Raw genomic sequence first — 144,179 nt, 5'->3', positions numbered from 1 at the left:
CAAATTCTTCTGGAGAGGACAATTTTATAGCGAGAATGATGATTTCAAACTTTTTTCATTTTGATGCGATGTTTGATGCAAAGTTCACTAAACTTTGATGCAATGTTTAAACTTCAAAGTTTGAAGTAAATCATGTTTAAATATGAGTAAATCATATTTTTTGTTCAAGTTCAAAGTTCAAAGTAAATATTATATATATATATATATATATTTACTTCTACATTCATATCAAAGTTATTCTGGTCTATATGATTTATTTATATTTCTCTAAAGTAAAAAATATGATTTACTTCTTCAAAGTAAACTTTTTTCATTTTTTTACTTCAAAGTAAACATTGCAAGTTCAAACTTCAAAGTAAACATTACCCATCTTATTAACATTAGGTTGGGGTTTAGGTTAAAGCTATTCATATTTGATATGAATGTAGTTGCTTCCATAACATTGTCAAAGTACAAGACTTATATCTCCAAAATCAGTAAGTGTCGGTGAAATATGAAGGATGAAGTAAAGCTACAAGTCACACTGATGAGCATTGAAGTAAAATGCAGTCGCTTTGTAGATTAGCAGATAGTTTCTTAATACATGTACAAAGTCATTAGGATTACAATTTCTAGGTTAATATTTGTTGTTTAGGTAATTGGTTTAGGTTTGTCTATTTTTTTTTTTTGCTATAACTGAATTTGTCAACTATATAGCCATGGATTAGTCTTTTGAGAGTAGCCACATCTTTCTCTTATATTTCTTTGTTGTGTGATCAAATATTTTTGCAATGCTTTAATAATATTAGCTTTGAATCTTATACATGATAAATTATACATTTATGCAAAGTTTTCTGTGCATTGCACGAGTTAGCAACTAGTTATTACTATTTACAATTCAAATCATTAAGAATGTAGTATAAACTGGAATGGGACTTACATACATACACGAAAGAAGAATAATTAGATGCTTGAAGAGCTTTGAACACCTACCAAATATATATATATATATATATATATCATTAAAATCCCTTAAACTAAGCTTGCCAGTCCCCTACTTTTAATTTGACTTCTTTGCTTTAACCTACAGAATGGAGGGGCTACCCTTGGGCATAGAGGAAGATGGACTTTTTCTATTTGAGCCTAGCGAAGGAGGAGCACGGTGCCATTTTTGGAGGAGTCCAGGTGGGCGCATTTGGTGCAGATGGAGGGACTAACCGTTGAGCAGCAATCAGCGTGTTAAAGGAGAGACATCAATATTGTGATCAGTGACAAATAAGGCCTTTGGTTGATCATTGAAGAAGAGATATCCCCGGTTGTTGCCGGATTCAGCACATTTAGAGAGGCTTCGCCTTGGTGTACTGCGCAAAACAACTTGTCCTCGTAATTTTTCGTCACATTTTTTGTTGTCTGAATAGAGAATTCTCCTATAGCTCCATGTGCTGGCATGCACATAAGAAAAAGCACCTGCAATGCTATGACTATGAAAAGCATATTTATAAGACCCATCTTTTTCTCTGAGTAGAGATGAATATTCGGACGAGGAATTAATGCCTTGGGGCTAAAATAAGCAGGCAGTCCGTGCAAGTGGGGTTGGAAATTGATTTGAAACAACGCTAAAATACAAATATATTTTTAATTTGTAATTATTTGTGGCTAAAGTTACCAAAAATTTGGCTTCTTAACAAATTTATCAATTCAATGGTTATAAATGAAGAAATTGTCTAGAGTCTAGACTCCTAAATTCAGGTTATTATTCATTTAAGCATGTTCATTTATATTGAGTTCATCCATTGCACACTCTTGGTGTGATGGTTACTCTCCAAGTATGGTTGTGGGGGGCAAGAACCGGAGTCTAAGTCTCAGGAGATAACTTTATACACATGTAATTGTTCTAACTCTTTACTTGATAAGGATTTATTGATCATTACTTAATGACGTCAATCAAGAAGCTCCTATTTGGCACAAAAATAAAATTAAAATAAGATATATTAAAAGAATAAAGTAAAAGATGTACTTAAATAAATATAAACTCTTATTTCAATGAAATTTCCACTAAAGCTGCGTTTGGCAACATGTAAAATATTTTCCGACTATAAAATATTTTTAGGTGAAAATATTTTTGGGAAAGAAAAATATTTTCAAGTGTTTGGCTACATTCTAAAAATTTTTTGGAAAATATTTTCAGGTGTTTGATTGCATTCTAAAAATGCTATTTTTTTTACTAGTTTCTCACATTTTTTCAGCTTCCAAACAAATTTTACAATAGAAAATTTCAATATATATATATATATATACTTAAAGAAAAAAAAATTAAAACAAAACCATTCATTAAACTAAAAAATTTGGTCAAATTGAAAGAGGGAGGAAGAGAGAGTGATCGAAAACTGAGGGAAAGAGGGAGGTAGGTCGAGAAAGAGAGAGACCGATCATGGGTGACCAGATCAAGACAACAAGATCGGTCATGGGTGATGAGATGGAGACGATGAGATCGGTCAAGCAGCGGTAGGCTTCAAGCAGTGACAAGATCGAGATGATGAGAGTTCGATCTAGAGGGCAGTGGTACAGGCTTCAGGTGGCGGCAGGCTTTAGGCAGTGGCGACGAGGTTCAGGTCTTACGTTCAAGCTCTCTCTCTCTCTCTCTCTCTCTCTCTCTCTCTCTCTCTCTCTCTCTCTCTCTCTCTCTCGGTTCAGGTAGGCTGAAAATGGGTGTAATTGGTTTGAAGGTAAAATAGAAGTGTAAACTATTTTACACTTTAGGGGTTTACATTTTACAATCAATAGAAATCATTTTCCCTTTGACTGAATTTTCCGACCAATCCAAACACGTCCCATGGTGTAAAAGATTTTTCGTATTCCTTTTACAGCTGAAACAAACACAGCTTAATATACCTACTCAGCAGCTTCTCTCAATCCTTGCAAGTTCATGTTATTTCTAGTGTACCACTCATAAATCAATTTGTGCCACATGTATAACCTTGGAACGATAGTATAACTACTTTCATAATTTTTTGTAGACAACAAGGTATACCTCTCTCTCTCTCTCTCTCTCTCTTTCTCTCTCTTTGTGTGTTTATATATATATATAGGTATAACAAAAAATTTTCAATGACTATTTATAATAATGTGTCAATCAATTTATTTTTCCTTTTTTATGAATAAAACGGTGTCATTATATCAACTATATATTACCATGAAAGGTCCATTTTCATTATAAAATATCAATTAACCTTTTCAAAAACAAAACCTACTAATATTGTCTATTTTACGCTAGTCTAGTCAACCCTTTTTTTTTATATATATATTTTTTAAGCTGGTGTGGCCAGATCAAAAGCTAATATATTTCAACCAAATGATAGGACTAAGTTGTGTAATATTTAAATATGTTTTGAAGGAAAAAAAGACATATACTTATCTTTGTATCTTGTATCAAAAGGTCCAAAAATAAAATGCAAAAGAAAGATGCTTAGATGCAGTACAGTCCAAAAATATCATTATGTAAACTTCCTAATGCAAGTTCAATATTATTTTTCAAACAAGTCATTGAAACCCTATATTTTCCATATTGGGTTTGAAGATTCAAATTCCTAAAATGGATTTCTAAGGAAAGAAACATGCTTTGTCAACTACATTCACGGAGGAAAGAAAACATAATGAATTATAGCTACAAAAAAAATTAAAAAGAAAAAAGAAAAAGGAAGAGACTCGACCCCGAACTGAATGTCCAAGTTTTGGGAGAGAGTTATTTCAGGTCAATTTTTTGGGTTGGATTTTGGGTTGGGTCTTAACCCGACCCGAACCGGATAATGCTTCTCCCTAATGCCAAGGGTGCACGATGGTATGAGTCATGTTATTAAAATACATGTATTTCTCTCTTCTTTTAGAAACAAAATAATGAAATATACATGAACGCTAAAGATTTGGATAACCTCTGTGTTATTTAAGGGAAATTTTATCTTTATCATTTGCATTTATATTGTATGTAAATAACCTCTTATATATTTTTAGAATCTACAGACTATATAAATACAAATGATGAGGATAATTTTTCCCCCAAGTTATACAAGGTTATCCAAATCTTTACCGTTCATGTATATTTCATTATTTTGTTTCTAATAAAAGGAATTCATGCATTTTAATAACATGACTCATTAAATTATCAAAGCAATTCACATGATGATTAAATAGGTAATATATAAGGTTGTAAATAAACCAAGTTGTTTGTGAACAACTTGAGCTCAACTTGAAAAAAATATTGTTTAAATTTTATGTTTAGGCTCGATTATTAAATGAGCCAAGCTCAAACATCATAATGTGTTCGTGAACAAGCTAACATAAGGGCTCGATTTAATTATATATATATATATATATAATATTTTATATGTATACTGTCTAAAAATATATTAATATAGACTTTGTGGGGCCAGAGAATTTATGACCCCGGCCCACTTTACATTAGGGCCCAAAGCTCGAGCCGAGGAGAGGCATTGTCGAGGACACACATTGAAGGTCCAAATAGCCTAGGGATATAGCCGAGGACGATTTTGTCCTCGACATCCCAGAGCGCTCCTAAAAGAAAGAGCGAGCACAGTTTAAGAGCGGCCCAAGTAAAAAGGCTGCCAATACTGCAACTAAATACTCTACGCCTGACAGGTCCATACTCTTCACCATACTCTTCAACTTTTACAGCTACCCCCAACCACTTTGGGTATGGGCTGAAAAGACAAGTACCATCCCTAAAAAGCGAAACCTACACGTGGACACATAAGAGAGGGGAAAAGCCAATATAAAAAGAGGAAGAAGCAACCAAAGAAGTGGGGGGACAAAACGTCTCCCGGATCATGGAGCCCTAAAAAAGGAGGATAATAAGAGCATGAAGCTCCATGAAGCCCCACGGACGAGGTTTAAGGACTGGATCCACTCAGGCCACGTTGAGAAAAAGTCTTATCAGATACACTATGTTTAACTCCGCGCGTCCACCATGAAAACCATGACCAACCACCGTTCGGTGACCAAGGCCTAGCCTTTCAGCCCACTCTCTACAAATTTTATTGTTTGGGCCTTTAACGTACGAACCCAACACACCAACTTGGAGTTGTTACAAATTGAGTCCTTACAGACTTAAAATTAGATTGTATAAATTTGTTAATAGGTTCATATGATATTAAATTATTATTTCTACCTTATTAATGGCATAAACAAGCTATACGCAGTAAAAATTCATAAAGTGTGAGGAGATAAAACATTTTAGTCATGATTTCATAATATATAGAGAAATAATAAGTCAATCAAGTAGCTCATAAACAAGCTTGAGCTTACTTGACAAGAAAATTAGTCAAGCTTGTACATAAAATCTTGTTTAGTGATGAGCTCGAGCTCAACTCGTGTCCGAAAACAAAAATGAGCAAGCTTGAACTTTTAATACTCGACTCATTTGCGACTATATATATATATATATATATATATTAACAAGTTTACATTAAAAAAGAAAACTCAAGTACTAAGGTCCAAGGATCCATGGCTTTCAAAGCGTTTGTTATTTTATATGTCTTGTCATATTTTGGTTCATTCCATAATAGAGCCATGATAAAGGGTAATAATCTCAACGATTTGATTTCAAAAATACAACTTGATCAACCCATCAAAAGTATTTTGGTATTATCTATTATATATTTATTAATAGTTTTACTTGTGCAAGTAATTTTTATTATTCATATCAATTTTTTATTTCTTCTAAATATTCCATGTCAAATTAGTGCAAAACCAATTGCGATTTTCATTCTAACAAAGTATTTTCATTTCCTTATAGCTTGAGATTTAGTCTAACAATAATAAGTGTAAGGTTGAATTTAATCAACCATTTTATTGGCTTTATTCCGTGCCAAATTTGCTTGTATTTCAGCATTTAGTAACCCTGTATTTAGGTGGGTTTGTTGTAAGGGTAGTGAGTGAGATAGAGTGTTGATTGCTTAAGAGTGTGCAAGAAAACAGAGACTCACGGCTTGTTCTCGCGGGTGGCTCGCAGCTTCAAGCCGCCAGACGCAGCACACATGCCAAGCGTGCCAGAAGGTGAACAGTCATGCTAGCTGGAGCACTACAGGACAACTAGCCATACGGTTATCTCGCGACTGGATCTTGCAACTTAGTCAAGTCGCGAGGTCAAGCCGCAAGCCACCCCTGTTTTGTGAATCCTGACGTTTCACATTCTCCTCTCACTCCAGTATAAATACCCCTTATACCCACAAATGAAAGAGAGCTTCTAGAGAGAATTTTGAGAGAGAAACCCTAAAGAAAAACAAGATTGATTCACCTACAATCTATACATTAGAGTCTCTTCAAATTCCTCAACTCTCTTTCTCTCCATTGTCAAATCCTTGAGAGGCATTTTACCAAAACCTTGTTTTCACCATATTCATCACTATGAGAGGGCTGTTTGGTTTTCTGGGAAGCAGTTAGGAAGGAACCAATTTACATTGGTTGATGCTACGGTTTAGTAGTGGAATCCGGAAAGCTAGAAAAGAAAAAGGTTCGGCGCAACCTCGTTGGAGCAAGAAGCTTGGAGGGCTTAGGTGCATTGGGTAGATTAGGCTTGGAGGGTCTATTGCTGTCCATGTATCCCAACTACATTTTCTAGTGGATTGTTTACCACTTGGAGGGCGGCAGAGAGGTTTTACGCCGAGGGCTTCAGTTTCCTCTTCGATAACACATCGCGTGTTATGTTCATTTTCCGCACACTAGTTGTTTGACATAAAGCTTGAATTGGTTAATTTGTAAATTGGGGGTCTAAACGTTCAAGGGTGTTTATACATATATTTGAACTTTCAATAGGTATCAGAGCAGGTATACTTGTTGTGGTTTTATTACCATTGTGTGATCCCTGACTCCCTATTGAGATAGATCGGTCTCAATCCCTAAATGCACCTCCATATTTTGATGGTAGTAACTATGCTTTTTGGAAGGTTCGCATGAGAGCTTTTCTGTGTTCTATTGATGAATCTGTTTGGGATGCTGTTGAGATAGGTTGGACCAGGCCTAAGGAAGCCAAATCCACATGGGATAAGGCAGTACTTGCTACATCTAATGCTAACAGTAAAGCACTCAATGCTATTTTCTGTGGTGTGTCTTCAGATGAATTTCACAGGATCTCTCACATTACCTTTGCTAAAGAAGCATGGGATATATTGGAGACCATTTATGAAGGCACGAAGAAGGTAAAAGACACCAAGCTGCAGATGCTAACCACTCGGTTTGAGGAATTAAAAATGAGTGAGGAAGATCCTTCGATCATTGCCGAAAAGTTTTCGTGCTAAAGTGACAGCGATTGAAGAGAACAAGGACCTTGATGACATCAAAGTCCAGTAGCTAGTTGGTTCTCTTCAGACCTATCAGATGTCGTTGCCTAATCAACGGAAGAGTAAATCTCTTACTCTTAAGACCATTAATGAGAAGGTGGAAGATCATGACTCATCGGGAGAAGATGTGGTTGACAAAGATGTTGCTTACCTTGTAAAAAATTTCAGAAAATTCTTAAAATTAAAAAATAATGGCAAATTTGGTGATAAAGGAAAATTCCAAAGTTCAGGAAGGGAGAAAAGGGAATTCAAAAAGAAAGATGGAAAAGAATCCCAACCTACACAAAGTGTCACTTGTTTCGAATGTAACGGGCATGGACACTTTAAGAAAGAATGTCCGAATTATTTGAAATCGAAAGGCAAAGTATATGCCACGACATTGAGTGACTCGGATTCATCTGACTTAGAATCTGAAGAAAGCTGTGATGGAGAGGGGAACTACTCAGCTTTTATGACTATTGCTCATGTTGAGTCTTTAGACGAGTTGAATCTGCTTGTACGAGACCTTGGAGAACATAGTGATGAAGAATCACTGGGAATTGTTGAAGAATCAGATGCTGAGGAAGATGAAAGCATAGCCAATCTTCAAGAGAATTATAACTCACTCCTAGAGAAGTCGGGTGAGTACACAAGGGTGGCCAAGGCAGCTGTGAGAAAAATGAAGAAGGCAGAGGAGGATTATAAAAGTCTCCTAATCCGATATAGGGAGGCCAAATGTGAGATAGAAATACTGAATGGTGAGCTGTCAAAAGCTTACACAAAATTGAGATTTCTTGAGCAAGAGGTTGTGCAAGCAAATGCTAAAATTGAGAGGGTCACCACCAAGAAGCTAGATGATGTTATTTCATCGCAAAAGTGCTTTTTAGACAAATCCGGGTTGGGATATACCAGAGGAAGTAGCTCATCTGGAAATGTTACTAAAGAAGTGAAGTTTATAAAGGCCAAAGAATCAGCTGATGTTGGTCCTATTGCTGAGAAGCCCAAGATAGAGGAGAAGAGAAATGTGGGGAGCGAACGGCTGTTGAATTCGCGTAATCAATTTGTGGGCAGGTTTGAATCTCGAGCCAAGTCTCGTCCACGACCACAAAGAGGTCTTAGATCAACTTATGCGTGTCATCATTGCGGACTTCAAGGGCATACTCGACCAAATTGTCAAAAGCTGAGAGCAAAGAATAGTGCAACTCCTCAAAGGTCATGAGGACCCAGAATTGATAGAAGAAATTGGGCAGGAGAACCATCGAGAGATCAAAATGGTGATCCCGGAATGATGAACATGATGAAGATGATTGGTGCATTCACCAACTGCTTGGAAAGCTTCTCACAAAGGTTTGAAAGCCCTAACTCCCGTACCTAATCCTATAAGGAAATCACCCCAAACGCAAGTGACGTATGGGTGAAAAAGGGTACTCATGCATAAGCATTACAACATGTCCTTGCATTAATACTTCCTATGCTTTGTGATAATGTTTGAGTGTCTGCTTGTTGTTTATGTGATGGTTGTTTGTTTGTCTATTTGTACATACTTTTGCTTTTCTTTTTGATTTTGATCAATCTTTTTCTTCTTGTGTCAAAAATCCAAAAATCACATAAAAAATTAGAAAATCAAAAAGTTTGATTGATATTGTTGAGCTTTTGTCTCAAAACTTGTTTTGCCTTGTACCTTTGTGCTAATGGCTTTGTGCATTTTCGAGCATTGCTTGTTTCTTTGCACTCATATCACTGTGGGAGAAATCTTGACATCTATGTGATTGTTGTAAATAGATCTTCAAACTTGTCATGAATGATTAGTGAATGGTTATGATGGTCTTGAGACATGCATAGACTTGTGTCTATATATCTTCCCACTCTTTATTTTTGTTTTTGCTAAAAAGAGCTCACCAAATGTAAATCTCCAAATGAAAAGAGATATTGAGCTGCAAAAGCCTGTCGCACATTCTAGTATTCAACTAGGAAAAAGGGTAAGCGACCTAAAATTAAAGTGAATGTTTATTCAAAAAGCCAAAGGCTAGTTCATTAAAGTGAAATATCAAATATCATTTTCACAATGAGAGGTGATTGTCTCAAAAAGGATCTGTAAGGTTGAATTTATTCAACCATCTAATTGGCTTTATTCCGTGCCAAATTTGCTTGTAATTCAGCATTTAGTAACCCTGTATCTAGGTGGGTTTGTTGTAAGGGTAGTGAGTGAGATAGAGTGAAGATTGCTCAAGAGTGTGCAAGAAAACAGAGTGTCGCGGCTGGGACTCGCGGGTGGACTCGCGGCTACAAGCCGCCAGAAGCTGCACACGTGCCAAGCATGCTGGAAGATGAACAGTCATGCTAGCTGGAGCACTACAGGACAAAACAGGACAACTGGCCATACGGTTAACTCGCGACTGGATCTCGCGACTTGGTCAAGCCGCGAGCCACCCCTGTTTTGTAAAACCTGACGTTTCACATTCCTCTCCCACTCCAGTATAAATACCCCTTTAACCCACGATTGAAAGAGAGCTTCCAGAGAGAATTTTGAGAGAAAAACCCTAAAGAAAAACCAGATTGCTTCACCCACAATCTCTACCTTAGAGTCTCTTCAAATTCCTCAACTCTCTTCCTCTCCATTGTCAAATCCTTGAGAGGCATTATACCAAACCTGGTTCTCACCATTATCATCTCTGTGAGACAGTTGTTTGGATTTCTGGGAAGCAGTTAGGAAGGAACCAATCTTCATTGGTTGATGCTATGGTATAGTAGCGGAATCCGGGAAGCTAGAAAAGAAAAAGGTTCGGCGCAACCTCGTTGGAGCAAGAAGCTTGGAGGGCTTAGGTGCATTGGGTAGATTAGGCTTGGAGGGTCTATTGCTGTCCTTGTATCCCAACTGTATTTTCTAGTGGATTGATTACCGCTTGGAGGGCGGCGGAGAGGTTTTTCGCCAAGGTCTTCGGTTTCCTCTTCGATAACACATCGCGTGGTTTCTTTGTGTTTGCATCTTCCTTCCTCTCTATCTTTGCCTTTACATTATCTGCTGTGGTTTTATTTTGTTATGACTTAGATAGTTTATAACCAATTTCATATTATAGCATGTGTTAAGTTTCCGCACACTAGTTGTTTGACATATTGCTTGAGTTGGTTAAGTTGTATTTTGGGGGTCTAAAAGTTCAAAGGTGTTTTGTACACGTTTTTGAACTTTCAATTGGTATCAGAGCGGGTACACTTGTTGTGGTTTAAATACCTAAGTGTGATCCTTGACCCCTTGTGTTTATTTGCCATGGATTGTGCTTTGTATGACTCTTTGCATGATTTGGTTGGTGATGAATGTAACATGCCACGTGTTTGTGAAAATGCCTCTATGAGTGTTAATCCTCATAAGTGTGATGACATGTTATTTGAATCCATGGGTGTTGTTGACAAACTCTTGAAGAAAAATGCTAAGAAGTTTCAAAAGAATTTGAGCAAGTTATTTTGTGAAAAGGATGATTTGATTGCTAAGCTCAATGAATCCAACAAATTGGTTGAGAAATATAAAAAACTTGCTGAAATTTCTCTTGAAAAGCTGAAAGAGTTTGAATGTTTGAATATGGACTTGGATGCTAAACTTGTTTTGTCTAACAAACTTATTGATGATCTTAAATGTGAAAATGAATCTCTTAAGATGCATGCCAAGTGTTTGATTGCTGAACCCATTGATAAAATGGATGATAATATGTGTTGCAATCATGTTGTGGTACCCGATCTTGTGCCTAATGTGTATTCTACCTCTAAGGACAAATCGGTGTACGTTCCTCCACACAAAAGAAATCAAAATGTGGAGAGAAAGACTGTTAAGTCAAAGCCTCTGTTTAGGTCTCAACCTAAGGCTTTGGATGGATCTAAGTTTGTTCCAACTTGCCACCATTGTGGTGTGATTGGTCATATAAGACCTCAATGTCATAAGTTGAAGATGGAACAAAATCATATTGCTAGATCCCTTCCCAAAAGGCCTAGTGGACCTAAACACATTGTGTGTCACCATTGTGGTGCCTTTGGTCATCTAAGACCTCAATGCTCTAAGTTTCATGCTTTTAAAAGAATCAAAAGAAAAGAAAAACTTGAGCTTCTTGGAAGTTGTGCTAAAAAGGATAAACCGGATGTTAGTGATAATAGCATGTTGTTAAAGAAAGTGTTTAATGCTCTTATCTCCTTGTCTATGTGCATCTCCGGTTCTCATTCTTCCAACCCTCGTCTCACTTCTCATGAGACACTCATTCCAAACAATTGTTCTGTTTGGATGAGGAAGGGTTCCTATGGTTGAGCTTTTGTTCCTTTGGTCCTTGATCTAATTCTTTCGATCTTTGTAGGACCCTTCATGTATTAGATGCTTCATTGTCATGCATTTGTGCATCATGCATATCTTTATATGCATTGTTTTGTTTTTGTTTTGATCTTACTTTTATGTCTTTGGTTTGTGTGTGTAAAAATCCAAAACCACATAAAAAGTAGAAAATCAAAAGGTTTGATCGACGTTGTTGAGTTTTGTCTCAAGACTTGTTTTGCCTTGTACCTTTGTGCTAATGGCTTTGTGCATTTTCGAGCATTGCTTGTTTCTTTGCACTCATATCACTGTGGGAGAAATCTTGAAATCTATGTGATTGTTGTAAATAGATCTTCAAACTTGTCATGAATGATTAGTGAATGGTTATGTTGATCTTGAAACTTGCATAGACTTGTGTCTATATATCTTCCCACTCTTTATTTTTGTTTTTGCTAAGAAGAGCTCACCAAATGTAAATCTCCAAATGAAAAGAGATATTGAGCTGCAAAAGCCTGTCGCACATTCTAGTATTCGACTAGGAAAAAGGGTAAGCGACCTTATATTAAAGAGAATGTTTATTCAAAAAGCCAAAGGCTTGTTCATTAAAGTGAAATATCAAATATCACTCTTACAATGAGAGGTGATTGTCTCAAGAGATCAAAATGATCAAATGTTATGGAGTCAAATGTAAAGCTCCAAAATATGTTATCAAGTTTTGTGGGAGGTCATATATACATATTTCTATAATTGAGATGGATCACTTGATCTAGTGCTAATTGTGTATGCCTTGGTTGAATTGATCATTGAAGCTTCACATTAGACTAAGGACTATCTCATTGTTGATATCCACACACAACACATAAGTTTATGTTCAATAAATGCCATATTCATTTGTGTGATTGTACTTGATGAAATGTGTTTTCACATGCTCAATCTTTGTTAATTCAAGCGCAAAAAGATTTTTGAGTGTTTTAGGTGTTTTTGGAAAGTTTTTTGTTAAAAAATCTGAAATTTTTTAAGAATCCCAATTTTGCCCTGTTTTGGCAACTCAGTCGCGGGTAAGTCAAGTCGCGAGACTCAGTCGCGTCTTCGCGGGTCATTTTTGGCAACTTGTTCGCGAGTGGAAGGTCCAGTCGCGAGGGTTACTCAGAGATTTTGGCGGCTCAGCTCGCGACTCTCTCGCGGGTAGACCCTCCAGTCGCGAAAAACACTTAGAAAATTTTTCAAAATTTTGTTTTTGAGTGTTTTGGCGGCTTGCCCTGGCGACTTAACTCAATCGCGAAAATCGCGTGTTTTGCATATTGAGAGTTATTTTCAAAGTTGTTTTCCAAAATTTTTTCATTTTCCCTCCTGCATCATTCTCTTTGTTCTTACCTTCATCTCTTACCCTCGTTTCTCCTTGACTCTTTGTCTATTCCTGACAAAAAGGGGGAGAGTATACTCTAAAGAGTATGTCGGAGTGTTTTGTCATTTCTATATGACTCTTGTGCACATCCTTAGGGGGAGAAATTCTATTTCTCATGCACATTTGTAGGGAGAGAGATATTCCATAGGGGAGATGCATATACCAAGGGGGAGAAGACATTGTGTTAACTAGAAAACCTTGTTCTGTTTGTTTTCTTGTTGGCTTTATGGTGCTTTGTGTTATGCTTTGGTGTTCTCATTGCATCATGTTTGTGCTTTGGACAAGCATATATCCCTATGTTATTATGCTTCATTGAATGCATGTTCAGATGATCATTTGCTACTTGTTATACTTGTCATTTATTACTTGCTTTACCTTGAGGGTCTAATGTGTTTTGTGCAAGTGTTTCAGGGTACAAGTATATATATGTTCCAAGTGCATCACAGCTTCTCATCACTTTGAAGGGGAGAAATTTTAAACACTTTTAGTTTATATTGTTTAAGTTTTTATTCAATATAATGTGTTTGTACCCATGTGCTTTTGTAAGCTTTTAGGGTTAATGTTTTATGCATAGTTTGTAGGCTTTATGGTATGTACCTTGCTTAGTGCAGCCTTTATGTTATGTTGAAATCAGTACTTTAATCTAAATGTTCTGCATTTTGGTTTATGTACTGTCACTCTTGTGCCCTTGTAGGATTGTTCCTAGATGCATATGCCTTGTGTGCTATGCATTGGTTGAGTGTTGAGCATACAAGTGTCTTGCCTTGTGCTTGTTAACTTGTATGTTCTTGTGTTCATTCCAAGTGAGAATGAGCACTGTGATCACTACCTTGTGGTGTTCACTTGGTTGATCAAGTCATGGTTTGTTTATTAACTCCATCTTTGCTTGATCTCATATTGCCTGTTTCATATGCATTTATAATTTTCTGCTTACAATGATCATGGTGTATTGTTGTGTTTCAGGAGTTTATGTTCATATGATTCAAGTGCTTCACAGCTTCTAGAGTTAGGTGTGAGTGAGTTTTGTTCAACTGTTCCCAACTCACATGTTAAGTCTAGAGTCTGTTTTAGGGTTTTGTCACGGAATAGCCAAAGGGGGAGATTGTAAGGTTGAATTTATTCAACCATCTAATTGGCTTTATTCCGTGCCAAATTTGCTTGTAATTCAGCATTTAGTAACCCTGTATCTAGGTGGGTTTGTTGTAAGGGTAGTGAGTGAGATAGAGTGAAGATTGCTCAAGAGTGTGCAAGAAAACAGAGTGTCGCGGCTGGGACTCGCGGGTGGACTCGCGGCTGCAAGCCGCCAGAAGCTGCACACGTGCCAAGCATGCTGGAAGATGAACAGTCATGCTAGCTGGAGCACTACAGGACAAAACAGGACAACTGGCCATACGGTTAACTCGCGACTGGATCTCGCGACTTGGTCAAGCCGCGAGCCACCCCTGTTTTGTAAAACCTGACGTTTCACATTCCTCTCCCACTCCAGTATAAATACCCCTTTAACCCACGATTGAAAGAGAGCTTCCAGGGAGAATTTTGAGAGAAAAACCCTAAAGAAAAACCAGATTGCTTCACCCACAATCTCTACCTTAGAGTCTCTTCAAATTCCTCAACTCTCTTCCTCTCCATTGTCAAATCCTTGAGAGGCATTATACCAAACCTGGTTCTCACCATTATCATCTCTGTGAGACAGTTGTTTGGATTTCTGGGAAGCAGTTAGGAAGGAACCAATCTTCATTGGTTGATGCTATGGTATAGTAGCGGAATCCGGGAAGCTAGAAAAGAAAAAGGTTCGACGCAACCTCGTTGGAGCAAGAAGCTTGGAGGGCTTAGGTGCATTGGGTAGATTAGGCTTGGAGGGTCTATTGCTGTCCTTGTATCCCAACTGTATTTTCTAGTGGATTGATTACCGCTTGGAGGGCGGCGGAGAGGTTTTTCGCCGAGGTCTTCGGTTTCCTCTTCGATAACACATCGCGTGTTGTCTTTGTGTTTGCATCTTCCTTCCTCTCTATCTTTGCCTTTACATTATCTGCTGTGGTTTTATTTTGTTATGGCTTAGATAGTTTATAACCAATTTCATATTATAGCATGTGTTAAGTTTCCGCACACTAGTTGTTTGACATATTGCTTGAGTTGGTTAAGTTGTATTTTGGGGGTCTAAACGTTCAAAGGTGTTTTGTACACGTTTTTGAACTTTCAGGATCAAAAAGATCAAATGTTATGATTGAAAGTGGAGTAAAATGTAAAGCTCTAAGATATGTTATCAAGTTTTGTGGGAGGTTATATATACATATTTCTATAATTGAGATTGATCACATGATCTAGTGCTAATTGTGTATGCCTTGGTTGAATTGATCATTGAAGCTTCACTTCAACTTGGTGGCGACTCACTTCAGTCGCGAAAAACGCGTGTTTGGCAAAAATAGGGGCAGTTTTTAAATCCTTTTCAGTTTTCCCTCGAACTTTTGTGACTATTCATCTTCTCTCTCAACTGTCTCCTTCCCAAACACTCTGTGCTCCCATTTCCAAACTCCATTGTTGCTTAATTTCTGCTCAAAATCTTCAAGTAACAGGTATGAGTTTTCATTCTTGAACTCCTTTCTACTTGATTTTGTGTTTTTCCCTCTTGATTATTCGCATTTATTTATGTTTTTGAGATGGGTTTTTGTTTCGACTGTTGCTCTATGTTCATGCTTAGCTTGTGGATGTTGTTGCTTGAGTTTGAAATTAATTAAGTTGTTGATTTTGTTCTTCATCATGTGCTTAGCTAGGGTGTATTTTTTATTGGTTACTCATTTTATCTGATCTTGTACTGATGAGTTGATTCAAAATGTTACTATTGTGGATGTGAGGTTTACTGTGCTGAATGTGCATGTTCTATTGTGTGCATCTATTGGAAGCATCTGTGACTTTTACTATGCTGATTATGAGTCATGTCATTCTCATCACATTGTATGTCTCATTGACATATATCTGTCTTTAGGATGTTTTCTATCTCTGCTGCTTTAATACTCCCCTGCATTCTCCCTGTTGTTCTTGTGTTTCCTCTTTTAGGATTGTTCATCCATGTGGCTGATTTAAGTAGCACAAGGTTTAAGTGTTTGAGTTCATCTGTGTGGTTGCATTTTTTTTGTTCATTACATAGTACTGATTAGTTCTGCACATGTGTTGCTCTATGAAAGTTCAAATATGTGTATAAAACACCCTTGAACGTTTAGACCCCCAAATACAAAATAACCAATTCAAGCTTTATGTCAAACAACTAGTGTGCGGAAAATGAACATAAGCTATAAACAGAATTGGAAATCAATCTAAGCCAATTATAAATCACATCCATAGCAGAAAATAAAAGGCAAAGATAAAGGGAAGAGAGATGCAAACATAAGAACAACACACGATGTGTTATCGAAGAGGAAACCGAAGCCCTTGGCGTAAAACCTCTTCGCCGCCCTCCAAGCGGTCAATAATCCACTAGAAAATGTAGTTGGGATACAAGGACAGCAATAGACCCTCCAAGCCTAATCTACCCAGTGCACCTAAGCCCTCCAAGCTTCTTGCTCCAACGAGGTTGCGCCGAACCTTTTTCTTTTCTAGCTTCCCGGATTCCGCTACTAGATCGTAGCATCAACCAATGAAGATTGGTTCCTTCCTAACTGCTTCCCAGAAATCCAAACAACTGTCTCACAGTGATGATGATGGTGAGAACCAGGTTTGGTATAATGCCTCTCAAGGATTTGACAATGGAGAGGAAGAGAGTTGAGGAATTTGAAGAGACTCTAAGGTAGAGATTGTGGGTGAAACAATCTGGTTTTTCTTTAGGGTTTCTCTCTCAAAATTCTCTCTGGAAGCTCTCTTTCAATCGTGGGTAAAAGGGGTATTTATACTGGAGTGGGAGAGGAATGTGAAACGTCAGGTTTTACAAAACAGGGGTGGCTCGCGGTTTGACCTCGCGGCTTGACTAAGTCGCGAGATCCAGTCGCGAGTTAACCGTATGGCCAGTTGTCCTTGAAAGTTCAAAAACGTGTACAAAACACTTTTGAACGTTTAGACCCCCAAAAATTAACTTAACCAACACAAGCAATATGTTAAACAACAAGTGTGCGGAAACTTAACATATGCTATAATGTGAAATAGGTTAAATACTATCTAAGCCATAACAAAATAAAATCACAGCAGATAATATAAAGGCAAAGATAGAGAGGAAGGAAGATGGAAACACAAAGACAACACGCGATGTGTTATCGAAGAGGAAACCGAAGACCTCGGCGAAAAACCTCTCCGCCGCCCTCTAAGCGGTCAATAATTCACTAGAAAATGTAGTTGGGATACAAGGACAGCAATAGACCCTCCAAGCCTAATCTACCCAGTGTACCTAAGCCCTCCAAGCTTCTTGCTCCAACGAGGTTGCGCTGAACCTTTTTCTTTTCTAGCTTACCGGATTCCGCTACTAGACCGTAGCATCCGCCATCCTTGGCATCCTCCAATGCTTCCCAAAGCTCCAAAAACACTCAACACTCTAAATTGGTGTGGGTAGTGTTTGGATAGAAATCTCCTCTCAATAGGTATGACAATGAGAGAGGGAATGAGAAGAGACTACAAAGGTTTCTCTCTAAGAATGAGTAGCTCTCTCTAATTGGGTGGGTGTTTTGAAGAAACCTCTCTTAGGGTTTTTCTTTCTGAATAGCCACACATATCTTGTGGGAATGAGGGGTATTTATACTGGTGTGAGAGTGGAATACGAAGAGTCAGTTTTTCCAAAAATAGGGTTGGCTGGCGACTTGACCTCGCGACTTGACTGAGTCGCGAGTTTAAGTTGCGAGCTAACTTAATGGCCAGTCTGGATTTTTGTCGTGTAGTGCTCCAGGTGGCGTGACTGTTCAGCTCCCCTGCATACTCTGCACGTGAGCAACTTTTGGCAGCTTGCAAGCCGCGAGCCACCCGCGAGTCCTAGCCGCGAGTCTCTGCTTCACTGCACTGTCTTGAGCATTTCTTCACACTCTCTCACACACTACCCTTACATGATTCCCACCTAAATACAAGGTTTCTAAGTGCTATATTACAAGCAAATTTGTCATGGAATAAAGCCAACACATGGTTGATTAAATTCAACCTTACAGTCCTGTTTTGTCCTGTAGTGCTCCAGCTAGCATGACTGTTCATCTTTCAGCATGCTTGGCACGTGTGCTGCTTCTGGCGGCTTGCAGCCGCGAGTCACCCGCGAGTCCCAGCCACGAGTCTCTGTTTTCTTGCACACTCTTGAGCAATCTTCACTCTATCTCACTCACTACCCTTACAACAAACCCACCTAAATACAGGGTTACTAAATGCTGAATTACAAGCAAATTTGGCACGGAATAAAGCCAATTAGATGGTTGAATAAATTCAACCTTACAATCTCCCCCTTTGGCTATTCCGTGACAAAACCCTAAAACAGACTCTAGACTTAACATGTGAGGTGGGAACAGTTGAACAAAACTCACTCACACCTAACTCTAGAAGCTGTGAAGTACTTGAATCATATGAACATAATACTCCTGAAACACAACAATACACCATGATCATTGTAAGCAGAAAATTATAAATGCATATGAAACAGGCAATATGTGATCAAGCAAAGATGGAGTTAAGAAACAAACCATGGCTTGATCAACCAAGTGAACACCACAAGGTAGTGATCACAATGCTCATTCACACTTGGAATGAACACAAGGACATACAAGTTAACAAGCACAAGGCAAGATCCTTGTATGCTCAACACTCAACCAATGCATAACACACAAGACATATGCATCTAGGAACAATCTTACAAGGGCACAAGAGTGACAGTACATAAATCAAAATGCAAGACATTTAGATTAAAGTACTGATTTCAACGTAGCATAAAGGCTGCATTAAGCAAGGTACATACCATAAAGCCTACAAACTATGCATAAAACATTAACCCTAAAAGCTTACAAAAGCACATGGGTACAAACACATTATATTGAATAAAAACTTAAACAATATAAACTAAAAGTGCATAAAGTTTCTCCCCTTCAAAGTGATGAGAAGCTGTGATGCACTTGGAACATATATACTTGGAACATATATACTTGTAACCTGAAACACTTGCACAAAACACATTAGACCCTCAAGGTAAAGCAAGTAATAAAAGGACAAGTATAATGTAATAAGTAAATTACGATCAAGTAAACATGATGTAAAACATATGAGCAACTTGATCAAACACCAAAACAGTCATATAGAAATGACTACAATGAACACATAGCAAAGCAATTGATCATCCGAACATGCATTCAATGAAGCACAATAGCATAAGGAAGTATGCATGTCCAAAGCACAAACATGATGCAATGAGAACAACAAAGCATAACTCAAAGCACCATAAAGCCAACAAGAAAACAAACATAACAAAGTTTTCTAGTTAACACAATGTCTTCTCCCCCTTGGTATATGCATCTCCACTATGGAAAATCTCTCCCCCTACAAATGTGCACGAGAAATAGAATTTCTCCCCCTAAGGATGTGCACAAGAGTCATAACAAGAGTCATATAGAAATGACAAAACACTCCGGAATACTCTCTAGAGTATACTCTCCCCCTTTTTGTCAAGAATAGACAAAGGGTCAAGGAGAAAAGAGGGCAAGAGATGAATGAACGAACAATAATAATGATGCATGAGGGGTGCAAGATGAATGAGAAAATGAAGCTCAAATCTAAGACAAAGTAACATGCTACAAAGCATAAGGTAAACATGACATGCTAAGATGAAGAAATAAGGTAAAGACCAATGCATGACAAGGGTAGCAAAGGTGTGTGCAAGAGGTGGCTAAGTGCATGCATGACCAATGCATGAAAAATGCACATGTGGGGCAAAGTGTGTTAAAATACACAACCAATGAACTAAACATGTTCCTAATGAGGAAACATGAGAAACCCCAAAATTTGGTACTCATCGGAGTCCAAACAAGCGAGAAAATGTCTAAGAGGCATTTTATCAAACACCTAGCATGCACACTATGAACAAAAATGTGATACAATGCATGAACATCATGAAATCCACCCTTAATACATGTTCTTTCTGCTACAAGGGGCCAACATCCAATGCATATCAACAAAAGAAACCAATCCCATGAAGAAAATTGACAAAAAAATAAGTTTTCTCAACCCCTATGATGAAAATCCCAACCAAGAGTACAAAACTCTCCAAAACATAATCTAAGGATCAAAATCAATGAAAAGAGTTTATAATTACCTTAGAGATGTTAATGGATTGAAAAACCATTCAAATTGGTTGGGTTTTGATGTAAAAATATTGAAAGAGGGGTTTTAGAGAGGATGGGAGAGGTTTAAAACAAGTTTCCCACGAAAAAGCTTGTTTCACGCAAGTAGCCAAAATGAGTGGCCAAAAATTCTGACACTTGTTTTTCAAACCAGAACATGTTTAAACATTGAAAAACAAAGTAAGCACTAAATATAAACACAAAAAGTGATAAAAATCACTTCCAAAAACATATAAAATGATCAAAAATATTTTTGGATTAATCCATATAAGATTGAGCACACACACATCACATTTAGACAAGTACAATCTAACAAATGAATAAGACATTCATTGAACATAAGGTAAGTGTGTTATGTGTGTGTATCAAATGTGGAATAGTCCTTAGTCTAGAGTGAAGTTTGAATGATCAATTCCATCAAGTCATACACAACTAGTACTAAGTCAAGTGGTCTATCTCAATTATAGAAGTGAACATATATGACCTCCCATAAGAAAATGATTACATAAGATTGAAGCTTTTCATTTGGCTTCTTACAATTCATATCATTTGATCATTTTGAATCAATACAACTCATTTTGAGTAATACATCTCATTTTTAGTAATACATCTCATTTTTGAATTGATGCCTGAAATTTTTGATATTTCAATTTGATGAACAAGCCTTTGGCTTTTTGGGCATCATACATTTTCATATAAGTCGCTTTCCCTTTTTCCTAGTCGAATACTAGTATGTGCGACGGTTTTTGCAGCTCATTATCTCTTTTCATTTTGAGATTTACATTTACTGAGCTCTTTAAGCAATAAAAATAAAAGAGTGGGAAGAGATATAAGCACAAGTCTATGCATGTATCAAAACCAACATGACTATTGACAAATCATTCATGACAAGCTTGAAGATCGATTTACAACAGTCACACAAAGATGTCAAGATTTTTCCCACAAAGATATAAGTGCAAAAATAACAAGCTAAGCTCGTAAATGCACAAAGCCATTTGTACAAAGGTACAAGGCCAAACTCACATGTGATATGTGCTCAAACAAATATAATCAAACTTTTTGAATTTTTCACTTTTTATGTGGTTTTGGATTTTTACTCATACAAAACAGAAACATAAAAGTAAGATAAAAAATGAAACAATGCATACAAATAAATGCAAGATGCACAAAATGCATGAAGATATGACATTTAATGCATGAAGGGTCCTACAAAGATCGAAAGAATTAGATCAAGGACCAAAAGAGCAAAAGCTCAACCATAGGAACCCTTCCTCATCCAAACAGAATGATTGTTTGGAATGAATGTCTCATTGGAAGTGAGACGAGGGTTGGAAGAATGAGAACCGGAGATGCACATAGACAAGGAGGTAAGAGCATTAACCACTTTCTTCAACAACTTACCATTTTCCATCCAATTCGGTTTAGCTTTCAAAGCACAACTTCCAAAAAGCTCAAGTTTCTCTTTTCTTTTAATTCTTTTAAGAGCTTGAAACTTAGAGCAATGGGGTCTTAGATGACCAAAGGCACCACAATGGTGACAAACAATGTATTTAGGTCCATTAGGCTTTTTAGGAAGGGATCTAACAACAAAGGTTTGTTCTCTTTTTAACTTGGGGCATTGGGGTCTTATGTGACCGATCACACCGCAATGGTGGCAAGTAGGAACAAACTTAGATCCACTCAATTCCCTAGATTGGGACCTAAACAGAGGCTTAGGCTTAAGAGCCTTTCTCTCTACTTTTTTATTTCTTTTTTGTGGAGGAATGTACACCGATTTGTCCTTTGAGGTGGAACACACAATAGGCACAAAATCGGGTACCACAACATGATTGCAACATATATTTTCTTCCATTTTAGCAACAGGTTCAGCAATCAAACACTTGGCATGCATCTTAAGAGATTCATTTTCAGATTTAAGATCATCAACAAGTTTGTTAGACAAAACAAGTTTAGCATCCAAGTCCTTATTTAAACATTCAAACTCTTTCAGCTTTTCAAGAGAAATTTCAGCAAGATTCTTATATTTCTCAACCAATTTGTTGGATTCATTGAGTTTAGCAATCAAATCATCCTTTTCACAAACTAACTTGCTCAAATTCTTTTGAAACTTCTTAGTTCCTTTCTTCAAGAGTTTGTCAACAACACCCATAGATTCAAGTAACATGTCATCACAATTATGAGGATTAACACTCATAGAGGCATTTTCACAAACACATGGCATGTTACAATCAACAATATCCATAGAAGCATACAAAGCATTATCCATGGCAAAACACACAAGGGGTCAAGGATCACACTTAGGTAATAAAACCAAAACAAGTGTACCCGCTCTGATACCAATTGAAAGTTCAAATATGTGTATAAAACACCCTTGAACGTTTAGACCCCCAAATACAAAATAACCAATTCAAGCTTTATGTCAAACAACTAGTGTGCAGAAAATGAACATAAGCTATAAACAGAATTGGAAATCAATCTAAGCCAATTATAAATCACATCCATAGCAGAAAATAAAAGGCAAAGATAAAGGGAAGAGAGATGCAAACACAAGAACAACACACGATGTGTTATCGAAGAGGAAACCGAAGCCCTCGGCATAAAACCTCTCCGCCGCCCTCCAAGCGGTCAATAATCCACTAGAAAATGTAGTTGGGATACAAGGACAGCAATAGACCCTCCAAGCCTAATCTACCCAGTGCACCTAAGCCCTCCAAGCTTCTTGCTCCAACGAGGTTGCGCCGAACCTTTTTCTTTTCTAGCTTCCCGGATTCCGCTACTAGACCGTAGCATCAACCAATGAAGATTGGTTCCTTCCTAACTACTTCCCAGAAATCCAAACAACTGTCTCACAGTGATGATGATGGTGAGAACCAGGTTTGGTATAATGCCTCTCAAGGATTTGACAATGGAGAGGAAGAGAGTTAAGGAATTTGAAGAGACTCTAAGGTAGAGATTGTGGGTGAAACAATCTGGTTTTTCTTTAGGGTTTCTCTCTCAAAATTCTCTTTGGAAGCTCTCTTTCAATCGTGGGTAAAAGGGGTATTTATACTGGAGTGGGAGAGGAATGTGAAACGTCAGGTTTTACAATACAGGGGTGGCTCGCGGCTTGACCTCGCGGCTTGACTAAGTCGCGAGATCCAGTCGCGAGTTAACCGTACGGCCAGTTGTCCTGTTTTGTCCTGTAGTGCTCCAGCTAGCATGACTGTTCATCTTCCAGCATGCTTGGCACGTGTGCTGCTTCTGGCGGCTTGCAGCCGCGAGTCACCCGCGAGTCACCCGCGAGTCCCAGCCACGAGTCTTTGTTTTCTTGCACACTCTTGAGCAATCTTCACTCTATCTCACTCACTACCCTTACAACAAACCCACCTAAATACAGGGTTACTAAATGCTGAATTACAAGCAAATTTGGCACGGAATAAAGCCAATTAGATGGTTGAATAAATTCAACCTTACATTCTATATTGTTGAGGCCTCTTCTGATTGTTCACAGATGGCACCTTCATCCCCAAAGAAGAAAACCCCTGTAAAGAAGGCAGATAAGAGAATGAAAATGGATCCTAACTTGTTCAGGTCTGTTTCTCACTTTGAGAGATACAAGGACTTCTTCTTAAAAGCAGGAATTATTCAAGAAAAGTTTGTGGATTTGGAGGATTTAAGGAACACTTTTATCCCCAGCTGTTTTGAAGGGAGAGGATGGGAAAAGCTTTTGAGTGATCTCCCTGTTGTGTGTGAACCCCTGATTAGGGAGTTTTATTCCAATGCTGTGATAAGGAAGGATGATCTAAGCTGCTGGGTTAGAGGTAAAGAGTTCACTTTGGATGCACATGACATTGATGATGTGCTAGGTCTTGAAGGATTAGAAGATCAGGATTTTGTCAATTACAAAGATAGGATTGTGTCTATTGAAACTGTTCAACAGAGGATAGGTGAACAGAGAGAAGGGAAATTTCTGAATACCATAGCTTTTCCAGTGGACATGAGGTGTCTAACTATAATAATGATGTTTAACCTATATCCCATAAGGAAGTTGACTACAATCAACTGTGCAAGGGCAATTTTTCTGATGGATCTCAAAGAAAAGACATTCATTGACATCAGTTCCCACATATATGACACTATTGTGGATGAGACTAGAACCACTTCTAGGCCAAAACTGATCTTCCCTAGTTTGCTGATGAGGATCTTTAGAAAGAAGGATGTTCCAATCCCTCGAGACATTAGTCCCATGTCCACACCCTCTGCAATTAACAAGCTAACCTTCAAAAGGATAAGTGTTCGGCTTCCAGGTGAAGAAGATAAAGGTGATGAAGGAGAGGGTATCCCAATAGAGACTGAGGCAAAGGCAGCAGGGCATGCATCAACCTCAACACCAAGAGGAGTGGCAAAAGGAATAGAGCATCAACTTCTTCAGATACACCTCCAGATGCTTTTCAAGTCATTCTGGAACAACTTGATGGAATCAGAGGGATCCAGACCGAGCACTCTGAGAGGATGAGAGCCATGTAGTAGGACCAGATTGATATTTTGTCTGCCAAACTTGACAGCTTCACCACCCAGCATGGACAGTGACTCTTTGGCCATTCTGGTAAAAAAGGGGGAGATATTATTTTTGTTGATGAGAAGCAGAAAAGCAACTCTTAAGGGGGAGTAATATGTTGAGGGGGAGATGCTAAAATGCTACATTGTTTATATGTGTTTATGTTATGTTTTGGGTATTTAGTGTTTTTATGAGCTTGATACACTGTGGTTTTTGGTGTATTCTTGTTTCTAACTCATAACTTATAATCTTGGTTTAATCTTTTATATACATTGTTGATGTTATTCAGGATATTTTGTGTTTTGTACCCATGTTGCTTATGTAAGCTTTTAGGGTTATGTTTTTATGCATATTACGTAGGCTTTATGGTTTGTACCTTGCTTAATGCAGCCTTTTATGCTTTGTTTAAATTAGTACTTTTATCTAAAATGTCTTGCATTTTGTTTTATGTACTGTCACTCTTGTGCCCTTGTAGGATTGTTCCTAGATGCATATACTTAGTGTATTATGCATTGGTTGAGTGTTGGACATACAAGTATCTTGCTTTGTTCTTGTTAACTTGTATGTTCAAGTGTTCATTCCAAGTGTGAATGAACACTGTGATCACTATCTTGTGGTGATTACTTGGTTGATCAAGCCATGATTTGAATCTTCACTTCATCTTTGCTTGATCACCTTAAGCTTGTTTCATATGCATTTCATGCTTTTCTGCATACAATGATTATGGTATATTGTTGTGTTTTAGGAGTTTCATGTTCTTATGATTCAAGTGCTTCATAGCTTCTAGAGTTAGGTGTGAGTGAGTTTTGTTCAACTGTTCCTAACTCACATGTTAAGTCTAGAGACTGTTTTAGGGTTTTGTCACGGAATAGCCAAAGGGGGAGATTGTAAGGTTGAATTTAATCAACCATTTTATTGGCTTTATTTAATGCCAAATTTGCTTGTATTTCAGCATTTAATAACCCTGTATTTAGGTGGGTTTGTTGTAAAGGTAGTGAGTGAGATAGAGTGTTGATTGCTCAAGAGTGTGCAAGAAAACAGAGACTCGCGGCTTGTTCTCGTGGGTGGCTCGCAGCTTCAAGCTGCCTGACACAGTACACGTGCCAAGCGTGCCAGAAGGTGAACAGTCATGCTATTCACACTAAGCATTCACACTAAGACATTGACCGGTTATTATGCATTCACACTAAGCCACAATTGTTGACTGGTTATTTTGCTTTCACACTAGTTCAACCGTGTAATAGATTTTGGGTCTTTGGAGTGATGATTATAATATTATAATAAGAATTGTTTATATAGCCGTATGGTCCAGGCTTTGAAATTTGATTATGTATGAATAGTATGTATAGTCATACCTCTATTGGCTCTGAGATTGATTGAAGTTTCATGAATATTCTAATTAGGCAACAATATTTATAAGTCCAAAAATCTAATCAAAGTTGAAAGTAAATTGGATAGTTAGGTGAATAAATAGAGGATTTTGGATAAATCAATGTTGTCTAGGATAAAACCATTTTAAGTGTGAAAATAGATTTTTAAGTGGGAATTTGTGTATTGATGAACCTATTTTTGGTATTGCTAGGTTCTAATTCTACTGAATTGTTGTAATTCAAGGGAGGTTGATTTCCTTTATTTTTGCAACTAAGAGGTAAGTGGTGTTTACTAATTTTGGGGGTTTTCCCAAAACAGTGTTAATTATTAAACTATTTTATATGAAAGAATATGTTGATATTCTATATATAAATGAATATTTTACAAATGTTTGATGTGCACATTGGCTATTCGTTTTATGAAAAACTTGTGGGACAACCTAATTTTATTTAAACTTGTATGTGTGAATATGTATTTTGTGAGCATATTGAATATGTTTTGAAAACCTATGGCAAGTCGTGATTAGAAGCTCAGTATGATATTTAGTCCTTAGCAAGGGACAATCATGCTGCAGCTAGTCCTTAGCAAGGGACGGTCCCAAAAGGGGACAGTGCACATTTGATAGCTCCTTAGCAAGGGAGCATACTATTGAGGATCCAAAAGGAAGCTCCTTAGCAAGGGAGTGTACCTTTAGGTTCCAAAGGAGCCATCCTTGAGAAATGGGATGAAAGGAGGTTCCAGTCCCAAAAAGTGGACAGCACAACCCTGTCAACGTGGCGTAAACGTTGACCACGAGAAAAGCCTAGGAAATTGTTTATGTGATGGTATCAATATATATATATTATGATGGCTCACAATATAAAGATATTATTTTCTTTTACATGAAATAGTTGATGACAAAATATTGGTGAATTATAAGTTGTGAATCTGTTGAAAGAATTATTTATTTGAAAGGTTTGTTCCCACACCCCAATGTTAGTGAATTCCACTTGTTGAGTTATCTCACCCCCCTTTATTTCCCATTACAGATACATTAGGTGGATTACTGGAGTAGAGATTCTTGGGAGACAGAAGTTACAAACTGTTTTTGTGGAACTGAGGATTTTATTATTATTTTATGGCATTAAACTTTGTATTGGAGAATTATTTTGTGGATGTTTTGTATTTGGTGAATTAGAGCTCTGACTTTTGTAATCAGATTCAAGGTTGCTAATTCCTTTTATTTAATATTTTTTATGGATTATTCAGATTAAATAGACTTTTATTGCCTATGAATTTTGGGGCATTACAGCTAGATTACATTATGTTTGCAAATCCGACTATAGACTTAGCTAAGGCTTTGGAGGATAATTGTAATGGTGTCTTTTTTAATAGACTTTGTACTAATTTGGATGTAGATTTTAACAAAAGTGAGTTTGATATAAAACTCAATATCCTCAAAATCAAGTTATATGTAAATTTTTAATTGAAACTTGACTTTAGCGAAGTCGAGGTTCCCTTAATTTATTTATTTTTTTAAATTAAGTGGAAAAATATGCATAGAACTCAACATTGCTAATGTTGAGTTCCACTTGTAACTCGATTATTTAAAATCGAAAATTGAGTACTAAAACAAAGACACAAACCTAAATAGTTTCAAAACAGGGACATTATGCTAGATTTTTTACAAAATAAGGGCAAAAGCCCAATATCCCCTATATATATATTGCACATCAAGATTTGCTTTTCATGCTCTACATTATCCCCTAGTCTCTCCTATCAATTACCTCACTGTTTAAGTCTAAATGTCTTTTCTAATGGCTCCAAGCCACATAAGAAATTATACCTTTTGGAGAAGTATTTATGAAACTCTTAATAAAGTACATAGAATGTAACAAAGAGACATGATGTTATGATGTTTCCCGTGGCTTGCCCAATGAAGTCATCAGCAGAGAATGTGTCCTTATCCATGATGTTTAGAATAAGTTTGTATTGGTCTCCTTGTTTGGATACTCTACCCTGAATGTATTTTTCTCATTCCACATTGGATATCCACCCTGACCTACACCAATAATGGTATATCTCATTATTTCTAAAGAAGAGGCTGTGACTATAAGCAGCATACCCTATACATATTTGGTTTGGTGCAGTCTTCAAACAATTTAAAATTTGAACTTTAGAGGCAAAATCTTAAGGAACAAATGCAAGACTTTGATTTAAAAGCAATCCTCTCCCTTACTCTCTCTCAATCAAATTATATGTTTTGGAACCCTAGTGCACGAATCCTAAGTTGGACCAAGTTATCATAGGTTGAAACAAAAATTGCTGTTAAGTTTTCTCGTAACTCTATAGTTCGAGAGGTGTCAAGCTAAGTATCGAGATTCATTTATTCTCGATAGATCAACAGGTAGAGAGAGGTATCAAAGTCTTGTTTTCTTGAATAGTTTTTTGTATAGTCTTGTGTCTTCAAATAATACCAATTGGACAATCCTTGAACACACTTAAACTAAGATTCAACTACATATAAAGTGTATTTCATCATGTGTTTGCCAATATGCAAAAATATGACCTGAACAATCTCCCCATTTAATAATTTGTTGACAAAACAACAAGAGTAAATTGAATGTCCTAAAATATATTCTACTCAAATTACATGAAAAATAACCTAATCTAAACATTTAGTCTCTTGAAGAAATTTGCAAAAAGAGAGCTCTAGTATTGATCTAGTTTAAAAACCTATCTTTCAATGCGTTGAGTTCAAGTACACTTAGTATAACTCTAAGTAATATTACATCGAATAACTTGATATAAAATACATGTTTTAAAAATCTCACCCTTAAATTACACGCTTTATATGTTCTTTATATTTATACCAATTTTCATGTTAATTGGATATTATTTATCATTCAATCCATAAACTCATCTTTTATGTATTATTTTAAACTACAAAAACTTGAATTTAAACAATTTATTGTTGACATGATCATTAAAGAATTAGTTATGCAGGTCTCTTCCTATTTATTTTATTGAACCTTATCATCCTAACAAATTCTTCTGGAGGGGGCAATTTTATGGTGAGAATGATGATTTAAAACTTTTTTCATTTTTTAGCTGTGCGGCACTTGAGTTACTTCTTCAAAGTAAAAAAATACGATGTTAAAGTTATAAGTAAATCATAATTTTTTAAAAGTAAATCAAAGTTATACCGGTCTATATGATTTACTTCTTCAAAGTAAACTCTTAAAAAAGTAAACTTGATGCAATGTTTGAAAGTAAAAAAATATGAGTAAATCATATGTCGATGCAAAGTTTACAAAACTCTGATGCAATGTTTAAAAGTAAACATTTCATATCAAAGTTATTGCGGTCTATATGATTTACTTATATTTCTTCAAAGTAAAAAATATAATTTACTTCTTCAAAGTAAACTTTTTTTCATTTTTTTACTTCAAAGTAAACATTGCAAGTTCAAACTTCAAAGTATACATTGCCCATCATATTAAAGTTATGTTGGGGTTTAGGTTAAAGCTATTCATATTTTTCTAAGCGCATCAAACTTCTTTTATATGGACCGGTATAACTTTGATATGAATGTAGTTGCTTCCATAACATTGTCAAAATAAAGACATATATCTCCAAAATCAATCAGAGTCGGTGAAATACCTCCCATTAATAATAGTGCAATATAAGGAACAATTAAATTTGAGTTTATTTATATGTTATGAAGCACTAAGGTACAAGAGAATAGATAGCATGTTCTCTCAGTATTTGCAAGTATACATAGATTTCTTCGTAAAAAGTATATTTTCTTTAGCAATCAACTATTGGAAGTTTTCCCTTTGAAAATCCTTCCAAGTCCATAAAATGTTAATGGTCCCCTGTAAATAAAGGTTGCCACCATACCCAGTCCTTCCTTTTCCGCATTGCATGAAATATGAATTAAGAAATATGGAAGTCAATGCCTTTTGTTATAAGAAATAGCCTTTCTTGCCATTGCGTTAATGAATTTCTACATCGTAGACAATCTTTATAAATGGATTGGGCACTCCTTTTTTTTTTTTTTTTTTTTGAAAAAATATGCTCATTTACCCATCCATTGGATCTCTCATCAATCAATTCATTGACAATTTCCATAGCTTTCGAGATTGCCAGTTGCCAACTAGTAGTGATGTTTGAAAACATTGTCAAAATGTCTACCACTAATCTTGAACTGGGAATACGAAGTTGAAATATAATTAGTTTCAGTTTTACTCCTCCTTAGGCAGGTTTGATGAAGAACTGATTGATTTACAAAAGGGGCCAGTGATATTTGATATCATCCACATTTTGCTTGCTTTCTTAAATCTTATAATTAGGGGAATGATTATTTGATTATTGCATGCAAAGTTGCATATCTTTGATTAACTTTTTCCAATGAGTCCATCTTGATACAATTGTCGCCATATTCCTGCCCCATAAGTATTTGGTGTACATAAGTTGAAACAGTCCATCATCGATATAACGAGAGTACTCTCATTGTAGCCTTTTACTGACAATATGTAAATAACTAAAAAATTTATCCCAAGTCTTAAATTAACAAATGCATGTCATTTTCATAAAGACAAATGCAAATATTTTACTTTTTTCACGTTCCCATGTCCCTTCCGTCTGGCGAGATGGGGGCGACAAAAAGGGATAAAAGCCATGAATTAGTTCAATACCTAGGAAGCAACAATCTTTCAATTGAGTTCAATAATAACAAATCTAATTTACTTCATACGTTTTAGCAGTAGCATTCTAGCAAACAGAGACAAAGTAAACATTGTGTTTTTTTTTTTTTTTAATCCAATTGTTATAACAAGTGAAGTAGAGAGGGGTTGGAACCTTGATTCTCCTCATAAAGGAGAAAAGGTAATGTCAATCACTAAGTTACAAGGCTGGTAGCTAGACATAGTAAACAAGGTAGAAAATCCAAACGCAAAGAGCTGATAATTCCCCCCTCTGAACTTGTAAGTTGTAAGCCATTATGAACTTTAGAGATGGTAAGAATATTACACCTGCAATTGAAAAGGTTCTCAAAGGATATAGTCAGTGTATTAAGTTTTAATCAATTATGACTGCAATCAATTAAACCTTATTCCAAACAAGTAAAAATATTGTTAAGAAAACCAACTTCAAAAACCTCCTGGACTTCAAGATCACAATGTACCTATAATCGTTAATTGTACATCACTCTCTCTTTCTCTCTCTCTCTCTCTCTGTGTGTTAAAGTTTTCCTTGACTTGAAATTTTGACACAAACTAAGCCATAAATAAACTACTTCTCACCATTTCTAGATAGACCTCCCCAAAACCTTTTTTTTTCCAATCACTTTTCGGTTTCCATCCACACATCTTTGCAGTAGCAACCAAAAAGAGCCCCACCCAATAAAAATAAAATAAATCACAAGGTTGCAATTCATAGGATTAATTGGAATGAAACAAGAAAAAAACAGAAAACAGCAAATGAATCATTAGGTAATGTAGACAATATATTGCAAAATTAAGGTTTGAACCAAATATTTAAGCCTGAAAGATATTGAATATCATAGGACCAAAAAAAGAAAAGAAAAAAAGCTCTATAACACAGAAAGACAGTTGATTGAACTGTAGAAGTGCTTACTTTTTTAGTCTTAGCTAATTAGGACATAAGTCCAGGAAAAGACACCAAAGGTAACTTGTTATTAGTATTGTAAAGCTAAGTAGCATCCACCACAAAGCCTGATCAAGATAAGAGCAACAATTTAGAGTGAGAAACCACATAAGGCTCTTCTTTGAATATACATAGCTTCACATAATTCATGTAATTAATAAGGTAACATAATTAAGATATACTAATCTCCTTTCATTCTCTCATACACTTCACTCTACTCAACCATGAATGTATTAAAACCCAAACCGACACAATGTGCTATTCACAAAAAGAAAATTTGGCCACTTTGTGAAATGAGTTAATGATTATATGGCAAAGGCCATTAGAATTAGGATATGTAGTAATTAAGTGCCTTTCTTTTTATAAGTAACTAGTTGCAGACCCGCGCGTTGCGCGTGATTATTTTTTATGGTGATCTCATTATTATTATTATTATTTTGTAATTTGAACTAATTTAACGAAAAGTAATGCATTTTATAATCATATTTATCACAAAATAATTTTTTATTATTGTAGAATTATTTTATTTAAAATTTGAAACCTTAATTCTATCATAGTTGGTTGACTAATTTTTACATCTCTAAGTCAATTAAACACGTTTTGCATGCTACATGTAAACCTTCTTTTCCATAAGGGTTGAAATAATGTGTGCAATATTTTTTTTCTATGGAAGTTAAAAAGAATAAAATTCACCTTGTCTTGATGTTCTCTAAAAATTAAATTTGGAGATTCTCTTTCAATAATTGTGAAAATTCCAAGCAATAATTCAGAAGGTATTACATGTTACATGTTCATGCTTTGATTGTGCAATTGTATGATTGATTTGGGTTGTTATTTATAAGTTGAATATGGTGGTGTATATCCAAAAGGGCCTAACTATATTGTTTAGAATATTGAATATAGTGTTGTGTGTGATATATAGAGTAGTGACGGTTGTAGTAATTAAAAATTGGTTTTTCATTGTCTTTTAAGTTAATAAAAACCTTACATCTACTTTTTTTTTTCAAAAGACCTTTACCTATTTTTTTAATGTGAATCTTTACATATACCTTAATAAGTAAACCCTATACATTTCATTTTCTTAGATGCATAAAAAAAAAAGACATTTATTCCATAATATTAATGGCTAATTAGTTTTTTCATGTTCTCATTTATAACGTTTTTTACTATTATCATATTTTACTGGCTGTTGATTTTCATAGTAGAGGCATTAAATGAGAGTTAAATTCTTCGAACCTTTCATTAAATTTTAAAAGTCATGGTGTGTGAAGAATATAAGCATTTAAGGACTTTATATATATATATATATATTTTATTATTTATAAATAATGTTAAATGAAATGTCAAAAAAAAAATATTTTGAAAATTTTCATCTTTATTTCTTATATATTTCTATTATTACTGAAGAATGTTTTCCTTTTAGTTTTGATAATAAATATGATTTTCTAGGTTAGTGTTTGATTAGTTTCAAGTTTAAATTTTGTATGATTTAATTTAATTGTTGATTATATGATTTAATTAAGTGAATTTAACGATTTATTTATTTGCATTGTAAAGTTTATAATAACATTCGTAGGGTCATCTTTAATTAATTTTTTACTCCTTTAGCCGTCGGTCTCTTTGTTTTCCAATTAACGGTTACTAATTAATTTATTTAATTGACGTTTGATTTCTTTTACTAATCTCTTTCTCTCCCTCTTTGTTAACATCCTATTGTTTTCCCAAATTTGATGATAATTCTAATGTACTAAATATGCATATTGTAACGTTTATTTTTATTTTTATTTTACTCCATTTTGCTGCCATGAAGTTAGTACATCCATAACTATTAGTTTATCATTTTATGATATGTTTGGTTTGATATTATTATAATTATTATAAATTTAGTGTTTCTAAAATAGCATGTGTTTTGTATTCTCTTTTTCTATTAATGCATTGTAACGTTTTATGGGAATACTTTATAAGAAAATTGTTTATTCTTTTTTTTTTTTTTTTTAAATTGAGTGTTTCTAAATTGATATTTGTTTTGTATTTCATTTTTCCATTGATGCATTGTAACATTTAGTGGGAAGACTTTATAAGAACAATTTTTATTTATTGAATAAAATATTATACGTTTAATTTTTTTTGAAAATGAGACAAAATATAAATAATTATGATATGGAGGATGTTTCTAAATTTAAATGTTGAATAAAATAATAAAAATGAAATGTATAGCAATAAACACCATATTATTTTAGTTATGCTATGTAATAAAATAATATTATATTTTTATATACTATCTTTAAAATGCAATAATATAACATTTAACAACCAATGAGAATAAAAAAGATAACAACATAAAATATAAAACTAAATCGTATCAAGCTGGATTACCTGTCAATTCCAATTTTAGCAAACTAACTGGCTTCTAGTAGTCTAAAACTGATTTCTGCGATGCATTTGGTGGAGCTTTCAATACTGCACAGTATGTTTTGATGGTCAACTTGTTACAATAAAATTAAAAAATATATATATATATATATACCAAAAATTGAAGGAATATATATATATATATATAGAGAGAGAGAGAGAGAGAGAGAGAGAGGGGGGGGGGCTTTTGTGTGTGGAAAAATAGAAATTATGCATGGAATAAGAGGGAGAATGACAATTTTATAGCATGAGGATAAGAATAAGAAGAGTCAAAAATAAAGGAAGATAAAAAGATAGAATAATATTAATATTGAGAGTAGTGGGGATATGAAAAGTTGAAATGGAATGAGAAAGGTTGAAGAAAGTTAAGGTAGAGAGTAGTGGGGATATGAAAAGTTAAAATGGAATTGAAAATTTAATAATAAATAAGAATAATTAAAAATAAGATAAATTAAATATGATATTTTGATTGTAATATAATAGAGTTTTTAATTCACTTTAAATGTTAAAAAAATTTATAAAAAAATTGATAATGACATGGCTGCTGACGTGGCTCAATGGGAGCATAGCAACATTATATGTTACGCTTCAGCTTTTAGTAATATATTGATAATATTCCATTATATTAGTGGAGAAACATTATGCACGAGTGTGCACACAAAGTTCCCCTAGAGAATTACATGATCCTTACGTATGAAGAGAGAGAAAATCAATAAATCTACAACAGAATTTATATCACTTGTGCCAAGGGCGAAAGACCACTCAAACACTTATACAAGGAGGGAATAAGTGTACTATGACAAAGCACATAAAATGGTTTTGCCCCTTTTCTTTACAAAGAGCTCTCATAAATTAGCACATGAGCAATGATAAATCAAGTTTAGGGAAATGTACACCCAAATGGAACATTAAGAGCATGAATTCTCAAGAAAAGTACCTTATAAATCTGGATCCTTCATTCTGCTCTTCATCAGTGATCCAAATTCTTTAGGAGGCCATATCTACATACAAATGAACACATATCTACAACTTTGCAATGATAAAATTTAACAGATTGACAGTGATATTTTCAGGATGATAATTATGAAGGGTTGAATATCAAACACCAACCAGTGACATTAAAGTCCTACAGGTCATGACATGAACGTGAACTTGATACATCTTGATAACAGTTTCAGTCACCCACTCAAATGTTGGGGATAATAAGAATAATAATAACAAATATTTCATTAGCTGTCCATACTTTCAGGACTTCAATTAAAGGCTATAACCAATGGCTTCTGCAACTGGCTGTCAACTTTATGCAATTATCCCCCTAGGCTTAGGACTCAAGAAACCAAGACTCTGACAATTTCACTGATTTTCATTAAGGTGAACCAGCCAATCAGAACATTAGCATTATAACTGTTAAAGCATTAGTATAAAGTGAGGTATATGATCTTATCAGGTTATTCACACATAGATCACATCAAATTCTCGTCCCAAATGCAATGATTTACCATGCACTTCATATGGATGCTGCGTAGAGTGTGGACAAGTGCATTTTATGTGGAATCTGAACTATGTTGAATTGACCACATAAATCCTTCTTTCACTTGATGCTTCGTCATCCTATAAGTCTTTTGTTCATCTTGTCTTGAATTGGTGAACTTCTAAAGCTATGTAGAATTCATTACAAGACTGCATGTATGTTTTTCTTACATATGTCTTGCATTGCCTCTCAAGTCTGATCCATCTTAGTCTTTATCCAGCTACTCTGAACTTTACTTGATAGCTTAGCATTCCATATATAACAACTGAAGTTGTACAAGGATTGCTATTGGTGAAATTGATAAAATGAATATCAAGAACAAAGAACCATAAAACAATCTTTTTACAAATTTTACCCATTCAGAACATCATATATACCCTTTCTTTTATTTAAAAAAAAAAAAAAAATCCTATTCAGAAATAAATTTTACAAGAGAATGATTTCCAGACAAAAAGCTTCAGATCCATCCAAACCATTCTGATCCAAAATATCCATCCAAAACATAAAATACATGTAGAAATTTAAGCAATCATCCTCCTAGGCTTAGGACTTCAGAAACCAAGACTTTGCAAATTCACTGATTTTCATTAAGGTGAACCAGAACTTAAGAAGCACAGATGCGTTTCGAGACTTGGGTGCAGGTGCGGGACTCCGCAATTTTTGAAAAAGTAGGGTGCTGGTGTGGCGGGACTCGGTGATTAAAAAATTATTAAAAATATTTTTATTTATATTTTCTATATATTTTTACTATTAAAATATTCTTAAAAAACACATTACTATGCCTTCATTCACAAAACAAAGAAAGAAGAAGGCAAGAAACACATTACTATGCCTTTCAGGTGAGAATTTCGGCTTTTTCGGCTAGATTCAAGGCCTATTTTGGCTTGTTTTGGCCGTTTTGGTCGCCGGTCGATACGGCCCGATTCTGGTTGAATCAGTCCAGTTCGCGTGAATCAAAGCCGATTTGGCGCGAATCAAGCCGCGTCGACATGAATTCTAGGAAAAAAAAAAAAAAAAAAACTCAGACACGGCACTGACACGCGGGCAACCGCATCAGACGCCGCTTCCCATGTTGGGCCTCGTCAGACTCAGGTGCGTCACCCTCCTAGCCGCGTCTGTGCTTTCTAGACCAGAACCAGCCAACTAGAACATTAGCATTATAATTGTTACACCATGAGTATAAAGTGAGCTAAAGAGGTTATTGGTGTTATTCGCACATATATCATATCAAATTCTCTTGTCCCGAATGCAATGATTTACCATGCACTTCATATTGATAGTATGTAGAGTGTGGACAAGTGCATTTTATGTGTAATCTCAACTATGTTGAATCAACTACATAAATCCTTCTGTTAGTTGATGCTTCCTCATCCTAGAAGTTTTTTCTCCATCTTTTCTTGAGTTGGTGAACTTCCAAAGCTACATAGAATTCATGACAAGACGCATGTATGTTTTTCTTACATACGTCTTGCATTGCCTCTCATCCTCTCAATCTTTATCCAGCTACTCTGAGCTTTTCTTGATTGCTCAGCAATCCATATATAACAATTGAAATTTTACAAGGATTGCTATTGATTGAAATTGATAAAATGAATATCAAGAACAAAGAATCATACAACAATCTTTTTACAAATTTTACCCATTCAGAACATATATACCCGTTTAAAAAAAAAAAAAAAAAACACCTATTCAAAAATAAATTTTACAAGAGAATGATTTCCAGAAAAAAAGCTTCAGATCCATCCAAACCATTCTGATCCAAAATATACATTCAAAACATAAAATCGAGGTAGTACTTTTTTTTTTTTTTTTTTTTTTACCGCCTTTGAAAATACCTATTCAGAACAAATATTGCATGTGCTAGAAATCTACACTATATCATCTTTTGAGGTTTCATTAATAAAGAATCCACACCACAATAGAGAAAAAAAAAATACAATGATCCATATAATCAAACAACATAACAAGACCTGAGACTTACCCCAAGTAACTATGAGGACGAAATTTGTATAATTGAGGCTTACGATGAATCTTTAGTGAAGAGCAAGGGATAAATAGAGATAAGGTGGTTAGGATCACCACAGATAAGATGGATGCGTTGATCATGCTTGAAGGCAATCTAGATTTGGTGCGCTCAGAAGAAAATCCCACGTTCAGTGAATCTATCAAATTACGCTTATTTTGATTGGATTTAAACCCAGAATTTGTCACCCCCGCAAACCCCATTTTTATTTCCCCCATTAATTTGCACCTTATTGTTTTATCAAGCGAAACAAAGGAATTATAAAATTCCATTCCTCAAATTCTGGCTCTCCCTCAAATTCCCTTTCCAAATCCTCTAACCAAACACACAATAAAGGTATTAATTGGTTACTAATTTTAAGTAGTTCTTCACTTCTACTTTTGACTTCTGTTTTCTGTCTTTAAGCCCACCTATCCAAACATTCTTCAATGCTAAGTTATATCTTCATAGTTTTCATTAAATTTAACGTATATGCTAGTTCTATCAACTAGAATTTCAGAATGACATATTCTAGGTTTCTCATCTTGCTAATAAATCTTCCCTATTATTGATCCCTAAAAAAATTGTCAATTAGAAATGTACCATCCATGATTTAGGCCTAGTAAATTCATCAAAAACCAATGCAGAAAAAATGTACACTTAATCACACTATCTTTGACTACAAAACCATATGCACTGACAGGAACTTAATTGAGCATCACTTTCAATTTGCCCCCAAATGTAAATTGAAAGAAAATCGTAGGCAATTACCATACGTTCCATTGCCAAAAGAACAGAATTTCTTAACAGAAAAATAACTTAAATTATACCCTCCTTTTGTTTTCTTGCTGGGACAAAGACAAAGTACAATTAACAGCATCAAAATTCAACATTAAATGGGCTAAAGAAAGAAATGTAGTCACCTTATAGAATACTTTGCCTTCAAGGAGGCCATAAGGAACAGGACCAAATTGTCTTCAATCTCTGGAATTATAAATGTTGTCTCCCTCTACCTAAACATGTCCCTTTGGAACCTATGACAACACTAACACTAGCAATAACAAAGCATAATCTATAACTAAAAGCTTTAGCAACAAAATCCAAATTCCAAAAGAACAAAGTTAAAGTGATGAATGATAATAGATACCACATTAGTGTCACATCTATCACTTTTCATGGGGTCAACAACATAGGTGACAGAATGAGACTCTAATCCCAACATGCGCTTCACCATGACTTTTCTAGGAGATTCAGGAAAGCGTAAGAGGACAATATCTCTGGGGCCCACTTTGCCAAATTTGATGGAGAGCCGCTCCGCCAGGAACATATCGTCGGTTAGATTGAAGGTCAGGACCATGCTGGGACCATAGGCCTGCAACCACTCAATTATTATCATTTCTTTCTAAAACATGTTTAGTAAAGTTTAAGGAAAAACGTTTTACGAGGGCAAAGGTGTAGAGGTAGGTGTTGGTGACGTGGAGTACACAGAAGAACTTTGCCACTGCAAGGATTTTTCCCGATGCTTCTTTCACTATGTTCTTATATTGTAAGTTCCACAGTCTCCCAACAAGCCCCACCATGTCTGATATCTCTCTGTGTCTCAAGCTAAGCTCTTTTCTACTTCAAAGTCTTAAGTTTTCAAAATACGATTAAGCCAACAGCTATGGATGAGTCTACTCACTCCAGTTTCCAGCAACGAACACTGCCTCTCAGCCTCTACTCCTAGGGGTCTCTCTCTTCTCAGAATACCTGTATTACGGACAAAGAACTTTGTGCTCACATACCCAAGTCCAACCCAATTTTAATCTGAAAATCAAACCCACTTTCTTATTATGGGTCCATTAGATTTTATGAGACCAAAAACCAAAAAAACAACATCACACATAGGAATACACTAGTGATAAACCTCAGGACTATATATATATATATATATACACACTTGTTGCTAACGCATGTGATGCACAGGATAGTTAAATAAATATTAAAACTATTTAGTTTACTTGAAGGTACTATGACTTGAAAATGATAACTAAACTTAGGCTACATGAATGCAATACATATATATTTAAATCCATTGCTATAAAAGTTCTCTTATTATTTTCTCTGATAAGTACTAATAATTTTAGAAGACAAAAGAATTACTACATAGTATAAACATATAACTACCCTTAATGAATTGACTTCTGATAATTAAGCCTGACATCTACCTAAGCAATTGTGACTCCAAAAGTTCTTACATGTAGGCACTTTGAACAATCCTTTTTATATGAGATTATTGAAAAAGGTTCAAATCCATTATGTGCAAGGATACAGTGGTAATGATACGGAATATGGATGAAAAACTTCTTCAAGTTAGTTAATGAATATAAGCCCAGCATAGTAAATCTAGAAGACATTATATCCTCATATTGCAATAAGCAAACTAAGATTATGATAATTGGTGAATGGCAAATGAATGTGGTGGCACTCGGGAAACTAATTATCTTCAAATAAGAGGCCATATTTAATTTGAAAATTGCAAAAGAAAGTTTAGTGCGAACCTTATTTTAGGTTCTTGCATCTGTTGGACCTGATTCTCAAAACTTTCATTTCCTACCCAACCCTGCAAGTCTGATTCTAGAGAAGAAAACCTGTACCCCATTTAAGACGAAAAATTGTAAGTTTAAGAAAAGGTAGAGGGAAAAACAAAGCGAACATGAGATAAATGGAAGAGGAATATGCTACCATGTCTGCACTATCATATAAAATACCAACCCAAGTTGAAGCTTAATCCTATTTATGGGGAAGATGATAAAATAACCACTACTTGCTGGGGCTAAAAATAAAAATAAAATGAAATAAATAAAACCCATTGCTTAGAGCTTTTTAAGTTCCAAAAGTGGTGTTTCCCCAATAGCCCAACACTATCATGACATCCCACAACTTGTTAATCATCTACTGTTACAAGTGAAGAAGCATCATTGAACTTGTGATTGATCAAGAAATTAGCAAGTGAAGAAGCAGGAGTATGCTAGAGACTGTCACACTGCAACAAGTACAAGCCATCAACTACCTTACCCACCCAATCGTTTTCCAAGATAAAAGGTCTTGGATAAAACAGTAAGTGGAAACCTAAAGGAAACTAATAGATAGGGTTGAGAATGTGTAAGGGTACTAACAGATAACAAATTAAAACTAAAGGAAGGAACACAAAAAACATTAGTGAGAGTGAGGGAAGAAGAAAGAATAACAGTGCCAATGTGAGTGACTTGTGCTGATTCCCCATTAGGCAATTAAACCAAGGATTGCATTGTAGCAATAATTGAAGTTAACAAATCAACTGAACAGACAAAATGGTCAGCATCTCCAGTATCAAATACCCAAGTACACCTATCATAAGCCCTTCTATTGATCACTTGTGTAGAAAAAACACTATGTGAGAGATCAATACCTGTCATTGGCACACTTGCAAAATTGGAAGATGCCACATTAGCCACTGAGGTTTCTTTGGGCTGAGATGGTATTGCAAGAAATGAGTTTGAAGCACCAAACAAAGCAAGAAGTTGTTGGCATTGTTCAGGTGTGAAGGTAGAATTCTGGTGATGCGTTGGAGAAGTAAAAGGCAAGAATTCTGAAGAGACTTGATGTGCCATGGAGGGTTTGTTCTTGAACTTAAACCCTGGTGGAAAACCATGAAATTTATAGCATTTATCCACTGTGTGATCAGTCTTGCCACAGTGAGTGCAAACTGGTTTGTCCTTTCCTTTGCCACCAGAACTAGTACTTGCAAGATTTGTACCATGATTATCATTTGACATTTTGATAGCTAAAACAGTGGAATCAACCTTAGCAATAGAAGCATTAGGAACTGATCTTTGTGTGTCCTCTTGAATTAACAAAGAGTAAACCTTACTAAGAGATGGAATTGAATCCATAAGCTAGTGTTGAGTCCTAACTTGGGAGGAAGAATCATTGAATCTCATGAAAAACTTCATCACAGACTCTCTAACTTGTAAATCAGTGAGCCACTTGTTAATATTGCAAACATATTTTCCACAAGTGCATGAAGGAAATGGACTAAGGTTTTGCAATTGATCCCAAAACACCTTCAACTGAGCAAAGAAATCAGTGACAGACATCTCACCTTGATGAAGTTCTAAAATTTCCTTTTGAAGATTGAAAACCCTTGGTCCATTAGTTTGAGCAAAACGATTCTTCAAATCATTCCAGATCTCTAAGGCAGTGTCTTCATAAATGATACTTTCTTGAAGCTTTGGTGAGACTGAGTTGGTTAAACATGTGCCCACCATATTGTCACACCTAATCCATGCTTGTACAGTTGAGAGAGTAGATACCAATGGTGATGAGAGAGTCAAAGTCCCATCGATGAACCCTAACTTGTTCTTAGTGAGCAAAAATTTCCTTACAGCTCGAGCATAGGCTGAGTAATTTTCTCCACCTGTCAAAGGCTGTGTAACAAGAATAAAAATTTTCTCAAGAATAAAAAATAGACTGACTTTCTTGAGAAAAATTGAGAAAGAAAATTGAACTAAAAGAAATGCAAAACCCTAGAAAGATTTGGCTGTTACCATATCACGAAATGAAGGAGAGAAAAATTGTATTTTCATTAATTAGAAAGACTGAGTACAAATTTGTATATATATACAAGCAATGAACCAAGTAACTACCTAACTACAGAAATAGAAGTAACTAACTTGAAACCAATCTTCACACGTCCACTAACAAACTCTCTCACATGTCATCACTTAAGTAAAACAATACATCTACTAAAGTACATATTATATATACAATAAAACTAATACAACTAAGCTGTCGTTTTACTACTCTATTTTGACTTGATCAACCTTTTTCCTTCCTACTCTTGCTCCCTGATCTTGTTGGTCTCATCTTTAGTTTGATACACTCCGAAAATACAAGTATAAAGGATTTTCTTACACAACCATGAGTATTGAATACCTGTAATTATTATTAACTTAATACCATCTTGAGGCAAATGAGACAGGTAGGAGAGACCCACATAATACATGAAGCTTAATTTAGAAACAGAGTTCAGTCCCTTACCATGGCAGTCTTAAGACAAATTCTTTAGATCCCCAACTTCGAGCTTCTATAATTCAACCTTGAGAGACTTGAGGTACCTAACAGCTTCATCTAGTATAGCTACAGTATTCATTTGATCGCCACCAGGTAGTATTTAGTGCCCTCACCATCTTCTTCAATTTCTTTTGTTTCCTTTCACTACTGCAGCTATCACCGCTGCTTGAGGATATCTGATTAAACAAAGACAATCTATTCTTCTTTGGTTTTGAACCATAGTTCAAGAAAGAATTAGGAGACGCAGTTTGATAATTTTCATCAATCCGTGCTATGCTAACTACTTCGTCATCATATTCTTCTTGCTTATCCTCTTCCAAACTCAACAACGCATCAATATCATCTGAATCTTCTTTTAGTGGAAAGAATATTTCTCTTTCTATATGATCAGCTTCTTTTACCTTAAAATTGTCTTCAACGTACATAGCAACGATGATTACACTAAAAGCACTAAATTTGTGGGCTATTGCAGGGTGGAACATAGCTTGGCTTCGTTGATTAGTTAGATCAAAGATGATAAAATTCTTTGGACAGACCTCAGAAGGTTGAATTCAACACCATCAAAGGGTGTCAAGTGCTTAGCAGTTGGAGTTAGAACTGCACCAAAGGCAGATGCAATTGGATTATGCATGTAACCATTCCCCACTATTTTTTTTTTTTTTTTGAGAAGTGAATACTTGTTGTATTAACAATCAAGAATGGGGAAAATCATCTAAAACAAAAGACTTAATATCCATTGGAACACACTCCAACCAAATTTGAGAATGTTAGGTTCTAAGAAATTAGGAACTAATGTATTAGAACTTCATTTTGTAATGTTGGCAAACCATGATCAAAACGTTTTAGTCTTGTTTAGACTTGCTACGAGTATGTTTTTATATAAAGTTGGAATTGAGTGTTCTACAAGATTTATTGTGTAAATCTGCCTGGCTCGATCAATCGATAATTAGACTCGAATGATCAAATCTTGTGCATATCGTTTTTCTGCAGAATTTTCCAACTTAGCCCAAGCCCGTTTGACGTGTAGGGTTTTATGTTTTGCCTTAAGTATAAAACGGAAAACCCTAGCCACGTTTTAGGGTTGCTAGGGTTATCAAGGATCAAGATTATGTCAAGAGCTTGATGATCGTTTCATTTGCTATTTTAAGAGCTTAAGGATATACAAGTGTGAGTGCTTGTGCTTACTGTAAATCCAAGAAAGAGGTAGTCTGTGGACTCAGAGCTGTCACGTGGTCATGGTAGTAAGTTTCCTACTTGAGGTAGCAATAGGATGTTAGTTGTTTAAGTCGTTATTTTGTAAACTTCAATTCTTTCATAGTGGATCTATTTTACCTTGAGGATAGCTAGGTTAAATCCTCCCTGGGTTTTTTACCGGTTTAGTTTTCCTAGGTTATCATATCATTGTATTATTTATTTTCCACACTTTACAATGATATGATATAATTGTGTTAACGTAGATTTGATAATTTGAATAAGTAATCACTTGGCTAATTCACTAGGTTAATCTGATTGTGTTTTAAGGGGTCTAAAAACATACAAAGAAGAAAGAGATAGTCTCGCTCGCTAGGCTAAAGCATGCGCAACTACATTGCCTTGCCGACCTATGTGAGGGAAAGAAATACTCTAAAAAGAGTTTGAGTGAGATATGATATCCTTGATGAGATGCCCTCCCCGAGAATTTTCCATGCTTGATCCCTTTACGGAGTTGGCAACAGATTCAGAATCGCCTCTGCAAACACATTGAGCATGGCTCGACTCTGCAGTAAAAGTGATAGCTCACCAGGCAAAACGAAGCTCTAAGATTTCCACTATTGGAGGTTTCATAATCTTCTCAGATAGGGCAGCCAACACCTGACCCTTACAATTCCGAATTACCACACCTATTCCCAGCTCGTCTGACTCTCTGTACATTGCTCCACCATAATTTATCTTTACCAAGCCTGCTGCAGGAGGTATCCACCTAAGAGGAACAACCAGTCTTCTGTGGGTAGAGGGACTGTCTAGGCCCTTGAATTCACTGAGGTAGTTCTTAGCAAAACCAACGATATTGAGAAGGGGCAGGGGATTTTCTTGGAGGCAAGATTTGTTTCTTTGATACCAAATTGACCAAGTCGTTGTTGCAAATAAAGATAATAAGGCAGGTTTGGCTCGGATTTTTTGAAATACATCCGAGAAAGAATTGAAAGCCGCTGACCTCCTATCCACCCAGCTGAAATCCATTTCCCAAACCACTTTGATGCAGGCACAACTCCATAAAGCATGCACGACAGTCTCCGAATCTCTAGAGTAGCGAGGACAATCTGATTCATGAAGAATCTTTTGCTTTAATAGGTTTTCTTTTGTGGGCAGCGAATTAGAGCAAGCGTTCTAGAGAAAATGCTTTATCTTGCCTGGAACCTTCAATTTCGGGATGCTTTTCCAAAAACCCTTATGAGAATCCGAGGCTTGTGGGCGGTTCATGTCAAGAATATGAAGCTCGCAAAGAAGTTTATACCCTAACTTCACAGAGTAGCTACTTGATTTTTTTGAACTCCAAACCAAGGTGTCGGTTTGTGGGATAGAACACAAAGTCAGAGACTTAATAAGTTTTGCTTCAGGTGGATAAAAGCACAAATCAATGAGATTGATGTTCCACCAACCCGTTGCAGAATTTATCAAAGAATCCATAGTGGACTCCGGTGCTAGGTGCAAAACCGAGGAGCTGATTCTGCCTTCAAGACTTGGTAACCAAGCATCTTTGTATATCCGGACTGATTCACCACTACCAATTCTCCAAATGGATCCTTTTTCAATTAAATCCCTGGACCACAGTATACTCTTCCAAGCGAAAGAGGGAGCACTGCCTTTTTGCGGAAAAAATGTTGGTCACTCTGCATCTGGAGTCCTATTTTCTATTTAATTAAAAAGTCCACGAAACAATGGAGTTCACACTTTTGCACTGACAATTATTTTATTATCATTTGGACAAAGGTTCCTAAGGTGATGATTAAATTAAGGTATCGACATTCTGGTACAAGAAATCTATTTTTCCAAATAAATACTTACGGAGCTGCCACCATTAAATGCTCATCTCTATCATTGCCTTCTTATGTATGAATGCAACCAAAGGCAGTCAGTCCCAAATCCAAATGTCCCAAAACTCGGAAATAGTAGACTATGTAACAGGTTTAAGCAACTGACGGAAAGTCGGAAATAGTCAGCCTGTAACAGATAATAAAAAGTCATTAAAGTAATGACCCATTAAACATACAATCAGACAAAGGAAACACAGTGTTTGGAAGGTGTTCTCATAAAGTCCATGAATGGAGAAGTGTAAAAGATACTTACTAAAAAGAAATAATAAAAAAACCCTTTATAAGTTAAAGATGAACTTTCTAATAATTAAATGAAACAAATAAATGGACAAATCCCAAGTGCAAATTTCTTCTAGACTGCTCAAACTCTTCCATGGAGTTAAATGGACAATCTAATTTTATTTGAATTTTGAAAGTAAATAAAGTTTTAAAACGTTTACAGGATTTAAATCTTCCACCTTTGGTTTCAAATAGAGAGGCCCCAAACCATTCCCAGCAAGAATCACAGGTTAATTTATCACAGTAAGTTTGTAGCATTAGGTAAAAGAGGGAGGCGTGATGTCATTCTTTTACAATCAGGTCTCTTAATTTCCCCCATTCTTATCTAAATGCAATTGAAGTTTGCTTCACTTAAACTTTCAATATATATATATATATAGAGAGAGAGAGAGAGAGAGAGAGAGAGAGAATTGAAGAACTAGTGCACATGCATTCTGGAATATTCATTCATAATCCCTTAATAATACATCTACTGGATAGCTGAAATAATTATATCAATAAACTCCAATCTATAATCGCCACAACAACATATATAAACTTTAATGAAAGTATTTAACATATTATCATGATAGGACACTAGCAATTCGCATGTAACTAGTTCTTTAATGAATTTCATTTATTATCCCACGCATAGACCAGAACATGGTTCCGATGGAGGTTAGAAATGAAATATTACATGGAAACTAAACAAAGCTTGGAAATACTTTTCCATAGAACACAACCATAACCATATTAAGATACACCAATCCCATATCACAAGCACCCCAGAAGCTTCATATAAGGATTAGAACGAGACAAGGCAGAGTAAATCACTAAAAGCTATATAGATTTATGCTTTAATCAACTTCACAACAAGAAAATAGGAAACCACTTTCACCTGGCAAACTTGTATCAGTTGATAGTATGTGATGATCCCAACACTCATTTTAATCTTCCCAACTTCTTTCACTGCTTGATATCTTTTTATAGTTACTCCAATGTACATTCTCAGATCAAATAATAGAATGATTTTTCAATGCATACATAGGATAGGTATTAACCCATTCTACACTGGCAAAGGCTCTATCTAGTCTTTCCATTACAAAGTCATCATCCTCTCTATTATTCATTCATGTAAATTTTGACCTGTGACAGCTAAGTCACACAGTTGCAACTCAGCTATCACTTGCTAGAACATATCAGCTCCCACAATTGAGTGCTGATTAAAGGAGAATTCCTCTTCCCTTGTGAGAACTTGGTTGAAGTCCCCAATACATAGCCAATTAGGGTGAGCTATTTGTTTTAGGTTTCTTAGTTGCTGCCAAACTTCCATCCTATTGGAATGCTAAGGGTGGCCGTAAATAAGGGTAATAGATAAAGAATTACCTCTGTTGTCAACTAAATCAGTGTGAAAAAGGTGTTTTGATTCATGTAGCATCCTAAGACTTTGTTTAGGCATCCAAGCTAATAGCAAGCCTCCATTTAACCCCTCCCTAGGAACTTCCCAACCCTCAAAAAAGCCACATTTAATCCATACATCCTTTCCTTTATCTCTCACTAATTGAGTCTCCATGAGAAACATTATGTCAGGTTTAGACTCAAGGGCCTTTTCTGGCATTGCAGAATTGCAGAGGGTTAGCCCAAACCTCTACAGTTCCAACTCAAGATCCTCATGATTGTTGGGGAAGCTTATTAGTGCCAGCTTCCCATCGCGCATGTGAGTGGACAATAAATTCATCAACATTGGACTCTTTATATAGCAAAGGAATATAATCAGTTTCATCTTCAGGGGGATCAGCATTACCTTCCTTTGAAAAATATCCACTGAGTACTCTTTTTGTGGTGTTCCTTCCCAGCTTCCTAAAATCCACTCTGAATCGTTTCCTTGAAGTTCCACTTGTTTCACCACTGCCTTCAAACCATTCATTGTAGTGTGTACAAGATATGGGACACAGATCTGATTGGGTTAATACAAGAGATGATGGACCTGGGCCGAGAGCATATAGTTTAGAAATGTAAATTTCACCTCAATCTAGTGTCCAGACTACCCGCTTGGTGATGACCCACTTCTTGGGTTGTGGTTGGTACAAAGTGTGTTGCATTGTGGGTTTGGTCTGTTTCCAAAGTATTATGAAGTCCACTTACATAATCAGTCTTATGGGCTGAGGCCTGGGTTCTCCTTATACTAGGCCCATTACTTGGGCCCCCAACTTCAAAATTTGATAATCTTCGTAATGGCATTGGTTTCAACCCATTCTAACAGCCGGATCAAAATTAAGGTTTTTGGGACCTGTCGGGAGTTGACTCTGGGTCGACTCGGTTAAACTTAGTCAAAATTTCCAAAAATCTCTGAGAAGCTCGGGTTTGATGTAAAACTATGAAAAGTGTTGTTTTGCGAGGATTTTGACCTCGTTTGACCTTCGGTCAAACCTAGGTTGACTAGGAGCATTTTGGCCCTTTTAGTTGAAAAAGGCACTTTGGGTGCTCCGATGTCCGAATGGGTTACGCTACATCATTCTGGATGTCCTCGTGGCCCCATGGAGAGAAGATAATATTTTTGGATTTTTCGGGGTCTAGCATGCAAATCGAAGATGAACAAAATACGATATCAACACTACATACTCATAAAGATGTATCTATACTTAATCCTGTAGTGTAAGAAAAAATGGTGAGTAATTTCTATGAGATTTGTATCTATGAGAACCTAAATAGATGATTGGTATGTATGTATTTTATTTTTATGATTGCTCCTTTTCTGTCTTTGTATAAGTGGGACTCTGGCTCCATAAATTATCACACCCTTAGAACCAGTGAAAGGACCACTCACTCACATGGTTGATACTTTTAAAAAAGATAAAAAGCACCAAAAACAATAGAAGAAAGAAAGAAAGAGAACAAAATATTGTCATGTACTTTGCCACATTATAAAACGAAAAAGATGATCAAATTAAATATAAGAGTGGGAATTGAGAATTGTACCTTTGTAATTAGTAAAAAGATGATCAAAATATTGTAATGTGCTTTGCTACTTCCTCACTACAATATGTACCTTTGTAGCTGATTCCTTTAAACAAGTTAGTTAACTTAACACAAAAAAATTAGTGTATGCCTAACCAAAAACAAGAAGAGTAATAGGTGTATGTGTGAACTTACAGGTCACCATATGAGAATTTGTTTGTTTTGTTAATGTAAGAGTGGCATTGGGTGTATAAAGGTTTTGAGATTGTGAGTCTTGTTTATGATGTAATGGGATTTGGGAGAGTTTTTGTTTCTGACATTTGTGTCGATGCTTGTGATAGTGTGCTAATTTGATTGAGGTTTTGTTGAATGTGGTTGTAATCCATATTATTGATAGTGGATTTCAATTGGTGTTGTTGCTAGTGGACTACATGGAGTTGACTGAACCATGCTCAATATTGTTATCTAGTAATGATTTTTTTTAATATACAAGATATAAATTATGGTATACAGGAAAAGGTAAAAGTAGAAATAAAGTTAGTTCATCGGTAGCCGAAATGGGAAACTTGTCATTGGTTGTAATTCGGTTGAGGGACTTGTAACTAAGCACACGGGCCAAGACGTATCTTGTTTTTAACAAAATTATTGAAATAAATTTAAGTCAAACTTAGATGGTGCAATTTACATTTTAGCCTTGATATGACGTATAAGGATACCACTTAAAACCAAAAACTTAGACTTATAAGTTTGGAGTCAACTATATTATATTAGCCTAATATTTTATTGATTTCACCCTTTATATAAAGGCTCTATCGCATTATAAAAAGGTCCAAAATTGTAGAGTGAAGATGGAGATATTACATTCATTGCTACATCAATTTATGTGCTTTATGTGGTAAAATTTATAATACCTTTAGCATTTTTCAAGATTATATGATAATAAGTGTTTAAAAATAAATAAATAAAAAAAGGTTGTACAATGTTGATTTTTATCTCACCTCCAAAAAGGTCTCCAAAATATTATACCAACAAAAACTAAACCCAATTGAAAACCAAACTATTTTGGGAAAAAAATTGTTTTGATGTTGTAATTGTTGTCAGACAATATTCTACACAACATGTTGTCAACAGTACTTACCTAATCTTTCATATGGCTACACATCAAACAATCTCTATCTCTATATGAAATTAAAATTTTCTTTAAAAAAAAAATGAAATTAACATTATGGTCCGTTTGGATTGAGGGGGAGGGAGGGCGAGTAGAGTAGAGTTAGTTCAGCCTATTTTCAGCCAACTCTGCTTTACTCTCCTCCACTCCTCCTCCCTCCCCCCTTAATCCAAACAAACCCTTAGTTTGGTTAGTATTAATTCATAAAATTTCCAATTCATCAAATTAAGATTGATTATTTCATTAGTATTAAATAAATTTTTTTTAATTGATATTTAAATATAAAGGTTCCACTTAGGATTATCACCTTAAATGTCTCTGTTAAAAGGACCAAGAAATAAGAACAATTTGAGTTACAAATCTCTTGACTATTCATACAAGGCATCAAAATGAGGTCTTTTGAGATGAAGTTTCATCCATAAAATTATGAGAAAGTCTGTAGATGCAAAAAATTTCATACCTAACTGATGTGGCAGATCATTAGTGGTAGGTGATACATGACGTTAGTAATAGGTCTAGATAAAAACCAATAAATGCTTGTCCACTCAACTATTGTGATTTTTATTTATTTATTTTTTGTCTATAGCATTGCTATGAAATTAGTAAGTATCAATATTTGATGAGAAAAGAAAAAAAAAAAAAAAACATTTTTTAAGAAATTTTTATATTTCCATAAAAGTGATTTTAAATTTTTTTCTAAAATTATCCATTAATCTGACCCCTCTTTAATATGAATTATATCTCAAATTTGTATAATAATTTAATTATAATAAGGGAAATGTTAACAAATGCTCTAAGGGCATTTGGTGCAGACACAAGATACAAGCCCCCAATTATACATGTATGGGAGGAGAAGTAAAAAGAAGACGGCCCAACCTGTGGCCTTATGGATGGAGCCTGTTAGTTATTGGGCTTGAGATTAAGCAAGCCCAAGAATTTAATAATTAAGGTTTCTTTATGCATTTTATTGTTAGCTATTTATGCACTTTTTTAGATTACTGTAAGATGACTTTTGAGAATTATTAAAAATGTGTGTTTCTTTTACATTGGTGCCGACTATAATTTTGCTCGGTGCTGACTCCTAGGGTTTATCCTTTGTTTAATTGCTCCATTGAAATACTGTGGTTGTCCTACGTCAGTTTTGGTATTAGAGCTGGGTTTCGTTCCATACAACACAACCGAAAGCAACCACTTGAAAGCAAAACCATCAAAAGAGCAAGCCAGCCAAATATGATAGTATCTTTCAAGTTTTTTCCCCATGATATCTTGAACAAGCCAAAACCAGCCCCTGCAATCCGTATATACCCCCAAGCCCCATATGAGTTTTTCACCCCCAAGCCAACAGAGAAGCTAGCAACGCCTCCCAAGTCGGTGACCACCATCTGTGCCCGCCTTTAATCACAGAACCCACAACCCATAAAAAAAAAAAAAAAAAAAAAAAAAAAAAAAAAAAAAAAGAAATGAAAAAAAAGGTGACCCACGTAAGCCCATTAGCCACTAGCCACCGAAGCCCATCATTACCCTCGACCACCACTGCTGAGATTGATGAGCAACTAACATTGTTGAGACCCGAGACAAGCAACCACTGGTCTTCCATGTTTCATGTCGCCGCTGTCCGTGCCTCCTTCGCGGTGCCACCAGGCGTTGGTCTCCAATGCCGGCCGTAGACCCTTATCGTTGAGACAACCTCTGTTTCCAATTTAAATTCTTTCGAGTTTTGTTAGTCAGTTTTGAGTTTCTGTTCTCTTAGTTTATCGTGTTTGACTTTTTATTTTGTTATTTTCATTAAAAAAAAATCAAAAGGAAAAGAAATAAAGTGTTGTTTCTATGACAGCCCATTGCATGTGTTGGGCCCTTAAGTTGCTTACCCACAGTTCCATTTTGTCCAAACAGACCCACTCACTTGAGGAGCCATGCCCGTGACTGTAGTGCAGTATGTTGGCCACTAACAAGGGTACAATTCTTACTCTCTTTTGGTGGATTCAATTTTGTCTCATTAAAAAATATTATCTTTATATTTTTTATGTGCATATCCTACTATACTCCATTGGCCTACCCATTTTGTGCTCAAGGAAGCTATTCTATTATTTGTTATTTCTTTCAGTACCCATTCAAAAATTCAAAAAAAAAAAAAAAAAAACCAATTTCTTTGAAATATCTGATTCTCATTATTAATTGTGGAGCTTATTGGAATTGACTTTTATTTAGGCTTTCTCTCAATATTGTGAACACTGTCACTACTTGACTGCAATTTATTTCTTTGATTCATTGATCTAGTCTCTACATGCACTCTTGTTTGAACTTAATTTAAATTGAGAATTGGTTACTTGAAGTGTCCATAATTTACTCGATAGGGTAGAGCGAATTGAAGCATCTAAAAGAGAGACCATTAACCATCAAGGAGATAACATGCTTACGCAAAAAACCACGGTTACTTTAATAGGGCTCCAAACTTTGAACATGATCACTATAATCACAATGGCCTTAGGGATTATGATGATTGGATGTCCAAGGAAAAGATAGAAGCACCCACCTTTGATGGCTGCCTATACCCATGGGTTTTCACTGATTAGTTACATCAAATTGAGAAATTTTTGACTATTACCATTGGGCTGAGAATAAGAAAGTGAGGTATGCTAGGATGAAGTTACTTGGTAGAGTCGACCTTTTCTGGGAGGACCATGAGGAAACCCTTAGGTGACGACGTGACCCCCCATTACTGATTGGCTTGACTTGAGATGAAGCATGCACTCTCGAGGAATTATCTTCCTCCAACTTATAGGAGCTCCTTCCTTGAGGAATGAGATCACCTAAAGCAAGGCACTGCTCCTGTGGCTGAATATATAGAGAAGTTCATGGAGTTCAAGAGGCAAATTCGAATAGTCGAGGAAGAGGTTGTCACACTCAATAGGTTCAAGAAAGGTTTAAATGCAAACCTACTAGGCGAGATTATCACCCGAGGAGTCACTACCTTAAGAGAAGCATATGACCTTGCTAGGAATTTTGAACTAGCATCCAAATCTATCTTTTGGCAACGTTCTGAGCTCTAGAGTGTTCCCACCAACCTTCAACCTTTTGGTAGCAAATCTAGACTTGCCTTACCCCCAAAGGTTAACCCTAATAGCACCCCAATAGAAAAAGAGGATAAGGGAAAAGGTGCGGTCATTTACCACCCATGCGTGACATACAACACGTCATAGATTTTGTGCTCGAAGAGATCCCACCTAACTTGCCTCATTATAGGATGAGCCCTGTAGAGTATGCTGAGTTGTAAAGGTAAGTAGAAGAACTACTTAGGAAGGGTTTTGTTTGTGAAAGCATGAGTCCGTGTGCAATCCCTGCACTCTTAACTCCAAAGAAAGATGGAACTTAAAGGTGTGTGTTGATAGTCGTGCCATCAACAAGATCACTATAAAATATCGTTTTCCTATCCCTCGATTGGATGACATGTTGGATATGATGGCTGGAGCAACAATCTTCTCCAAGATAGACTAGAAAAGTGGCTATCATCAAATTTGGGTTTGTTCTGGTGATGAGTGGAAAACTGCCTTCAAGTCGAAGGATGGTTTATATGAGTGAATGGTCATGCCTTTTGGATTGTCCAATGCTCCTAGTACTTTTATGAGAGTGATGACTCAAGTCCTCAAGCCTTTTATGGGGAAATTCTTAGTTGTGTACTTTGATGACATCCTCATCTATAGTTAGGGAGTAACACTTAGACCACCTAACTCAAGTTTGTACTACCCTTAGGAAGGAGAGTTTATATGGCAACCTCCAGCGCTCTTTCTTCACTGATAAAGTAGTCTTCCTAGGTTTCATAGTATCCTCTGAGGGAGTTTCTGCCGACCCCCAAAAGGTTTAAGTGATTATGGATTGGCCCAAGCCCAAAAATATCCATGAAATTCGAAGCTTTCATGGGCTCGCTTCCTTTTATCGCTGATTCATCGAGGGGTTTAGTACCATGTCCCCCATCACTGATTGCATGAAACAAGGGGAGTTTGTTTAGACTAAAGCTGCTGTTAAAGCTTTCAATGAGGTAAAACAAAAGATGACTGAGGCACCTGTCATGTGTCTCCCTAATTTTACCAAGCCTTTTGAAGTGGAATGTGATGCCTCAAGTATTGGTATGGGGGAGTACTTAGTCAAGAGCGCCACCCAATTGCTTATTTTAGTGAGAAATTGAATGATGCTAAGCAAAAGTACTCCACATATGACAAAGAATTTTATGCCATTATTTAAGCTCTTTGGCATTGGCGCCATTACCTGATGTCTCGAGAATTCATTATCTACTCTAATTATGAAATTTTGCATTGTCTCCATTCCCAAAAGAAGCTAAATTTTAGGCATGGTAGTTGGGTTTAATTTCTGCAACGCTACTACTTTATGGTGAAACATAGGGCGGGAGTTGAGAATAAGGTTGCTGATGCACTAAGTTGAAGGGTGTCTTTGCTATCCATCATAAGTGTTAAGGTTACTGGGTTTAAACAACTCAAGGGTGACTATGAGTCATGCCCAGATTTTGGGGATTTCTACACTAGCCTAATTGATGCCCTATAGCAATGCTGTGTGCTCACCCCTAAAGGTGGACACCAATAGCAGTGCACATAACCCGCCACAATAGCCTCTTTTTCTCATAGTGTCTATTATACGCTAGTCTAGTCAACCCTTTTTTTTAAGGTGGTGTGGCTAGATCAAAAACTAATATATTTCAACCAAATGATAGGACTAAGTTGTGTATTATTTAAATCTGTTTTGAAGGGAAAAAAGAGATGTACTTATCTTTGTATCTTGAATCAAAAGGTCCAAAAATAAAATGCAAAAGAAAGATGCTCAGATGCAATACAATCCAAAAATATCACTATGTAAACTTTCTAATATAGTGAAATCAAGGGCGTTTGAATTTGAATTTTTTTCTCATTTGGAAGAAATTAAATAAAGGAGATAATAAAATTTCCCAATGCAAGTTCAATATTATTTTTCAAACAGCTCATTGAAACCCTATATTTTTCATATTGGTTTTTAAGATTCAAATTCCTAAAATGGATTTCTAAGGAAAGAAACATGCTTTGTCAACTATATTCATGGAGGAAAGAAAAAAATAATGAATTATAGCTACAAAAAAATTATTAAAAAAAAGGAAAAAAGAAGAGACCTAACCCGAACTGAATGTTAAGTTTCGGGTGAGAGTTATTTCGGGTCAATTTTTTCAGGTTGAATTTCGAGTCGGGTCTTAACCCGACCTGAACTGGATAATGCACAACCCTAATGCCAAAGGTGCATGATGGTATGAGTCATGATATTAAAATACACGTATTTCTTTCTTCTTTTTGAGAAACAAAATAATGAAATATACATGAACAGTAAAGATTTGGATAACCTTGTGTAATTTAAGGGAAATTTTATCTTTATCATTGGCATTTATATTGTAAGTAAATAACCTCTTATATATTTTTAGAATCTACACTCCATATAAATGCAAATGATGAGGATAAATTTTCTCCCAAGTTATACGAGGTTATCCAAACCTTTACTATTCATGTGTATATATATATATATATATATATTAACAAGTGTACATTAAAAAGCAAACTCAACTACTAAGGTCCAAGGATCCATGGCTTTCAAAGCATTTGTTATTTTATATGTCTTATCATATTTTGGTTCATTCCATAATAGAGCCATGATAAAGGGGAATAATCTCAATGATTTGGTTTCAGAAATACAACTTGATCAACCCAGCAAAAGTATTTTGGTATTATCTATTATTTATTTGTTAATAGTTTTACTTGTGCAAGTAATTCTTATTATTCTATATCAATTTTTATTTCTTCTAAATATTCCATGTCAAATTAGTGCAAAAGCAATTGCAATTTTCATTTCCTTATAGCTTGAGATTTAGTCTAACAATAATAAGATTTTCGCAGACTGAGCATGGAGACACCTATGATTGTGTAAATATATACAAGCAATCTATTTTTGAACATCCTTCATTCAGAAATCATACAATTCAGGTTCATATTGTTACCTTATTTGCATTATATTTTCATCAAAATTTAAATTCAATTTCAAGGTATCCTAGAAAATGACTAGGGCATGCACAAGCTTACATAGTGCGTGCCACAATCATTTTGAAATCGATCGATTTAATAACTCATAATAAATTTTACAAATCTAAGGATGTAACATTTTATTTAAATTTTAAATGGTGTGAAACTTTGTAGATTATCAAATTTAGGAAATGAAATATTAACCATCAAATGATTCTTCTCCATTGTATTTGAAATTTAGAAGATCCTATTCCTTACAGTTTGGCACCGGACATGTGGAAATTCCGTATCAAATTCCCTTTTTCTCTTTGCCAGAAAACATTACCCAATAACAAATGTACAAAAAAGGAACATATATATATATATATAAAATAAAAATAGATAAATAATAAAAAGAAGATGTTTTTCGTTGGTTGCATATATACTAGACAGTGGAAGAGAGTGTTTTAGAGAAAAAAAAAGTGAAATCAACTTATTTTTTTTATTTTATATATATATATATATATATATAGAAATTTGATGCTAGTTTAACAACTTGGATGCTTATTTTTTAATATTTCGTTTGAAATGATATGTTTTTTTACTGAAGTATACAAAATACTTAACAGATGAGACCTAGCAATAAAATAAGAAAACTAGCAGCCAAAATGCAACCCAAGAAGCTGCCGCTTGGTGTCCAATATGCAAAGATAGAGTTAAATGAAGCGTGCCCAAAAGGCACCGTCCCTATTCTAAGAGTCGCAGACAAAGATCTACCTAATGATGTATCAAATTTCAATAAGTCTCTGTTTTCTTCATTTGATCCATTGGATGCTTATATAGAAGTAAGTGAGATAAGGTTTTTCTTTACTTAATGTTGGTCATGCCTCTTTTTTTTTTTTCTTTTTCTTTTCTTTTTTTTTTGGGGACAAAATTTAGCTATAACCAATTTTGTAACTAGACTTTGTCTTTTTTTTTTTTTTCTTTTTTTTTTTTCTCCTTTTTGTAATACAATTAAAGGCTTCTTAACTTCAACAGAATTCATCCTCATAGTTTGCAGGAATATTTACAAAAACAACCCCAGACAAAAAGTATCAATCGATTGGAGCCAAAATGAGTGTATGGAATCCAAGTGTTAGTGGACCTTTCCAATATAGTTCAGTTGCAATCTCAGTTGAAGCAACGTTTGGAACTGACTTCGAACAAATACAACTTGGGTGGACTGTAAGTATTAAGGAAGAGATATAATTGTTCGATTAATTTTTAAATTTTTTTGAAAAGTATACTTTTTTTTTTAACCAATAAATTCCATAGTTACAATGAAAGAGAAGTTCTTAAATTTTTTTTCTAGGTAAACTACAAGACTCTTGCCTATTTTTGTATAGTTGAATTACAACATATGCTTCAACTTTATTTATAATTTCTGATATTGTTCAGGTAAACCCAAACGTGTATGGTGATACACGCACCCATTGGTTTTTTCAAATGACTGTAAGTACTTTTTATCTTTAAATAGATTTAAGGTTCTTGGCAGGATGATTTTTTTTTTCTTTTTTTGGGGCACAAATACATAGTACTAACTTAATTTGAATTTCACACTATACATGGACTAGAACAAAAGAGTTCCACATTGTCATAATCTTGCTTGCTTGGGGTTCGTACAAACTAATACCAAAGTACCAGTTGGAAGTGTTATAGAGAAGGTCTCTGATTACGGTACCGCTGATCAAGTGGTTCTGTCTTTCTCCATGATTTGGGTAATAATTACTTCTTTTTTCTCTTTTCTTTTTTAACATAGGATTTGAATGCATGTTTACAACTAGAAATTTAGTTTATCAAATAATTTTTTTGCATGACTTCTGATTTCCATTTTTTCCCTTTTCCTTTTTATTGTATTTGGTTAAATGATAACAATAGGATGGAGCAGCTTCACCTAGAACTGGAAAATGGTGGGTGTATTTTAATACTGAACTTGATCCAATTGGATATTTTCCAGACGAACTATTTTTTGAGTTAAATTCAGGAGCTGACACATTGAAATGGGGAGGCTATGTTTTCACTGGGCCAAATGATAATGCTAGCCCTCAAATGGGTAGTGGAAAATTTGATAATGGAATATATCAGCGAACTGCTTACATGACTAATGTACAATATATAGATGCCAATAATCGACTAGTTCGCTCGCCAAATAATATTCAAACTGCCGAGTCTCGTTGTTTCCTTGAAGGGGATGAATCATACAAAGACGACACAATAGAATATACCTTTTGTTTTGGCGGAAAAGGTGGCATACGAGATTATTGTTATCATGGTGCACGTTGATAAAAACCAATAAAAAGCTTGTCACATCAATAGTTTGTGGCTATTGCATTACATTTCGTGCTTAATATAATAATGGCAAAATTTGAATTTTTGTTCCTTTCTTTGTGGGTTTTTTTTTTTTTTTTTTGTCCTTGATTTTTTATTTTATTTTATTTTAGTTCCTAGAAAATCAATTGTTGAGAAAGTTAAAAAATATTTTTAGTCAGAGAAATATTCCAAAAGCTCTAAACCAGACCCATGTTACCCTTATCCCAAATTACATACAAATCCAATTAAGACACAATTAAATCACCAAACTATATTTGATAAACTAGCCATCGTAGCTTCACTTCCATCCTCCCAACTCTTCTCCATGATATTCCTCTTCTACCTACAATATTTAAAAAATGAAAAACCACATTACTCAAACAAGAAATTGTAATTAAGATGTCATGTATTCCTTTGGCTTATGGAACCCAATGCACCATTTATCACTCCATGCACCAACCATTTCAATCTCAAGCAAAAACATAATTAACAGCACTTTTCGTCAAAATAGAGAGAGAGAGAGAGAGAGAGAGAGAGATTTTATTTATTAGAAGTGTGTGTGTGTGTATTTATCACTATTTATTATAAGTATATGAGTAGCATACATCTTAGAAGTAAATATGTAATTTAGTGGTAGAGCTACAATATCATAATTCAGCAAAACATAGATATAGTTCCTTAACAATTATACCTTATATTTCTCAATTGATTTGAACTGTACCTAAACACACTTTTCTAAGTTAATAGACACTCATTCAATAGGCCTTGAAATGAAAACCTCACCCTTCACTCTATTCTTTCAAGAGGAGAAGGTGCATATATACAGCACTATATTGTTTACTATTCTCATTGTAATGAACGAAGCGACCAGCTCATATCTCATATATAAGATTCAAAAATACCTTTTGGGTGAAAGTGACACCAACTTTAATCTCTCCACAATAACAATGATCTTTGCGAACCACACTATATTTGCAAGGGTATAACTCAGCATTTCCATTCTCCACTCCTACTGCTATTAAATCCTCCATATTGATGCTGTAAATGGAAAACTTCTCTATTATGTGAGGAAGGAAAATCAAACAACAGATATATAAATATATATATATATATATATTTATATATATAATGCACATCAAAAATTGCATTCCATGCTCTACATTATCCCTACAATCAACTACCCTCATTGTTTAAGTCTAAATGTATTTTCTAATGGCTTCAAGCCACATAAAAAAATTATTCCTTAAAAGTGCAGGCTTTAGCCACGTTTCAAAAACACAGTTATAGACCCTAAAAACGCAACTATAGGCTATAGCCGCATTTGTAGACGTGGCCACAGGTCCCCCTATAGCTGCATTTTTCCACCTACTATAGGCTGAGACTTATACAAAATGAGGCTACAGATCTGCTTTGGGCTGCGTTTAAAATGCAGTTATAGCCTGGACCTAAAGCTGTGTTTTTAAAATGCGGCTATAGACCATCTTTGGGCTGCGTTTAGAAACGCGACTATAAACTCGTGCATTGGGTTTTTCTATAGCTGCGTTTCTAAAAACGCGTATATAGGTTTTTTTTTTTTTTTTTACCTTTTCTTTTTTCTTGTAAAATCTATAATTCCTGCCCAGAACAATGGCCAACACTTAACAGATGCAACCAATTGCAACCAACAAAACAATTGCCAACACTCAACAGTTCCCAACCAATTGCCAGCAAACAAAACAAGTTCATTGCCAAAAGATTGCATTGCCCAAATAATTAACATAAACAAAACAAGTTCCCAACAAAAGATTTTTACATCACAAAATGCATAACCCTCAAGGATTTTTTACATCACAAAAAATTGTCAGCAAGCATCATGGTACTTGATCAGCTAGTTTCCAACAAGCATCATGGTACTTGATTGGTCAGTCCAATGCTCGTTGCTACAACCAATTACCTGTGACAATGAGAACACTGGAAATTGGGTTGAATTGGGCTCGCAAAAATCCCTAAGCTTGGAACACTTGAAAACAGTGCAAACACTTGAAAACACTCATGAATCGTGGAACTATCCGCTACATTTAGCAAGTGTAAAAAGGCATGTGTAAAAATGTTCACTTGAGAGGTTTTTAGAACAAGGATACTTTCCTATCTACATTCATGGTTGAAATTTTCTAATTTGATTTTATGTCTTATAGTACATCTACTTCCCTACTTCTTGCTTCATATATACTAATGTGGGACCTTCAAATTTGAATAAAACCAACAAAGGCAGGAATATATCTGATTTTTATTTTTATTTTTTTCCCAATATAGTTGTATATGTAACACACCTACTTGCATTATATAGATTAATCATGTCACTTGACAACATGCACACTAGGAAAACTTTTATAACTCACTTCTAAGTATTACTTATGAAAATTGATTGTACTCCTAAAAATTAGGCAATGAATTTCAATGTCATCCACATAATTGGAAACAAGGTCATAAACATCCCACAAATTGAACTGCTCATAAAAGAACTAGTCAACCAAAGAGTACAACTTACAAGCAAAATGGCCTAAGCACACATTCAAGAAGAAAAACAATTCTAGAAAAGAAACAGGGACAAAGCAACACACTTAAGTTTTTCCCAACCGACATTGAAGGCCCGCTTCATAATCCCTATGTTTTAAAGGCTTCCTCTGCATTGGAGGACCTTTTACTGCAACAAAATCAATGAATCACATCAATTTTTCACACCCATTGGTCTACACTTCAGCAGAGCCAATAATTTCAACATAAAAGACACCCAATATTAATTCTACAAGCCAATTAGTCTAGAATTCAGAGGGTTCAATTAACATGCATACACACTAATACACACATGTACACTGCGTCAGAGTACAACAATCCAATATTGATTCTGCAAATTGATTATCTATAATTCAAAGGGTTCAATTAACACACACACACATACAAATACACAATATTAAGTCTGTAAACCTGTTACTCTACAATTCAGACAGTTTAATTAACGCATGCATACAGAGTACAAACATTGAGCCAAATGAATTTTGCAAACCCTTTAGTCTACAGTTCATAGGGTTCAATAAACACACACACTTGCACGCAGGCACACCTAATATTAATTTTGCAAACCTATTACTCTATGATTTAGAAGGGTTCAATTAACAAATGTGCGCGCACACACAAATAGTCAACAGCCAATACTATTTTTGCAAATCCATTACTTTACAATTCAGAGGGTTCAATACACACACAATAGTATTTTTGCAAATTCATTAAACTACAACTCAAAGGGTATGAGTAAAACACACACACATATACTAAAACCAATCAAACCAAAAACAAATACAAATTCAATTAAAAAAAAAAAAGATAATCAGCTTAGAATTACTTACAGTTGGACTTAGATCGTGACTCTTCGTCCTACAGTTCAAAAAAAATGAACCGCAATTAACTAAGAGCAATTCATCACAATATAAATATAAAAAATAATAAAAATTGAAAAACAAAAACTTTGAAAATGTAATAATTAAAATAAATTACCTGTCTTTCACGCTATAGTTCATCGGTAGCCGAAATGGGAAACTTGTCATTGGTTGTAATTCGGTTGAGGGACTTGTAACTAAGCACACGGGCCAAGACGTATCTTGTTTTTAACAAAATTATTGAAATAAATTTAAGTCAAACTTAGATTGTGCAATTTACATTTTAGCCTTGATATGACGTATAAGGATACCACTTAAAACCAAAAACTTAGACTTATAAGTTTGGAGTCAACTATATTATATTAACCATCCACTTTTATTATTATTATTTAATGTAAGTTTGAACCCTAGATGCAGGGAAAGCTCAAGGCCTAATATTTTATTGATTTCAACCTTTATATAAAGGCTCTATCGCATTATAAAAAGGTCCAAAATTGTAGAGTGAAGATGGAGATATTACATTCATTGCTACATCAATTTATGTGCTTTATGTGGTAAAATTTATAATACCTTTAGCATTTTTCAAGATTATATGATAATAAGTGTTTAAAAATAAATAAATAAAAAAAGGTTGTACAATGTTGATTTTTATCTCACCTCCAGAAAGGTCTCCAAAATATTATACCAACAAAAACTAAACCCAATTGAAAACCAAACTATTTTGGGAAAAAAATTGTTTTGATGTTGTAATTGTTGTCAGACAATATTCTACACAACATGTTGTCAACAGTACTTACCTAATCTTTCATATGGCTACACATCAAACAATCTCTATCTCTATATGAAATTAAAATTTTCTTTAAAAAAAAAATGAAATTAACATTATGGTCCGTTTGGATTGAGGGGGAGGGAGGGCGAGTAGAGTAGAGTTAGTTCAGCCTATTTTCAGCCAACTCTGCTTTACTCTCCTCCACTCCTCCTCCCTCCCCCCTTAATCCAAACAAACCCTTAGTTTGGTTAGTATTAATTCATAAAATTTCCAATTCATCAAATTAAGATTGATTATTTCATTAGTATTAAATAAATTTTTTTTAATTGATATTTAAATATAAAGGTTCCACTTAGGATTATCACCTTAAATGTCTCTGTTAAAAGGACCAAGAAATAAGAACAATTTGAGTTACAAATCTCTTGACTATTCATACAAGGCATCAAAATGAGGTCTTTTGAGATGAAGTTTCATCCATAAAATTATGAGAAAGTCTGTAGATGCAAAAAATTTCATACCTAACTGATGTGGCAGATCATTAGTGGTAGGTGATACATGACGTTAGTAATAGGTCTAGATAAAAACCAATAAATGCTTGTCCACTCAACTATTGTGATTTTTATTTATTTATTTTTTGTCTATAGCATTGCTATGAAATTAGTAAGTATCAATATTTGATGAGAAAAGAAAAAAAAAAAAAAACATTTTTTAAGAAATTTTTATATTTCCATAAAAGTGATTTTAAATTTTTTTCTAAAATTATCCATTAATCTGACCCCTCTTTAATATGAATTATATCTCAAATTTGTATAATAATTTAATTATAATAAGGGAAATGTTAACAAATGCTCTAAGGGCATTTGGTGCAGACACAAGATACAAGCCCCCAATTATACATGTATGGGAGGAGAAGTAAAAAGAAGACGGCCCAACCTGTGGCCTTATGGATGGAGCCTGTTAGTTATTGGGCTTGAGATTAAGCAAGCCCAAGAATTTAATAATTAAGGTTTCTTTATGCATTTTATTGTTAGCTATTTATGCACTTTTTTAGATTACTGTAAGATGACTTTTGAGAATTATTAAAAATGTGAGTTTCTTTTACATTGGTGCCGACTATAATTTTGCTCGGTGCTGACTCCAAGCAACCCTTAGGTGCTGACTCCTAGGGTTTATCCTTTGTTTAATTGCTCCATTGAAATACTGTGGTTGTCCTACGTCAGTTTTGGTATTAGAGCTGGGTTTCGTTCCATACAACACAACCGTAAGCAACCACTTGAAAGCAAAACCATCAAAAGAGCAAGCCAGCCAAATATGATAGTATCTTTCAAGTTTTTTCCCCATGATATCTTGAACAAGCCAAAACCAGCCCCTGCAATCCGTATATACCCCCAAGCCCCATATGAGTTTTTCACCCCCAAGCCAACAGAGAAGCTAGCAACGCCTCCCAAGTCGGTGACCACCATCTGTGCCCGCCTTTAATCACAGAACCCACAACCCAAAAAAAAAAAAAAAAAAAAAAAAAAAAGAAATGAAAAAAAAGGTGACCCATGTAAGCCCATTAGCCACTAGCCACCGAAGCCCATCATTACCCTCGACCACCACTGCTGAGATTGATGAGCAACTAACATTGTTGAGACCCGAGACAAGCAACCACTGGTCTTCCATGTTTCATGTCGCCGCTGTCCGTGCCTCCTTCGCGGTGCCACCAGGCTTTGGTCTCCAATGCCGGCCATAGACCCTTATCGTTGAGACAACCTCTGTTTCCAATTTAAATTCTTTCGAGTTTTGTTAGTCAGTTTTGAGTTTCTGTTCTCTTAGTTTATCGTGTTTGACTTTTTCTTTTGTTATTTTCATTAAAAAAAATCAAAAGGAAAAGAAATAAAGTGTTGTTTCTATGACAGCCCATTGCATGTGTTGGGCCCTTAAGTTGCTTACCCACAGTTCCATTTTGTCCAAACAGACCCACTCACTTGAGGAGCCATGCCCGTGACTGTAGTGCAGTATGTTGGCCACTAACAAGGGTACAATTCTTACTCTCTTTTGGTGGATTCAATTTTGTCTCATTAAAAAATATTATCTTTCTATTTTTTATGTGCATATCCTACTATACTCCATTGGCCTACCCATTTTGTGCTCAAGGAAGCTATTCTATTATTTGTTATTTCTTTCAGTACCCATTCAAAAATTCAAAAAAAAAAAAAAAAAAAACCAATTTCTTTGAAATATCTGATTCTCATTATTAATTGTGGAGCTTATTGGAATTGACTTTTATTTAGGCTTTCTCTCAATATTGTGAACACTGTCACTACTTGACTGCAATTTATTTCTTTGATTCATTGATCTAGTCTCTACATGCACTCTTGTTTGAACTTAATTTAAATTGAGAATTGGTTACTTGAAGTGTCCATAATTTACTCGATAGGGTAGAGCGAATTGAAGCATCTAAAAGAGAGACCATTAACCATCAAGGAGATAACATGCTTACGCAAAAAACCACGGTTACTTTAATAGGGCTCCAAACTTTGAACATGATCACTATAATCACAATGGCCTTAGGGATTATGATGATTGGATGTCCAAGGAAAAGATAGAAGCACCCACCTTTGATGGCTGCCTATACCCATGGGTTTTCACTGATTAGTTACATCAAATTGAGAAATTTTTGACTATTACCATTGGGCTGAGAATAAGAAAGTGAGGTATGCTAGGATGAAGTTACTTGGTAGAGTCGACCTTTTCTGGGAGGACCATGAGGAAACCCTTAGGTGACGACGTGACCCCCCATTACTGATTGGCTTGACTTGAGATGAAGCATGCACTCTCGAGGAATTATCTTCCTCCAACTTATAGGAGCTCCTTCCTTGAGGAATGAGATCACCTAAAGCAAGGCACTGCTCCTGTGGCTGAATATATAGAGAAGTTCATGGAGTTCAAGAGGCAAATTCGAATAGTCGAGGAAGAGGTTGTCACACTCAATAGGTTCAAGAAAGGTTTAAATGCAAACCTACTAGGCGAGATTATCACCCGAGGAGTCACTACCTTAAGAGAAGCATATGACCTTGCTAGGAATTTTGAACTAGCATCCAAATCTATCTTTTGGCAACGTTCTGAGCTCTAGAGTGTTCCCACCAACCTTCAACCTTTTGGTAGCAAATCTAGACTTGCCTTACCCCCAAAGGTTAACCCTAATAGCACCCCAATAGAAAAAGAGGATAAGGGAAAAGGTGCGGTCATTTACCACCCATGCGTGACATACAACACGTCATAGATTTTGTGCTCGAAGAGATCCCACCTAACTTGCCTCATTATAGGATGAGCCCTGTAGAGTATGCTGAGTTGTAAAGGTAAGTAGAAGAACTACTTAGGAAGGGTTTTGTTTGTGAAAGCATGAGTCCGTGTGCAATCCCTGCACTCTTAACTCCAAAGAAAGATGGAACTTAAAGGTGTGTGTTGATAGTCGTGCCATCAACAAGATCACTATAAAATATCGTTTTCCTATCCCTCGATTGGATGACATGTTGGATATGATGGCTGGAGCAACAATCTTCTCCAAGATAGACTAGAAAAGTGGCTATCATCAAATTTGGGTTTGTTCTGGTGATGAGTGGAAAACTGCCTTCAAGTCGAAGGATGGTTTATATGAGTGAATGGTCATGCCTTTTGGATTGTCCAATGCTCCTAGTACTTTTATGAGAGTGATGACTCAAGTCCTCAAGCCTTTTATGGGGAAATTCTTAGTTGTGTACTTTGATGACATCCTCATCTATAGTTAGGGAGTAACACTTAGACCACCTAACTCAAGTTTGTACTACCCTTAGGAAGGAGAGTTTATATGGCAACCTCCAGCGCTCTTTCTTCACTGATAAAGTAGTCTTCCTAGGTTTCATAGTATCCTCTGAGGGAGTTTCTGCCGACCCCCAAAAGGTTTAAGTGATTATGGATTGGCCCAAGCCCAAAAATATCCATGAAATTCGAAGCTTTCATGGGCTCGCTTCCTTTTATCGCTGATTCATCGAGGGGTTTAGTACCATGTCCCCCATCACTGATTGCATGAAACAAGGGGAGTTTGTTTAGACTAAAGCTGCTGTTAAAGCTTTCAATGAGGTAAAACAAAAGATGACTGAGGCACCTGTCATGTGTCTCCCTAATTTTACCAAGCCTTTTGAAGTGGAATGTGATGCCTCAAGTATTGGTATGGGGGAGTACTTAGTCAAGAGCGCCACCCAATTGCTTATTTTAGTGAGAAATTGAATGATGCTAAGCAAAAGTACTCCACATATGACAAAGAATTTTATGCCATTATTTAAGCTCTTTGGCATTGGCGCCATTACCTGATGTCTCGAGAATTCATTATCTACTCTAATTATGAAATTTTGCATTGTCTCCATTCCCAAAAGAAGCTAAATTTTAGGCATGGTAGTTGGGTTTAATTTCTGCAACGCTACTACTTTATGGTGAAACATAGGGCGGGAGTTGAGAATAAGGTTGCTGATGCACTAAGTTGAAGGGTGTCTTTGCTATCCATCATAAGTGTTAAGGTTACTGGGTTTAAACAACTCAAGGGTGACTATGAGTCATGCCCAGATTTTGGGGATTTCTACACTAGCCTAATTGATGCCCTATAGCAATGCTGTGTGCTCACCCCTAAAGGTGGACACCAATAGCAGTGCACATAACCCGCCACAATAGCCTCTTTTTCTCATAGTGTCTATTATACGCTAGTCTAGTCAACCCTTTTTTTTAAGGTGGTGTGGCTAGATCAAAAACTAATATATTTCAACCAAATGATAGGACTAAGTTGTGTATTATTTAAATCTGTTTTGAAGGGAAAAAAGAGATGTACTTATCTTTGTATCTTGAATCAAAAGGTCCAAAAATAAAATGCAAAAGAAAGATGCTCAGATGCAATACAATCCAAAAATATCACTATGTAAACTTTCTAATATAGTGAAATCAAGGGCGTTTGAATTTGAATTTTTTTCTCATTTGGAAGAAATTAAATAAAGGAGATAATAAAATTTCCCAATGCAAGTTCAATATTATTTTTCAAACAGCTCATTGAAACCCTATATTTTTCATATTGGTTTTTAAGATTCAAATTCCTAAAATGGATTTCTAAGGAAAGAAACATGCTTTGTCAACTATATTCATGGAGGAAAGAAAAAAATAATGAATTATAGCTACAAAAAAATTATTAAAAAAAAGGAAAAAAGAAGAGACCTAACCCGAACTGAATGTTAAGTTTCGGGTGAGAGTTATTTCGGGTCAATTTTTTCAGGTTGAATTTCGAGTCGGGTCTTAACCCGACCTGAACTGGATAATGCACAACCCTAATGCCAAAGGTGCATGATGGTATGAGTCATGATATTAAAATACACGTATTTCTTTCTTCTTTTTGAGAAACAAAATAATGAAATATACATGAACAGTAAAGATTTGGATAACCTTGTGTAATTTAAGGGAAATTTTATCTTTATCATTGGCATTTATATTGTAAGTAAATAACCTCTTATATATTTTTAGAATCTACACTCCATATAAATGCAAATGATGAGGATAAATTTTCTCCCAAGTTATACGAGGTTATCCAAACCTTTACTATTCATGTGTATATATATATATATATATATATATATTAACAAGTGTACATTAAAAAGCAAACTCAACTACTAAGGTCCAAGGATCCATGGCTTTCAAAGCATTTGTTATTTTATATGTCTTATCATATTTTGGTTCATTCCATAATAGAGCCATGATAAAGGGGAATAATCTCAATGATTTGGTTTCAGAAATACAACTTGATCAACCCAGCAAAAGTATTTTGGTATTATCTATTATTTATTTGTTAATAGTTTTACTTGTGCAAGTAATTCTTATTATTCTATATCAATTTTTATTTCTTCTAAATATTCCATGTCAAATTAGTGCAAAAGCAATTGCAATTTTCATTTCCTTATAGCTTGAGATTTAGTCTAACAATAATAAGATTTTCGCAGACTGAGCATGGAGACACCTATGATTGTGTAAATATATACAAGCAATCTATTTTTGAACATCCTTCATTCAGAAATCATACAATTCAGGTTCATATTGTTACCTTATTTGCATTATATTTTCATCAAAATTTAAATTCAATTTCAAGGTATCCTAGAAAATGACTAGGGCATGCACAAGCTTACATAGTGCGTGCCACAATCATTTTGAAATCGATCGATTTAATAACTCATAATAAATTTTACAAATCTAAGGATGTAACATTTTATTTAAATTTTAAATGGTGTGAAACTTTGTAGATTATCAAATTTAGGAAATGAAATATTAACCATCAAATGATTCTTCTCCATTGTATTTGAAATTTAGAAGATCCTATTCCTTACAGTTTGGCACCGGACATGTGGAAATTCCGTATCAAATTCCCTTTTTCTCTTTGCCAGAAAACATTACCCAATAACAAATGTACAAAAAAGGAACATATATATATATATATAAAATAAAAATAGATAAATAATAAAAAGAAGATGTTTTTCGTTGGTTGCATATATACTAGACAGTGGAAGAGAGTGTTTTAGAGAAAAAAAAAGTGAAATCAACTTATTTTTTTTATTTTATATATATATATATATATATATAGAAATTTGATGCTAGTTTAACAACTTGGATGCTTATTTTTTAATATTTCGTTTGAAATGATATGTTTTTTTACTGAAGTATACAAAATACTTAACAGATGAGACCTAGCAATAAAATAAGAAAACTAGCAGCCAAAATGCAACCCAAGAAGCTGCCGCTTGGTGTCCAATATGCAAAGATAGAGTTAAATGAAGCGTGCCCAAAAGGCACCGTCCCTATTCTAAGAGTCGCAGACAAAGATCTACCTAATGATGTATCAAATTTCAATAAGTCTCTGTTTTCTTCATTTGATCCATTGGATGCTTATATAGAAGTAAGTGAGATAAGGTTTTTCTTTACTTAATGTTGGTCATGCCTCTTTTTTTTTTTTCTTTTTCTTTTCTTTTTTTTTTGGGGACAAAATTTAGCTATAACCAATTTTGTAACTAGACTTTTTCTTTTTTTTTTTTCTTTTTTTTTTTTCTCCTTTTTGTAATACAATTAAAGGCTTCTTAACTTCAACAGAATTCATCCTCATAGTTTGCAGGAATATTTACAAAAACAACCCCAGACAAAAAGTATCAATCGATTGGAGCCAAAATGAGTGTATGGAATCCAAGTGTTAGTGGACCTTTCCAATATAGTTCAGTTGCAATCTCAGTTGAAGCAACGTTTGGAACTGACTTCGAACAAATACAACTTGGGTGGACTGTAAGTATTAAGGAAGAGATATAATTGTTCGATTAATTTTTAAATTTTTTTGAAAAGTATACTTTTTTTTTTAACCAATAAATTCCATAGTTACAATGAAAGAGAAGTTCTTAAATTTTTTTTCTAGGTAAACTACAAGACTCTTGCCTATTTTTGTATAGTTGAATTACAACATATGCTTCAACTTTATTTATAATTTCTGATATTGTTCAGGTAAACCCAAACGTGTATGGTGATACACGCACCCATTGGTTTTTTCAAATGACTGTAAGTACTTTTTATCTTTAAATAGATTTAAGGTTCTTGGCAGGATGATTTTTTTTTTCTTTTTTTGGGGCACAAATACATAGTACTAACTTAATTTGAATTTCACACTATACATGGACTAGAACAAAAGAGTTCCACATTGTCATAATCTTGCTTGCTTGGGGTTCGTACAAACTAATACCAAAGTACCAGTTGGAAGTGTTATAGAGAAGGTCTCTGATTACGGTACCGCTGATCAAGTGGTTCTGTCTTTCTCCATGATTTGGGTAATAATTACTTCTTTTTTCTCTTTTCTTTTTTAACATAGGATTTGAATGCATGTTTACAACTAGAAATTTAGTTTATCAAATAATTTTTTTGCATGACTTCTGATTTCCATTTTTTCCCTTTTCCTTTTTATTGTATTTGGTTAAATGATAACAATAGGATGGAGCAGCTTCACCTAGAACTGGAAAATGGTGGGTGTATTTTAATACTGAACTTGATCCAATTGGATATTTTCCAGACGAACTATTTTTTGAGTTAAATTCAGGAGCTGACACATTGAAATGGGGAGGCTATGTTTTCACTGGGCCAAATGATAATGCTAGCCCTCAAATGGGTAGTGGAAAATTTGATAATGGAATATATCAGCGAACTGCTTACATGACTAATGTACAATATATAGATGCCAATAATCGACTAGTTCGCTCGCCAAATAATATTCAAACTGCCGAGTCTCGTTGTTTCCTTGAAGGGGATGAATCATACAAAGACGACACAATAGAATATACCTTTTGTTTTGGCGGAAAAGGTGGCATACGAGATTATTGTTATCATGGTGCACGTTGATAAAAACCAATAAAAAGCTTGTCACATCAATAGTTTGTGGCTATTGCATTACATTTCGTGCTTAATATAATAATGGCAAAATTTGAATTTTTGTTCCTTTCTTTGTGGGTTTTTTTTTTTTTTTTTTTGTCCTTGATTTTTTATTTTATTTTATTTTAGTTCCTAGAAAATCAATTGTTGAGAAAGTTAAAAAATATTTTTAGTCAGAGAAATATTCCAAAAGCTCTAAACCAGACCCATGTTACCCTTATCCCAAATTACATACAAATCCAATTAAGACACAATTAAATCACCAAACTATATTTGATAAACTAGCCATCGTAGCTTCACTTCCATCCTCCCAACTCTTCTCCATGATATTCCTCTTCTACCTACAATATTTAAAAAATGAAAAACCACATTACTCAAACAAGAAATTGTAATTAAGATGTCATGTATTCCTTTGGCTTATGGAACCCAATGCACCATTTATCACTCCATGCACCAACCATTTCAATCTCAAGCAAAAACATAATTAACAGCACTTTTCGTCAAAATAGAGAGAGAGAGAGAGAGAGAGAGAGAGATTTTATTTATTAGAAGTGTGTGTGTGTGTATTTATCACTATTTATTATAAGTATATGAGTAGCATACATCTTAGAAGTAAATATGTAATTTAGTGGTAGAGCTACAATATCATAATTCAGCAAAACATAGATATAGTTCCTTAACAATTATACCTTATATTTCTCAATTGATTTGAACTGTACCTAAACACACTTTTCTAAGTTAATAGACACTCATTCAATAGGCCTTGAAATGAAAACCTCACCCTTCACTCTATTCTTTCAAGAGGAGAAGGTGCATATATACAGCACTATATTGTTTACTATTCTCATTGTAATGAACGAAGCGACCAGCTCATATCTCATATATAAGATTCAAAAATACCTTTTGGGTGAAAGTGACACCAACTTTAATCTCTCCACAATAACAATGATCTTTGCGAACCACACTATATTTGCAAGGGTATAACTCAGCATTTCCATTCTCCACTCCTACTGCTATTAAATCCTCCATATTGATGCTGTAAATGGAAAACTTCTCTATTATGTGAGGAAGGAAAATCAAACAACAGATATATAAATATATATATATATATATATTTATATATATAATGCACATCAAAAATTGCATTCCATGCTCTACATTATCCCTACAATCAACTACCCTCATTGTTTAAGTCTAAATGTATTTTCTAATGGCTTCAAGCCACATAAAAAAATTATTCCTTAAAAGTGCAGGCTTTAGCCACGTTTCAAAAACACAGTTATAGACCCTAAAAACGCAACTATAGGCTATAGCCGCATTTGTAGACGTGGCCACAGGTCCCCCTATAGCTGCATTTTTCCACCTACTATAGGCTGAGACTTATACAAAATGAGGCTACAGATCTGCTTTGGGCTGCGTTTAAAATGCAGTTATAGCCTGGACCTAAAGCTGTGTTTTTAAAATGCGGCTATAGACCATCTTTGGGCTGCGTTTAGAAACGCGACTATAAACTCGTGCATTGGGTTTTTCTATAGCTGCGTTTCTAAAAACGCGTATATAGGTTTTTTTTTTTTTTTTTACCTTTTCTTTTTTCTTGTAAAATCTATAATTCCTGCCCAGAACAATGGCCAACACTTAACAGATGCAACCAATTGCAACCAACAAAACAATTGCCAACACTCAACAGTTCCCAACCAATTGCCAGCAAACAAAACAAGTTCATTGCCAAAAGATTGCATTGCCCAAATAATTAACATAAACAAAACAAGTTCCCAACAAAAGATTTTTACATCACAAAATGCATAACCCTCAAGGATTTTTTACATCACAAAAAATTGTCAGCAAGCATCATGGTACTTGATCAGCTAGTTTCCAACAAGCATCATGGTACTTGATTGGTCAGTCCAATGCTCGTTGCTACAACCAATTACCTGTGACAATGAGAACACTGGAAATTGGGTTGAATTGGGCTCGCAAAAATCCCTAAGCTTGGAACACTTGAAAACAGTGCAAACACTTGAAAACACTCATGAATCGTGGAACTATCCGCTACATTTAGCAAGTGTAAAAAGGCATGTGTAAAAATGTTCACTTGAGAGGTTTTTAGAACAAGGATACTTTCCTATCTACATTCATGGTTGAAATTTTCTAATTTGATTTTATGTCTTATAGTACATCTACTTCCCTACTTCTTGCTTCATATATACTAATGTGGGACCTTCAAATTTGAATAAAACCAACAAAGGCAGGAATATATCTGATTTTTATTTTTATTTTTTTCCCAATATAGTTGTATATGTAACACACCTACTTGCATTATATAGATTAATCATGTCACTTGACAACATGCACACTAGGAAAACTTTTATAACTCACTTCTAAGTATTACTTATGAAAATTGATTGTACTCCTAAAAATTAGGCAATGAATTTCAATGTCATCCACATAATTGGAAACAAGGTCATAAACATCCCACAAATTGAACTGCTCATAAAAGAACTAGTCAACCAAAGAGTACAACTTACAAGCAAAATGGCCTAAGCACACATTCAAGAAGAAAAACAATTCTAGAAAAGAAACAGGGACAAAGCAACACACTTAAGTTTTTCCCAACCGACATTGAAGGCCCGCTTCATAATCCCTATGTTTTAAAGGCTTCCTCTGCATTGGAGGACCTTTTACTGCAACAAAATCAATGAATCACATCAATTTTTCACACCCATTGGTCTACACTTCAGCAGAGCCAATAATTTCAACATAAAAGACACCCAATATTAATTCTACAAGCCAATTAGTCTAGAATTCAGAGGGTTCAATTAACATGCATACACACTAATACACACATGTACACTGCGTCAGAGTACAACAATCCAATATTGATTCTGCAAATTGATTATCTATAATTCAAAGGGTTCAATTAACACACACACACATACAAATACACAATATTAAGTCTGTAAACCTGTTACTCTACAATTCAGACAGTTTAATTAACGCATGCATACAGAGTACAAACATTGAGCCAAATGAATTTTGCAAACCCTTTAGTCTACAGTTCATAGGGTTCAATAAACACACACACTTGCACGCAGGCACACCTAATATTAATTTTGCAAACCTATTACTCTATGATTTAGAAGGGTTCAATTAACAAATGTGCGCGCACACACAAATAGTCAACAGCCAATACTATTTTTGCAAATCCATTACTTTACAATTCAGAGGGTTCAATACACACACAATAGTATTTTTGCAAATTCATTAAACTACAACTCAAAGGGTATGAGTAAAACACACACACATATACTAAAACCAATCAAACCAAAAACAAATACAAATTCAATTAAAAAAAAAAAAGATAATCAGCTTAGAATTACTTACAGTTGGACTTAGATCGTGACTCTTCGTCCTACAGTTCAAAAAAAATGAACCGCAATTAACTAAGAGCAATTCATCACAATATAAATATAAAAAATAATAAAAATTGAAAAACAAAAACTTTGAAAATGTAATAATTAAAATAAATTACCTGTCTTTCACGCTATAGTTCATCGGTAGCCGAAATGGGAAACTTGTCATTGGTTGTAATTCGGTTGAGGGACTTGTAACTAAGCACACGGGCCAAGACGTATCTTGTTTTTAACAAAATTATTGAAATAAATTTAAGTCAAACTTAGATTGTGCAATTTACATTTTAGCCTTGATATGACGTATAAGGATACCACTTAAAACCAAAAACTTAGACTTATAAGTTTGGAGTCAACTATATTATATTAACCATCCACTTTTATTATTATTATTTAATGTAAGTTTGAACCCTAGATGCAGGGAAAGCTCAAGGCCTAATATTTTATTGATTTCAACCTTTATATAAAGGCTCTATCGCATTATAAAAAGGTCCAAAATTGTAGAGTGAAGATGGAGATATTACATTCATTGCTACATCAATTTATGTGCTTTATGTGGTAAAATTTATAATACCTTTAGCATTTTTCAAGATTATATGATAATAAGTGTTTAAAAATAAATAAATAAAAAAAGGTTGTACAATGTTGATTTTTATCTCACCTCCAGAAAGGTCTCCAAAATATTATACCAACAAAAACTAAACCCAATTGAAAACCAAACTATTTTGGGAAAAAAATTGTTTTGATGTTGTAATTGTTGTCAGACAATATTCTACACAACATGTTGTCAACAGTACTTACCTAATCTTTCATATGGCTACACATCAAACAATCTCTATCTCTATATGAAATTAAAATTTTCTTTAAAAAAAAAATGAAATTAACATTATGGTCCGTTTGGATTGAGGGGGAGGGAGGGCGAGTAGAGTAGAGTTAGTTCAGCCTATTTTCAGCCAACTCTGCTTTACTCTCCTCCACTCCTCCTCCCTCCCCCCTTAATCCAAACAAACCCTTAGTTTGGTTAGTATTAATTCATAAAATTTCCAATTCATCAAATTAAGATTGATTATTTCATTAGTATTAAATAAATTTTTTTTAATTGATATTTAAATATAAAGGTTCCACTTAGGATTATCACCTTAAATGTCTCTGTTAAAAGGACCAAGAAATAAGAACAATTTGAGTTACAAATCTCTTGACTATTCATACAAGGCATCAAAATGAGGTCTTTTGAGATGAAGTTTCATCCATAAAATTATGAGAAAGTCTGTAGATGCAAAAAATTTCATACCTAACTGATGTGGCAGATCATTAGTGGTAGGTGATACATGACGTTAGTAATAGGTCTAGATAAAAACCAATAAATGCTTGTCCACTCAACTATTGTGATTTTTATTTATTTATTTTTTGTCTATAGCATTGCTATGAAATTAGTAAGTATCAATATTTGATGAGAAAAGAAAAAAAAAAAAAAACATTTTTTAAGAAATTTTTATATTTCCATAAAAGTGATTTTAAATTTTTTTCTAAAATTATCCATTAATCTGACCCCTCTTTAATATGAATTATATCTCAAATTTGTATAATAATTTAATTATAATAAGGGAAATGTTAACAAATGCTCTAAGGGCATTTGGTGCAGACACAAGATACAAGCCCCCAATTATACATGTATGGGAGGAGAAGTAAAAAGAAGACGGCCCAACCTGTGGCCTTATGGATGGAGCCTGTTAGTTATTGGGCTTGAGATTAAGCAAGCCCAAGAATTTAATAATTAAGGTTTCTTTATGCATTTTATTGTTAGCTATTTATGCACTTTTTTAGATTACTGTAAGATGACTTTTGAGAATTATTAAAAATGTGAGTTTCTTTTACATTGGTGCCGACTATAATTTTGCTCGGTGCTGACTCCAAGCAACCCTTAGGTGCTGACTCCTAGGGTTTATCCTTTGTTTAATTGCTCCATTGAAATACTGTGGTTGTCCTACGTCAGTTTTGGTATTAGAGCTGGGTTTCGTTCCATACAACACAACCGTAAGCAACCACTTGAAAGCAAAACCATCAAAAGAGCAAGCCAGCCAAATATGATAGTATCTTTCAAGTTTTTTCCCCATGATATCTTGAACAAGCCAAAACCAGCCCCTGCAATCCGTATATACCCCCAAGCCCCATATGAGTTTTTCACCCCCAAGCCAACAGAGAAGCTAGCAACGCCTCCCAAGTCGGTGACCACCATCTGTGCCCGCCTTTAATCACAGAACCCACAACCCAAAAAAAAAAAAAAAAAAAAAAAAAAAAGAAATGAAAAAAAAGGTGACCCATGTAAGCCCATTAGCCACTAGCCACCGAAGCCCATCATTACCCTCGACCACCACTGCTGAGATTGATGAGCAACTAACATTGTTGAGACCCGAGACAAGCAACCACTGGTCTTCCATGTTTCATGTCGCCGCTGTCCGTGCCTCCTTCGCGGTGCCACCAGGCTTTGGTCTCCAATGCCGGCCATAGACCCTTATCGTTGAGACAACCTCTGTTTCCAATTTAAATTCTTTCGAGTTTTGTTAGTCAGTTTTGAGTTTCTGTTCTCTTAGTTTATCGTGTTTGACTTTTTCTTTTGTTATTTTCATTAAAAAAAATCAAAAGGAAAAGAAATAAAGTGTTGTTTCTATGACAGCCCATTGCATGTGTTGGGCCCTTAAGTTGCTTACCCACAGTTCCATTTTGTCCAAACAGACCCACTCACTTGAGGAGCCATGCCCGTGACTGTAGTGCAGTATGTTGGCCACTAACAAGGGTACAATTCTTACTCTCTTTTGGTGGATTCAATTTTGTCTCATTAAAAAATATTATCTTTCTATTTTTTATGTGCATATCCTACTATACTCCATTGGCCTACCCATTTTGTGCTCAAGGAAGCTATTCTATTATTTGTTATTTCTTTCAGTACCCATTCAAAAATTCAAAAAAAAAAAAAAAAAAAACCAATTTCTTTGAAATATCTGTTTCTCATTATTAATTGTGGAGCTTATTGGAATTGACTTTTATTTAGGCTTTCTCTCAATATTGTGAACACTGTCACTACTTGACTGCAATTTATTTCTTTGATTCATTGATCTAGTCTCTACATGCACTCTTGTTTGAACTTAATTTAAATTGAGAATTGGTTACTTGAAGTGTCCATAATTTACTCGATAGGGTAGAGCGAATTGAAGCATCTAAAAGAGAGACCATTAACCATCAAGGAGATAACATGCTTACGCAAAAAACCACGGTTACTTTAATAGGGCTCCAAACTTTGAACATGATCACTATAATCACAATGGCCTTAGGGATTATGATGATTGGATGCCCAAGGAAAAGATAGAAGCACCCACCTTTGATGGCTGCCTATACCCATGGGTTTTCACTGATTAGTTACATCAAATTGAGAAATTTTTGACTATTACCATTGGGCTGAGAATAAGAAAGTGAGGTATGCTAGGATGAAGTTAATTGGTAGAGTCGACCTTTTCTGGGAGGACCATGAGGAAACCCTTAGGTGACGACGTGACCTCCCATTACTGATTGGCTTGACTTGAGATGAAGCATGCACTCTCGAGGAATTATCTTCCTCCAACTTATAGGAGCTCCTTCCTTGAGGAATGAGATCACCTAAAGCAAGGCACTGCTCCTGTGGCTGAATATATAGAGAAGTTCATGGAGTTCAAGAGGCAAATTCGAATAGTTGAGGAAGAGGTTGTCACACTCAATAGGTTCAAGAAAGGTTTAAATGCAAACCTACTAGGCGAGATTACCACCCGAGGAGTCACTACCTTAAGAGAAGCATATGACCTTGCTAGGAATTTTGAACTAGCATCCAAATCTATCTTTTGGCAACGTTCTGAGCTCTAGAGTGTTCCCACCAACCTTCAACCTTTTGGTAGCAAATCTAGACTTGCCTTACCCCCAAAGGTTAACCCTAATAGCACCCCAATAGAAAAAGAGGATAAGGGAAAAGGTGCGGTCATTTACCACCCATGCGTGACATACAACACGCCATAGATTTTGTGCTCGAAGAGATCCCACCTAACTTGCCTCATTATAGGATAAGCCCTGTAGAGTATGCTGAGTTGTAAAGGTAAGTAGAAGAACTACTTAGGAAGGGTTTTGTTTGTGAAAGCATGAGTCCGTGTGCAATCCCTGCACTCTTAACTCCAAAGAAAGATGGAACTTAAAGGTGTGTGTTGATAGTCGTGCCATCAACAAGATCACTATAAAATATCGTTTTCCTATCCCTCGATTGGATGACATGTTGGATATGATGGCTGGAGCAACAATCTTCTCCAAGATAGACTAGAAAAGTGGCTATCGTCAAATTTGGGTTTGTTCTGGTGATGAGTGGAAAACTGCCTTCAAGTCGAAGGATGGTTTATATGAGTGAATGGTCATGCCTTTTGGATTGTCCAATGCTCCTAGTACTTTTATGAGAGTGATGACTCAAGTCCTCAAGCCTTTTATGGGGAAATTCTTAGTTGTGTACTTTGATAACATCCTCATCTATAGTTAGGGAGTAACACTTAGACCACCTAACTCAAGTTTGTACTACCCTTAGGAAGGAGAGGTTATATGGCAACCTCAAGCGCTCTTTCTTCACTGATAAAGTAGTCTTCCTAGGTTTCATAGTATACTCTGAGGGAGTTTCTGCCGACCCCCAAAAGGTTTAAGTGATTATGGATTGGCCCAAGCCCAAAAATATCCATGAAATTCGAAGCTTTCATGGGCTCGCTTCCTTTTATCGCTGATTCATCGAGGGGTTTAGTACCATGTCCCCCATCACTGATTGCATGAAACAAGGGGAGTTTGTTTAGACTAAAGCTGCTGTTAAAGCTTTCAATGAGGTAAAACAAAAGATGACTGAGGCACCTGTCATGTGTCTCCCTAATTTTACCAAGCCTTTTGAAGTGGAATGTGATGCCTCAAGTATTGGTATGGGTGAGTACTTAGTCAAGAGCGCCACCCAATTGCTTATTTTAGTGAGAAATTGAATGATGCTAAGCAAAAGTACTCCACATATGACAAAGAATTTTATGCCATTATTTAAGCTCTTTGGCATTGGCGCCATTACCTGATGTCTCGAGAATTCATTATCTACTCTAATTATGAAATTTTGCATTGTCTCCATTCCCAAAAGAAGCTAAATTTTAGGCATGGTAGTTGGGTTTAATTTCTGCAACGCTACTACTTTATGGTGAAACATAGGGCGGGAGTTGAGAATAAGGTTGCTGATGCACTAAGTTGAAGGGTGTCTTTGCTATCCATCATAAGTGTTAAGGTTACTGGGTTTAAACAACTCAAGGGTGACTATGAGTCATGCCCAGATTTTGGGGATTTCTACACTAGCCTAAGTAATGCCCTATGGCCAATCCTAGATGATTATACCCTTCAAGATGGTTACTTGTTCAAAGCCAACAAGTTATGTATCCCTCAGTTTTCAGTGAGAGATTTCCTAGTTTAGGAGATACATGCGGAAGGCCTTGTAGGTCATTTTAGCTGAGACAAAACAATTGAGGAAGTGGAACATCAATTCTATTAGCCTGGTCTGAAGAGGGGCATTGCGAAGATAGTTGGTCAGTGTCGTACATGTTAACTAACCAAACATCGCAAGCAAAACACTGGCCTATACATGACTCTACCTGTGCCAGATCGCCCGTGGCAGGATGTAAGTATGGACTTTGTGTTAGGTCCGCACAACTAACACAAATTTATAAACAATAGATAGATAACCTTATAGTTACTAAAGGTTGTCACATATAACGGCGGTTCTCGCCCGCCACTACAAGTGCAATTAGTCTATTTTAATTGATGCCCTATAGCAATGCTGTGTGCTCACCCCTAAAGGTGGACACCAATAGCAGTGCACATAACCCGCCACAATAGCCTCTTTTTCTCATAGTGTCTATTATACGCTAGTCTAGTCAACCCTTTTTTTTAAGGTGGTGTGGCTAGATCAAAAACTAATATATTTCAACCAAATGATAGGACTAAGTTGTGTATTATTTAAATCTGTTTTGAAGGGAAAAAAGACATGTACTTATCTTTGTATCTTGAATCAAAAGGTCCAAAAATAAAATGCAAAAGAAAGATGCTCAGATGCAATACAATCCAAAAATATCACTATGTAAACTTTCTAATATAGTGAAATCAAGGGCGTTTGAATTTGAATTTTTTTCTCATTTGGAAGAAATTAAATAAAGGAGATAATAAAATTTCCCAATGCAAGTTCAATATTATTTTTCAAACAGCTCATTGAAACCCTATATTTTTCATATTGGTTTTTAAGATTCAAATTCCTAAAATGGATTTCTAAGGAAAGAAACATGCTTTGTCAACTATATTCATGGAGGAAAGAAAAAAATAATGAATTATAGCTACAAAAAAATTATTAAAAAAAAGGAAAAAAGAAGAGACCTAACCCGAACTGAATGTTAAGTTTCGGGTGAGAGTTATTTCGGGTCAATTTTTTCAGGTTGAATTTCGAGTCGGGTCTTAACCCGACCTGAACTGGATAATGCACAACCCTAATGCCAAAGGTGCATGATGGTATGAGTCATGATATTAAAATACACGTATTTCTTTCTTCTTTTTGAGAAACAAAATAATGAAATATACATGAACAGTAAAGATTTGGATAACCTTGTGTAATTTAAGGGAAATTTTATCTTTATCACTGGCATTTATATTGTAAGTAAATAACCTCTTATATATTTTTAGAATCTACACTCCATATAAATGCAAATGATGAGGATAAATTTTCTCCCAAGTTATACGAGGTTATCCAAACCTTTACCATTCATGTGTATATATATATATATATATATATATATATTAACAAGTGTACATTAAAAAGCAAACTCAACTACTAAGGTCCAAGGATCCATGGCTTTCAAAGCATTTGTTATTTTATATGTCTTATCATATTTTAGTTCATTCCATAATAGAGCCATGATAAAGGGGAATAATCTCAATGATTTGGTTTCAGAAATACAACTTGATCAACCCAGCAAAAGTATTTTGGTATTATCTATTATTTATTTGTTAATAGTTTTACTTGTGCAAGTAATTCTTATTATTCTATATCAATTTTTATTTCTTCTAAATATTCCATGTCAAATTAGTGCAAAAGCAATTGCAATTTTCATTTCCTTATAGCTTGAGATTTAGTCTAACAATAATAAGATTTTCGCAGACTGAGCATGGAGACACCTATGATTGTGTAAATATATACAAGCAATCTATTTTTGAACATCCTTCATTCAGAAATCATACAATTCAGGTTCATATTGTTACCTTATTTGCATTATATTTTCATCAAAATTTAAATTCAATTTCAAGGTATCCTAGAAAATGACTAGGGCATGCACAAGCTTACATAGTGTGTGCCACAATCATTTTGAAATCGATCGATTTAATAACTCATAATAAATTTTACAAATCTAAGGATGTAACATTTTATTTAAATTTTAAATGGTGTGAAACTTTGTAGATTATCAAATTTAGGAAATGAAATATTAACCATCAAATGATTCTTCTCCATTGTATTTGAAATTTAGAAGATCCTATTCCTTACAGTTTGGCCCCGGACATGTGGAAATTCCGTATCAAATTCTCTTTTTCTCTTTGCCAGAAAACATTACCCAATAACAAATGTACAAAAAAGGAACATATATATATATATATATATAAAATAAAAATAGATAAATAATAAAAAGAAGATGTTTTTCGTTGGTTGCATATATACTAGACAGTGGAATAGAGTGTTTTAGAGAAAAAAAAAGTGAAATCAACTTATTTTTTTTATTTTTTTTATATATATATATATATAGAAATTTGATGCTAGTTTAACAACTTGGATGCTTATTTTTTAATATTTCGTTTGAAATGATATGTTTTTTTACTGAAGTATACAAAATACTTAACAGATGAGACCTAGCAATAAAATAAGAAAACTAGCAGCCAAAATGCAACCCAAGAAGCTGCCGCTTGGTGTCCAATATGCAAAGATAGAGTTAAATGAAGCGTGCCCAAAAGGCACCGTCCCTATTCTAAGAGTCGCAGACAAAGATCTACCTAATGATGTATCAAATTTCAATAAGTCTCTGTTTTCTTCATTTGATCCATTGGATGCTTATATAGAAGTAAGTGAGATAAGGTTTTTCTTTACTTAATGTTGGTCATGCCTCTTTTTTTTTTTTCTTTTTCTTTTCTTTTTTTTTTGGGGACAAAATTTAGCTATAACCAATTTTGTAACTAGACTTTGTCTTTTTTTTTTTTTTCTTTTTTTTTTTTCTCCTTTTTGTAATACAATTAAAGGCTTCTTAACTTCAACAGAATTCATCCTCATAGTTTGCAGGAATATTTACAAAAACAACCCCAGACAAAAAGTATCAATCGATTGGAGCCAAAATGAGTGTATGGAATCCAAGTGTTAGTGGACCTTTCCAATATAGTTCAGTTGCAATCTCAGTTGAAGCAACGTTTGGAACTGACTTCGAACAAATACAACTTGGGTGGACTGTAAGTATTAAGGAAGAGATATAATTGTTCGATTAATTTTTAAATTTTTTTGAAAAGTATACTTTTTTTTTTAACCAATAAATTCCATAGTTACAATGAAAGAGAAGTTCTTAAATTTTTTTTCTAGGTAAACTACAAGACTCTTGCCTATTTTTGTATAGTTGAATTACAACATATGCTTCAACTTTATTTATAATTTCTGATATTGTTCAGGTAAACCCAAACGTGTATGGTGATACACGCACCCATTGGTTTTTTCAAATGACTGTAAGTACTTTTTATCTTTAAATAGATTTAAGGTTCTTGGCAGGATGATTTTTTTTTTCTTTTTTTGGGGCACAAATACATAGTACTAACTTAATTTGAATTTCACACTATACATGGACTAGAACAAAAGAGTTCCACATTGTCATAATCTTGCTTGCTTGGGGTTCGTACAAACTAATACCAAAGTACCAGTTGGAAGTGTTATAGAGAAGGTCTCTGATTACGGTACCGCTGATCAAGTGGTTCTGTCTTTCTCCATGATTTGGGTAATAATTACTTCTTTTTTCTCTTTTCTTTTTTAACATAGGATTTGAATGCATGTTTACAACTAGAAATTTAGTTTATCAAATAATTTTTTTGCATGACTTCTGATTTCCATTTTTTCCCTTTTCCTTTTTATTGTATTTGGTTAAATGATAACAATAGGATGGAGCAGCTTCACCTAGAACTGGAAAATGGTGGGTGTATTTTAATACTGAACTTGATCCAATTGGATATTTTCCAGACGAACTATTTTTTGAGTTAAATTCAGGAGCTGACACATTGAAATGGGGAGGCTATGTTTTCACTGGGCCAAATGATAATGCTAGCCCTCAAATGGGTAGTGGAAAATTTGATAATGGAATATATCAGCGAACTGCTTACATGACTAATGTACAATATATAGATGCCAATAATCGACTAGTTCGCTCGCCAAATAATATTCAAACTGCCGAGTCTCGTTGTTTCCTTGAAGGGGATGAATCATACAAAGACGACACAATAGAATATACCTTTTGTTTTGGCGGAAAAGGTGGCATACGAGATTATTGTTATCATGGTGCACGTTGATAAAAACCAATAAAAAGCTTGTCACATCAATAGTTTGTGGCTATTGCATTACATTTCGTGCTTAATATAATAATGGCAAAATTTGAATTTTTGTTCCTTTCTTTGTGGGTTTTTTTTTTTTTTTTTTTGTCCTTGATTTTTTATTTTATTTTATTTTAGTTCCTAGAAAATCAATTGTTGAGAAAGTTAAAAAATATTTTTAGTCAGAGAAATATTCCAAAAGCTCTAAACCAGACCCATGTTACCCTTATCCCAAATTACATACAAATCCAATTAAGACACAATTAAATCACCAAACTATATTTGATAAACTAGCCATCGTAGCTTCACTTCCATCCTCCCAACTCTTCTCCATGATATTCCTCTTCTACCTACAATATTTAAAAAATGAAAAACCACATTACTCAAACAAGAAATTGTAATTAAGATGTCATGTATTCCTTTGGCTTATGGAACCCAATGCACCATTTATCACTCCATGCACCAACCATTTCAATCTCAAGCAAAAACATAATTAACAGCACTTTTCGTCAAAATAGAGAGAGAGAGAGAGAGAGAGAGAGAGATTTTATTTATTAGAAGTGTGTGTGTGTGTATTTATCACTATTTATTATAAGTATATGAGTAGCATACATCTTAGAAGTAAATATGTAATTTAGTGGTAGAGCTACAATATCATAATTCAGCAAAACATAGATATAGTTCCTTAACAATTATACCTTATATTTCTCAATTGATTTGAACTGTACCTAAACACACTTTTCTAAGTTAATAGACACTCATTCAATAGGCCTTGAAATGAAAACCTCACCCTTCACTCTATTCTTTCAAGAGGAGAAGGTGCATATATACAGCACTATATTGTTTACTATTCTCATTGTAATGAACGAAGCGACCAGCTCATATCTCATATATAAGATTCAAAAATACCTTTTGGGTGAAAGTGACACCAACTTTAATCTCTCCACAATAACAATGATCTTTGCGAACCACACTATATTTGCAAGGGTATAACTCAGCATTTCCATTCTCCACTCCTACTGCTATTAAATCCTCCATATTGATGCTGTAAATGGAAAACTTCTCTATTATGTGAGGAAGGAAAATCAAACAACAGATATATAAATATATATATATATATTTATATATATAATGCACATCAAAAATTGCATTCCATGCTCTACATTATCCCTACAATCAACTACCCTCATTGTTTAAGTCTAAATGTATTTTCTAATGGCTTCAAGCCACATAAAAAAATTATTCCTTAAAAGTGCAGGCTTTAGCCACGTTTCAAAAACACAGTTATAGACCCTAAAAACGCAACTATAGGCTATAGCCGCATTTGTAGACGTGGCCACAGGTCCCCCTATAGCTGCATTTTTCCACCTACTATAGGCTGAGACTTATACAAAATGAGGCTACAGATCTGCTTTGGGCTGCGTTTAAAATGCAGTTATAGCCTGGACCTAAAGCTGTGTTTTTAAAATGCGGCTATAGACCATCTTTGGGCTGCGTTTAGAAACGCGACTATAAACTCGTGCATTGGGTTTTTCTATAGCTGCGTTTCTAAAAACGCGTATATAGGTTTTTTTTTTTTTTTTTACCTTTTCTTTTTTCTTGTAAAATCTATAATTCCTGCCCAGAACAATGGCCAACACTTAACAGATGCAACCAATTGCAACCAACAAAACAATTGCCAACACTCAACAGTTCCCAACCAATTGCCAGCAAACAAAACAAGTTCATTGCCAAAAGATTGCATTGCCCAAATAATTAACATAAACAAAACAAGTTCCCAACAAAAGATTTTTACATCACAAAATGCATAACCCTCAAGGATTTTTTACATCACAAAAAATTGTCAGCAAGCATCATGGTACTTGATCAGCTAGTTTCCAACAAGCATCATGGTACTTGATTGGTCAGTCCAATGCTCGTTGCTACAACCAATTACCTGTGACAATGAGAACACTGGAAATTGGGTTGAATTGGGCTCGCAAAAATCCCTAAGCTTGGAACACTTGAAAACAGTGCAAACACTTGAAAACACTCATGAATCGTGGAACTATCCGCTACATTTAGCAAGTGTAAAAAGGCATGTGTAAAAATGTTCACTTGAGAGGTTTTTAGAACAAGGATACTTTCCTATCTACATTCATGGTTGAAATTTTCTAATTTGATTTTATGTCTTATAGTACATCTACTTCCCTACTTCTTGCTTCATATATACTAATGTGGGACCTTCAAATTTGAATAAAACCAACAAAGGCAGGAATATATCTGATTTTTATTTTTATTTTTTTCCCAATATAGTTGTATATGTAACACACCTACTTGCATTATATAGATTAATCATGTCACTTGACAACATGCACACTAGGAAAACTTTTATAACTCACTTCTAAGTATTACTTATGAAAATTGATTGTACTCCTAAAAATTAGGCAATGAATTTCAATGTCATCCACATAATTGGAAACAAGGTCATAAACATCCCACAAATTGAACTGCTCATAAAAGAACTAGTCAACCAAAGAGTACAACTTACAAGCAAAATGGCCTAAGCACACATTCAAGAAGAAAAACAATTCTAGAAAAGAAACAGGGACAAAGCAACACACTTAAGTTTTTCCCAACCGACATTGAAGGCCCGCTTCATAATCCCTATGTTTTAAAGGCTTCCTCTGCATTGGAGGACCTTTTACTGCAACAAAATCAATGAATCACATCAATTTTTCACACCCATTGGTCTACACTTCAGCAGAGCCAATAATTTCAACATAAAAGACACCCAATATTAATTCTACAAGCCAATTAGTCTAGAATTCAGAGGGTTCAATTAACATGCATACACACTAATACACACATGTACACTGCGTCAGAGTACAACAATCCAATATTGATTCTGCAAATTGATTATCTATAATTCAAAGGGTTCAATTAACACACACACACATACAAATACACAATATTAAGTCTGTAAACCTGTTACTCTACAATTCAGACAGTTTAATTAACGCATGCATACAGAGTACAAACATTGAGCCAAATGAATTTTGCAAACCCTTTAGTCTACAGTTCATAGGGTTCAATAAACACACACACTTGCACGCAGGCACACCTAATATTAATTTTGCAAACCTATTACTCTATGATTTAGAAGGGTTCAATTAACAAATGTGCGCGCACACACAAATAGTCAACAGCCAATACTATTTTTGCAAATCCATTACTTTACAATTCAGAGGGTTCAATACACACACAATAGTATTTTTGCAAATTCATTAAACTACAACTCAAAGGGTATGAGTAAAACACACACACATATACTAAAACCAATCAAACCAAAAACAAATACAAATTCAATTAAAAAAAAAAAAGATAATCAGCTTAGAATTACTTACAGTTGGACTTAGATCGTGACTCTTCGTCCTACAGTTCAAAAAAAATGAACCGCAATTAACTAAGAGCAATTCATCACAATATAAATATAAAAAATAATAAAAATTGAAAAACAAAAACTTTGAAAATGTAATAATTAAAATAAATTACCTGTCTTTCACGCTATAGTTCATCGGTAGCCGAAATGGGAAACTTGTCATTGGTTGTAATTCGGTTGAGGGACTTGTAACTAAGCACACGGGCCAAGACGTATCTTGTTTTTAACAAAATTATTGAAATAAATTTAAGTCAAACTTAGATTGTGCAATTTACATTTTAGCCTTGATATGACGTATAAGGATACCACTTAAAACCAAAAACTTAGACTTATAAGTTTGGAGTCAACTATATTATATTAACCATCCACTTTTATTATTATTATTTAATGTAAGTTTGAACCCTAGATGCAGGGAAAGCTCAAGGCCTAATATTTTATTGATTTCAACCTTTATATAAAGGCTCTATCGCATTATAAAAAGGTCCAAAATTGTAGAGTGAAGATGGAGATATTACATTCATTGCTACATCAATTTATGTGCTTTATGTGGTAAAATTTATAATACCTTTAGCATTTTTCAAGATTATATGATAATAAGTGTTTAAAAATAAATAAATAAAAAAAGGTTGTACAATGTTGATTTTTATCTCACCTCCAGAAAGGTCTCCAAAATATTATACCAACAAAAACTAAACCCAATTGAAAACCAAACTATTTTGGGAAAAAAATTGTTTTGATGTTGTAATTGTTGTCAGACAATATTCTACACAACATGTTGTCAACAGTACTTACCTAATCTTTCATATGGCTACACATCAAACAATCTCTATCTCTATATGAAATTAAAATTTTCTTTAAAAAAAAAATGAAATTAACATTATGGTCCGTTTGGATTGAGGGGGAGGGAGGGCGAGTAGAGTAGAGTTAGTTCAGCCTATTTTCAGCCAACTCTGCTTTACTCTCCTCCACTCCTCCTCCCTCCCCCCTTAATCCAAACAAACCCTTAGTTTGGTTAGTATTAATTCATAAAATTTCCAATTCATCAAATTAAGATTGATTATTTCATTAGTATTAAATAAATTTTTTTTAATTGATATTTAAATATAAAGGTTCCACTTAGGATTATCACCTTAAATGTCTCTGTTAAAAGGACCAAGAAATAAGAACAATTTGAGTTACAAATCTCTTGACTATTCATACAAGGCATCAAAATGAGGTCTTTTGAGATGAAGTTTCATCCATAAAATTATGAGAAAGTCTGTAGATGCAAAAAATTTCATACCTAACTGATGTGGCAGATCATTAGTGGTAGGTGATACATGACGTTAGTAATAGGTCTAGATAAAAACCAATAAATGCTTGTCCACTCAACTATTGTGATTTTTATTTATTTATTTTTTGTCTATAGCATTGCTATGAAATTAGTAAGTATCAATATTTGATGAGAAAAGAAAAAAAAAAAAAAACATTTTTTAAGAAATTTTTATATTTCCATAAAAGTGATTTTAAATTTTTTTCTAAAATTATCCATTAATCTGACCCCTCTTTAATATGAATTATATCTCAAATTTGTATAATAATTTAATTATAATAAGGGAAATGTTAACAAATGCTCTAAGGGCATTTGGTGCAGACACAAGATACAAGCCCCCAATTATACATGTATGGGAGGAGAAGTAAAAAGAAGACGGCCCAACCTGTGGCCTTATGGATGGAGCCTGTTAGTTATTGGGCTTGAGATTAAGCAAGCCCAAGAATTTAATAATTAAGGTTTCTTTATGCATTTTATTGTTAGCTATTTATGCACTTTTTTAGATTACTGTAAGATGACTTTTGAGAATTATTAAAAATGTGAGTTTCTTTTACATTGGTGCCGACTATAATTTTGCTCGGTGCTGACTCCAAGCAACCCTTAGGTGCTGACTCCTAGGGTTTATCCTTTGTTTAATTGCTCCATTGAAATACTGTGGTTGTCCTACGTCAGTTTTGGTATTAGAGCTGGGTTTCGTTCCATACAACACAACCGTAAGCAACCACTTGAAAGCAAAACCATCAAAAGAGCAAGCCAGCCAAATATGATAGTATCTTTCAAGTTTTTTCCCCATGATATCTTGAACAAGCCAAAACCAGCCCCTGCAATCCGTATATACCCCCAAGCCCCATATGAGTTTTTCACCCCCAAGCCAACAGAGAAGCTAGCAACGCCTCCCAAGTCGGTGACCACCATCTGTGCCCGCCTTTAATCACAGAACCCACAACCCATAAAAAAAAAAAAAAAAAAAAAAAAAAGAAATGAAAAAAAAGGTGACCCACGTAAGCCCATTAGCCACTAGCCACCGAAGCCCATCATTACCCTCGACCACCACTGCTGAGATTGATGAGCAACTAACATTGTTGAGACCCGAGACAAGCAACCACTGGTCTTCCATGTTTCATGTCGCCGCTGTCCGTGCCTCCTTCGCGGTGCCACCAGGCTTTGGTCTCCAATGCCGGCCATAGACCCTTATCGTTGAGACAACCTCTGTTTCCAATTTAAATTCTTTCGAGTTTTGTTAGTCAGTTTTGAGTTTCTGTTCTCTTAGTTTATCGTGTTTGACTTTTTCTTTTGTTATTTTCATTAAAAAAAATCAAAAGGAAAAGAAATAAAGTGTTGTTTCTATGACAGCCCATTGCATGTGTTGGGCCCTTAAGTTGCTTACCCACAGTTCCATTTTGTCCAAACAGACCCACTCACTTGAGGAGCCATGCCCGTGACTGTAGTGCAGTATGTTGGCCACTAACAAGGGTACAATTCTTACTCTCTTTTGGTGGATTCAATTTTGTCTCATTAAAAAATATTATCTTTCTATTTTTTATGTGCATATCCTACTATACTCCATTGGCCTACCCATTTTGTGCTCAAGGAAGCTATTCTATTATTTGTTATTTCTTTCAGTACCCATTCAAAAATTCAAAAAAAAAAAAAAAAAAACCAATTTCTTTGAAATATCTGATTCTCATTATTAATTGTGGAGCTTATTGGAATTGACTTTTATTTAGGCTTTCTCTCAATATTGTGAACACTGTCACTACTTGACTGCAATTTATTTCTTTGATTCATTGATCTAGTCTCTACATGCACTCTTGTTTGAACTTAATTTAAATTGAGAATTGGTTACTTGAAGTGTCCATAATTTACTCGATAGGGTAGAGCGAATTGAAGCATCTAAAAGAGAGACCATTAACCATCAAGGAGATAACATGCTTACGCAAAAAACCACGGTTACTTTAATAGGGCTCCAAACTTTGAACATGATCACTATAATCACAATGGCCTTAGGGATTATGATGATTGGATGTCCAAGGAAAAGATAGAAGCACCCACCTTTGATGGCTGCCTATACCCATGGGTTTTCACTGATTAGTTACATCAAATTGAGAAATTTTTGACTATTACCATTGGGCTGAGAATAAGAAAGTGAGGTATGCTAGGATGAAGTTACTTGGTAGAGTCGACCTTTTCTGGGAGGACCATGAGGAAACCCTTAGGTGACGACGTGACCCCCCATTACTGATTGGCTTGACTTGAGATGAAGCATGCACTCTCGAGGAATTATCTTCCTCCAACTTATAGGAGCTCCTTCCTTGAGGAATGAGATCACCTAAAGCAAGGCACTGCTCCTGTGGCTGAATATATAGAGAAGTTCATGGAGTTCAAGAGGCAAATTCGAATAGTCGAGGAAGAGGTTGTCACACTCAATAGGTTCAAGAAAGGTTTAAATGCAAACCTACTAGGCGAGATTATCACCCGAGGAGTCACTACCTTAAGAGAAGCATATGACCTTGCTAGGAATTTTGAACTAGCATCCAAATCTATCTTTTGGCAACGTTCTGAGCTCTAGAGTGTTCCCACCAACCTTCAACCTTTTGGTAGCAAATCTAGACTTGCCTTACCCCCAAAGGTTAACCCTAATAGCACCCCAATAGAAAAAGAGGATAAGGGAAAAGGTGCGGTCATTTACCACCCATGCGTGACATACAACACGTCATAGATTTTGTGCTCGAAGAGATCCCACCTAACTTGCCTCATTATAGGATGAGCCCTGTAGAGTATGCTGAGTTGTAAAGGTAAGTAGAAGAACTACTTAGGAAGGGTTTTGTTTGTGAAAGCATGAGTCCGTGTGCAATCCCTGCACTCTTAACTCCAAAGAAAGATGGAACTTAAAGGTGTGTGTTGATAGTCGTGCCATCAACAAGATCACTATAAAATATCGTTTTCCTATCCCTCGATTGGATGACATGTTGGATATGATGGCTGGAGCAACAATCTTCTCCAAGATAGACTAGAAAAGTGGCTATCATCAAATTTGGGTTTGTTCTGGTGATGAGTGGAAAACTGCCTTCAAGTCGAAGGATGGTTTATATGAGTGAATGGTCATGCCTTTTGGATTGTCCAATGCTCCTAGTACTTTTATGAGAGTGATGACTCAAGTCCTCAAGCCTTTTATGGGGAAATTCTTAGTTGTGTACTTTGATGACATCCTCATCTATAGTTAGGGAGTAACACTTAGACCACCTAACTCAAGTTTGTACTACCCTTAGGAAGGAGAGTTTATATGGCAACCTCCAGCGCTCTTTCTTCACTGATAAAGTAGTCTTCCTAGGTTTCATAGTATCCTCTGAGGGAGTTTCTGCCGACCCCCAAAAGGTTTAAGTGATTATGGATTGGCCCAAGCCCAAAAATATCCATGAAATTCGAAGCTTTCATGGGCTCGCTTCCTTTTATCGCTGATTCATCGAGGGGTTTAGTACCATGTCCCCCATCACTGATTGCATGAAACAAGGGGAGTTTGTTTAGACTAAAGCTGCTGTTAAAGCTTTCAATGAGGTAAAACAAAAGATGACTGAGGCACCTGTCATGTGTCTCCCTAATTTTACCAAGCCTTTTGAAGTGGAATGTGATGCCTCAAGTATTGGTATGGGGGAGTACTTAGTCAAGAGCGCCACCCAATTGCTTATTTTAGTGAGAAATTGAATGATGCTAAGCAAAAGTACTCCACATATGACAAAGAATTTTATGCCATTATTTAAGCTCTTTGGCATTGGCGCCATTACCTGATGTCTCGAGAATTCATTATCTACTCTAATTATGAAATTTTGCATTGTCTCCATTCCCAAAAGAAGCTAAATTTTAGGCATGGTAGTTGGGTTTAATTTCTGCAACGCTACTACTTTATGGTGAAACATAGGGCGGGAGTTGAGAATAAGGTTGCTGATGCACTAAGTTGAAGGGTGTCTTTGCTATCCATCATAAGTGTTAAGGTTACTGGGTTTAAACAACTCAAGGGTGACTATGAGTCATGCCCAGATTTTGGGGATTTCTACACTAGCCTAATTGATGCCCTATAGCAATGCTGTGTGCTCACCCCTAAAGGTGGACACCAATAGCAGTGCACATAACCCGCCACAATAGCCTCTTTTTCTCATAGTGTCTATTATACGCTAGTCTAGTCAACCCTTTTTTTTAAGGTGGTGTGGCTAGATCAAAAACTAATATATTTCAACCAAATGATAGGACTAAGTTGTGTATTATTTAAATCTGTTTTGAAGGGAAAAAAGAGATGTACTTATCTTTGTATCTTGAATCAAAAGGTCCAAAAATAAAATGCAAAAGAAAGATGCTCAGATGCAATACAATCCAAAAATATCACTATGTAAACTTTCTAATATAGTGAAATCAAGGGCGTTTGAATTTGAATTTTTTTCTCATTTGGAAGAAATTAAATAAAGGAGATAATAAAATTTCCCAATGCAAGTTCAATATTATTTTTCAAACAGCTCATTGAAACCCTATATTTTTCATATTGGTTTTTAAGATTCAAATTCCTAAAATGGATTTCTAAGGAAAGAAACATGCTTTGTCAACTATATTCATGGAGGAAAGAAAAAAATAATGAATTATAGCTACAAAAAAATTATTAAAAAAAAGGAAAAAAGAAGAGACCTAACCCGAACTGAATGTTAAGTTTCGGGTGAGAGTTATTTCGGGTCAATTTTTTCAGGTTGAATTTCGAGTCGGGTCTTAACCCGACCTGAACTGGATAATGCACAACCCTAATGCCAAAGGTGCATGATGGTATGAGTCATGATATTAAAATACACGTATTTCTTTCTTCTTTTTGAGAAACAAAATAATGAAATATACATGAACAGTAAAGATTTGGATAACCTTGTGTAATTTAAGGGAAATTTTATCTTTATCATTGGCATTTATATTGTAAGTAAATAACCTCTTATATATTTTTAGAATCTACACTCCATATAAATGCAAATGATGAGGATAAATTTTCTCCCAAGTTATACGAGGTTATCCAAACCTTTACTATTCATGTGTATATATATATATATATATATATTAACAAGTGTACATTAAAAAGCAAACTCAACTACTAAGGTCCAAGGATCCATGGCTTTCAAAGCATTTGTTATTTTATATGTCTTATCATATTTTGGTTCATTCCATAATAGAGCCATGATAAAGGGGAATAATCTCAATGATTTGGTTTCAGAAATACAACTTGATCAACCCAGCAAAAGTATTTTGGTATTATCTATTATTTATTTGTTAATAGTTTTACTTGTGCAAGTAATTCTTATTATTCTATATCAATTTTTATTTCTTCTAAATATTCCATGTCAAATTAGTGCAAAAGCAATTGCAATTTTCATTTCCTTATAGCTTGAGATTTAGTCTAACAATAATAAGATTTTCGCAGACTGAGCATGGAGACACCTATGATTGTGTAAATATATACAAGCAATCTATTTTTGAACATCCTTCATTCAGAAATCATACAATTCAGGTTCATATTGTTACCTTATTTGCATTATATTTTCATCAAAATTTAAATTCAATTTCAAGGTATCCTAGAAAATGACTAGGGCATGCACAAGCTTACATAGTGCGTGCCACAATCATTTTGAAATCGATCGATTTAATAACTCATAATAAATTTTACAAATCTAAGGATGTAACATTTTATTTAAATTTTAAATGGTGTGAAACTTTGTAGATTATCAAATTTAGGAAATGAAATATTAACCATCAAATGATTCTTCTCCATTGTATTTGAAATTTAGAAGATCCTATTCCTTACAGTTTGGCACCGGACATGTGGAAATTCCGTATCAAATTCCCTTTTTCTCTTTGCCAGAAAACATTACCCAATAACAAATGTACAAAAAAGGAACATATATATATATATATAAAATAAAAATAGATAAATAATAAAAAGAAGATGTTTTTCGTTGGTTGCATATATACTAGACAGTGGAAGAGAGTGTTTTAGAGAAAAAAAAAGTGAAATCAACTTATTTTTTTTATTTTATATATATATATATATATATATAGAAATTTGATGCTAGTTTAACAACTTGGATGCTTATTTTTTAATATTTCGTTTGAAATGATATGTTTTTTTACTGAAGTATACAAAATACTTAACAGATGAGACCTAGCAATAAAATAAGAAAACTAGCAGCCAAAATGCAACCCAAGAAGCTGCCGCTTGGTGTCCAATATGCAAAGATAGAGTTAAATGAAGCGTGCCCAAAAGGCACCGTCCCTATTCTAAGAGTCGCAGACAAAGATCTACCTAATGATGTATCAAATTTCAATAAGTCTCTGTTTTCTTCATTTGATCCATTGGATGCTTATATAGAAGTAAGTGAGATAAGGTTTTTCTTTACTTAATGTTGGTCATGCCTCTTTTTTTTTTTTCTTTTTCTTTTCTTTTTTTTTTGGGGACAAAATTTAGCTATAACCAATTTTGTAACTAGACTTTGTCTTTTTTTTTTTTTTCTTTTTTTTTTTTCTCCTTTTTGTAATACAATTAAAGGCTTCTTAACTTCAACAGAATTCATCCTCATAGTTTGCAGGAATATTTACAAAAACAACCCCAGACAAAAAGTATCAATCGATTGGAGCCAAAATGAGTGTATGGAATCCAAGTGTTAGTGGACCTTTCCAATATAGTTCAGTTGCAATCTCAGTTGAAGCAACGTTTGGAACTGACTTCGAACAAATACAACTTGGGTGGACTGTAAGTATTAAGGAAGAGATATAATTGTTCGATTAATTTTTAAATTTTTTTGAAAAGTATACTTTTTTTTTTAACCAATAAATTCCATAGTTACAATGAAAGAGAAGTTCTTAAATTTTTTTTCTAGGTAAACTACAAGACTCTTGCCTATTTTTGTATAGTTGAATTACAACATATGCTTCAACTTTATTTATAATTTCTGATATTGTTCAGGTAAACCCAAACGTGTATGGTGATACACGCACCCATTGGTTTTTTCAAATGACTGTAAGTACTTTTTATCTTTAAATAGATTTAAGGTTCTTGGCAGGATGATTTTTTTTTTCTTTTTTTGGGGCACAAATACATAGTACTAACTTAATTTGAATTTCACACTATACATGGACTAGAACAAAAGAGTTCCACATTGTCATAATCTTGCTTGCTTGGGGTTCGTACAAACTAATACCAAAGTACCAGTTGGAAGTGTTATAGAGAAGGTCTCTGATTACGGTACCGCTGATCAAGTGGTTCTGTCTTTCTCCATGATTTGGGTAATAATTACTTCTTTTTTCTCTTTTCTTTTTTAACATAGGATTTGAATGCATGTTTACAACTAGAAATTTAGTTTATCAAATAATTTTTTTGCATGACTTCTGATTTCCATTTTTTCCCTTTTCCTTTTTATTGTATTTGGTTAAATGATAACAATAGGATGGAGCAGCTTCACCTAGAACTGGAAAATGGTGGGTGTATTTTAATACTGAACTTGATCCAATTGGATATTTTCCAGACGAACTATTTTTTGAGTTAAATTCAGGAGCTGACACATTGAAATGGGGAGGCTATGTTTTCACTGGGCCAAATGATAATGCTAGCCCTCAAATGGGTAGTGGAAAATTTGATAATGGAATATATCAGCGAACTGCTTACATGACTAATGTACAATATATAGATGCCAATAATCGACTAGTTCGCTCGCCAAATAATATTCAAACTGCCGAGTCTCGTTGTTTCCTTGAAGGGGATGAATCATACAAAGACGACACAATAGAATATACCTTTTGTTTTGGCGGAAAAGGTGGCATACGAGATTATTGTTATCATGGTGCACGTTGATAAAAACCAATAAAAAGCTTGTCACATCAATAGTTTGTGGCTATTGCATTACATTTCGTGCTTAATATAATAATGGCAAAATTTGAATTTTTGTTCCTTTCTTTGTGGGTTTTTTTTTTTTTTTTTTTGTCCTTGATTTTTTATTTTATTTTATTTTAGTTCCTAGAAAATCAATTGTTGAGAAAGTTAAAAAATATTTTTAGTCAGAGAAATATTCCAAAAGCTCTAAACCAGACCCATGTTACCCTTATCCCAAATTACATACAAATCCAATTAAGACACAATTAAATCACCAAACTATATTTGATAAACTAGCCATCGTAGCTTCACTTCCATCCTCCCAACTCTTCTCCATGATATTCCTCTTCTACCTACAATATTTAAAAAATGAAAAACCACATTACTCAAACAAGAAATTGTAATTAAGATGTCATGTATTCCTTTGGCTTATGGAACCCAATGCACCATTTATCACTCCATGCACCAACCATTTCAATCTCAAGCAAAAACATAATTAACAGCACTTTTCGTCAAAATAGAGAGAGAGAGAGAGAGAGAGAGAGAGATTTTATTTATTAGAAGTGTGTGTGTGTGTATTTATCACTATTTATTATAAGTATATGAGTAGCATACATCTTAGAAGTAAATATGTAATTTAGTGGTAGAGCTACAATATCATAATTCAGCAAAACATAGATATAGTTCCTTAACAATTATACCTTATATTTCTCAATTGATTTGAACTGTACCTAAACACACTTTTCTAAGTTAATAGACACTCATTCAATAGGCCTTGAAATGAAAACCTCACCCTTCACTCTATTCTTTCAAGAGGAGAAGGTGCATATATACAGCACTATATTGTTTACTATTCTCATTGTAATGAACGAAGCGACCAGCTCATATCTCATATATAAGATTCAAAAATACCTTTTGGGTGAAAGTGACACCAACTTTAATCTCTCCACAATAACAATGATCTTTGCGAACCACACTATATTTGCAAGGGTATAACTCAGCATTTCCATTCTCCACTCCTACTGCTATTAAATCCTCCATATTGATGCTGTAAATGGAAAACTTCTCTATTATGTGAGGAAGGAAAATCAAACAACAGATATATAAATATATATATATATATATTTATATATATAATGCACATCAAAAATTGCATTCCATGCTCTACATTATCCCTACAATCAACTACCCTCATTGTTTAAGTCTAAATGTATTTTCTAATGGCTTCAAGCCACATAAAAAAATTATTCCTTAAAAGTGCAGGCTTTAGCCACGTTTCAAAAACACAGTTATAGACCCTAAAAACGCAACTATAGGCTATAGCCGCATTTGTAGACGTGGCCACAGGTCCCCCTATAGCTGCATTTTTCCACCTACTATAGGCTGAGACTTATACAAAATGAGGCTACAGATCTGCTTTGGGCTGCGTTTAAAATGCAGTTATAGCCTGGACCTAAAGCTGTGTTTTTAAAATGCGGCTATAGACCATCTTTGGGCTGCGTTTAGAAACGCGACTATAAACTCGTGCATTGGGTTTTTCTATAGCTGCGTTTCTAAAAACGCGTATATAGGTTTTTTTTTTTTTTTTTACCTTTTCTTTTTTCTTGTAAAATCTATAATTCCTGCCCAGAACAATGGCCAACACTTAACAGATGCAACCAATTGCAACCAACAAAACAATTGCCAACACTCAACAGTTCCCAACCAATTGCCAGCAAACAAAACAAGTTCATTGCCAAAAGATTGCATTGCCCAAATAATTAACATAAACAAAACAAGTTCCCAACAAAAGATTTTTACATCACAAAATGCATAACCCTCAAGGATTTTTTACATCACAAAAAATTGTCAGCAAGCATCATGGTACTTGATCAGCTAGTTTCCAACAAGCATCATGGTACTTGATTGGTCAGTCCAATGCTCGTTGCTACAACCAATTACCTGTGACAATGAGAACACTGGAAATTGGGTTGAATTGGGCTCGCAAAAATCCCTAAGCTTGGAACACTTGAAAACAGTGCAAACACTTGAAAACACTCATGAATCGTGGAACTATCCGCTACATTTAGCAAGTGTAAAAAGGCATGTGTAAAAATGTTCACTTGAGAGGTTTTTAGAACAAGGATACTTTCCTATCTACATTCATGGTTGAAATTTTCTAATTTGATTTTATGTCTTATAGTACATCTACTTCCCTACTTCTTGCTTCATATATACTAATGTGGGACCTTCAAATTTGAATAAAACCAACAAAGGCAGGAATATATCTGATTTTTATTTTTATTTTTTTCCCAATATAGTTGTATATGTAACACACCTACTTGCATTATATAGATTAATCATGTCACTTGACAACATGCACACTAGGAAAACTTTTATAACTCACTTCTAAGTATTACTTATGAAAATTGATTGTACTCCTAAAAATTAGGCAATGAATTTCAATGTCATCCACATAATTGGAAACAAGGTCATAAACATCCCACAAATTGAACTGCTCATAAAAGAACTAGTCAACCAAAGAGTACAACTTATAAGCAAAATGGCCTAAGCACACATTCAAGAAGAAAAACAATTCTAGAAAAGAAACAGGGACAAAGCAACACACTTAAGTTTTTCCCAACCGACATTGAAGGCCCGCTTCATAATCCCTATGTTTTAAAGGCTTCCTCTGCATTGGAGGACCTTTTACTGCAACAAAATCAATGAATCACATCAATTTTTCACACCCATTGGTCTACACTTCAGCAGAGCCAATAATTTCAACATAAAAGACACCCAATATTAATTCTACAAGCCAATTAGTCTAGAATTCAGAGGGTTCAATTAACATGCATACACACTAATACACACATGTACACTGCGTCAGAGTACAACAATCCAATATTGATTCTGCAAATTGATTATCTATAATTCAAAGGGTTCAATTAACACACACACACATACAAATACACAATATTAAGTCTGTAAACCTGTTACTCTACAATTCAGACAGTTTAATTAACGCATGCATACAGAGTACAAACATTGAGCCAAATGAATTTTGCAAACCCTTTAGTCTACAGTTCATAGGGTTCAATAAACACACACACTTGCACGCAGGCACACCTAATATTAATTTTGCAAACCTATTACTCTATGATTTAGAAGGGTTCAATTAACAAATGTGCGCGCACACACAAATAGTCAACAGCCAATACTATTTTTGCAAATCCATTACTTTACAATTCAGAGGGTTCAATACACACACAATAGTATTTTTGCAAATTCATTAAACTACAACTCAAAGGGTATGAGTAAAACACACACACATATACTAAAACCAATCAAACCAAAAACAAATACAAATTCAATTAAAAAAAAAAAAGATAATCAGCTTAGAATTACTTACAGTTGGACTTAGATCGTGACTCTTCGTCCTACAGTTCAAAAAAAATGAACCGCAATTAACTAAGAGCAATTCATCACAATATAAATATAAAAAATAATAAAAATTGAAAAACAAAAACTTTGAAAATGTAATAATTAAAATAAATTACCTGTCTTTCACGCTATAGTTCATCGGTAGCCGAAATGGGAAACTTGTCATTGGTTGTAATTCGGTTGAGGGACTTGTAACTAAGCACACGGGCCAAGACGTATCTTGTTTTTAACAAAATTATTGAAATAAATTTAAGTCAAACTTAGATTGTGCAATTTACATTTTAGCCTTGATATGACGTATAAGGATACCACTTAAAACCAAAAACTTAGACTTATAAGTTTGGAGTCAACTATATTATATTAACCATCCACTTTTATTATTATTATTTAATGTAAGTTTGAACCCTAGATGCAGGGAAAGCTCAAGGCCTAATATTTTATTGATTTCAACCTTTATATAAAGGCTCTATCGCATTATAAAAAGGTCCAAAATTGTAGAGTGAAGATGGAGATATTACATTCATTGCTACATCAATTTATGTGCTTTATGTGGTAAAATTTATAATACCTTTAGCATTTTTCAAGATTATATGATAATAAGTGTTTAAAAATAAATAAATAAAAAAAGGTTGTACAATGTTGATTTTTATCTCACCTGCAGAAAGGTCTCCAAAATATTATACCAACAAAAACTAAACCCAATTGAAAACCAAACTATTTTGGGAAAAAAATTGTTTTGATGTTGTAATTGTTGTCAGACAATATTCTACACAACATGTTGTCAACAGTACTTACCTAATCTTTCATATGGCTACACATCAAACAATCTCTATCTCTATATGAAATTAAAATTTTCTTTAAAAAAAAAATGAAATTAACATTATGGTCCGTTTGGATTGAGGGGGAGGGAGGGCGAGTAGAGTAGAGTTAGTTCAGCCTATTTTCAGCCAACTCTGCTTTACTCTCCTCCACTCCTCCTCCCTCCCCCCTTAATCCAAACAAACCCTTAGTTTGGTTAGTATTAATTCATAAAATTTCCAATTCATCAAATTAAGATTGATTATTTCATTAGTATTAAATAAATTTTTTTTAATTGATATTTAAATATAAAGGTTCCACTTAGGATTATCACCTTAAATGTCTCTGTTAAAAGGACCAAGAAATAAGAACAATTTGAGTTACAAATCTCTTGACTATTCATACAAGGCATCAAAATGAGGTCTTTTGAGATGAAGTTTCATCCATAAAATTATGAGAAAGTCTGTAGATGCAAAAAATTTCATACCTAACTGATGTGGCAGATCATTAGTGGTAGGTGATACATGACGTTAGTAATAGGTCTAGATAAAAACCAATAAATGCTTGTCCACTCAACTATTGTGATTTTTATTTATTTATTTTTTGTCTATAGCATTGCTATGAAATTAGTAAGTATCAATATTTGATGAGAAAAGAAAAAAAAAAAAAAACATTTTTTAAGAAATTTTTATATTTCCATAAAAGTGATTTTAAATTTTTTTCTAAAATTATCCATTAATCTGACCCCTCTTTAATATGAATTATATCTCAAATTTGTATAATAATTTAATTATAATAAGGGAAATGTTAACAAATGCTCTAAGGGCATTTGGTGCAGACACAAGATACAAGCCCCCAATTATACATGTATGGGAGGAGAAGTAAAAAGAAGACGGCCCAACCTGTGGCCTTATGGATGGAGCCTGTTAGTTATTGGGCTTGAGATTAAGCAAGCCCAAGAATTTAATAATTAAGGTTTCTTTATGCATTTTATTGTTAGCTATTTATGCACTTTTTTAGATTACTGTAAGATGACTTTTGAGAATTATTAAAAATGTGAGTTTCTTTTACATTGGTGCCGACTATAATTTTGCTCGGTGCTGACTCCAAGCAACCCTTAGGTGCTGACTCCTAGGGTTTATCCTTTGTTTAATTGCTCCATTGAAATACTGTGGTTGTCCTACGTCAGTTTTGGTATTAGAGCTGGGTTTCGTTCCATACAACACAACCGTAAGCAACCACTTGAAAGCAAAACCATCAAAAGAGCAAGCCAGCCAAATATGATAGTATCTTTCAAGTTTTTTCCCCATGATATCTTGAACAAGCCAAAACCAGCCCCTGCAATCCGTATATACCCCCAAGCCCCATATGAGTTTTTCACCCCCAAGCCAACAGAGAAGCTAGCAACGCCTCCCAAGTCGGTGACCACCATCTGTGCCCGCCTTTAATCACAGAACCCACAACCCATAAAAAAAAAAAAAAAAAAAAAAAAAAAGAAATGAAAAAAAAGGTGACCCACGTAAGCCCATTAGCCACTAGCCACCGAAGCCCATCATTACCCTCGACCACCACTGCTGAGATTGATGAGCAACTAACATTGTTGAGACCCGAGACAAGCAACCACTGGTCTTCCATGTTTCATGTCGCCGCTGTCCGTGCCTCCTTCGCGGTGCCACCAGGCTTTGGTCTCCAATGCCGGCCATAGACCCTTATCGTTGAGACAACCTCTGTTTCCAATTTAAATTCTTTCGAGTTTTGTTAGTCAGTTTTGAGTTTCTGTTCTCTTAGTTTATCGTGTTTGACTTTTTCTTTTGTTATTTTCATTAAAAAAAATCAAAAGGAAAAGAAATAAAGTGTTGTTTCTATGACAGCCCATTGCATGTGTTGGGCCCTTAAGTTGCTTACCCACAGTTCCATTTTGTCCAAACAGACCCACTCACTTGAGGAGCCATGCCCGTGACTGTAGTGCAGTATGTTGGCCACTAACAAGGGTACAATTCTTACTCTCTTTTGGTGGATTCAATTTTGTCTCATTAAAAAATATTATCTTTCTATTTTTTATGTGCATATCCTACTATACTCCATTGGCCTACCCATTTTGTGCTCAAGGAAGCTATTCTATTATTTGTTATTTCTTTCAGTACCCATTCAAAAATTCAAAAAAAAAAAAAAAAAAACCAATTTCTTTGAAATATCTGATTCTCATTATTAATTGTGGAGCTTATTGGAATTGACTTTTATTTAGGCTTTCTCTCAATATTGTGAACACTGTCACTACTTGACTGCAATTTATTTCTTTGATTCATTGATCTAGTCTCTACATGCACTCTTGTTTGAACTTAATTTAAATTGAGAATTGGTTACTTGAAGTGTCCATAATTTACTCGATAGGGTAGAGCGAATTGAAGCATCTAAAAGAGAGACCATTAACCATCAAGGAGATAACATGCTTACGCAAAAAACCACGGTTACTTTAATAGGGCTCCAAACTTTGAACATGATCACTATAATCACAATGGCCTTAGGGATTATGATGATTGGATGCCCAAGGAAAAGATAGAAGCACCCACCTTTGATGGCTGCCTATACCCATGGGTTTTCACTGATTAGTTACATCAAATTGAGAAATTTTTGACTATTACCATTGGGCTGAGAATAAGAAAGTGAGGTATGCTAGGATGAAGTTAATTGGTAGAGTCGACCTTTTCTGGGAGGACCATGAGGAAACCCTTAGGTGACGACGTGACCTCCCATTACTGATTGGCTTGACTTGAGATGAAGCATGCACTCTCGAGGAATTATCTTCCTCCAACTTATAGGAGCTCCTTCCTTGAGGAATGAGATCACCTAAAGCAAGGCACTGCTCCTGTGGCTGAATATATAGAGAAGTTCATGGAGTTCAAGAGGCAAATTCGAATAGTTGAGGAAGAGGTTGTCACACTCAATAGGTTCAAGAAAGGTTTAAATGCAAACCTACTAGGCGAGATTACCACCCGAGGAGTCACTACCTTAAGAGAAGCATATGACCTTGCTAGGAATTTTGAACTAGCATCCAAATCTATCTTTTGGCAACGTTCTGAGCTCTAGAGTGTTCCCACCAACCTTCAACCTTTTGGTAGCAAATCTAGACTTGCCTTACCCCCAAAGGTTAACCCTAATAGCACCCCAATAGAAAAAGAGGATAAGGGAAAAGGTGCGGTCATTTACCACCCATGCGTGACATACAACACGCCATAGATTTTGTGCTCGAAGAGATCCCACCTAACTTGCCTCATTATAGGATAAGCCCTGTAGAGTATGCTGAGTTGTAAAGGTAAGTAGAAGAACTACTTAGGAAGGGTTTTGTTTGTGAAAGCATGAGTCCGTGTGCAATCCCTGCACTCTTAACTCCAAAGAAAGATGGAACTTAAAGGTGTGTGTTGATAGTCGTGCCATCAACAAGATCACTATAAAATATCGTTTTCCTATCCCTCGATTGGATGACATGTTGGATATGATGGCTGGAGCAACAATCTTCTCCAAGATAGACTAGAAAAGTGGCTATCGTCAAATTTGGGTTTGTTCTGGTGATGAGTGGAAAACTGCCTTCAAGTCGAAGGATGGTTTATATGAGTGAATGGTCATGCCTTTTGGATTGTCCAATGCTCCTAGTACTTTTATGAGAGTGATGACTCAAGTCCTCAAGCCTTTTATGGGGAAATTCTTAGTTGTGTACTTTGATAACATCCTCATCTATAGTTAGGGAGTAACACTTAGACCACCTAACTCAAGTTTGTACTACCCTTAGGAAGGAGAGGTTATATGGCAACCTCAAGCGCTCTTTCTTCACTGATAAAGTAGTCTTCCTAGGTTTCATAGTATACTCTGAGGGAGTTTCTGCCGACCCCCAAAAGGTTTAAGTGATTATGGATTGGCCCAAGCCCAAAAATATCCATGAAATTCGAAGCTTTCATGGGCTCGCTTCCTTTTATCGCTGATTCATCGAGGGGTTTAGTACCATGTCCCCCATCACTGATTGCATGAAACAAGGGGAGTTTGTTTAGACTAAAGCTGCTGTTAAAGCTTTCAATGAGGTAAAACAAAAGATGACTGAGGCACCTGTCATGTGTCTCCCTAATTTTACCAAGCCTTTTGAAGTGGAATGTGATGCCTCAAGTATTGGTATGGGTGAGTACTTAGTCAAGAGCGCCACCCAATTGCTTATTTTAGTGAGAAATTGAATGATGCTAAGCAAAAGTACTCCACATATGACAAAGAATTTTATGCCATTATTTAAGCTCTTTGGCATTGGCGCCATTACCTGATGTCTCGAGAATTCATTATCTACTCTAATTATGAAATTTTGCATTGTCTCCATTCCCAAAAGAAGCTAAATTTTAGGCATGGTAGTTGGGTTTAATTTCTGCAACGCTACTACTTTATGGTGAAACATAGGGCGGGAGTTGAGAATAAGGTTGCTGATGCACTAAGTTGAAGGGTGTCTTTGCTATCCATCATAAGTGTTAAGGTTACTGGGTTTAAACAACTCAAGGGTGACTATGAGTCATGCCCAGATTTTGGGGATTTCTACACTAGCCTAAGTAATGCCCTATGGCCAATCCTAGATGATTATACCCTTCAAGATGGTTACTTGTTCAAAGCCAACAAGTTATGTATCCCTCAGTTTTCAGTGAGAGATTTCCTAGTTTAGGAGATACATGCGGAAGGCCTTGTAGGTCATTTTAGCTGAGACAAAACAATTGAGGAAGTGGAACATCAATTCTATTAGCCTGGTCTGAAGAGGGGCATTGCGAAGATAGTTGGTCAGTGTCGTACATGTTAACTAACCAAACATCGCAAGCAAAACACTGGCCTATACATGACTCTACCTGTGCCAGATCGCCCGTGGCAGGATGTAAGTATGGACTTTGTGTTAGGTCCGCACAACTAACACAAATTTATAAACAATAGATAGATAACCTTATAGTTACTAAAGGTTGTCACATATAACGGCGGTTCTCGCCCGCCACTACAAGTGCAATTAGTCTATTTTAATTGATGCCCTATAGCAATGCTGTGTGCTCACCCCTAAAGGTGGACACCAATAGCAGTGCACATAACCCGCCACAATAGCCTCTTTTTCTCATAGTGTCTATTATACGCTAGTCTAGTCAACCCTTTTTTTTAAGGTGGTGTGGCTAGATCAAAAACTAATATATTTCAACCAAATGATAGGACTAAGTTGTGTATTATTTAAATCTGTTTTGAAGGGAAAAAAGACATGTACTTATCTTTGTATCTTGAATCAAAAGGTCCAAAAATAAAATGCAAAAGAAAGATGCTCAGATGCAATACAATCCAAAAATATCACTATGTAAACTTTCTAATATAGTGAAATCAAGGGCGTTTGAATTTGAATTTTTTTCTCATTTGGAAGAAATTAAATAAAGGAGATAATAAAATTTCCCAATGCAAGTTCAATATTATTTTTCAAACAGCTCATTGAAACCCTATATTTTTCATATTGGTTTTTAAGATTCAAATTCCTAAAATGGATTTCTAAGGAAAGAAACATGCTTTGTCAACTATATTCATGGAGGAAAGAAAAAAATAATGAATTATAGCTACAAAAAAATTATTAAAAAAAAGGAAAAAAGAAGAGACCTAACCCGAACTGAATGTTAAGTTTCGGGTGAGAGTTATTTCGGGTCAATTTTTTCAGGTTGAATTTCGAGTCGGGTCTTAACCCGACCTGAACTGGATAATGCACAACCCTAATGCCAAAGGTGCATGATGGTATGAGTCATGATATTAAAATACACGTATTTCTTTCTTCTTTTTGAGAAACAAAATAATGAAATATACATGAACAGTAAAGATTTGGATAACCTTGTGTAATTTAAGGGAAATTTTATCTTTATCACTGGCATTTATATTGTAAGTAAATAACCTCTTATATATTTTTAGAATCTACACTCCATATAAATGCAAATGATGAGGATAAATTTTCTCCCAAGTTATACGAGGTTATCCAAACCTTTACCATTCATGTGTATATATATATATATATATATATATATTAACAAGTGTACATTAAAAAGCAAACTCAACTACTAAGGTCCAAGGATCCATGGCTTTCAAAGCATTTGTTATTTTATATGTCTTATCATATTTTAGTTCATTCCATAATAGAGCCATGATAAAGGGGAATAATCTCAATGATTTGGTTTCAGAAATACAACTTGATCAACCCAGCAAAAGTATTTTGGTATTATCTATTATTTATTTGTTAATAGTTTTACTTGTGCAAGTAATTCTTATTATTCTATATCAATTTTTATTTCTTCTAAATATTCCATGTCAAATTAGTGCAAAAGCAATTGCAATTTTCATTTCCTTATAGCTTGAGATTTAGTCTAACAATAATAAGATTTTCGCAGACTGAGCATGGAGACACCTATGATTGTGTAAATATATACAAGCAATCTATTTTTGAACATCCTTCATTCAGAAATCATACAATTCAGGTTCATATTGTTACCTTATTTGCATTATATTTTCATCAAAATTTAAATTCAATTTCAAGGTATCCTAGAAAATGACTAGGGCATGCACAAGCTTACATAGTGCGTGCCACAATCATTTTGAAATCGATCGATTTAATAACTCATAATAAATTTTACAAATCTAAGGATGTAACATTTTATTTAAATTTTAAATGGTGTGAAACTTTGTAGATTATCAAATTTAGGAAATGAAATATTAACCATCAAATGATTCTTCTCCATTGTATTTGAAATTTAGAAGATCCTATTCCTTACAGTTTGGCCCCGGACATGTGGAAATTCCGTATCAAATTCTCTTTTTCTCTTTGCCAGAAAACATTACCCAATAACAAATGTACAAAAAAGGAACATATATATATATATATATAAAATAAAAATAGATAAATAATAAAAAGAAGATGTTTTTCGTTGGTTGCATATATACTAGACAGTGGAATAGAGTGTTTTAGAGAAAAAAAAAGTGAAATCAACTTATTTTTTTTATTTTTTATATATATATATATATATAGAAATTTGATGCTAGTTTAACAACTTGGATGCTTATTTTTTAATATTTCGTTTGAAATGATATGTTTTTTTACTGAAGTATACAAAATACTTAACAGATGAGACCTAGCAATAAAATAAGAAAACTAGCAGCCAAAATGCAACCCAAGAAGCTGCCGCTTGGTGTCCAATATGCAAAGATAGAGTTAAATGAAGCGTGCCCAAAAGGCACCGTCCCTATTCTAAGAGTCGCAGACAAAGATCTACCTAATGATGTATCAAATTTCAATAAGTCTCTGTTTTCTTCATTTGATCCATTGGATGCTTATATAGAAGTAAGTGAGATAAGGTTTTTCTTTACTTAATGTTGGTCATGCCTCTTTTTTTTTTTTCTTTTTCTTTTCTTTTTTTTTTGGGGACAAAATTTAGCTATAACCAATTTTGTAACTAGACTTTGTCTTTTTTTTTTTTTTCTTTTTTTTTTTTCTCCTTTTTGTAATACAATTAAAGGCTTCTTAACTTCAACAGAATTCATCCTCATAGTTTGCAGGAATATTTACAAAAACAACCCCAGACAAAAAGTATCAATCGATTGGAGCCAAAATGAGTGTATGGAATCCAAGTGTTAGTGGACCTTTCCAATATAGTTCAGTTGCAATCTCAGTTGAAGCAACGTTTGGAACTGACTTCGAACAAATACAACTTGGGTGGACTGTAAGTATTAAGGAAGAGATATAATTGTTCGATTAATTTTTAAATTTTTTTGAAAAGTATACTTTTTTTTTTAACCAATAAATTCCATAGTTACAATGAAAGAGAAGTTCTTAAATTTTTTTTCTAGGTAAACTACAAGACTCTTGCCTATTTTTGTATAGTTGAATTACAACATATGCTTCAACTTTATTTATAATTTCTGATATTGTTCAGGTAAACCCAAACGTGTATGGTGATACACGCACCCATTGGTTTTTTCAAATGACTGTAAGTACTTTTTATCTTTAAATAGATTTAAGGTTCTTGGCAGGATGATTTTTTTTTTCTTTTTTTGGGGCACAAATACATAGTACTAACTTAATTTGAATTTCACACTATACATGGACTAGAACAAAAGAGTTCCACATTGTCATAATCTTGCTTGCTTGGGGTTCGTACAAACTAATACCAAAGTACCAGTTGGAAGTGTTATAGAGAAGGTCTCTGATTACGGTACCGCTGATCAAGTGGTTCTGTCTTTCTCCATGATTTGGGTAATAATTACTTCTTTTTTCTCTTTTCTTTTTTAACATAGGATTTGAATGCATGTTTACAACTAGAAATTTAGTTTATCAAATAATTTTTTTGCATGACTTCTGATTTCCATTTTTTTCCTTTTCCTTTTTATTGTATTTGGTTAAATGATAACAATAGGATGGAGCAGCTTCACCTAGAACTGGAAAATGGTGGGTGTATTTTAATACTGAACTTGATCCAATTGGATATTTTCCAGACGAACTATTTTTTGAGTTAAATTCAGGAGCTGACACATTGAAATGGGGAGGCTATGTTTTCACTGGGCCAAATGATAATGCTAGCCCTCAAATGGGTAGTGGAAAATTTGATAATGGAATATATCAGCGAACTGCTTACATGACTAATGTACAATATATAGATGCCAATAATCGACTAGTTCGCTCGCCAAATAATATTCAAACTGCCGAGTCTCGTTGTTTCCTTGAAGGGGATGAATCATACAAAGACGACACAATAGAATATACCTTTTGTTTTGGCGGAAAAGGTGGCATACGAGATTATTGTTATCATGGTGCACGTTGATAAAAACCAATAAAAAGCTTGTCACATCAATAGTTTGTGGCTATTGCATTACATTTCGTGCTTAATATAATAATGGCAAAATTTGAATTTTTGTTCCTTTTTTTGTGGGTTTTTTTTTTTTTTTTTTGTCCTTGATTTTTTATTTTATTTTATTTTAGTTCCTAGAAAATCAATTGTTGAGAAAGTTAAAAAATATTTTTAGTCAGAGAAATGTTCCAAAAGCTCTAAACCAGACCCATGTTACCCTTATCCCAAATTACATACAAATCCAATTAAGACACAATTAAATCACCAAACTACATTGGATAAACTAGCCATCGTAGCTTCACTTCCATCCTCCCAACTCTTCTCCATGATATTCCTCTTCTACCTACAATATTTAAAAAATGAAAAACCACATTACTCAAACAAGAAATTGTAATTAAGATGTCATGTATTCCTTTGGCTTATGGAACCCAATGCACCGTTTATCACTCCATGCACCAACCATTTCAATCTCAAGCAAAAACATAATTAACAGCACTTTTCGTCAAAATAGAGAGAGAGAGAGAGAGAGAGAGAGAGAGAGAGAGAGAGAGAGAGAGAGAGAGAGAGAGAGAGATTTTATTTATTAGAAGTGTGTGTGTGTGTATTTATCACTATTTATTATAAGTATATGAGTAGCATACATCTTAGAAGTAAATATGTAATTTAGTGGTAGAGCTACAATATCATAATTCAGCAAAACATAGATATAGTTCCTTAACAATTATACCTTATATTTCTCAATTGATTTGAACTGTACCTAAACACACTTTTCTAAGTTAATAGACACTCATTCAATAGGCCTTGAAATGAAAACCTCACCCTTCACTCTATTCTTTCAAGAGGAGAAGGTGCATATATACAGCACTATATTGTTTACTATTCTCATTGTAATGAACGAAGCGACCAGCTCATATCTCATATATAAGATTCAAAAATACCTTTTGGGTGAAAGTGACACCAACTTTAATCTCTCCACAATAACAATGATCTTTGCGAACCACACTATATTTGCAAGGGTATAACTCAGCATTTCCATTCTCCACTCCTACTGCTATTAAATCCTCCATATTGATGCTGTAAATGGAAAACTTCTCTATTATGTGAGGAAGGAAAATCAAACAACAGATATATAAATATATATATATATATATATATATTTATATATATAATGCACATCAAAAATTGCATTCCATGCTCTACATTATCCCTACAATCAACTACCCTCATTGTTTAAGTCTAAATGTATTTTCTAATGGCTTCAAGCCACATAAAAAAATTATTCCTTAAAAGTGCAGGCTTTAGCCACGTTTCAAAAACACAGTTATAGACCCTAAAAACGCAACTATAGGCTATAGCCGCATTTGTAGACGTGGCCACAGGTCCCCCTATAGCTGCATTTTTCCACCTACTATAGGCTGAGACTTATACAAAATGAGGCTACAGATCTGCTTTGGGCTGCGTTTAAAATGCAGTTATAGCCTGGACCTAAAGCTGTGTTTTTAAAATGCGGCTATAGACCATCTTTGGGCTGCGTTTAGAAACACGACTATAAACTCGTGCATTGGGTTTTTCTATAGCTGCGTTTCTAAAAACGCGTATATAGGTTTTTTTTTTTTTTTTTTTTACCTTTTCTTTTTTCTTGCAAAATCTATAATTCCTGCCCAGAACAATGGCCAACACTTAACAGATGCAACCAATTGCAACCAACAAAACAATTGCCAACACTCAACAGTTCCCAACCAATTGCCAACAAACAAAACAAGTTCATTGCCAAAAGATTGCATTGCCCAAATAATTAACATAAACAAAACAAGTTCCCAACAAAAGATTTTTACATCACAAAATGCATAACCCTCAAGGATTTTTTACATCACAAAAAATTGTCAGCAAGCATCATGGTACTTGATCAGCTAGTTTCCAACAAGCATCATGGTACTTGATTGGTCAGTCCAATGCTCGTTGCTACAACCAATTACCTGTGACAATGAGAACACTGGAAATTGGGTTGAATTGGGCTCGCAAAAATCCCTAAGCTTGGAACACTTGAAAACAGTGCAAACACTTGAAAACACTCATGAATCGTGGAACTATCCGCTACATTTAGCAAGTGTAAAAAGGCATGTGTAAAAATGTTCACTTGCGAGGTTTTTAGAACAAGGATACTTTCCTATCTACATTCATGGTTGAAATTTTCTAATTTGATTTTATGTCTTATAGTACATCTACTTCCCTACTTCTTGCTTCATATATACTAATGTGGGACCTTCAAATTTGAATAAAACCAACAAAGGCAGGAATATATCTAATTTTTATTTTTATTTTTTTCCCAATATAGTTGTATATGTAACACACCTACTTGCATTATATAGATTAATCATGTCACTTGACAACATGCACACTAGGAAAACTTTTATAACTCACTTCTAAGTATTACTTATGAAAATTGATTGTACTCCTAAAAATTAGGCAATGAATTTCAATGTCATCCACATAATTGGAAACAAGGTCATAAACATCCCACAAATTGAACTGCTCATAAAAGAACTAGTCAACCAAAGAGTACAACTTACAAGCAAAATGGCCTAAGCACACATTCAAGAAGAAAAACAATTCTAGAAAAGAAACAGGGACAAAGCAACACACTTAAGTTTTTCCCAACCGACATTGAAGGCCCGCTTCATAATCCCTATGTTTTAAAGGCTTCCTCTGCATTGGAGGACCTTTTACTGCAACAAAATCAATGAATCACATCAATTTTTCACACCCATTGGTCTACACTTCAGCAGAGCCAATAATTTCAACATAAAAGACACCCAATATTAATTCTACAAGCCAATTAGTCTAGAATTCAGAGGGTTCAATTAACATGCATACACACTAATACACACATGTACACTGCGTCAGAGTACAACAATCCAATATTGATTCTGCAAATTGATTATCTATAATTCAAAGGGTTCAATTAACACACACACACATACAAATACACAATATTAAGTCTGTAAACCTGTTACTCTACAATTCAGACAGTTTAATTAACGCATGCATACAGAGTACAAACATTGAGCCAAATGAATTTTGCAAACCCTTTAGTCTACAGTTCATAGGGTTCAATAAACACACACACTTGCACGCAGGCACACCTAATATTAATTTTGCAAACCTATTACTCTATGATTTAGAAGGGTTCAATTAACAAATGTGCGCGCACACACAAATAGTCAACAGCCAATACTATTTTTGCAAATCCATTACTTTACAATTCAGAGGGTTCAATACACACACAATAGTATTTTTGCAAATTCATTAAACTACAACTCAAAGGGTATGAGTAAAACACACACACATATACTAAAACCAATCAAACCAAAAACAAATACAAATTCAATTAAAAAAAAAAAAGATAATCAGCTTAGAATTACTTACAGTTGGACTTAGATCGTGACTCTTCGTCCTACAGTTCAAAAAAAATGAACCGCAATTAACTAAGAGCAATTCATCACAATATAAATATAAAAAATAATAAAAATTGAAAAACAAAAACTTTGAAAATGTAATAATTAAAATAAATTACCTGTCTTTCACGCTATAGTTCATCGATAGCCGAAATGGGAAACTTGTCATTGGTTGTAATTCGGTTGAGGGACTTGTAACTAAGCACACGGGCCAAGACGTATCTTGTTTTTAACAAAATTATTGAAATAAATTTAAGTCAAACTTAGATTGTGCAATTTACATTTTAGCCTTGATATGACGTATAAGGATACCACTTAAAACCAAAAACTTAGACTTATAAGTTTGGAGTCAACTATATTATATTAACCATCCACTGTTATTATTATTATTTAATGTAAGTTTGAACCCTAGATGCAGGGAAAGCTCAAGGCCTAATATTTTATTGATTTCAACCTTTATATAAAGGCTCTATCGCATTATAAAAAGGTCCAAAATTGTAGAGTGAAGATGGAGATATTACATTCATTGCTACATCAATTTATGTGCTTTATGTGGTAAAATTTATAATACCTTTAGCATTTTTCAAGATTATATGATAATAAGTGTTTAAAAATAAATAAATAAAAAAAGGTTGTACAATGTTGATTTTTATCTCACCTCCAGAAAGGTCTCCAAAATATTATACCAACAAAAACTAAACCCAATTGAAAACCAAACTATTTTGGGAAAAAAATTGTTTTGATGTTGTAATTGTTGTCAGACAATATTCTACACAACATGTTGTCAACAGTACTTACCTAATCTTTCTTATGGCTACACATCAAACAATCTCTATCTCTATATGAAATTAAAATTTTCTTTAAAAAAAAAATGAAATTAACATTATGGTCCGTTTGGATTGAGGGGGAGGGAGGGCGAGTAGAGTAGAGTTAGTTCAGCCTATTTTCAGCCAACTCTGCTTTACTCTCCTCCACTCCTCCTCCCTCCCCCCTTAATCCAAACAAACCCTTAGTTTGGTTAGTATTAATTCATAAAATTTCCAATTCATCAAATTAAGATTGATTATTTCATTAGTATTAAATAAATTTTTTTTAATTGATATTTAAATATAAAGGTTCCACTTAGGATTATCACCTTAAATGTCTCTGTTAAAAGGACCAAGAAATAAGAACAATTTGAGTGACAAATCTCTTGACTATTCATACAAGGCATCAAAATGAGGTCTTTTGAGATGAAGTTTCATCCATAAAATTATGAGAAAGTCTGTAGATGCAAAAAATTTCATACCTAACTGATGTGGCAGATCATTAGTGGTAGGTGATACATGATGTTAGTAATAGGTCTAGATAAAAACCAATAAATGCTTGTCCACTCAACTATTGTGATTTTTATTTATTTATTTTTTGTCTATAGCATTGCTATGAAATTAGTAAGTATCAATATTTGATGAGAAAAGAAAAAAAAAAAACATTTTTTAAGAAATTTTTATATTTCCATAAAAGTGATTTTAAATTTTTTTCTAAAATTATCCATTAATCTGACCCCTCTTTAATATGAATTATATCTCAAATTTGTATAATAATTTAATTATAATAAGGGAAATGTTAACAAATGCTCTAAGGGCATTTGGTGCAGACACAAGATACAAGCCCCCAATTATACATGTATGGGAGGAGAAGTAAAAAGAAGACGGCCCAACCTGTGGCCTTATGGATGGAGCCTGTTAGTTATTGGGCTTGAGATTAAGCAAGCCCAAGAATTTAATAATTAAGGTTTCTTTATGCATTTTATTGTTAGCTATTTATGCACTTTTTTAGATTACTGTAAGATGACTTTTGAGAATTATTAAAAATGTGTGTTTCTTTTACATTGGTGCTGACTATAATTTTGCTCGGTGCTGACTCCTAGGGTTTATCCTTTGTTTAATTGCTCCATTGAAATACTGTGGTTGTCCTACGTCAGTTTTGGTATTAGAGCTGGGTTTCGTTCCATACAACACAACCGAAAGCAACCACTTGAAAGCAAAACCATCAAAAGAGCAAGCCAGCCAAATATGATAGTATCTTTCAAGTTTTTTCCCCATGATATCTTGAACAAGCCAAAACCAGCCCCTGCAATCCGTATATACCCCCAAGCCCCATATGAGTTTTTCACCCCCAAGCCAACAGAGAAGCTAGCAATGCCTCCCAAGTCGGTGACCACCATCTGTGCCCGCCTTTAATCACAGAACCCACAACCCATAAATAAAAAAAAAAAAAATAAAAAAAAAAAAAAAGAAATGAAAAAAAAGGTGACCCACGTAAGCCCATTAGCCACTAGCCACCGAAGCCCATCATTACCCTCGACCACCACTGCTGAGATTGATGAGCAACTAACATTGTTGAGACCCGAGACAAGCAACCACTGGTCTTCCATGTTTCATGTCGCCGCTGTCCGTGCCTCCTTCGCGGTGCCACCAGGCGTTGGTCTCCAATGCCGGCCGTAGACCCTTATCGTTGAGACAACCTCTGTTTCCAATTTAAATTCTTTCGAGTTTTGTTAGTCAGTTTTGAGTTTCTGTTCTCTTAGTTTATCGTGTTTGACTTTTTATTTTGTTATTTTCATTAAAAAAAAATCAAAAGGAAAAGAAATAAAGTGTTGTTTCTATGACAGCCCATTGCATGTGTTGGGCCCTTAAGTTGCTTACCCACAGTTCCATTTTGTCCAAACAGACCCACTCACTTGAGGAGCCATGCCCGTGACTGTAGTGCAGTATGTTGGCCACTAACAAGGGTACAATTCTTACCCTCTTTTGGTGGATTCAATTTTGTCTCATTAAAAAATATTATCTTTCTATTTTTTATGTGCATATCCTACTATACTCCATTGGCCTACCCATTTTGTGCTCAAGGAAGCTATTCTATTATTTGTTATTTCTTTCAGTACCCATTCAAAAATTCAAAAAAAAAAAAAAAAAAACCAATTTCTTTGAAATATCTGATTCTCATTATTAATTGTGGAGCTTATTGGAATTGACTTTTATTTAGGCTTTCTCTCAATATTGTGAACACTGTCACTACTTGATTGCAATTTATTTCTTTGATTCATTGATCTAGTCTCTACATGCACTCTTGTTTGAACTTAATTTAAATTGAGAATTGGTTACTTGAAGTGTCCATAATTTACTCGATAGGGTAGAGCGAATTGAAGCATCTAAAAGAGAGACCATTAACCATCAAGGAGATAACATGCTTACGCAAAAAACCACGGTTACTTTAATAGGGCTCCAAACTTTGAACATGATCACTATAATCACAATGGCCTTAGGGATTATGATGATTGGATGTCCAAGGAAAAGATAGAAGCACCCACCTTTGATGGCTGCCTATACCCATGGGTTTTCACTGATTAGTTACATCAAATTGAGAAATTTTTGACTATTACCATTGGGCTGAGAATAAGAAAGTGAGGTATGCTAGGATGAAGTTACTTGGTAGAGTCGACCTTTTCTGGGAGGACCATGAGGAAACCCTTAGGTGACGACGTGACCCCCCATTACTGATTGGCTTGACTTGAGATGAAGCATGCACTCTCGAGGAATTATCTTCCTCCAACTTATAGGAGCTCCTTCCTTGAGGAATGAGATCACCTAAAGCAAGGCACTGCTCCTGTGGCTGAATATATAGAGAAGTTCATGGAGTTCAAGAGGCAAATTCGAATAGTCGAGGAAGAGGTTGTCACACTCAATAGGTTCAAGAAAGGTTTAAATGCAAACCTACTAGGCGAGATTATCACCCGAGGAGTCACTACCTTAAGAGAAGCATATGACCTTGCTAGGAATTTTGAACTAGCATCCAAATCTATCTTTTGGCAACGTTCTGAGCTCTAGAGTGTTCCCACCAACCTTCAACCTTTTGGTAGCAAATCTAGACTTGCCTTACCCCCAAAGGTTAACCCTAATAGCACCCCAATAGAAAAAGAGGATAAGGGAAAAGGTGCGGTCATTTACCACCCATGCGTGACATACAACACGTCAAAGATTTTGTGCTCGAAGAGATCCCACCTAACTTGCCTCATTATAGGATGAGCCCTGTAGAGTATGCTGAGTTGTAAAGGTAAGTAGAAGAACTACTTAGGAAGGGTTTTGTTTGTGAAAGCATGAGTCCGTGTGCAATCCCTGCACTCTTAACTCCAAAGAAAGATGGAACTTAAAGGTGTGTGTTGATAGTCGTGCCATCAACAAGATCACTATAAAATATCGTTTTCCTATCCCTCGATTGGATGACATGTTGGATATGATGGCTGGAGCAACAATCTTCTCCAAGATAGACTAGAAAAGTGGCTATCATCAAATTTGGGTTTGTTCTGGTGATGAGTGGAAAACTGCCTTCAAGTCGAAGGATGATTTATATGAGTGAATGGTCATGCCTTTTGGATTGTCCAATGCTCCTAGTACTTTTATGAGAGTGATGACTCAAGTCCTCAAGCCTTTTATGGGGAAATTCTTAGTTGTGTACTTTGATGACATCCTCATCTATAGTTAGGGAGTAACACTTAGACCACCTAACTCAAGTTTGTACTACCCTTAGGAAGGAGAGTTTATATGGCAACCTCAAGCGCTCTTTCTTCACTGATAAAGTAGTCTTCCTAGGTTTCATAGTATCCTCTGAGGGAGTTTCTGCCGACCCCCAAAAGGTTTAAGTGATTATGGATTGGCCCAAGCCCAAAAATATCCATGAAATTCGAAGCTTTCATGGGCTCGCTTCCTTTTATCGCTGATTCATCGAGGGGTTTAGTACCATGTCCCCCATCACTGATTGCATGAAACAAGGGGAGTTTGTTTAGACTAAAGCTGCTGTTAAAGCTTTCAATGAGGTAAAACAAAAGATGACTGAGGCACCTGTCATGTGTCTCCCTAATTTTACCAAGCCTTTTGAAGTGGAATGTGATGCCTCAAGTATTGGTATGGGGGAGTACTTAGTCAAGAGCGCCACCCAATTGCTTATTTTAGTGAGAAATTGAATGATGCTAAGCAAAAGTACTCCACATATGACAAAGAATTTTATGCCATTATTTAAGCTCTTTGGCATTGGCGCCATTACCTGATGTCTCGAGAATTCATTATCTACTCTAATTATGAAATTTTGCATTGTCTCCATTCCCAAAAGAAGCTAAATTTTAGGCATGGTAGTTGGGTTTAATTTCTGCAACGCTACTACTTTATGGTGAAACATAGGGCGGGAGTTGAGAATAAGGTTGCTGATGCACTAAGTTGAAGGGTGTCTTTGCTATCCATCATAAGTGTTAAGGTTACTGGGTTTAAACAACTCAAGGGTGACTATGAGTCATGCCCAGATTTTGGGGATTTCTACACTAGCCTAATTGATGCCCTATAGCAATGCTGTGTGCTCACCCCTAAAGGTGGACACCAATAGCAGTGCACATAACCCGCCACAATAGCCTCTTTTTCTCATAGTGTCTATTATACGCTAGTCTAGTCAACCCTTTTTTTTAAGGTGGTGTGGCTAGATCAAAAACTAATATATTTCAACCAAATGATAGGACTAAGTTGTGTATTATTTAAATCTGTTTTGAAGGGAAAAAAGACATGTACTTATCTTTGTATCTTGAATCAAAAGGTCCAAAAATAAAATGCAAAAGAAAGATGCTCAGATGCAATACAATCCAAAAATATCACTATGTAAACTTTCTAATATAGTGAAATCAAGGGCGTTTGAATTTGAATTTTTTTCTCATTTGGAAGAAATTAAATAAAGGAGATAATAAAATTTCCCAATGCAAGTTCAATATTATTTTTCAAACAGCTCATTGAAACCCTATATTTTTCATATTGGTTTTTAAGATTCAAATTCCTAAAATGGATTTCTAAGGAAAGAAACATGCTTTGTCAACTATATTCATGGAGGAAAGAAAAAAAATAATGAATTATAGCTACAAAAAAATTATTAAAAAAAAGGAAAAAAGAAGAGACCTAACCCGAACTGAATGTTAAGTTTCGGGTGAGAGTTATTTCGGGTCAATTTTTTCAGGTTGAATTTCGAGTCGGGTCTTAACCCGACCTGAACTGGATAATGCACAACCCTAATGCCAAAGGTGCATGATGGTATGAGTCATGATATTAAAATACACGTATTTCTTTCTTCTTTTTGAGAAACAAAATAATGAAATATACATGAACAGTAAAGATTTGGATAACCTTGTGTAATTTAAGGGAAATTTTATCTTTATCATTGGCATTTATATTGTAAGTAAATAACCTCTTATATATTTTTAGAATCTACACTCCATATAAATGCAAATGATGAGGATAAATTTTCTCCCAAGTTATACGAGGTTATCCAAACCTTTACTATTCATGTGTATATATATATATATATATATTAACAAGTGTACATTAAAAAGCAAACTCAACTACTAAGGTCCAAGGATCCATGGCTTTCAAAGCATTTGTTATTTTATATGTCTTATCATATTTTGGTTCATTCCATAATAGAGCCATGATAAAGGGGAATAATCTCAATGATTTGGTTTCAGAAATACAACTTGATCAACCCAGCAAAAGTATTTTGGTATTATCTATTATTTATTTGTTAATAGTTTTACTTGTGCAAGTAATTCTTATTATTCTATATCAATTTTTATTTCTTCTAAATATTCCATGTCAAATTAGTGCAAAAGCAATTGCAATTTTCATTTCCTTATAGCTTGAGATTTAGTCTAACAATAATAAGATTTTCGCAGACTGAGCATGGAGACACCTATGATTGTGTAAATATATACAAGCAATCTATTTTTGAACATCCTTCATTCAGAAATCATACAATTCAGGTTCATATTGTTACCTTATTTGCATTATATTTTCATCAAAATTTAAATTCAATTTCAAGGTATCCTAGAAAATGACTAGGGCATGCACAAGCTTACATAGTGCGTGCCACAATCATTTTGAAATCGATCGATTTAATAACTCATAATAAATTTTACAAATCTAAGGATGTAACATTTTATTTAAATTTTAAATGGTGTGAAACTTTGTAGATTATCAAATTTAGGAAATGAAATATTAACCATCAAATGATTCTTCTCCATTGTATTTGAAATTTAGAAGATCCTATTCCTTACAGTTTGGCCCCGGACATGTGGAAATTCCGTATCAAATTCTCTTTTTCTCTTTGCCAGAAAACATTACCCAATAACAAATGTACAAAAAAGGAACATATATATATATATAAAATAAAAATAGATAAATAATAAAAAGAAGATGTTTTTCGTTGGTTGCATATATACTAGACAGTGGAAGAGAGTGTTTTAGAGAAAAAAAAAGTGAAATCAACTTATTTTTTTTTATTTTATATATATATATATATATATAGAAATTTGATGCTAGTTTAACAACTTGGATGCTTATTTTTTAATATTTCGTTTGAAATGATATGTTTTTTTACTGAAGTATACAAAATACTTAACAGATGAGACCTAGCAATAAAATAAGAAAACTAGCAGCCAAAATGCAACCCAAGAAGCTGCCGCTTGGTGTCCAATATGCAAAGATAGAGTTAAATGAAGCGTGCCCAAAAGGCACCGTCCCTATTCTAAGAGTCGCAGACAAAGATCTACCTAATGATGTATCAAATTTCAATAAGTCTCTGTTTTCTTCATTTGATCCATTGGATGCTTATATAGAAGTAAGTGAGATAAGGTTTTTCTTTACTTAATGTTGGTCATGCCTCTTTTTTTTTTTCTTTTTCTTTTCTTTTTTTTTTTTCTCCTTTTTGTAATACAATTAAAGGCTTCTTAACTTCAACAGAATTCATCCTCATAGTTTGCAGGAATATTTACAAAAACAACCCCAGACAAAAAGTATCAATCGATTGGAGCCAAAATGAGTGTATGGAATCCAAGTGTTAGTGGACCTTTCCAATATAGTTCAGTTGCAATCTCAGTTGAAGCAACGTTTGGAACTGACTTCGAACAAATACAACTTGGGTGGACTGTAAGTATTAAGGAAGAGATATAATTGTTCGATTAATTTTTAAATTTTTTTGAAAAGTATACTTTTTTTTTTAACCAATAAATTCCATAGTTACAATGAAAGAGAAGTTCTTAAATTTTTTTTCTAGGTAAACTACAAGACTCTTGCCTATTTTTGTATAGTTGAATTACAACATATGCTTCAACTTTATTTATAATTTCTGATATTGTTCAGGTAAACCCAAACGTGTATGGTGATACACGCACCCATTGGTTTTTTCAAATGACTGTAAGTACTTTTTATCTTTAAATAGATTTAAGGTTCTTGGCAGGATGATTTTTTTTTTCTTTTTTTGGGGCACAAATACATAGTACTAACTTAATTTGAATTTCACACTATACATGGACTAGAACAAAAGAGTTCCACATTGTCATAATCTTGCTTGCTTGGGGTTCGTACAAACTAATACCAAAGTACCAGTTGGAAGTGTTATAGAGAAGGTCTCTGATTACGGTACCGCTGATCAAGTGGTTCTGTCTTTCTCCATGATTTGGGTAATAATTACTTCTTTTTTCTCTTTTCTTTTTTAACATAGGATTTGAATGCATGTTTACAACTAGAAATTTAGTTTATCAAATAATTTTTTTGCATGACTTCTGATTTCCATTTTTTCCCTTTTCCTTTTTATTGTATTTGGTTAAATGATAACAATAGGATGGAGCAGCTTCACCTAGAACTGGAAAATGGTGGGTGTATTTTAATACTGAACTTGATCCAATTGGATATTTTCCAGACGAACTATTTTTTGAGTTAAATTCAGGAGCTGACACATTGAAATGGGGAGGCTATGTTTTCACTGGGCCAAATGATAATGCTAGCCCTCAAATGGGTAGTGGAAAATTTGATAATGGAATATATCAGCGAACTGCTTACATGACTAATGTACAATATATAGATGCCAATAATCGACTAGTTCGCTCGCCAAATAATATTCAAACTGCCGAGTCTCGTTGTTTCCTTGAAGGGGATGAATCATACAAAGACGACACAATAGAATATACCTTTTGTTTTGGCGGAAAAGGTGGCATACGAGATTATTGTTATCATGGTGCACGTTGATAAAAACCAATAAAAAGCTTGTCACATCAATAGTTTGTGGCTATTGCATTACATTTCGTGCTTAATATAATAATGGCAAAATTTGAATTTTTGTTCCTTTCTTTGTGGGTTTTTTTTTTTTTTTTTGTCCTTGATTTTTTATTTTATTTTATTTTAGTTCCTAGAAAATCAATTGTTGAGAAAGTTAAAAAATATTTTTAGTCAGAGAAATATTCCAAAAGCTCTAAACCAGACCCATGTTACCCTTATCCCAAATTACATACAAATCCAATTAAGACACAATTAAATCACCAAACTATATTTGATAAACTAGCCATCGTAGCTTCACTTCCATCCTCCCAACTCTTCTCCATGATATTCCTCTTCTACCTACAATATTTAAAAAATGAAAAACCACATTACTCAAACAAGAAATTGTAATTAAGATGTCATGTATTCCTTTGGCTTATGGAACCCAATGCACCATTTATCACTCCATGCACCAACCATTTCAATCTCAAGCAAAAACATAATTAACAGCACTTTTCGTCAAAATAGAGAGAGAGAGAGAGAGAGAGAGAGAGATTTTATTTATTAGAAGTGTGTGTGTGTGTATTTATCACTATTTATTATAAGTATATGAGTAGCATACATCTTAGAAGTAAATATGTAATTTAGTGGTAGAGCTACAATATCATAATTCAGCAAAACATAGATATAGTTCCTTAACAATTATACCTTATATTTCTCAATTGATTTGAACTGTACCTAAACACACTTTTCTAAGTTAATAGACACTCATTCAATAGGCCTTGAAATGAAAACCTCACCCTTCACTCTATTCTTTCAAGAGGAGAAGGTGCATATATACAGCACTATATTGTTTACTATTCTCATTGTAATGAACGAAGCGACCAGCTCATATCTCATATATAAGATTCAAAAATACCTTTTGGGTGAAAGTGACACCAACTTTAATCTCTCCACAATAACAATGATCTTTGCGAACCACACTATATTTGCAAGGGTATAACTCAGCATTTCCATTCTCCACTCCTACTGCTATTAAATCCTCCATATTGATGCTGTAAATGGAAAACTTCTCTATTATGTGAGGAAGGAAAATCAAACAACAGATATATAAATATATATATATATATTTATATATATAATGCACATCAAAAATTGCATTCCATGCTCTACATTATCCCTACAATCAACTACCCTCATTGTTTAAGTCTAAATGTATTTTCTAATGGCTTCAAGCCACATAAAAAAATTATTCCTTAAAAGTGCAGGCTTTAGCCACGTTTCAAAAACACAGTTATAGACCCTAAAAATGCAACTATAGGCTATAGCCGCATTTGTAGACGTGGCCACAGGTCCCCCTATAGCTGCATTTTTCCACCTACTATAGGCTGAGACTTATACAAAATGAGGCTACAGATCTGCTTTGGGCTGCGTTTAAAATGCAGTTATAGCCTGGACCTAAAGCTGTGTTTTTAAAATGCGGCTATAGACCATCTTTGGGCTGCGTTTAGAAACGCGACTATAAACTCGTGCATTGGGTTTTTCTATAGCTGCGTTTCTAAAAACGCGTATATAGGTTTTTTTTTTTTTTTTTACCTTTTCTTTTTTCTTGTAAAATCTATAATTCCTGCCCAGAACAATGGCCAACACTTAACAGATGCAACCAATTGCAACCAACAAAACAATTGCCAACACTCAACAGTTCCCAACCAATTGCCAGCAAACAAAACAAGTTCATTGCCAAAAGATTGCATTGCCCAAATAATTAACATAAACAAAACAAGTTCCCAACAAAAGATTTTTACATCACAAAATGCATAACCCTCAAGGATTTTTTACATCACAAAAAATTGTCAGCAAGCATCATGGTACTTGATCAGCTAGTTTCCAACAAGCATCATGGTACTTGATTGGTCAGTCCAATGCTCGTTGCTACAACCAATTACCTGTGACAATGAGAACACTGGAAATTGGGTTGAATTGGGCTCGCAAAAATCCCTAAGCTTGGAACACTTGAAAACAGTGCAAACACTTGAAAACACTCATGAATCGTGGAACTATCCGCTACATTTAGCAAGTGTAAAAAGGCATGTGTAAAAATGTTCACTTGAGAGGTTTTTAGAACAAGGATACTTTCCTATCTACATTCATGGTTGAAATTTTCTAATTTGATTTTATGTCTTATAGTACATCTACTTCCCTACTTCTTGCTTCATATATACTAATGTGGGACCTTCAAATTTGAATAAAACCAACAAAGGCAGGAATATATCTGATTTTTATTTTTATTTTTTTCCCAATATAGTTGTATATGTAACACACCTACTTGCATTATATAGATTAATCATGTCACTTGACAACATGCACACTAGGAAAACTTTTATAACTCACTTCTAAGTATTACTTATGAAAATTGATTGTACTCCTAAAAATTAGGCAATGAATTTCAATGTCATCCACATAATTGGAAACAAGGTCATAAACATCCCACAAATTGAACTGCTCATAAAAGAACTAGTCAACCAAAGAGTACAACTTACAAGCAAAATGGCCTAAGCACACATTCAAGAAGAAAAACAATTCTAGAAAAGAAACAGGGACAAAGCAACACACTTAAGTTTTTCCCAACCGACATTGAAGGCCCGCTTCATAATCCCTATGTTTTAAAGGCTTCCTCTGCATTGGAGGACCTTTTACTGCAACAAAATCAATGAATCACATCAATTTTTCACACCCATTGGTCTACACTTCAGCAGAGCCAATAATTTCAACATAAAAGACACCCAATATTAATTCTACAAGCCAATTAGTCTAGAATTCAGAGGGTTCAATTAACATGCATACACACTAATACACACATGTACACTGCGTCAGAGTACAACAATCCAATATTGATTCTGCAAATTGATTATCTATAATTCAAAGGGTTCAATTAACACACACACACATACAAATACACAATATTAAGTCTGTAAACCTGTTACTCTACAATTCAGACAGTTTAATTAACGCATGCATACAGAGTACAAACATTGAGCCAAATGAATTTTGCAAACCCTTTAGTCTACAGTTCATAGGGTTCAATAAACACACACACTTGCACGCAGGCACACCTAATATTAATTTTGCAAACCTATTACTCTATGATTTAGAAGGGTTCAATTAACAAATGTGCGCGCACACACAAATAGTCAACAGCCAATACTATTTTTGCAAATCCATTACTTTACAATTCAGAGGGTTCAATACACACACAATAGTATTTTTGCAAATTCATTAAACTACAACTCAAAGGGTATGAGTAAAACACACACACATATACTAAAACCAATCAAACCAAAAACAAATACAAATTCAATTAAAAAAAAAAAAAGATAATCAGCTTAGAATTACTTACAGTTGGACTTAGATTGTGACTCTTCGTCCTACAGTTCAAAAAAAATGAACCGCAATTAACTAAGAGCAATTCATCACAATATAAATATAAAAAATAATAAAAATTGAAAAACAAAAACTTTGAAAATGTAATAATTAAAATAAATTACCTGTCTTTCACGCTATAGTTCATCGGTAGCCGAAATGGGAAACTTGTCATTGGTTGTAATTCGGTTGAGGGACTTGTAACTAAGCACACGGGCCAAGACGTATCTTGTTTTTAACAAAATTATTGAAATAAATTTAAGTCAAACTTAGATTGTGCAATTTACATTTTAGCCTTGATATGACGTATAAGGATACCACTTAAAACCAAAAACTTAGACTTATAAGTTTGGAGTCAACTATATTATATTAACCATCCACTCTTATTATTATTATTTAATGTAAGTTTGAACCCTAGATGCAGGGAAAGCTCAAGGCCTAATATTTTATTGATTTCACCCTTTATATAAAGGCTCTATCGCATTATAAAAAGGTCCAAAATTGTAGAGTGAAGATGGAGATATTACATTCATTGCTACATCAATTTATGTGCTTTATGTGGTAAAATTTATAATACCTTTAGCATTTTTCAAGATTATATGATAATAAGTGTTTAAAAATAAATAAATAAAAAAAGGTTGTACAATGTTGATTTTTATCTCACCTCCAAAAAGGTCTCCAAAATATTATACCAACAAAAACTAAACCCAATTGAAAACCAAACTATTTTGGGAAAAAAATTGTTTTGATGTTGTAATTGTTGTCAGACAATATTCTACACAACATGTTGTCAACAGTACTTACCTAATCTTTCATATGGCTACACATCAAACAATCTCTATCTCTATATGAAATTAAAATTTTCTTTAAAAAAAAAATGAAATTAACATTATGGTCCGTTTGGATTGAGGGGGAGGGAGGGCGAGTAGAGTAGAGTTAGTTCAGCCTATTTTCAGCCAACTCTGCTTTACTCTCCTCCACTCCTCCTCCCTCCCCCCTTAATCCAAACAAACCCTTAGTTTGGTTAGTATTAATTCATAAAATTTCCAATTCATCAAATTAAGATTGATTATTTCATTAGTATTAAATAAATTTTTTTTAATTGATATTTAAATATAAAGGTTCCACTTAGGATTATCACCTTAAATGTCTCTGTTAAAAGGACCAAGAAATAAGAACAATTTGAGTTACAAATCTCTTGACTATTCATACAAGGCATCAAAATGAGGTCTTTTGAGATGAAGTTTCATCCATAAAATTATGAGAAAGTCTGTAGATGCAAAAAATTTCATACCTAACTGATGTGGCAGATCATTAGTGGTAGGTGATACATGACGTTAGTAATAGGTCTAGATAAAAACCAATAAATGCTTGTCCACTCAACTATTGTGATTTTTATTTATTTATTTATTTATTTTTTGTCTATAGCATTGCTATGAAATTAGTAAGTATCAATATTTGATGAGAAAAGAAAAAATAAAAAAAACATTTTTTAAGAAATTTTTATATTTCCATAAAAGTGATTTTAAATTTTTTTCTAAAATTATCCATTAATCTGACCCCTCTTTAATATGAATTATATCTCAAATTTGTATAATAATTTAATTATAATAAGGGAAATGTTAACAAATGCTCTAAGGGCATTTGGTGCAGACACAAGATACAAGCCCCCAATTATACATGTATGGGAGGAGAAGTAAAAAGAAGACGGCCCAACCTGTGGCCTTATGGATGGAGCCTGTTAGTTATTGGGCTTGAGATTAAGCAAGCCCAAGAATTTAATAATTAAGGTTTCTTTATGCATTTTATTGTTAGCTATTTATGCACTTTTTTAGATTACTGTAAGATGACTTTTGAGAATTATTAAAAATGTGTGTTTCTTTTACATTGGTGCCGACTATAATTTTGCTCGGTGTTGACTCCAAGCAACCCTTAGGTGCTGACTCCTAGGGTTTATCCTTTGTTTAATTGCTCCATTGAAATACTGTGGTTGTCCTACGTCAGTTTTGGTATTAGAGCTGGGTTTCGTTCCATACAACACAACCGAAAGCAACCACTTGAAAGCAAAACCATCAAAAGAGCAAGCCAGCCAAATATGATAGTATCTTTCAAGTTTTTTCCCCATGATATCTTGAACAAGCCAAAACCAGCCCCTGCAATCCGTATATACCCCCAAGCCCCATATGAGTTTTTCACCCCCAAGCCAACAGAGAAGCTAGCAACGCCTCCCAAGTCGGTGACCACCATCTGTGCCCGCCTTTAATCACAGAACCCACAACCCATAAAAAAAAAAAAAAAAAAAAAAAAAAAAAAAAAAAGAAATGAAAAAAAAGGTGACCCACGTAAGCCCATTAGCCACTAGCCACCGAAGCCCATCATTACCCTCGACCACCACTGCTGAGATTGATGAGCAACTAACATTGTTGAGACCCGAGACAAGCAACCACTGGTCTTCCATGTTTCATGTCGCCGCTGTCCGTGCCTCCTTCGCGGTGCCACCAGGCGTTGGTCTCCAATGCCGGCCGTAGACCCTTATCGTTGAGACAACCTCTGTTTCCAATTTAAATTCTTTCGAGTTTTGTTAGTCAGTTTTGAGTTTCTGTTCTCTTAGTTTATCGTGTTTGACTTTTTATTTTGTTATTTTCATTAAAAAAAAATCAAAAGGAAAAAAAATAAAGTGTTGTTTCTATGACAGCCCATTGCATGTGTTGGGCCCTTAAGTTGCTTACCCACAGTTCCATTTTGTCCAAACAGACCCACTCACTTGAGGAGCCATGCCCGTGACTGTAGTGTAGTATGTTGGCCACTAACAAGGGTACAATTCTTACTCTCTTTTGGTGGATTCAATTTTGTCTCATTAAAAAATATTATCTTTCTATTTTTTATGTGCATATCCTACTATACTCCATTGGCCTACCCATTTTGTGCTCAAGGAAGTTATTCTATTATTTGTTATTTCTTTCAGTACCCATTCAAAAATTCAAAAAAAAAAAAAAAAACCAATTTCTTTGAAATATCTGATTCTCATTATTAATTGTGGAGCTTATTGGAATTGACTTTTATTTAGGCTTTCTCTCAATATTGTGAACACTGTCACTACTTGATTGCAATTTATTTCTTTGATTCATTGATCTAGTCTCTACATGCACTCTTGTTTGAACTTAATTTAAATTGAGAATTGGTTACTTGAAGTGTCCATAATTTACTCGATAGGGTAGAGCGAATTGAAGCATCTAAAAGAGAGACCATTAACCATCAAGGAGATAACATGCTTACGCAAAAAACCACGGTTACTTTAATAGGGCTCCAAACTTTGAACATGATCACTATAATCACAATGGCCTTAGGGATTATGATGATTGGATGTCCAAGGAAAAGATAGAAGCACCCACCTTTGATGGCTGCCTATACCCATGGGTTTTCACTGATTAGTTACATCAAATTGAGAAATTTTTGACTATTACCATTGGGCTGAGAATAAGAAAGTGAGGTATGCTAGGATGAAGTTACTTGGTAGAGTCGACCTTTTCTGGGAGGACCATGAGGAAACCCTTAGGTGACGACGTGACCCCCCATTACTGATTGGCTTGACTTGAGATGAAGCATGCACTCTCGAGGAATTATCTTCCTCCAACTTATAGGAGCTCCTTCCTTGAGGAATGAGATCACCTAAAGCAAGGCACTGCTCCTGTGGCTGAATATATAGAGAAGTTCATGGAGTTCAAGAGGCAAATTCGAATAGTCGAGGAAGAGGTTGTCACACTCAATAGGTTCAAGAAAGGTTTAAATGCAAACCTACTAGGCGAGATTATCACCCGAGGAGTCACTACCTTAAGAGAAGCATATGACCTTGCTAGGAATTTTGAACTAGCATCCAAATCTATCTTTTGGCAACGTTCTGAGCTCTAGAGTGTTCCCACCAACCTTCAACCTTTTGGTAGCAAATCTAGACTTGCCTTACCCCCAAAGGTTAACCCTAATAGCACCCCAATAGAAAAAGAGGATAAGGGAAAAGGTGCGGTCATTTACCACCCATGCGTGACATACAACACGCCATAGATTTTGTGCTCGAAGAGATCCCACCTAACTTGCCTCATTATAGGATGAGCCCTGTAGAGTATGCTGAGTTTTAAAGGTAAGTAGAAGAACTACTTAGGAAGGGTTTTGTTTTTGAAAGCATGAGTCCGTGTGCAATCCCTGCACTCTTAACTCCAAAGAAAGATGGAACTTAAAGGTGTGTGTTGATAGTCGTGCCATCAACAAGATCACTATAAAATATCGTTTTCCTATCCCTCGATTGGATGACATGTTGGATATGATGGCTGGAGCAACAATCTTCTCCAAGATAGACTAGAAAAGTGGCTATCGTCAAATTTGGGTTTGTTCTGGTGATGAGTGGAAAACTGCCTTCAAGTCGAAGGATGGTTTATATGAGTGAATGGTCATGCCTTTTGGATTGTCCAATGCTCCTAGTACTTTTATGAGAGTGATGACTCAAGTCCTCAAGCCTTTTATGGGGAAATTCTTAGTTGTGTACTTTGATGACATCCTCATCTATAGTTAGGGAGTAACACTTAGACCACCTAACTCAAGTTTGTACTACCCTTAGGAAGGAGAGTTTATATGGCAACCTCAAGCGCTCTTTCTTCACTGATAAAGTAGTCTTCCTAGGTTTCATAGTATCCTCTGAGGGAGTTTCTGCCGACCCCCAAAAGGTTTAAGTGATTATGGATTGGCCCAAGCCCAAAAATATCCATGAAATTCGAAGCTTTCATGGGCTCGCTTCCTTTTATCGCTGATTCATCGAGGGGTTTAGTACCATGTCCCCCATCACTGATTGCATGAAACAAGGGGAGTTTGTTTAGACTAAAGCTGCTGTTAAAGCTTTCAATGAGGTAAAACAAAAGATGACTGAGGCACCTGTCATGTGTCTCCCTAATTTTACCAAGCCTTTTGAAGTGGAATGTGATGCCTCAAGTATTGGTATGGGGGAGTACTTAGTCAAGAGCGCCACCCAATTGCTTATTTTAGTGAGAAATTGAATGATGCTAAGCAAAAGTACTCCACATATGACAAAGAATTTTATGCCATTATTTAAGCTCTTTGGCATTGGCGCCATTACCTGATGTCTCGAGAATTCATTATCTACTCTAATTATGAAATTTTGCATTGTCTCCATTCCCAAAAGAAGCTAAATTTTAGGCATGGTAGTTGGGTTTAATTTCTGCAACGCTACTACTTTATGGTGAAACATAGGGCGGGAGTTGAGAATAAGGTTGCTGATGCTCTAAGTTGAAGGGTGTCTTTGCTATCCATCATAAGCGTTAAGGTTACTGGGTTTAAACAACTCAAGGGTGACTATGAGTCATGCCCAGATTTTGGGGATTTCTACACTAGCCTAAGTAATGCCCTATGGCCAATCCTAGATGATTATACCCTTCAAGATGGTTACTTGTTCAAAGCTAACAAGTTATGTATCCCTCAGTTTTCAGTGAGAGATTTCCTAGTTTAGGAGATACATGCGGAAGGCCTTGTAGGTCATTTTAGCTGAGACAAAACAATTGAGGAAGTGGAACATCAATTCTATTAGCCTGGTCTGAAGAGGGGCATTGCGAAGATAGTTGGTCAGTGTCGTACATGTTAACTAACCAAACATCGCAAGCAAAACACTGGCCTATACATGACTCTACCTGTGCCAGATCGCCCGTGGCAGGATGTAAGTATGGACTTTGTGTTAGGTCCGCACAACTAACACAAATTTATAAACAATAGATAGATAACCTTATAGTTACTAAAGGTTGTCACATATAACGGCGGTTCTCGCCCGCCACTACAAGTGCAATTAGTCTATTTTAATTGATGCCCTATAGCAATGCTGTGTGCCCACCCCTAAAGGTGGACACCAATAGCAGTGCACATAACCCGCCACAATAGCCTCTTTTTCTCATAGTGTCTATTATACGCTAGTCTAGTCAACCCTTTTTTTTAAGGTGGTGTGGCTAGATCAAAAACTAATATATTTCAACCAAATGATAGGACTAAGTTGTGTATTATTTAAATCTGTTTTGAAGGGAAAAAAGACATGTACTTATCTTTGTATCTTGAATCAAAAGGTCCAAAAATAAAATGCAAAAGAAAGATGCTCAGATGCAATACAATCCAAAAATATCACTATGTAAACTTTCTAATATAGTGAAATCAAGGGCGTTTGAATTTGAATTTTTTTCTCATTTGGAAGAAATTAAATAAAGGAGATAATAAAATTTCCCAATGCAAGTTCAATATTATTTTTCAAACAGCTCATTGAAACCCTATATTTTTCATATTGGTTTTTAAGATTCAAATTCCTAAAATGGATTTCTAAGGAAAGAAACATGCTTTGTCAACTATATTCATGGAGGAAAGAAAAAAAATAATGAATTATAGCTACAAAAAAATTATTAAAAAAAAGGAAAAAAGAAGAGACCTAACCCGAACTGAATGTTAAGTTTCGGGTGAGAGTTATTTCGGGTCAATTTTTTCAGGTTGAATTTCGAGTCGGGTCTTAACCCGACCTGAACTGGATAATGCACAACCCTAATGCCAAAGGTGCATGATGGTATGAGTCATGATATTAAAATACACGTATTTCTTTCTTCTTTTTGAGAAACAAAATAATGAAATATACATGAACAGTAAAGATTTGGATAACCTTGTGTAATTTAAGGGAAATTTTATCTTTATCATTGGCATTTATATTGTAAGTAAATAACCTCTTATATATTTTTAGAATCTACACTCCATATAAATGCAAATGATGAGGATAAATTTTCTCCCAAGTTATACGAGGTTATCCAAACCTTTACTATTCATGTGTATATATATATATATATATTAACAAGTGTACATTAAAAAGCAAACTCAACTACTAAGGTCCAAGGATCCATGGCTTTCAAAGCATTTGTTATTTTATATGTCTTATCATATTTTGGTTCATTCCATAATAGAGCCATGATAAAGGGGAATAATCTCAATGATTTGGTTTCAGAAATACAACTTGATCAACCCAGCAAAAGTATTTTGGTATTATCTATTATTTATTTGTTAATAGTTTTACTTGTGCAAGTAATTCTTATTATTCTATATCAATTTTTATTTCTTCTAAATATTCCATGTCAAATTAGTGCAAAAGCAATTGCAATTTTCATTTCCTTATAGCTTGAGATTTAGTCTAACAATAATAAGATTTTCGCAGACTGAGCATGGAGACACCTATGATTGTGTAAATATATACAAGCAATCTATTTTTGAACATCCTTCATTCAGAAATCATACAATTCAGGTTCATATTGTTACCTTATTTGCATTATATTTTCATCAAAATTTAAATTCAATTTCAAGGTATCCTAGAAAATGACTAGGGCATGCACAAGCTTACATAGTGCGTGCCACAATCATTTTGAAATCGATCGATTTAATAACTCATAATAAATTTTACAAATCTAAGGATGTAACATTTTATTTAAATTTTAAATGGTGTGAAACTTTGTAGATTATCAAATTTAGGAAATGAAATATTAACCATCAAATGATTCTTCTCCATTGTATTTGAAATTTAGAAGATCCTATTCCTTACAGTTTGGCCCCGGACATGTGGAAATTCCGTATCAAATTCTCTTTTTCTCTTTGCCAGAAAACATTACCCAATAACAAATGTACAAAAAAGGAACATATATATATATATATATATAAAATAAAAATAGATAAATAATAAAAAGAAGATGTTTTTCGTTGGTTGCATATCTACTAGACAGTGGAAGAGAGTGTTTTAGAGAAAAAAAAAGTGAAATCAACTTATTTTTTTTATTTTATATATATATATATATATATAGAAATTTGATGCTAGTTTAACAACTTGGATGCTTATTTTTTAATATTTCGTTTGAAATGATATGTTTTTTTACTGAAGTATACAAAATACTTAACAGATGAGACCTAGCAATAAAATAAGAAAACTAGCAGCCAAAATGCAACCCAAGAAGCTGCCGCTTGGTGTCCAATATGCAAAGATAGAGTTAAATGAAGCGTGCCCAAAAGGCACCGTCCCTATTCTAAGAGTCGCAGACAAAGATCTACCTAATGATGTATCAAATTTCAATAAGTCTCTGTTTTCTTCATTTGATCCATTGGATGCTTATATAGAAGTAAGTGAGATAAGGTTTTTCTTTACTTAATGTTGGTCATGCCTCTTTTTTTTTTTTTTTCTTTTTTTTTGGGGACAAAATTTAGCTATAACCAATTTTGTAACTAGACTTTGTCTTTTTTTTTTTTTTTTTCTCCTTTTTGTAATACAATTAAAGGCTTCTTAACTTCAACAGAATTCATCCTCATAGTTTGCAGGAATATTTACAAAAACAACCCCAGACAAAAAGTATCAATCAATTGGAGCCAAAATGAGTGTATGGAATCCACGTGTTAGAGGACCTTTCCAATATAGTTCAGTTGCAATCTCAGTTGAAGCAACGTTTGGAACTGACTTCGAACAAATACAACTTGGGTGGACTGTAAGTATTAAGGAAGAGATATAATTGTTCGATTAATTTTTAAATTTTTTTGAAAAGTATACTTTTTTTTTTAACCAATAAATTCCATAGTTACAATGAAAGAGAAGTTCTTAAATTTTTTTGCTAGGTAAACTACAAGACTCTTGCCTATTTTTGTATAGTTGAATTACAACATATGCTTCAACTTTATTTATAATTTCTGATATTGTTCAGGTAAACCCAAACGTGTATGGTGATACACGCACCCATAGGTTTTTTCAAATGACTGTAAGTACTTTTTATCTTTAAATAGATTTAAGGTTCTTGGCAGGATGATTTTTTTTTTCTTTTTTTGGGGCACAAATACATAGTACTAACTTAATTTGAATTTCACACTATACATGGACTAGAACAAAGGAGTTCCACATTGTCATAATCTTGCTTGCTTGGGGTTCGTACAAACTAATACCAAAGTACCAGTTGGAAGTGTTATAGAGAAGGTCTCTGATTACGGTACCGCTGATCAAGTGGTTCTGTCTTTCTCCATGATTTGGGTAATAATTACTTCTTTTTTCTCTTTTCTTTTTTAACATAGGATTTGAATGCATGTTTACAACTAGAAATTTAGTTTATCAAATAATTTTTTTGCATGACTTCTGATTTCCATTTTTTTCCTTTTCCTTTTTATTGTATTTGGTTAAATGATAACAATAGGATGGAGCAGCTTCACCTAGAACTGGAAAATGGTGGGTGTATTTTAATACTGAACTTGATCCAATTGGATATTTTCCAGACGAACTATTTTTTGAGTTAAATTCAGGAGCTGACACATTGAAATGGGGAGGCTATGTTTTCACTGGGCCAAATGATAATGCTAGCCCTCAAATGGGTAGTGGAAAATTTGATAATGGAATATATCAACGAACTGCTTACATGACTAATGTACAATATATAGATGCCAATAATCGACTAGTTCGCTCGCCAAATAATATTCAAACTGCCGAGTCTCGTTGTTTCCTTGAAGGGGATGAATCATACAAAGACGACACAATAGAATATACCTTTTGTTTTGGCGGAAAAGGTGGCATACGAGATTATTGTTATCATGGTGCACGTTGATAAAAACCAATAAAAAGCTTGTCACATCAATAGTTTGTGGCTATTGCATTACATTTCGTGCTTAATATAATAATGGCAAAATTTGAATTTTTATTCCTTTCTTTGTGGGTTTTTTTTTTTTTTTTGTCCTTGATTTTTTATTTTATTTTATTTTAGTTCCTAGAAAATCAATTGTTGAGAAAGTTAAAAAATATTTTTAGTCAGAGAAATATTCCAAAAGCTCTAAACCAGACCCATGTTACCCTTATCCCAAATTACATACAAATCCAATTAAGACACAATTAAATCACCAAACTATATTTGATAAACTAGCCATCGTAGCTTCACTTCCATCCTCCCAACTCTTCTCCATGATATTCCTCTTCTACCTACAATATTTAAAAAATGAAAAACCACATTACTCAAACAAGAAATTGTAATTATGATGTCATGTATTCCTTTGGCTTATGGAACCCAATGCACCATTTATCACTCCATGCACCAACCATTTCAATCTCAAGCAAAAACATAATTAACAGCACTTTTCGTCAAAATAGAGAGAGAGAGAGAGAGAGAGAGAGAGAGAGAGAGAGAGATTTTATTTATTAGAAGTGTGTGTGTGTGTGTATTTATCACTATTTATTATAAGTATATGAGTAGCATACATCTTAGAAGTAAATATGTAATTTAGTGGTAGAGCTACAATATCATAAATCAGCAAAACATAGATATAGTTCCTTAACAATTATACCTTATATTTCTCAATTGATTTGAACTGTACCTAAACACACTTTTCTAAGTTAATAGACACTCATTCAATAGGCCTTGAAATGAAAACCTCACCCTTCACTCTATTCTGTCAAGAGGAGAAGGTGCATATATACAGCACTATATTGTTTACTATTCTCATTGTAATGAACGAAGCGACCAGCTCATATCTCATATATAAGATTCAAAAATAACTTTTGGGTGAAAGTGACACCAACTTGAATCTCTCCATAATAACAATGATCTTTGCGAACCACACTATATTTGCAAGGGTATAACTCAGCATTTCCATTCTCCACTCCTATTGCAATTAAATCCTCCATATTGATGCTGTAAATGGAAAACTTTTCTATTATGTGAGGAAGGAAAATCAAAAAACAGATATATATATATATATATATTTATATATATAATGCACATCAAAAATTGCATTCCATGCTCTACATTATCCCTCCAATCAACTACCCTCATTGTTTAAGTCTAAATGTGTATTCTAATGGCTTCAAGCCACATAAAAAAATTATTCCTTAAAAATGCAGGCTTTAGCCACGTTTCAAAAACACAGTTATAGACCCTAAAAACGCAACTATAGGCCATAGCCGCATTTGTAGACGTGGCCACAGGTCCTCCTATAGCTGCATTTTTCCACCTACTATAGGCTGAGACTTATACAAAATGCAACTACAGATCTGTTTTGGGCTGCGTTTAAAATGCAGTTACAGCCTGGACCTAAAGCTGTGTTTTTAAAATGCGGCTATAGACCATCTTTGGGCTGCGTTTAGAAATGCGGCTATAGACTCGTACATTTGGTTTTTCTATAGTTGTGTTTTTAAAAACGCATCTATAGGTTTTTTTTTTTTTTACCTTTCTTTTTTCTTGCCAAATCTGTTATTCCTGCCCAAAACAATGGCCAACACTTAACAGATTCAACCAATTGCAACCAACAAAACAATTGTCAACACTCAATAGTTCCTAACCAATTGCCAGCAAACAAAACAAGTTCATTGCCAAAAGATTGCATTGCTCAAATAATTTACATAAACAAAACAAGTTCCCAACAAAAGATTTTTACATCACAAAAAGCATATCCCTCAAGGATTTTTTACATCACAAAAAATTGTCAGCAAGCATCATGGTACTTGATCAGCCAGTTTCCAGCAAGCATCATGGTACTTGATTGGTCAGTCCAATGCTTGTAGCTACAGCCAATTACCTGTGACAGTGAGAACACTGGAAATTGGGTTGAATTGGGCTCGCAAAAATCCCTAAGCTTGGAACACTTGAAAACAGTGCAAACACTTGAAAACACTCATGCATCGTGGAACTATCAGCTACATTTTGCAAGTGTAAAAAGGCATGTGTAAAAATGTTCACTTGAGAGGTTTTTAGAACAAGGATACTTTCTTATCTACATTCATGGTTGAAATTTTCTAATTTGATTTTATGTCTTATAGTACATCTACTTCCCTACTTCTTGCTTCATATATACTAATGTGGGACCTTCAAATTTGAATAAAACCAACAAAGGCAGGAATATATCTGATTTTTATTTTTATTTTTTTCCCAATATAGTTGTATATGTAACACACCTACTTGCATTATATAGATTAGTCATGTCACTTGACAACATGCACACTAGGAAAACTTTTATAACTCACTTCTAAGTATTACTTATGAAAATTGACTGTACTCCTAAAAATTAGGCAATGAATTTCAATGTCATCCACATAAGTGGAAACAAGGTCATAGACATCCCACAAGTTGAACTGCTCATAAAAGAACTAGTCAACCAAAGAGTACAACTTACAAGCAAAATGGCCTAAGCACACATTCAAGAAGAAAAACAATTCTAGAAAAGAAATAGGGACAAAGCAACACACTTAAGTTTTTCCCAACTGAGATTCAAGGCCCGCTTCATAATCCCTATGTTTCAAAGGCTTCCTCTGCATTGGAGGACCTTTTACTGTAACAAAATCAATGAATCACATCAATTTTTCACACCCATTGTTCTACACTTCAGCAGAGCCAATAATTTCAACATAAAAGACACCCAATATTAATTCTACAAGCCAATTAGTCTAGAATTCAGAGGGTTCAATTAACATGCATACACACTAATACACACATGTACACTGCGTCAGAGTACAACAACCCAATATTGATTCTGCATACTAATTATCTACAATTCAAAGGGTTCAATTAACACACACACATACAAATACACAATATTAAGTCTGTAAACCTGTTACTCTACAATTCAGACAGTTTAATTAACGCATGCATATAGAGTACAAAGATTGAGCCAAATGAATTTTGCAAACCCATTAGTGTACAGTTCATAGGGTTCAATAAACACACACACTTGCACGCAGGCACACCTAATATTAATTTTGCAAACCTATTACTCTATGATTTAGAAGGGTTCAATTAACAAATGTGCGCGCACGCACAAATAGTCAACACCCAATATTGTTTTTGCAAATCCATTACTTTACAATTCAAAGGGTTCAATACACACACAATAGTATTTTTGCAAATTCATTACACTACAACTCAATGGGTATGAGTAAAACACACACACACATACTAAAACCAATCAAACCAAAAACAAATACAAATTCAAATTTAAAAAAAAGAAAAAAAAGAAAAAGATAATCAGCTTAGAATTACTTACATTTGGACTTAGATCGTGACTCTTCCTCCTACAGTTCAAAAAAAAATGAACCGCAATTAACTAAGAGCAATTCATCACAATGTAAATATAAAAAATAATAAAAACTGAAGAACAAAAACTTTGAAAATGTAATAATTAAAATAAATTACCTGTCTTTCATGCTATAGCTCATCGGTAGCCGAAATGGGAAACTTGTCATTGATTGTAATTCGGTTGAGGGACTTGTAACTAAGCACATAGGCCAAGACCTATCTTGTTTTTAACAAAATTATTGAAATTAATTTAAGTCAAACTTAGATTGTGCAATTTACATTTTAGCCTTGATATGATGTATAAGGATACCACTTAAAACCAAAAACTTAGACTTATAAGTTTGGAGTCAACTATATTATATTAACCATCCACTCTTATTATTATTATTTAATGTAAGTTTGAACCCAAGATGCAGGGAAAGCTCAAGGCCTAATATTTTATTGATTTCACCCTTTATATAAAGGCTCTATCTCATTATAAAAAGGTCCAAAATTGTAGAGTGATGATGGAGATATTACATTCATTGCTACATCAATTTATGTGCTTTATGTGGTAAAATTTATAATACCTTTAGCATTTTTCAAGATTATATGATAATAAGTGTTTAAAAATAAATAAATAAAAAAAGGTTGTACAATGTTGATTTTTATCTCACCTCCAAAAAGGTCTCCAAAATATTATACCAACAAAAACTAAACCCAATTGAAAACCAAACTATTTTGGGAAAAAAATTGTTTTGATGTTGTAATTGTTGTCAGACAATATTCTACACAACATGTTGTCAACAGTACTTACCTAATCTTTCATATGGCTACACATCAAACAATCTCTATCTCTATATGAAATTAAAATTTTCTTTAAAAAAAAATATGAAATTAACTTTATGGTCCGTTTGGATTGAAAGGGAGGGAGGGCGAGTAGAGTAGAGTTAGTTCAGCCTATTTTCAGCCAACTCTGCTTTACTCTCCTCCACTCCTCCTCCCTCCCCCTTAATCCAAACAAACCCTTAGTTTGGTTAGTATTAATTCATAAAATTTCCAATTCATCAAATTAAGATTGATTATTTCATTTGTATTAAATAAAATTTTTTTTAATTGATATTTAAATATAAAGGTTCCACTTAGGATTATCACCTTAAATGTCTCTGTTAAAAGGACCAAGAAATAAGAACAATTTAAGTTACAAATCTTTGGACTATTCATACAAGGCATCAAAATGAGGTCTTTTGAGATGAAGTTTCATCCATAAAATTATGAGAAAGTCTGTAGACGCAAAAAATTTCATACCTCACTGATGTGGCAGATCATTAGTGGTAGGTGATACATGACATTAGTAATAAGTCTAGATAAAAACCAATAAATGCTTGTCCACTCAATTATTGTGATTTTTTTTTTTTTTGTCTATAGCATTGCTATGAAATTAGTAAGTATCAATATTTGATGAGAAAAGAAAAAAAAAAGATTTTTTAACAAATTTTTATATTTCCATAAAAGTGATTTTAAATTTTTTTCTAAAATTATCCATTAATCTGACCCCTCTTTAATATGAATTATATCTCAAATTTATATAATAATTTAATTATAATAAGGGAAATGTTAACAAATACCCTAAGGGCATTTGGTGCAGACACAAGATACAAGCCCCCAATTATACATGTATGGGAGGAGAAGTAAAAAGAAGACGGCCCAACCTGTGGCCTTATTGGGCTTGAGATTAAGCAAGCTCAAGCATTTAATAATTAAGGTTTCTTTATGCATTTTATTGTTCGCTATTTATGCACTTTTTTAGATTACTGTAAGACGACTTTTGAGAATTATTAAAAATGTGTGTTTCTTTTACACTGGTGCCGACTCTAGTTTTGCTTGGTGCTGACTCCTAAGGTTTATCCTTTGTTCTATTGTTGTTTAATTGCTCCATTGAAATTGGGTGGTTGTCCTACGTCAGTTTTGGTATCCGAGCTAGGTTCCGGTCCATACAACACAACCATAAGCAACCACTTGAAAGCAAAACCATCAAAAGAGCAAGCCAGCCAAATATGATAGTATCTTTCAAGTTTTTTCCCCATGAGATCTTCAACAAGCCCAAACCAGCCCTTGCAATCCGTATATACCCCCAAGCCCCATATGAGTTTTTCACCCCCAAGCCAACAGAGAAGCTAGCGACGCCTCCCAAGTCGGTGACCACCATCTGTGCCCGCCTTTAATCACAGAACCCACAACCCACAAAAAACAAACAAAAAAACAAAAAAAAAAAGGTGACCCATGTAAGCCCATCAGCCACTAGCCACCGAAGCCCATCATTACCCTCGACCGCCACTGCTGAGATTGATGAGCCACTAACACTGTTGAGACCCGAGACAAGCAACCACTGGTCTTCCATGTTTCATTTTGCCGCTGTCCGTGCCTCCTTCACGCTGGCACCAGGCGTTGGTCTCCAATGCCGGTCGAAGACCCTTATCGTAGAGACAACCTCTATTTCCAATTTAAATTCTTTCGAGTTTTGTTAGTCAGTTTTGAGTTTCTGTTCTCTTAGTTTATTGTGTTTAACTTTTTATTTTGTTATTTTCATTAAAAAAAAAATCAAAAGGAAAAGAAATAAAGTGTTGTTTCTATGACAGCCCATTGCACGTGTTGGGCCCTTAAGTTGCTTACCCACAGTTCCATTTTGTCCAAACAGACCCACTCACTTGAGGAGCCATGCCCGTGACTATAGTGCAGTATGTTGGCCACTAACAAGGGTACAATTCTTACTCTCTTTTGGTGGATTCAATTTTGTCTCATTAAAAAATATTATCTTTATATTTTTTATGTGCATATCCTACCATACTCCATTGGCCTACCCATTTTGTGCTCAAGGAAGCTGTTCTATTATTTGTTATTTCTTTCAGTACCCATTCTAAAATTCAAAAAAAAAAAAAAAAACCAATTTCTTTGAAATATCTGATTCTCATTATTAATTGTGGAGCTTATTGGAATTTGACTTTTATTTGGGCTTTCTCTCAATATTGTGAACACTGTCACTACTTGACTATAATTTATTCCTTTGATTCGTTGTTCTAGTCTCTACATGCACTCTTGTTTGACCTTAATTTAAATTGAGAATTGGTTACTTGAATTTTTTGGAATCTCAACTGCATTCATAAATATATTGTTGCATGCATCTACATAGTGGTCGCGTCATGTCAAATGTTGAACATCAATCCACTTCCGAGCCTAGGTCCTCCTTAGAGAAAACCATAGAAAACCTAGCAAAAAGTGTCCATAATTTACTGGATAGGGTAGAGCGAATTGAAGCATCTCAAAGAGAGACCATTAACCATCAAGGAGATAACATGCTTACGTAAAAACCACGGTTACTTTAATAGGGCTCCAAACTTTGAACATGATCACTATAATCACAATAGCCCTAGGGATTATGATGATAGGATGTCCAAGGAAAAGATAGAAGCACCCACCTTTGATGGCTGCCTATGCCCATGGGTTTTCATTGATTAGTTACATCAAATTGAGAAATTTTTTGACTATTACCATTGGGCTGAGAATAAGAAAGTGAGGTATGCTAGGATGAAGTTAATTGGTAGAGTTGACCTTTTCTGGGAGGACCTTGAGGAAACCCTTAGGTGACAACGTGACCCCCCATTACTAATTGGCTTGAGATGAAGGATGCACTCTCGAGGAATTATCTTCCTCCAACTTATAGGAGCTCCTTCCTTGAGGAATGAGTTCACCTAAAGCAAGGCACTGCTCCTGTGGCTGAATATATAGAGAAGTTCAAGGAGTTCAAGAGGCGAATTCGAATAGTCAAGGAAGAGGTTGTCACACTCAATAGAATCAAGAAAGGTTTAAATGCTAACCTACTAGGTGAGATTATCACCTGAGGAGTCACTACCTTAAGAGAAGCATATGACCTTGCTAGGAATTTTGAATTAGCATCCAAATCTATCTTTTGGCAATGTTCTGAGCTCTAGAGTGTTCCCACCAACCTTCAACCTTTTGGTAGCAAATCTAGACTTGCCTTACCCCCTAAGGTTAACCCCAATAGCACCCCAATAGAAAAAGAGGATAAGGGAAAAGGTGTGGTCAATGAGCCTTCAAGATTAGGCTCTCACCTACAATGCTTCAAATGCAATGGGGTTAGACACATCGCAGCTAGATGTCCCTCTAGGACCCTTGTCATTCAAGAGGATGATGAAAAGGTAGAAGATGTTGAGGAGCTAGTGTATAATCCAAATGTTGAAGAAACCCAAGATGTTGAGGCAGAATGGGAAGATGATCCTAGCTACCTCGCATGCATTAGAGCCATCTTTCCCCAGGTTGATGACTTCAAGGACTTTGGTGTCCCTAGAGTGAATGTGATAAGGTGTGATTTGGCAGAGCAGAGAGACATTGATGATTGGTGAAGGAGTGCTATCTTCCAAACTTACACTAAGTGTGGAGACAAAACTTGCAAGGTTATTATAGATAGTGGGAGTTGCATTAATGCGGTGTCCTTTAACATTGTTTCCTACCTAGGTTTGAAATTGCTCCCACACCCTAACCCATATAAATTTTCTTGGGTGGATACTTCCTCCATAGTCATAAAAGAAAGATGTGTTGTCCCACTTCAATTCCTCACCTATAAGGCTAAAATATGGTGTGATGTAATTCCCATGGATATAGGGCATATTATCTTAAGTAGACCTTGGCTTTATGATTTGGATGTCACCCTTCGTGGGCGATCCAATTCTTAATTTATGTTTGAAGGTAAGAAGATTGTGCTTAACCCTTTGAAACCCACGCCAATTGGCATGAGCAAGAAGACAGAAGCACCAAAGATGAAAGGCCTAAACATCATAAGCCCAAAGGCATTTGGAAGGGTAGCAGTTCAAGAATCCATTGTGCTTGTCTTAGTTGCCAGGGAACTTCATGGAGAGACCTGTGAGGAGCAACATGAAGAAATGAAGTCAGTGCTCCAGGAATTTAAGGATGTTTTCCTT

The 144,179-nt window shown here is 34.6% G+C and overlaps 6 protein-coding genes and 2 pseudogenes across 6 annotated transcripts; 6 read left to right on the top strand and 2 right to left on the bottom strand.

Moving 5' to 3' along the window:
- Positions 1 to 35,193: 35,193 nt before the first annotated feature.
- On the bottom strand, positions 35,194 to 39,488 carry LOC126728432 (uncharacterized; annotated as a pseudogene).
- Positions 39,489 to 42,794: 3,306 nt separating this feature from the next.
- LOC126728431 (transcription factor bHLH144-like) lies at positions 42,795 to 45,191 on the bottom strand (annotated as a pseudogene).
- A 12,288-nt stretch (positions 45,192 to 57,479) lies between these two features.
- On the top strand, positions 57,480 to 58,688 carry LOC126728430 (uncharacterized). Its single transcript, XM_050434251.1, has 4 exons — positions 57,480 to 57,590; positions 57,804 to 57,857; positions 57,980 to 58,123; positions 58,284 to 58,688. Exons 1-4 carry the CDS (start codon positions 57,480 to 57,482, stop codon positions 58,686 to 58,688), a joined length of 714 nt encoding a protein of 237 aa, XP_050290208.1.
- An 11,418-nt stretch (positions 58,689 to 70,106) lies between these two features.
- Positions 70,107 to 71,315, top strand: LOC126728429 (uncharacterized). The gene is made up of 4 exons (XM_050434250.1): positions 70,107 to 70,217; positions 70,431 to 70,484; positions 70,607 to 70,750; positions 70,911 to 71,315. The coding sequence occupies exons 1-4, from the start codon at positions 70,107 to 70,109 to the stop codon at positions 71,313 to 71,315; spliced, it is 714 nt and encodes a 237-aa protein (XP_050290207.1).
- An 11,879-nt stretch (positions 71,316 to 83,194) lies between these two features.
- Positions 83,195 to 84,403, top strand: LOC126728428 (uncharacterized). Its single transcript, XM_050434249.1, has 4 exons — positions 83,195 to 83,305; positions 83,519 to 83,572; positions 83,695 to 83,838; positions 83,999 to 84,403. Exons 1-4 carry the CDS (start codon positions 83,195 to 83,197, stop codon positions 84,401 to 84,403), a joined length of 714 nt encoding a protein of 237 aa, XP_050290206.1.
- An 11,412-nt stretch (positions 84,404 to 95,815) lies between these two features.
- Positions 95,816 to 97,024, top strand: LOC126728427 (uncharacterized). Its single transcript, XM_050434248.1, has 4 exons — positions 95,816 to 95,926; positions 96,140 to 96,193; positions 96,316 to 96,459; positions 96,620 to 97,024. Exons 1-4 carry the CDS (start codon positions 95,816 to 95,818, stop codon positions 97,022 to 97,024), a joined length of 714 nt encoding a protein of 237 aa, XP_050290205.1.
- Positions 97,025 to 108,897: 11,873 nt separating this feature from the next.
- Positions 108,898 to 110,106, top strand: LOC126728426 (uncharacterized). Its single transcript, XM_050434247.1, has 4 exons — positions 108,898 to 109,008; positions 109,222 to 109,275; positions 109,398 to 109,541; positions 109,702 to 110,106. Exons 1-4 carry the CDS (start codon positions 108,898 to 108,900, stop codon positions 110,104 to 110,106), a joined length of 714 nt encoding a protein of 237 aa, XP_050290204.1.
- Positions 110,107 to 121,471: 11,365 nt separating this feature from the next.
- On the top strand, positions 121,472 to 122,680 carry LOC126728424 (uncharacterized). Its single transcript, XM_050434246.1, has 4 exons — positions 121,472 to 121,582; positions 121,796 to 121,849; positions 121,972 to 122,115; positions 122,276 to 122,680. The coding sequence occupies exons 1-4, from the start codon at positions 121,472 to 121,474 to the stop codon at positions 122,678 to 122,680; spliced, it is 714 nt and encodes a 237-aa protein (XP_050290203.1).
- The last annotated feature ends 21,499 nt before the right edge of the window (positions 122,681 to 144,179 follow it).

This window comes from Quercus robur, chromosome 5 (genome assembly GCF_932294415.1).
Source record: "Quercus robur chromosome 5, dhQueRobu3.1, whole genome shotgun sequence".
Lineage (NCBI taxonomy): Eukaryota > Viridiplantae > Streptophyta > Magnoliopsida > Fagales > Fagaceae > Quercus > Quercus robur.
The sequence above is the reverse complement of the archived record's forward strand: the minus strand, read 5'-3'. Positions and strand labels throughout refer to the sequence as shown.

Bases quoted from the DNA above. Each gene is read 5' to 3' on its own strand.
- LOC126728430 (XM_050434251.1), top strand. From the start codon at position 57,480: ATGAGTGTATGGAATCCAAGTGTTAGTGGACCTTTCCAATATAGTTCA. The intron at 57,591-57,803 runs GTAAGTATTAAG...GATATTGTTCAG, and splicing joins AAATACAACTTGGGTGGACT to GTAAACCCAAACGTGTATGG. The intron at 57,858-57,979 runs GTAAGTACTTTT...TACATGGACTAG, and splicing joins ATTGGTTTTTTCAAATGACT to AACAAAAGAGTTCCACATTG.
- LOC126728429 (XM_050434250.1), top strand. From the start codon at position 70,107: ATGAGTGTATGGAATCCAAGTGTTAGTGGACCTTTCCAATATAGTTCA. The intron at 70,218-70,430 runs GTAAGTATTAAG...GATATTGTTCAG, and splicing joins AAATACAACTTGGGTGGACT to GTAAACCCAAACGTGTATGG. The intron at 70,485-70,606 runs GTAAGTACTTTT...TACATGGACTAG, and splicing joins ATTGGTTTTTTCAAATGACT to AACAAAAGAGTTCCACATTG.
- LOC126728428 (XM_050434249.1), top strand. From the start codon at position 83,195: ATGAGTGTATGGAATCCAAGTGTTAGTGGACCTTTCCAATATAGTTCA. The intron at 83,306-83,518 runs GTAAGTATTAAG...GATATTGTTCAG, and splicing joins AAATACAACTTGGGTGGACT to GTAAACCCAAACGTGTATGG. The intron at 83,839-83,998 runs GTAATAATTACT...TGATAACAATAG, and splicing joins TGTCTTTCTCCATGATTTGG to GATGGAGCAGCTTCACCTAG.
- LOC126728427 (XM_050434248.1), top strand. From the start codon at position 95,816: ATGAGTGTATGGAATCCAAGTGTTAGTGGACCTTTCCAATATAGTTCA. The intron at 95,927-96,139 runs GTAAGTATTAAG...GATATTGTTCAG, and splicing joins AAATACAACTTGGGTGGACT to GTAAACCCAAACGTGTATGG. The intron at 96,194-96,315 runs GTAAGTACTTTT...TACATGGACTAG, and splicing joins ATTGGTTTTTTCAAATGACT to AACAAAAGAGTTCCACATTG.
- LOC126728426 (XM_050434247.1), top strand. From the start codon at position 108,898: ATGAGTGTATGGAATCCAAGTGTTAGTGGACCTTTCCAATATAGTTCA. The intron at 109,009-109,221 runs GTAAGTATTAAG...GATATTGTTCAG, and splicing joins AAATACAACTTGGGTGGACT to GTAAACCCAAACGTGTATGG. The intron at 109,276-109,397 runs GTAAGTACTTTT...TACATGGACTAG, and splicing joins ATTGGTTTTTTCAAATGACT to AACAAAAGAGTTCCACATTG.
- LOC126728424 (XM_050434246.1), top strand. From the start codon at position 121,472: ATGAGTGTATGGAATCCAAGTGTTAGTGGACCTTTCCAATATAGTTCA. The intron at 121,583-121,795 runs GTAAGTATTAAG...GATATTGTTCAG, and splicing joins AAATACAACTTGGGTGGACT to GTAAACCCAAACGTGTATGG. The intron at 122,116-122,275 runs GTAATAATTACT...TGATAACAATAG, and splicing joins TGTCTTTCTCCATGATTTGG to GATGGAGCAGCTTCACCTAG.